At 48.9% G+C, this 143572-nt stretch overlaps 3 protein-coding genes across 3 annotated transcripts in view; 1 reads left to right on the top strand and 2 right to left on the bottom strand.

Annotated features, from left to right (window-relative positions):
* Positions 1-6778, bottom strand: part of SEMA4F (ssemaphorin 4F) — a 142380-nt gene extending 135602 nt beyond the window's left edge. The window contains exon 1 of the mRNA XM_084626594.1: positions 6645-6778. Within this exon, the coding sequence (XP_084482720.1) occupies positions 6645-6729 (85 nt within the window). The 5' untranslated portion in view covers positions 6730-6778. The remainder of the gene's footprint in view (positions 1-6644) is intronic.
* A 53569-nt stretch (positions 6779-60347) lies between these two features.
* On the top strand, positions 60348-118181 carry M1AP (meiosis 1 associated protein). Its single transcript, XM_084626770.1, has 8 exons — positions 60348-60394; positions 84102-84282; positions 95764-95937; positions 105358-105508; positions 109192-109333; positions 113835-114041; positions 116341-116499; positions 116798-118181. The coding sequence occupies exons 2-8, from the start codon at positions 84135-84137 to the stop codon at positions 116942-116944; spliced, it is 1128 nt and encodes a 375-aa protein (XP_084482896.1). The 5' UTR covers positions 60348-60394; positions 84102-84134; the 3' UTR covers positions 116945-118181.
* Positions 118182-125913: 7732 nt separating this feature from the next.
* Positions 125914-143103, bottom strand: DOK1 (docking protein 1). The gene is made up of 5 exons (XM_084626769.1): positions 142960-143103; positions 135979-136275; positions 131756-131861; positions 130979-131151; positions 125914-127558 (listed from the first exon to the last, which is right to left on the bottom strand). The coding sequence occupies exons 1-5, from the start codon at positions 143020-143022 to the stop codon at positions 126446-126448; spliced, it is 1752 nt and encodes a 583-aa protein (XP_084482895.1). The 5' UTR covers positions 143023-143103; the 3' UTR covers positions 125914-126445.
* Positions 143104-143572: the final 469 nt, after the last annotated feature.

Below are 143572 nucleotides of genomic sequence, written 5' to 3'. Positions count from 1 at the left end.
AGCTTCCAACTAATTTGGAGGGGAAGCTGCCTCAGAACATGGAAAGGTTGATTCCATTTGAAAGTTTAGCCTGGAATGCAGTCAGATATGCAGGCCCCAGCCAGCTGCTCACAGCAGGACTTCCCTTACCCTGGAGGAGGGTGACCAGACGCCCAAATATTAGGGGCTTTGTCTTATATAGGACCCTATTACCACCACCCATCCTAATTTTTCACACTTGCTATCTGGTCACCCTACCCTACCCTAGAGTAGAAGAGCTGTCTACTCTTTCCCTTCCCCATCCTCCCAGCCACTCCCTTCATTCTTGAGCCCATACCTCCCCCTGCCACTATACAGCTCAGTCCCTGCAACACCTCGGATGCTTCAAAATCTTTGTTCAGAATGTCATTCCTTTGTACTGACCAACAGAAAGAGAGACAAGGGCTGGGCCCAATCAGGTTATTCATTATCAATTCAGCCCCAGAAAAACCAGGGCATCCGACGAAGTGAGCTGTAACTCACGAAAGCTTATGCTCAAATAAATTGGTTAGTCTCTAAGGTGCCACAAGTACTCCTTTTCTTTTTGCAAATACAGACTAACACGGCTGTTACTCTGAAAAGAAAAACCAGTGTAACTTTGCTTCCAGCGGAGATAGGTTATTTGCATTACCACAGCACCTAGTAGCTCTAGTTCTGGGCCAAGGCCCCACTGTGCTAGGCACTGTACAAATGCAGAAGAGAAACGGTCCCTGCCCCAAAGAGTTTACAATCTCAGGCCAGAGTCGACAGATGGATACTGAAGAGGAGCACCACAAGAGAACAGCAGGAGCCTGGATGAGAGCTTTAGCTGCATGAATGGATTGGAAAGGCCATATCTTAGGAAACATTATGCAGAAAGTACCTGCAAGATGTAGACCTAGCATGGGTCTGAGGAGGGGCCCAGGTCAAAGGTGACACCCAGACTACGAGCCTGAGTAACAGGCAGGATGGGCGTGTTGTCCACAGTGATTAAGAAAGGAGGTAGTGGGAGGGCAGGGAGCACACTGCAGAGGCCAGCATGGCCAGGGCATACAGGGCCTGTCTGAGATGGCAATGTTACCAGCGAGCGCAGCTACTGACAGAACCAGCGTGAGTAGTTCAGAGCATTCTTGCAAGGGAACTCGTTTCCACAAGAAAGCAGAAGGTGCCAAAGCCGTTTTGGGGTGCTGGTGTGAACTCTGCCTTCTCCAAAAGCCTCCCCTCTTCACTAACAAGGATTGAAACCAACTCAGGACGCACCCAGAACAAAGATGGCAGCACACAAAAGACTAAGCATGACCTGCAGCCTTCAGGAATAGCAGAGCTGAGTTATAAGAGAAAACAGAAACAGAAGTGCTGTGTTAAATAGCTAAGAGAGTTCCTACTTACTTCAATGGGAGCGGGAGCAGGCCCTAAGGAGGTCAAGTCCCATGAGGAGAAATTAAGGGGAAGACAGGGAGAGGCAAGGTGGTCAGGAAAGTGAGCTCCTGAGAGCTAGTCCAGGACAGAGTTTTAGAATGGTTAGATCTGGGCCAGAGGCCAGGTAACCAGGGACAGTGTGAGAACTACAACAACATGAAGAGTTTGTACAGCGTTCTGCTGACATGTTACAGTCTTGCCTTCACTAGACGAGAAGGTGCATTCTTACCTTGCGTTAGCCAACACATGGCAAAGTCCCAGTGAAGACAAGACCGCTGGAGTTTTAACATGTAAGGTGGCCATGGTAAACCCTAGGCATTCCCATAGCTGTAACCTCAACCTGCTAAAATGTAAAACTACAAATGGCCTTGTCTTCACTAGAATTGTACACCTTGCTAGTTACCATGTGTTCACTTAATGGCTATAAGCCAGGATGGGTAAGGAATGGTGTCCCTAGCCTCTGTTTGTCAGAGGGTGGAGATGGATGGCAGCAGAGAGATCACTAGATCATTACCTGTTAGGTTCACTCCCTCTGGGGCACCTGGCATTGGCCACTGTTGGCCGACAGGATGCTGGGCTGGATGGACCTTTGGTCTGACCCAGTATGGCCATTCTTATGTTCACTGATAAAGAATATAACATTTCCCTAGTAAAGATCCACCCCAGCAGTGTTAAAGATTAAAGTTCAGCAGAGATCAGCCCCAATGCAAACCTGAAAGGATGAAAAGGCTCGTTTGGGGCAGCAATGTGGCAGCTTACACTTATAAACAACTGTTTCGGGCTCTCTGCAGACTTAGGAAGACATCACTACATCAGTTTCATTTGATTCATGTTTTGAAGGTTTCTTTCATAACAGCTGAAGACTTTTTTTTTTTTAAACTAAAGCTGAGAGTGGAAAACACCCGAGATGCCAGTCTACCTGCTGCCTCCCAACCCTCTGGGGCTGGCAGTTAGTACCAGACTCAGAAGGGGTCCCACATTCCGCCTAGTGCACAGAACCCCATTTTCCACTGAATGCATCCGATGAAGTGAGCTGTAGCTCACGAAAGCTTATGCTCAAATAAATTGGTTAGTCTAAGGTGCCACAAGTACTCCTTTTCTTTTGGCGAATACAGACTAACACGGCTACTACTTTGAATTCTGATGCTGTTTTGCTCTCCAGTGACAAGAGAAAAGAACCACCTATCTTACAAGGAGATACTAAAAACAATTGACTTGTTTAGCAGAGCAAAATGAAGGCTGCGAGGGGATCTGATTGCTCTCTATAAATACATCAAGGGGTAAACACAAGGGAGGGAGAAAAGCTATTGAAGATGAAGGACAGTGTTGGTGCGAGAGTAAACTTAGGATGAAAATTTGGAGATGGTTTCTTACCATCAGAGATGGGAGGTTCTGGAACAGCTTCCCAATAGGAGGGGTCGGGGCAAACAACCCAACTCCTTTTAAGATGGAGCTTGATAAATTTATGAACAGTGCTATCTGACGGGGTTGCCTGTGACAGCAGGGGACTGGACTCAATGATCCAGGAAGTCCTTGCCAGATCTACGTTCTTATGTTACTTGTCTCAGATTTCATGGAGAGATTTCCAGCCCAACACCTTATGGTTAGTCTGGGGGAAAGCACGCTGCCAAGTCCAGGCAGTGCTGGCTTGAGGCCTGCTGAGAGCAGCAGGAGTGAGGCTTTGAGGGAAGGGGTGAAGTGGGGTGGGGTCTGGGGCAGAGGGTCGAGCACCCCGGGGAAATTAGAAAGCTGGTGCCTATGCCATTGCCTCACTGCCTACAGCACATTGGCCCGAACCTTTAGTCCTGTTGGAGACAGAAGCAAAACTTTTAGCCAGCGCACCCACATCAGCTCCTTCCCATAGAAGGCAAAAGTGCCATTTTATGTGCATTTATTCTTGCTCGCCCCCATGCAGAAGCAGCATTTAAAAGGGGGTTTTAAAGGTGGGATTCCAACTTCCCTGGCTCAGTGCCTTTAGACACACAGATGTTCCTATAAGTAAACCTTCCCAGGTATCCATATTTTCTCATTTCAAAGATTTATAAAATTAGCTACAGCTACAACGAAGCAATGTAGGACACTATATTCTCCACTCAATCTAATCGGTCACAGTCAGGAAACATTTGACATAACTGGATTTCCGCCGTGGCCTGGAGTTCCCCTACTTTTATATCTGAACTCCTGTGTATGCCCAATAAAAGCCATTACCTCTACCACCTTTTCCATTTCACAGGGTCTGATACAGCTACATGCTTTCTCCTTCAGCTAGCTAATGCATTTACAACCCTCCCTCTAGAAGTATAAGTCACTCTGCACAGATATTCATCAGAAAGAATGGGGCCAAGCAAACAATGGGCTTTGCACACACACACACACACAATCAATATTCTAAAACCAGCGTCACGCAAGTGAGGCAGCAGCTTAAGTAGGATCCTGGTTCCTGAGTCTTACTGCAGGGCTGGTATTTCTACAATAATTATATAACCTGATACTAAACATGCAGTAAATTAATCAATTTAAGCCATGGACAAAGGATGCTATAAAAGGGCAGTCATATCCCATCACGACTACACACATGAAACTGTCTGGCTCAGAAATCATTTCCACACATTAGTAGTAAAATACATATAGCTGGGACCATGCAGAGCCCCAGCCCTATACAAACATAACAGGTCCTGAGGAGATCACTCTTCTGAAGGGTGTACTACTTAGGTAGAGTTAATGTAGATCACATTGATGGGGGAGAGTGTTAAGACGACATAATGAATGCTACAGGAAATGGCGGCGATTATAAGCCAGTAGGCATAGCTTATTTACTTCCATTAACACAATGCATTTATACTGACAAACAGAAGTCTCCAAATAAATTCTATCCCAATCATAGGAACTGCTTACTTAATATGTGGTAACTTCCTAGGGAAACCAAGGCAGATTGTACCTTTCTGTTACGACATTTCACATGCATTAGACGGTTAAGATAAAGACACTGGGAGAGCCTAGGACTTACCTTGATTTGCTAATAACTCATGTTAAAGCTACAACCTCCTGGTCTCTATTAGCATTTTGCCCCTTTTAGTTACCACATTAGCTAACAAAGAAAGAACACGCTTTTTCCTAATGAAGACAAGGGCTAAGAGGCCAGCAGCAAGGGATGTGCATTTATTTCAGCCTCCAAGGAACCCATGGGTTAGTAGTCTCAACCAGGGGTACATGTGCCCCTGGGGGTACACAGAGGTCTTCTAGGGGGTACATCAACTCATCTAGATATTTGCCTAGTTTTACAACAGGCAACGTAAAAAGCACTAGCAAAGTCAGTACAAACTAAAATTTCATTCAATGAGTTTTTTATACTGCTCTATATACTATACACTGAAATGTAGGTACAATACTTATATTCCAATTGCTTTATTTTATAATTATATGGTAAAAATGAGAAAGTTAGCAAGTTTTCAGTACTAGTGTGCTGTGACACACTTGTATTTTTATGCCTGATTTTGTAAACAAATAGTTTTTAAGTGAGGTGAAACTTGGGGATATGCAAGACAAATCAAACTTCTGAAAGGGGTACAGTAGTCTGGAGTGGCTTTCAACCTCTACCATAGATGATACAAGGCTACAGATCATTTCTCCCAGTTATCCACCCAAACCAAGAAAAAAAAACCCACCACTAAACACAAGTGGAGAAAGAAACACAACCAGGAGTATTGTACTCAGTATAAACTGTGGCTACCACTGTAACAAGACTTGAATTGAATAAATTCAATAAGACAAGGACAGGCTGGAAGGCAGGGTGGGTTGGTAACCACTATAGCACACTCCCCTCAGAACCAGGGACAGAAGCCTCAACTGAATCTCAAGGTTCTTCTGCTGTTGCCAAATAGCTGTGAAGCCCACTGCCAAGAATCCATGCCCCCTCTCCCTGTACTGTCTGGCCCAGGTAGAGGGGGACAACCTGCCACTGGCTTCAGCTACCCCCTTAGCTCAAGTGATACGCAGGGGCTGTGGATCCAACGGTTCTAACGTTGCTGATTAGCCAGGTGGCTGAATTAGGGTTTGATTTTTCCAGTTCCTGAAGAAAGGCCCGGAAGCTCTGTTTTAAAAAGCGCCCTTAAAAGAATATTACGGCTGCAAAGCGAAGCATCCAACGGTTAGAAATGCCAGATTTGTTTTCCTGCCCAACCTTAATTTGCCTCCTTAGGCCCCCTCACTGAATGTGTCAGGGGTCCTGCGAAATAACAACGTCTGGCCACACACAGGCTGTATCACAAGGCGGGGCCACACAGGGGCCACATTAGGGCTTTTACTTGCGAGTGCTTCGTTTTTAACCTAAATCACGATCCTCTAAGACGATTCTAAGACACCCTGGCCTTTGTCAAGAGCCGCTGCCCATGCAGCTCCCCGCGACACCAGCTGATCCGCAGCGGAGGGGACAGGAGCCTGGACAGCCCCACTCGCTCGGGCACCCCGCAGAGCGCGCCCGGCCGGAGCCGGGGGGCCTCGCTCCGCGCAGCCCGCCCCGGGCAGACCCCGACCCCGTCCCCGACCCCAGCCCGCGGCGGACGCCGCAGCCTGCCCGAGCCGCCGGCACGCCCGGCAGCAAACCCGCAGGCCGGGGCTCGGCATCGCTGGGGGCTGCTGCCCTGGCGGCGGGTGACATCATCCCGCCAGTGCCCGGCCGGGCGGGCGAGGCCGGGGACCGGCCGGCGAGGGTCTGCGGGCGGGGCCGGCGCCCGGCTCCCCGCCCGCCCGGCTCCGCTGCGCAGCGGCCGCCGCTCGGCCCCCGCCCGCCGGTCCCGAGGCTGCCCGGCTCGGCCCCCCTCGGCTCGGCTCAGCCCGGCTCACAGGAGGCAGCCACGCCCGGGCGGGCAGCTGCCTACCGGGGTCGGGCAGCAGCACCCGGCGCGCCAGGGCGATAGGGCCCCCCGCCGGGACCCCGGGGAGAGGGAAATGCCCCCCCCGCCGGGACCCCGGGGAGACGAAAATGCCCCCCCCTCGCCGGGACCCCGGGGAGACGAAAATGCCCCCCCCCTCGCCGGGACCCCGGGGAGAGGGAAATGCCCGCCCCCCGCCGGGACCCCGGGGAGACGAAAATGCCCCCCCCCTCGCCGGGACCCCGGGGAGACGAAAATGCCCCCCCCCTCGCCGGGACCCCGGGGAGACGGAAATGCCCCCCCCGCCGGGACCCGGGAGATGGGCACCCCCGCCCGGCAGCCCCCGGCCGCCCTTACCCGGGAAGGGTCTCTCTGTGCGGGGCACGGCGGAGCGCGCGGCAGCCCCCACCAGCAGGAGCAGGAGCCCGAGCCCCGGCCCCATCCTCGGCCGCCCGGGTCCCGCTTTCTTCCGGCCTCCCGCCGCCGCCGCAGCCCGCCCCGGCTCCCGCCGCTCCCCGCACCCCGCCCCGGCTCCCGCAGCCGCCCCGCCCCGCCAGGTGGCCCCATGACGTCGCCGCGCAACGCCCCTGCCGCAGGTAGCTCCTTGGGGGGGACAAACTCCCTCCCGGGCCTGAACACGAGGGGCGCCAGCCCGCCCTGGGGCGCCCCGACCTGTGACCCCGACCCCAGCCCGCCTGCGACCCCCAGCGCTCCAGCCCCCCCCGAGCAACCTGCACCCCATCTCCCTGTGATCCCCGCACATCGCCTCTCCCCCTGCACCCCCCCACAGCCCTCTGCACCCCATTCCCCTGTGCTCCCCACACATCGCCTGTCCCCCTGCACCCTCCCCCGAGCAACCTGCACCCCATCCCCCTGTGCTCCCCGCACATCGCCTGTCCCCCTGCACCCTCCCCCACAGCCTTCTGCACCCCATCCCCCTGTGCTCCCCACACATCGCCTCTCCCCCTGCACCCTCCCCCGAGCAACCTGCACCCCATCCCCCTGTGCTCCCCGCACATCGCCTCTCCCCCTGCACCCCCCCCCGCAGCCTTCTGCACCCCATCCCCCTGTGCTCCCCGCACATCGCCTCTCCCCCTGCACCCCCCCACAGCCTTCTGCACCCCATCCCCCTGTGCTCCCCACACATCGCCTCTCCCCCTGCACCCCCCCGAGCAACCTGCACCCCATCTCCCTGTGCTCCCCGCACATCGCCTCTCCCCCTGCACCCCCCCGAGCAACCTGCACCCCATCTCCCTGTGCTCCCCGCACATCGCCTCTCCCCCTGCACCCCCCCCGAGCAACCTGCACCCCATCCCCCTGTGCTCCCCACACATCGCCTCTCCCCCTGCACCCCCCCCACAGCCTTCTGCACCCCATCCCCCTGTGCTCCCCACACATCGCCTCTCCCCCTGCACCCCTCCCCCACAGCCTTCTGCACCCCATCCCCCTGTGCTCCCCACACATCGCCTGTCCCCCTGCACCCTCCCCGCAGCCTTCTGCACCCCATCCCCCTGTGCTCCCCACACATCGCCTCTCCCCCTGCACCCCCCCACAGCCTTCTGCACCCCATCCCCCTGTGCTCCCCGCACATCGCCTCTCCCCCTGCACCCCCCCCGAGCAACCTGCACCCCATCTCCCTGTGCTCCCCGCACATCGCCTCTTCCCCTGCACCCTCCCCCACAGCCTTCTGCACCCCATCCCCCTGTGCTCCCCACACATCGCCTCTCCCCCTGCACCCCTCCCCCACAGCCTTCCGCACCCCATCCCCCTGTGCTCCCCGCACATCGCCTCTCCCCCTGCACCCCCCCCACAGCCTTCTGCACCCCATCCCCCTGTGCTCCCCGCACATCGCCTCTCCCCCTGCACCCCCCCACAGCCTTCCGCACCCCATCCCCCTGTGCTCCCCGCACATCGCCTCTCCCCCTGCACCCCTCCCCCACAGCCTTCCGCACCCTATCCCCCTGTGCTCCCCGCACATCGCCTCTCCCCCTGCACCCCTCCCCCACAGCCTTCTGCACCCCATCCCCCTGTGCTCCCCGCACATCGCCTCTCCCCCTGCACCCCCCCCCGCAGCCTTCTGCACCCCATCCCCCTGTGCTCCCCGCACATCGCCTCACCCCCTGCACCCCCCCGCAGCCTTCTGCACCCCATCCCCCTGTGCTCCCCGCACATCGCCTCTCCCCCTGCACCCCCCCGAGCAACCTGCACCCCATCTCCCTGTGCTCCCCGCACATCGCCTCTCCCCCTGCACCCCCCCCGAGCAACCTGCACCCCATCTCCCTGTGCTCCCCACACATCGCCTCTCCCCCTGCACCCTCCCCCACAGCCTTCTGCACCCCATCCCCCTGTGCTCCCCACACATCGCCTCTCCCCCTGCACCCCCCCCACAGCCTTCTGCACCCCATCCCCCTGTGCTCCCCACACATCGCCTCTCCCCCTGCACCCCCCCCACAGCCTTCTGCACCCCATCCCCCTGTGCTCCCCACACATCGCCTCTCCCCCTGCACCCCCCCGAGCAACCTGCACCCCATCTCCCTGTGCTCCCCACACATCGCCTCTCCCCCTGCACCCCCCCCGAGCAACCTGCACCCCATCTCCCTGTGCTCCCCACACATCGCCTCTCCCCCTGCACCCCCCCCACAGCCTTCTGCACCCCATCCCCCTGTGCTCCCCACACATCGCCTCTCCCCCTGCACCCCTCCCCCACAGCCTTCTGCACCCCATCCCCCTGTGCTCCCCACACATCGCCTCTCCCCCTGCACCCCCCCCACAACCCTCTGCACCCCATCCCCCTGTGCTCCCCACACATCGCCTCTCCCCCTGCATCCCCCCCGAGCAACCTGCACCCCATCTCCCTGTGCTCCCCACACATCGCCTCTCCCGCTGCACCCCCCCCGAGCAACCTCCACCCCATCTCCCTGTGCTCCCCGCACATCGCCTCTCCCCCTGCACCCTCCCCCACAGCCTTCTGCACCCCATCTCCCTGTGCTCCCCACACATCGCCTCTCCCCCTGCAGCCCCCCCACAGCCTTCTGCACCCCATCCCCCTGTGCTCCCCACACATCGCCTCTCCCCCTGCACCCCTCCCCCACAGCCCTCTGCACCCCATCCCCCTGTGCTCCCCACACATCGCCTCTCCCCCTGCACCCCCCCACAGCCTTCTGCACCCCCCCACAGCCTTCTGCACCCCATCCCCCTGTGCTCCCCACACATCGCCTGTCCCCCTGCACCCTCCCCGCAGCCTTCTGCACCCCATCCCCCTGTGCTCCCCACACATCGCCTCTCCCCCTGCACCCCCCCACAGCCTTCTGCACCCCATCCCCCTGTGCTCCCCGCACATCGCCTCTCCCCCTGTACCTCCCCACAGCCTTCTGCACCCCATCTCCCTGTGCTCCCCGCACATCGCCTCTCCCCCTGCACCCCCCCGAGCAACCTGCACCCCATCTCCCTGTGCTCCCCGCACATCGCCTCTCCCCCTGCACCCCCCCCGAGCAACCTGCACCCCATCTCCCTGTGCTCCCCGCACATCGCCTCTCCCCCTGCACCCCTCCCCCACAGCCTTCTGCACCCCATCTCCCTGTGCTCCCCACACATCGCCTCTTCCCCTGCACCCCTCCCCCACAGCCTTCTGCACCCCATCTCCCTGTGCTCCCCGCACATCGCCTCTCCCCCTGAACCCCTTCCCCACAGCCTTCTGCATCCCATCTCCCTGTGCGCCCCGCACATTGCCTCTTGTAACAACCTGCAGCCTTCTGCACCCAATATCCCTGTGCTCCTCACCCATCCCCTTTCCCCACCCACACCCCTCCCCCACAGCCCTCTGCTCCCCCCACATCCCCTCCCCCCACACACTCACCCTCCCCCACAGCCTTTTGTACCCCATGTCCCTGTGCTCCTCAAACATCCCCTACCCTCCCTCCACATGTGCTACCCTCCTCCTCCATCTGTCCTTGGTTTAGCCCAGGAGCGTCAACGCCCCCTACACACAGTTCTTTCTCCACCCACCCCATCTATTACTTGAGAGGAGGAATGAGCCCCGAGTTTGGACACTAGCCTGGGCCTTGGGAAACCTGAGCTGAATTCCTTGCTCCACCAACAGGAAGTCTCTGGGAGCTTGGGCAACGTTGTTTTAGCCCTGTCAGGCACAGGATAGCAGGGCGATAAGGTGGGTAAGGGAATATCTTGTACTGAACTAACTTCTGCTGATGAGAGTGACAAGCTTTTGAGGCACACAGAGCTCCGCTGCAGGTCTGGAAAACACTCAGGCCTGTCTACATGTACGGTGCTGCAGCCGCATGGCTACACCGATACAGCTGCATTGCTACAGCGCTGGTGAGGAAGACCCGCTCTTCCGACAGGAGAGAGCTTTCCTGCTCGCATTGCTCGTGTGCACAGCGCTCTTATCTTGGTGTCCCTCATGTCGCTCAGTGGGGTGGAATATTCACACCCCTGAGCAACATACGTTTTACCGACATAGGTGGAAGTGTAGACATGGCCTCGGAGTGTCACAGTAAATGGAAAGTAGAAGGTGAAGTGGCCCATCCCCCCCATGATTGGAGGGTGTTAAAGGAAGGTCAGCCAGGGAAGGCGGGAGTGGGGGGTGTTAGCAAATTATTACAACAGCTTGTAACCCACGAACAATTCCTCCCTCCCCCCAAGTTGCCTTCCCTCTCCCTTCCTCCCCCCTATGATTGGAGGGGTGTTAACAGGGCACTTCACTTTGAAGGGGGCTCCCACAGCTCCCAGGAGAGCACTCTAACCATTGGGCTATGGGATATTCTGATGTGGGGCTTCCTCGGTATCTCATGTTGAAGCTGTTCCATGATGGATAAGTACTTAGAGCAGTGGTGGGCAACCTGCCGCCCGCAGGGTAATCTGCTGGCAGGCCCCAAGACAGTGTTTACATTGACAGTCCGCAGGCATGGCTGCCTGCAGCTCCCAGTGGCCTCGGTTTGCCATTCCCGGCCAATGGGAGCTGCAGGAAGCGGAGGGCCGCAGGGACATAAACAGGTTTCAGAGTAACAGCCGTGTTAGTCTGTATTCGCAAAAAGAAAAGGAGTACTTGTGGCACCTTAGAGACTAACCAATTTATTTGAGCATGAGCTTTCGTGAGCTACAGCTCACTTCATCGTCTCGCGGCCCACCAGAGGATTAACCTGACGGGCCACAGGTTGCCCACCACTGACTTAGTCACTGAGACACCAAGAGAGAGCAAGAATGACTCTCTAGCATGGGGGTTCAAGCGGGACCCACGTGAGAGATGGGAGACCCAGGGGTCAGTGCCCCTGCTCCAATGACTCTTTAATAGTTATCCACAGCTTCAACAGAAGAGACTGAGGATGACCCACCATCCACTGAGGAATACCCCACAGCTCAGTGGTTGAAGCACATTCCTGAAGGGTGTGGGAGACCCCCCTGTTCAAATCCTTTCTTCCCCCAGGCTCCAGAGGAAACTGAATGTAGGTCTCCCACATCCCAGTTGAGTCCTCTAACCATTGGGCTAAAAGTTATAAGATGGGCAGCTCCTCCACATTTTGAGTGGGGTCTGATCCAGAGAGCAGCCTCTGAGCATGCCCACCAGATAAGACAGGCAGAGAAGTGCCTGTCTCTCTGCTGGTCATAGATCACTGTGGGGCTTAGGCAGGAAATAGGTGTCCAGATTCTTAGAGCAAGGCAGAGGCAGAAACATAGGCACTAAGGGAACTTTTACACTGGAAATTTAGACACCAAGTTTAGGCACCTTCAGGATTAGGTGGCAGCCAACCAAGAGATTGCAGTGCTACTTAAACATAGGATACAGGCACCTAAATATCTTTGTGGACCCAAGCCTGTGGTCTTTCTGGGCCTCAGTTCCCCATCTGTAGGTACTTTTCTACACTGTGATTAAGTCACCCTGTAACCTTCTCTTTGCCGAGCTAAATAGACTGAGCTCCTTGAGTTCCTTACTATAAAGAATGGTTAGTTACTCTCACATGCGGGGTGGCCCTTTAAGACAAGTTAGGCTCAGCCTAGCCCCCCCAGCTGATGGTGACATGATAAAAAAACAGTTACTTACCTTGTCTATAAAACTGTTATTCTTCAAGATATGTTTCAGAGTAACAGCCATGTTAGTCTGTATTCGCAAAAAGAAAAGGAGTACTTGTGGCACCTTAGAGACTAACCAATTTATTTGAGCATAAGCTTTCGTGCGCTACAGCTCACTTCATCGGACGCATAAAGTGGAAAATACAGTGAGGAGATTTATATACACACAGACCATGCAAAAATGGATGTTTGCCATACACATTGTACACATTCCACTTTAGGTGTGCACCAGAGTCAGAGATTTTTCCTTAAGCAGTACCCGTGCACCCTCAGCAGTCTCTAAGAACTGCACAACTGTATAAAGAGCAGAGCCACCCCATCTACTCCTTAGTTCCTTCTTGCCAGACAGACTCTGATATAAAGAGAAGGAGGGTGGGCCATGGAATGGACATGTGCAAAACAGCTCGCAGACCAGTTATGGAACAGGATAGTGACCACTTTTTCTTCTGTGAGCGATTGCGTATGTCCATTCCACTTCAGGTGACTCACAAACAGTTCAATCCGGAGGTGGGTTTGGGAGTCTACCTGAACATTGGAAAACCACACTTCCAAACTTGGCCTCACCTCTGGAATGCTGAGAGAGGTTGTTGTAAAGATATGCATCAATGTCCAAGTTGCAAATCTACAAATGTCTGCTATAGGTACTTGGGCCAAACAAGTTGCAGAAACTGCTTGAGATCTCATAGCGTATGCTATCAGCTTGCTCAGGGGCGGCACTGTAACGATGCTGCCTCTGGTGGCACACAACTGACAGTATCAATTCAGAACAAATTGCTTAGAGCAGGGCAGTTACAGCCCAAGGCTGGGGTTTCTCCACTTCTAAGGCACACCAAACCAGCCAGCCAGAGAGGACTTTGGTTTTACCCCACTGGCTAACCATAAGTCATACAAGCAATTTCCTTAGACATTCCAGTTTCCCAGTATCACCACCAGTGCCACTCGTTATGGGGACAGATGGTTATGAAAACCAATACCCCAGTAAAAGGAAAAAGGTTCTCTTGATCCTAAAGGACCAAGCCCCAGAGCCAGGTAAATATACAAGTCAGATCTTACCCACAAATCACGCTGTTGCCAATCCTTTCGAGTCTAAAATCTAAAGGTTTATTCATAAAAGAAAGAAATATAGTTGAGAGCTAAAATTGGTTAAATGGAATCAATTGCATACAGTAATGGCAAAGTTCTTGGTTCAGGCTTGTAGCAGTGATGGAATAAACTGCAGGTTCAAATCAAGTCTCTGGAGTACATCCACAGCTGGGATGGGTCATTCCGTCCTTTGTTCAGAGCTTCAGTTTGTAGCAAGGTTCCTCCAGAGGTAAGAAGCAGGATTGAAGACAAGATGGAGGAGATGCAGCAGCCTTTTATAGTCTCTTGCCATGTGGCCTCTGCTTTTTTGTTTCAAAGACAAACTCTCCAGCACATGGCATGGAAAAACCTTAGAGTTCTGTCCATAGGCATGTCCCTGCATACCTTGCTGAGTCACAAGGTGTATCTGCCTTCTCTCAATGGGTCAGTTGTATAGCTGATGGTCCTTAATGGGCCATCAAGCAGGCTAGGTAGAGCTTATGCCAAATTGTCTGGGGTGTCACCCAGAAGCATAGCACAAGTTTGAAATACAGACAGTATAGAGCCAACACTTATAATTTTAAATACCAAAATGATACATGCAGACAGATAGCATAATCATAACCAGCCAACCATAACCTTGTCTTAAACACCTTATTTGACGCCTTTTATACAAGATTTGGTGCCTGTATAGGATCTTGGTTGCAACAATGATCTGAATACAGTCCCAGTTCATATTAATAACGTCACAGGCACTTTTGCAATGTCATCTCTCGTCGCATAGATGTTTGCAAGACAAAATCCAGGAGGAAGTCCTTAGTGTCGAGGGTGGGAGGCCTTTCATCCTGTCCACAACTGAAATTAACAGCTGGGATGACAATCTAAAAGATCAAGTAAAAGGGAAAACCTCTGTGAACATCCAAGGCATGAAATATTTCTTCAGCTTTATGAGAACGGGGCTTAGGAAATAATGTCAATAAATATATGGCTTGATGGAGGTGGAATTCCAAAACTACTTTAGTCAGGAATTGTGCATGGGACCCTAAGTATACCTTATCTTTATAAAAAACATATAAGGAGGGTCAGCTATCAATGCTTGTAATTCCACCACTCTTCTCGCAGATGTAGTAACTACCAAAAATGACAGGTTTCAGAGTAACAGCCGTGTTAGTCTGTATTCGCAAAAAGAAAAGGAGTACTTGTGGCACCTTAGAGACTAACCAATTTATTGGTTAGTCTCTAAGGTGCCACAAGTACTCCTTTTCTTTTTACCAAAAATGCTATTTTCATAGATAGATGCAACAAGGAGCAGGTAGCCATTAGTTCGGAGGGCAGATTCATCAGGTCCCTCTTCTCTCAACACTAAACATACCCAGGTTTTTTAATCCTTTCCTCATAGGTCAGGAATTTTAAACCATTTATCACTTTTGTTTCTCTCCTCTGGACTCTCCAAATTATTTTAAACCATTTATCACTTTTGTTGCTCTCCTCTGGACTCTCCAAATTTGTCCACATCTTCCCTAATGTGTGGCACCCAGAATTGGGCACAGTACTGCAGCTGAGGTCTCACCAGTGCCAAGTAGAGCGGGTCAGTTACCCCGCAATCCCCATGTCTTGTATTCATCATGGCTGTTAATACACCCTAGAGTGATTTTTTTTTTTTGCAGTTGCATCATATCTTGCATGTGGAGTGCCGTCATGTGTCTCAGCATGCTGAGGCAGACTCTCAAAGTCCTTGGCTGAGAATGAAGGCCTGATGTTACATTGTAAAAAGCCTTCCTTGAGCAAGATGCACTTTATGCAATGTGGAGTCCAGTGTTGCCCCTAGAAACTCTTGATTGAGGTCGGAGCAGACATTTTGTGATTGATCCTCAGGCCCATCTGGGAGAATAGATGGTGAACTGCTTGAACATCTTTTGTGATCTGCGATGGTGAGTGGCCCCAAATCAACTGGCTTTGGGGATTGGGGTATCTATGAATGCCTTAGCTCTTATCTTATGTCCAGCAGCAGCTGAGCAGGGTTTTGTGCATATCATTGGTGCTGATTCTGAGATTTAGGTGCCTAAGTTCCTTTGTGAATCTAGCCCTTAGTGCCAGAAGAAATCCTTACTCCTGGGGTAACAGGGGCACTAACTAAAATTGCCTTTAGAAGAACAGATAACTGTTTCAAGGAGGGGCCTCAGAATCAGAAGCACTCATTAATTTTTCAATCAACAGTAACTTCAGATGAGCATCACAGGCTTGTTGCATGCACTTGGGAAAAGCTGTACAAACTGAACATTTGTCTAGGATGTGACAGACAGGCATTTGTTGGGGACGGTCTAGGTATATTTAATCTTGCCTCAGTGTGGGGACAATGGACTAGATGAGCTTCTGAGGTTGTGACAGAATTATATTGTATTACATTTATGAATGTTCTAGGTCTCACCGTGGGCTAGGAATTGTTTCAACTCCATGGGGTGAGGGTTACTATAGCGGGAACAATAGTGGTGCCAGGTTTGGGGCAGTGGCAGACCCAGGGGGGGAGTGATGGGTCATTGATGGTGCCACCTTCAATTATACCCCTGGGCTTGAAAAGATGCCACACATACACCTAAAGGCTGCCATTCCTGGAGTGGACCACAATGGGTATGGGGGTTATTAAAGATGTAGTTACCCTGAAACTGTGACATAGGTCCTTTCCAGCCCTGTGATTGTATCGGTTTTCCCTGAGACAAGAGGCATTTAGTGTGCCCATTATTTAAAGCAGGGGTCAGCAACCTTTCAGAAGTGGTGTGCTGAGTCTTCATTTATTCACTCTAATTTAAGGTTTCGCGTTTCAGTAATACATTTTAACGTTTTTAGAAGGTCTCTTTCTATAAGTCCATAATATATAACTAAACTATTGTTGTATGTAAAGCAAATAAGGTTTTTAAAATGTTTAAGAAGCTTCATTTAAAATTAAATTAAAATGCAGTGCCCCCCCCCCCGGACCAGTGGCCAGGACCCGGGCAGTGTGAGTGCCACTGGAAATCAGCTCACGTGCCGCCTTCGGCACGTGGGCCATAGGTTGCCTACCCCTGATTTAAAGGCATATCTGCCTTACAGGCAGGGCAGGTTTTAAAACCTGGAGTCTTAGTCTCAGCCATCAGATGAGTGCCTCAGTACCAAGGTGAGACTTAAAAACAAAAGTCCTCTTTTTGCCAGTGGGCCAAATGAAGCTCAAACACCAGGACTATAAGAAACTAGCCAATCACTAATTCCTAAACCTCTGAAATATGCTAAGCAAGCTACAGGGGAGCAGTCAGACACTGTGTAGCTCTGTCTCACTGCCACAGGCAATAAGGAGAAGCTGAGTGGCAGATGCCCACACGGGGGAGGGTATGTGCATGTGACCCTCTTCAGGGTTAACAGAAGTATGCATAGGAATAAAAATGTGACCGCTTTTGGAGGGGCACATTCTGTGCCCCTGCTGTGGCACTAGGACCAGAGGAGCTGTGAGCTCGCACTGTGGCCCCAGGACTGGAGGAGCTCGCTCACCTCCCGCGACTCCAAGGCTGGAGGAGTTCTGTGCCCCCACCGGTTATTGGGGGGGGAGAGAGGGGAAATGTGTCTCTGCTTGACCCCCTTGTGCACACTCCTGGGGTTAACTGAGGTGTCCGGGGTGAATTGCTACTACCTGTTTAGGGTGTGAGGGAGTCTTGTCAGTACCCGCTGGGCAAAAGGCATCCTCCTAAAGCTACCAGCTGCAGGTACTCCACTCCAGGATACCACAAACCCTGCTCTTTCCCTCTGCAGGCTAGTAATTTACACACTCCACCTTGTTGCACCTGAGCTCCTAGTCCCTTGTCTTCTGGCCACTTGCAACATACACCAATCCACTGCCTCCATGGAAGCCACACGTCTCAGTTTACTGGCTTCACTTCAGTTCAGCACAAAACACTTAGTTGTCCACAGTAAAACTAAATTGAGATTTATTTTACAAAGCTCAAATTTAAGAGTTAAATATAAGCAAGTATAAGGATTTGCTTATTTGTAACATACGGTTACAGGCAAAAGAATAATATAAAATAGGCAACCTATAGCCTATACTTTTTAACTAGTTATTTTCCTAAGATATTTCTTACTCAGTGGTCAGTCCATGAAGTGCTTGTCTAGTCCAGGGAGCTTCAATCCACTTTCTTGAGACACTCCTGCTGGCAGAGTATCTTCTCCATAATGGACAACAGTGTGTGCCCTTTTTCCTTCTTAGTCCCAAACTTTTGTCTCATTTCATAATCCAGATATTTCATTAACTTCAGCTCAGTCCTGTTGGTCCCCGATTCAGAGTCTTTCCTTGTGGTTCTTCTGTCTTTATCAGTGCTCCAACCTGGCATCTGCTCCAGTCTGTAAACACAGGGCTGGGCTGAGTCAACAGATGTAAATTGTTCTCAGTGTCTTGACTGAGTCATCTGAGACTCAACCCACCTCAGGTGACAAGTTTCACCTCCAACTGTTTTGGAACCCAATAGTGCAGGTTACATAAAACTCAAACCATTTCCTGTACAAGTATCCCACAATAATCATGATCACCAGCTAGTTCTTAGCTTTTGGTAGAGATCCCACAAGACCCCCTTTGGTGAAATATTGGAGAGGGTTCAGAGAAAAGCCATGCAAATAATTAAAATATTTGAAAACATGTCTTTGTCTTCAAGTATTTGTCCACCCGGATCCCTGTGTGAAGGGGTCAGAATGGTTTTCACCTTTACTGTCTGTTGAGACTGAGTATATGCCCTGCATGTCCTCTCCTCGTGTGACAGACACGTCCAACCACCCTCCTAATATTTCAACATCTTTCTTGAACTGCACACACAGAACTGGACACAGTATTCCAGTAGTGGTCACCCCTGTGACGGGTTGGATCATGGAAACCCACTTGGGGCTGCCAACTGTTGTGCCAAGACTGCTTCTGCCCCTGCTTTCCCTGCCAGCCTGGGACTCCAGCGCCCTGTCTCGCTGAGCCAGACACGCCAGTCTGCTCCAACACAGACCCAGGGTCTGAACCACATGCCCCAAAGCTGCAGACTTAACTGAAAGCTACTTAAGAGGTGTTCCTGTCTTTAACACTCAGATGCCCAACTCCCAGTGGGGTCCAAACCCCAAATAAATCCGGTTTACCCTGTATAATGCAGGTAAACTCATCAATTGTTCGCCCTCTGTAACACTGATAGAGAGATATGCACATCTGTTTGCCCCCTCCCCCACAGGTATTAATACATACTCTGTGTTAATTAATAAGTAAAAAGTGATTTTATTAAATACAGAAAGTAGGATTTAAGTGGTTCCAAGTAGTAAGAGACAGAACAAAGTGAATTACCCAGCAAAATAAAATAAAATACACAAGTCTAAGTCTAGTACAGTAATAAAACTGAATACAGATAAAATCTCACACTCAGAGATGTTTCAATAAGTTTCTTTCACAGACTGGACGCCTTCCAAGTCTGGGCACAATCGTTTCCCCTGGTACAGCCCTTGTTCCAGCCCAGGTGGTAGCTAGGGGATTTCTCATGATGGCTGCCCCTTTTGTTCTGTTCCACCCACTTATATATCTTTTGCAATAGGCGGGAATCCTTTGTCCCTCTGGGTTCCCAACCCTCTTCTCAATGGAAAAGCACCAGGTTAAAGATGGATTCCAGTTCAAGTTACATGATCACATGTCACTGTAAGACTTCATTACCCATTTGCCAGCCCAAAGGTATTCAGGAAAACTTACAAGTAAAACCGAGCCATCTACAGGTCATTGTCCTGGTTAATGGGAGCCATTAAGATTCCAAACCACCATTAATGGCCCACATTTTGCATAACTACAATAGGACCTCAGAGTTATATTTCATATTTCTAATTTCAGATACAAGAGTGATACATTTATACACATAGGATGACCACACTCAGTAGATTATAAGCTTTGTAATGATACCTTAAAAGAGACTTTTTGCATGAAGCATATTCCAGTTACATTATATTCACACTCTTTAGCATATTTTTATAAAATCATGTAGAGTGCAACGTCACAACCCCAGTGCCAAATGCAGAGGTAGTATAACTTTCCTAGACTTACTTGATATTCTCCTGTTTATACATCCAAGGACTGCAATGGCCCTTTGTGCACAATATCACACTGGAAGTTCATGTTGAGCTGATCATCCCTCATCACCTGCCCCGCCTCACTCCCCCAGTCTTTTTCACAGTCACTGCTTCTCCCTTCTGTAAGTATGGCCTACATTCTTTTCTCCTTACATTTGGCCATATTAAAACACACATTGTTTGCTTGCACCCATTTTACCAAGCAATCCAGATCATGCTGTAGAAGTGGCCTGTCCTCTTGATTATTTACCACTCCCCCAGTTTTTGGATCATCTGCAAACTTTATCAGTAATTGTTTTCTTTATTGATAAAAATATTAAATAATGTAGGGCTAAGAATTGATCATTCTCTGCAGGAATCCAGTAGAAATAGACCTGTCTGATGATGATTCCCCATTTAACTGTTTTCAGATTTATCACTTATCAAATATATTAAAAATGTGTTGTTTCATGTTGATTTTGTATTGTTACAAAATGTCATGTGGAACCAAGTAAAATGTCTTACAGAAGAAATGTATTACATCAACACTTACCTTTATCAGCTAAACTTGTAATCTTATAATAAAATCAGTTTGACAACATCTTTTTTCCATAAACCCATGTTGATTGGCAATACTTATACTGGTCTCCTGTTACAGGTCTGGTCAAGTTCCTGCTCTTGGCCACTGACCAGACTTCTTTGAGGGAATCTAATGTCTGGATCCCCAGGCACTGTCCCAGTCTTGGGGTCTCTAGGGCACACACACAGTGCAGACCCTCTGTCTGGCTCAACGGGTAGTGATCAATGGCTCCATGTCTGGTTGGCAGCCGGTATCAAGTGGAGTGCCCCAAGGGTCGGTCCTGGGGCCGGTTTTGTTCAATATCTTCATAAATTATCTGGAGGATGGTGTGGATTGCACTCTCAGCAAATTTGCGGATGATACTAAACTGGGAGGAGTGGTAGATACGCTGGAGGGGAGGGATAGGATACAGAAGGACCTAGACAAATTGGAGGATTGGGCCAAAAGAAATCTGATGAGGTTCAATAAGGATAAGTGCAGGGTCCTGCACTTAGGACGGAAGAACCCAATGCACAGCTACAGACTAGGGACCGAATGGCTAGGCAGCAGTTCTGCGGAAAAGGACCTAGGGGTGACAGTGGACGAGAAGCTGGATATGAGTCAGCAGTGTGCCCTTGTTGCCAAAAAGGCCAAAGGCATTTTGGGATGTATAAGTAGGGGCATAGCGAGCAGATCGAGGGACGTGATCGTTCCCCTCTATTCGACATTGGTGAGGCCTCATCTGGAGTACTGTGTCCAGTTTTGGGCCCCACACTACAAGAAGGATGTGGATAAATTGGAGAGAGTCCAGCAAAGGGCAACAAAAATGATTAGGGGTCTGGAACACATGAGTTATGAGGAGAGGCTGAGGGAACTGGGATTGTTTAGCCTGCAGAAGAGAAGAATGAGGGGGGATTTGATAGCTGCTTTCAACTACCTGAAAGGGGGTTCCAAAGAGGATGGCTCTAGACTGTTCTCAATGGTAGCAGATGACAGAACGAGGAGTAATGGTCTCAAGTTGCAGTGGGGGAGGTTTAGATTGGATATTAGGAAAAACTTTTTCACTAAGAGGGTAGTGAAACACTGGAATGCGTTCCCTAGGGAGGTGGTAGAATCTCCTTCCTTAGAGGTTTTTAAGGTCAGGCTTGACAAAGCCCTGGCTGGGATGATTTAACTGGGAATTGGTCCTGCTTCGAGCAGGGGGTTGGACTAGATGACCTTCTGGGGTCCCTTCCAACCCTGATATTCTATGATTCTATGATTCTAGTACTCCCTCCTGACAACTGATCCGGCAGCCCAGCTCCTGGAACCAGTGTAGACTCCTCAGACCTCCCCTGTAGCTTAAAACACACACTCTTCCAGAATCCCACTGAAGGTGTGAACCTTGTGGGTTACAGTCTGTCAGGAGGCAGGTGTAGCACATAACACACACTGGCACTTTGCAGAGTTCTAGAATGCTGCTGATCTTTACTTAATCACAAGAGAAAGATACAGATCCACACAAAAAATAATAAATCCTACACACATTTCCCTGCTTGGAGCATTTTTTGAGCTGGGGTTAGCATCTGTCCAGTGGCTTTTTATTGCAGTGCATCCCTTGTGTGCTGAAACAGGGAGTCTTCTCCCCTTACCTTGTCTGTCTGAGCTCCTTTCCTCCTGCCCAAACTTATTGTGTCTCCCTGTGGGTCTTCCCCTGTGTTCTGTGGTTTGGTAACTTTCCACTTCTCCAAACCCCTCCTCTTGCAAGGAGTTTGGAGACAGCTGATTTCCCCTTGGCTGCAGTTACTCTTTTATTCTTCCCAGGTAAGAATTCAGTTGCTGATTGACTTTAATGATCAGCCATTATCCCTGGTTTAAGAACATAAGAACGGCCATACTGGGTCAGACCAAAGGTCCATCTAGCCCAGTATCTTGTCTTCTGAAGGTGCCCAATGCCGGGTGCTTCAGTGGGAATGAACAGAGCAGGCAATCATTGAGTGATCTATCTCCTGTCGTCCATCCCAGCTTCTGGTAAAGAGCATGGTGCTGCATCCCTAACCATCCTGGCTAATAGCCATTGATGGACCCATCTTCCATGAACCTATCCAGTTCTTTTTTGAACTCTGTTGTAGTTTTAGCCTTCACAACATCCCCTGGCAATGAATTCCACAGGTTGACTGTGTATTGGCAGAGATGTGACATGAGCCATGTCAGCTCATGGTGGATACACATTAGAAGCTTTCCATGATGCAGCAATTTCATGGTAATTTCACAATATCAGCCAGAATTCATAAGTTGCACAGACAGATCCCCAAATCACCACACCTTCTTTAATTCTTTATTAATCAAGTCCCATATCAGCCAGGATTCTCTTAATAAAGGTTTGATTTATTTTAAAAAAATCCTTTAAGTAGTTCCTGATGTGGAGTTATGAAAAGTGACAAGTACGAGGTGGAGTGGGAAGCAGCATCCTTATTGCCATCATGGTAGCTCCATGCTCGTGGCAATGAGAGCTAAATAGCATGGAACTAAGGCGCATGTAACTGCAGCCCTCCCAATACATTACAGCTACTATTCCCTTCAACTACTAATTCTGCCATTCTGACAACAGGAGAACATTTCATGTGTCTGGATTTTCTCTTCACAATATTGTAATAAAACCCAATGAAACACATTGTTTGTGGTTCTGTTAATAATATTGAGTATAGATTTCTATTATCTTGACATCATCCACAAGCGTTCAGCCCTTTCCAGAATAAAGACTAGTTCCCTGCCCTTAGGAGTTTACAATCTACATTATAGACATAAGTCAGGGAGTGGAGGTAACAATTCTCTATCAGGTGTGGACATGGACAGGTGTGGCAGCAGTGCAACAACAAGGGCGTTTAGTTTATGCATGTGCACTACTGGCAGGAGAAATGAATCCTAAGTATGGACTGAATTAGGAGAAGGTAGGGACCTGGCCCGCTAGCACTGGGGAGCATTAGGAGCACAAAGGAGCCGTGAAAAAACGCATAGAGATTGGGAGGGGCGGAGGCTGGCATGTAGCTATTGATTCCTTCACCTAAGTATTTTGAAGTACTTTAAACATCAATTACCCTCCCAGAATTCCTGAGGAGAGAGAGGTAAGTGTTACTGCCATTTTACAAATGGGGAAATGGAGGCACATGAAGTCAGCTGGGTAAGGCCACAAAGAGTCAGCACAAGAGCTGGAAATAGGCCCCAGGAGGCCTGTCTGTCAATTTACTGTCCTCAGCACTGGGTAATTCACATGCTTACAGATTTTTCTCTTTTAACATGTATTCCTTTATTACACTAGAATTTCAGTGGCTGTCCTGACCTAAGGACAGGTTTAATCAGATGGATCTTTTCCAGCTTAACTACCATGATCATAAGCTTATGCTCAAATAAATTGGTTAGTCTCTAAGGTGCCACTAGTACTTCTTTTCTTTTTGCGAATACAGACTAATACGGCTGCTACTCTGAAACCTACCATGATCATGTGACTCCGGTGCTCCCTGTTTCCCACATGGCACAGAGAATTAGCAAGGGACCCTATTTTCTTTTGTCCTGGTGCTCACAGCACATTCCCAAATTCAATCGATTACAATTATTTTGATTTAGGAATTTCTTCTGAAAGAAAAAAAAGTCTAAAATTCTGAAGAAGCAACCCAGAAACTTAGGGTAATTTTAAGACAAAGTGGTATGGAAGAGATGCTGGGGCATCTGGCTACAGAGTACGCCTGGGCCAGAACATATGGGAGCCATGTGGGACTGAGGTTGTGGGACTGGAATGGGACACTAACTTAACTGTAGAGTGTGCACTCTAACATTCTCTGAAGCACTGTCGATCTTCAGTGGTGATCCTGGCGCGACGCCACAGATTAAAATGGGGACCTTCAGCTCTAAAAGCATGACTAGCTCAAGCTGTGGAGAAAGAGACAGACTTGCACTCTCTGTGGATCAGGCAACACATAGTGACCAGTGGGTTACACTGGCATCAAGGACAGAACTGGTGCCGCAGAGCAAAATTCCTCTCTGGTGTAAGTTCTGCTGAAGCTTTTGGAGCTACACCAGCATGGATTTTGCCCCACTTGCCTCGTGCCTTATCTTGGCTGCTTCACTGCTCCTAATCTGCTCACTTCCAGCACTGACAGCAATAGGGGTGTCCCTCATTTCTGCTAGCCCATTAGACACTGCACCACAGTCAGAGCCTCATTTTTATGCACAAGAGTTTATAAATGGGAAACACTAGAGAGAAGCATAGCTAAGAGGAGAGGAAGCAGCCTTGCATCTTAAGCAAGTGAATGAAATTTTAAACAGCTTGAGTGTTCTCTAGAATGGGAGAATTTAGGTCAAAGACTGATATAAGTGTGGGTGGATTAAAGACAGCAGCAACAGACCTTTGCTTTTCTTGGCTGTCACTTTGGTTCTCCAAAATTAGTGACAGATGCCAGGGGGACAGTCTAAGGGTATGTCTACACTACGAAATTAGGTCGAATTTATAGAAGTCGATTTTTAGGAAGCGATTTTATACCATTGATTGTGTGTCCCCACTAAGCGCATTAAGTCGGCACAGTGCGTCCACAGTACCATTGCTAGTGTCGACCTTTGGAGGGTTGCACTATGGGTAGCTATCCCACAGTTCCCGCAATCTCCGCTGCCCATTGGAATTCTGGGTTGAGCTCCCAATGCCTGATGGGGCAAAAACATTGTTGCGGGTGGTTTTGGGTACGTGTTGTCAGTCGCCCCTCCCTCTGTGAAAGCAACAGCAGAATCGTTTCACGCCTTTTTTCCATGTGGGCGCCATACTGCTTTCAGCAGATGGTGCAATAGGGCTGCAAAGCACTGTCATTGAGTGCTATCAATCCACCTCGCAGGTCCTCTATATCAGTGGTTCTCAAAGCCAGTCCGCCGCTTGTTCAGAGAAAGCCCCTGGCAGGCCGGACTGGTTTGTTTACCTGCTGCGTCCACAGTTTCGGCTGATCGCAGCTCCCACTGGCCGCGGTTCGCTGCTCCAGGCCAATGGGGGCTGCAGGAAGGGCGGCCAGCACATCCCTCGGTCCGTGCCGCTTCCAACAGCCCCCATTGGCCTGTGGGAGCTGCGATCGGCCGAACCTGCAGACACAGCAGGTAAACAAACCGGTCCGGCCTGCCAGGGCCTTTCCCTGAAGAAGCGGCAGACCGGCTTTGAGAACCACTGCTCTATACGACCATCGTCATCCACCGCTTCCGCTGCAACTCTGCTCTCCTACTCTACTGGTGGTCTCGCAGGTCCTCCATATGACAGTTGTCATCCGCTGCAACTCTGCTTGGCTGCTCTGGTCTCACCATACCACGGCAAGCATGCAGCCCGCTCAGCTGTTCTGTCCTGGCAGCAGATGGTGCAGTAGGTCTGCAAAACTGGTCATCCATCCACCGCTTCCCCTGCAACTCTGCTCTCCTGCAGACGCCATACTACGGCAAGCATGGAGCCCACTCAGATCACCGCGGCAGTTATGAGCATTGTAAACACTTCACGCATTATCATGTGGTATATGCGGAACCAGAACCTGCAAAAGCAGGCAAGGAGGCAAACGGCAGTGCGGTGACGAGAGTGATGAGGACATGGACACAGACTTCTCTCAAAGCACAGGCCCCAGCAATTTGGCCATCCTGGTGGCAATGGGGCAGGCTTATGCCATGGAACACCGATTCTGGGCCCAGGAAACAAGCACAGACTGGTGGGACTGCATAGTGTTGCAGGTCTGGGATGATTCCCAGTGGCTGCAAAACTTTCACATGCGTAAGGGCACTTTCATGGAAATTTGTGACTTGCTTTCCCCTGCCCTAAAGCGGAAGAATACCAAGATGAGAGCAGCCCTCACAGTTCACAAGCGAGTGGCGATAGCCCTCTGGAAGCTTGCAATGCCAGACAGCTACCAGTCAGTCGGGAATCAATTTGGAGCGGGCAAGTCTACTGTGGGAGCTGCTGTGATCCAAGTAGCCAACGCAAATCACTGAGCTGCTTCTATCAAGGGTAGGGACTCTGGGAAACGTGCAGGTCACAGTGGATGGCTTTGCTCCAATGGGATTCCCTAACTGTGGTGGGGCCGTAGACGGAACCCATATCCCTATCTTGGGACCGGAGCACCAAGGCAGCCAGTACATAAACCGCAAGGGGTATTTTTCAATGGTGCTGCAAGCACTGGTGTATCACAAGGCACGTTTCACCAACATCAACATGGGATGGCCAGAAAAGGTACATGACGCTCGCATCTTCAGGAACTCTGGTCTGTATGAACACCTGCAGCAAGGGACTTACTTCCCAGACCAGAAAATAACCGTTGGTGGATGTTGAAATGCCTACAGTTATCCTTGGAGACCCAGCCTACCTCTTAATGACATGGCTCATGAAGCCATACACAGGCACCCTGGACAGTAGTTAGTAGTTCAACTATAGCTGAGCAAGTGCAGAATGGTGGTAGAATGTGCATTTGGATGTTTGAAAGCACGCTGGTGCAGTTTACTGACTTGGTTAGACCTCAAAGAAACCAATATTCCCATTTTCCACTGAGCTGTAGCTCACGAAAGCTTATGCTCAAATAAATTTGTTAGTCTCTAAGGTGCCACAAGTACTCCTTTTCTTTTTGCCAATATTCCCATTGTTATTACTGCTTGCTGTGTGAGCAATATCTGTGAGAGTAAGGGGGAGATGTTTATGGCAGAGTGGGAAGTTGGGGCAAATCACCTGGCAGCTGATTATGTGCAGCCAGACACCACAGCAATTAGAAAAGCACAGCAGGGCGTGCTGCGCATCAGAGAAGCTTTGAAAACCAGTTTCATGGCTGACCAGGCTACGGTGTGACAGTTCTGTTTGTTTCTCCTTTATGAAAACCCGCCCCCACCGCTTGGTTCACTCCACTTCCCTGTAAGCCAACCACCCTCTCCTCCCCACTTCAATCACCCCTTGCAGAGGCAATAAAGTCATGGTTGTTTCAAATTCATGCATTCTTTATTAATTCGTCACACAAATAGGGGGATAACTGCCAAGATAGCCTGGGAGGGGTGGGGGAGGAGGGAAGGACAAGGCCACACTGCACTTCAAAAAACTTATTGAATGCCAGCGTTCTGTTGCTTGAGCAGTCCTCTGGGGTGGAGTGGTTGGGTGCCCGGAGGCCCCCCCACACCGTGCTCTTGGGTGTCTGGGTGAGGAGACTATGGAACTTGCGGAGGAGGGCGGTTGATTACACAGGGGCTGCAGTGGCAGTCTGTGCCTTTCCTGTAACTCACCCATATGCTGGAGCATGCCAGTTTGATCCTCCAGTAGCCTCAGCATCGCATCCTGCCTCCTCTGATCATGCTGCTGCCGCCACCTCTCCTGTTGCTCCAGCCATTTATCCTCTCACGGGTCCCTCCTATCCTCATGTTCATTTTGTGCTTTCCTGGACTCTGACATTGTCTGCCTCCAGGCATTCTGCTGGGCTCTTTCAGTGCAGGAGGACTGCATGAGCTCAGAGAACATTTCATTGCGAGTGTGGTTCTTTTACCTTCTTATCTGAGCTAGCCTCTGGGACGGAGATGCTAGTTGCAGCGTTGAAACACTTGCAGCTGCGGGAGGAAAAAAAGGGAGAAGAAAATTGAAAGACACACATTGGCCATTTAAAAGGAGGGACTGATGTTTTTGGGTTAACGTGCAGCACAAACCCAACTAACCCTGCCACACACACCCAATTCTCTGGGATGAGTGCTTCACCCCTCCCCCCCACCGCATGGCTAACAGCAGGGATGATTTCTTTTCAGCCACAGGCAAACAGCCCAGCAAGAATGGCCACCTCTGAATGTCCCCTGAATAAAATTCCCCTGTTTCAACCAGGTGAAAAGGAATGATATCACTCTGAGGATAACACAGAGAGATAAAGAATGGATGTTGCTTGAATGCCAGCAAATACCAGGACCACATGCTGCCATGCTTTCTTATGTAATGATTCCAGACTACGTGCTACTGGGCTGGTGTGGTAAATATCCTACCATGGAGGACGCAATAAGGCTGCCCTCCCCAGAAACCTTTTGCAAAGGCTTTGGGAGTACCTCCAGGAGAGCTTCACTGAGATGTCCCTGGAGGATTTCCGCTCCATCCCCAGGCACATTAACAGACTTTTCCAGTAGCTGTACTGGCTGCAAATGCATCCCAAGTCTTCAGGGCAAATCAATCATTAAACATGCTTGCTTTTAAACTGTGTATTATATTTACAAAGGTACACTCACCAGAGGTGCCTTCTCCGCCTTCAAGGTCTGGGAGCCCGGGTTAGGAGGGTATTGGCTCCAGGGTGATAAACAGTTCCTGGCTGTAGGTGTCTAAACTGGCAGCTAGGTGCCTAAATCACTTTGTGGCTCTAGCTCTTAAAGACTCCAAGTGATGAAAAATCCAACACATCCCTAGACAAATTGTTCCAACATTACCTTCACTTTAAAATGTGAATCTTATTTCCAGTAAAAAGAAAAGGATTACTTGTGGCACCTTAGAGACTAACAAATTTATTTGAGCATAAGCTTTTGTGAGCTACAGCTCACTTCATCAGATGCATGTGAAGTGAGCTGTAGCTCACGAAAGCTCATGCTCAAATAAATTTGTTATTCGCTAAGGTGCCACAAGTCCTCCTTTTCTTTTTGCGAATACAGACTAACACAGCTAATACTCTGAAACCGGTCATTATTTCCAGTATGAATTCGTTCAGCTTCAGGTTCCAGTCACTGATTCATAGATTCCGTTTGATTAAAGAGCTATCTATCCAAAATATTCTCCCCTTTTAGGTACTTACAATGATTAAGTGACACGTTAACTTTCTCCTGAATAAACTAAATTGATAGAGTTTTAGTTTCTCACTACAAGGCATGTTTTCTAGACCTTGAGGCATTCTTATAGCTCTTTACTGAACCATTGCCAATTTGTCAACATCCTTTTAAGATTGTTGACACCACAAATGGACACACTATCCAATAATAATCTCATTAATATTACCACTACATCCAAAAATCAAGTTAGCTCTCTTAGTCACTCCATTCCACTGGGAGCTCATCTTCAGTTGGTTTCCAACATGACCTTAAGTCCTTTTCTCGGTAACTGCTTTTCCAAAATGCAACCCCTGCCTCCCCATTGAACAACTGTGACCTGCATTCTTTGTTCCTAGATTTAGGTTGTTGTATTTGGCTGTATTGAACATGCATTTCAAGGAGCCCCATTCACCTAATGATCCAGATCACTCTGTATAACAACTGACCTGTTCCCAACATAATTTATTAAGCCACCATTTTTATGTCATCTGCAATAGATTTTACATTTCCTTTCAGATCATTGATAAAGTTATTGAAAAACTTTGTGTCAAAAAGAGAGCCCTGGAGGACCATTCCCACCCTCTTGGCTAGCTTCACATGATTGGTCAAGTCTTTCCTCAACAGTATGGGAACGAGATAATTATTATAGACTGCAAAAGTCCACGTTCCTGACCAGCCCTTGTACTGGACAGGCAACTTGGCTGTAGGCAAGTCAAAAGAGTTACTTGGACCTCTGGGTCGATTAAATTAGGGTTCACTAAGGAAGCATGGATAGCCGACACTTGTGCTTCAGTGTCCCTCCATGCTGTGACCTTCTTCCCGCCCATACTTACCCTCAGAGCAGAGGAAAACTGTATCTGGGAAACATCTGGGCCTGAGGCCCTCTGGTGTGATTTCAGTGCAATGATTTGTAGTCTGTTGGGGTTCTTGGGGCAGTTGGCCTTTACATGCCCTGGCTCGTTACATTTAAAACGTCGCCCAGCTGACTGGTCACTGGGGCGAGGTGGGTTGCTGGAGAACAGTGTGGCAGTACGATAAGGTGTCTGGAGTGTTCCTTGGGGTGTAGTTGGGGCCTTGGGCTGCCCCCGGTAGTAGGGTGTGGTCTGAGGGTGTTCCTTCTGGTATCCGCTCCAACTGCGACCAGGGTTGTTTCTCTCTCCTCCCTCCACCCGTTTTGTTTCAGTTTGCCCCGGCTCTCTGGGACTGCTCGTATTGATCAGCATAAGAAGCAAGACTTTCTGCTGAGTCCATTTTCTTATTCCATAAACACTGTTTTATATTATCCTTGGACATATTCAGGAATTGCTTCATTGCTTAAATTTCACACGGCACTGCTGTGTGTCCCTGTTGTAGCCTCTGTCCATCATGCCCTGTGTGATTTTGGCAAATCTATTAGCATTTCTTCTTTTTGATTGGAGTTTGGCATGCACAGTTCTTCTCCCCATACAGCAATCAGATCAAGTGTCTCCCTTTCGGTTCACGCTGGAGCTCGTTTGCGATTCCGGGGAGACTGCATTGTCACCTGTGCTGCTGAGCTCGCCAAGCTGACCAACAGGAAATTAAATTCAAAAGTTGCCAGGGCTTTTCCTGTGTACCTGGCTAGTACATCGGTGTTCAAAGTGCTGTCCAGAGCCATCACAATGGAGCACTCTGGGATAGCTCCCAGAGGCCAATACTGTCGATTTGCGTCCACACTACCCCAAATTCGACCCAGCAAGGTTGATTTCAGTGCTACTCCCCTCACCGGGGAGGAGTACAGAAGTTGATTTTAAAAGCCTTTTAGGTTGACAGGGGTTGGTTGTGTGGACGCAGTCATTTTTAAATCGACCTAATGCAGCTAAATTTGACCTAACCCCATAGTGGATTAAGCGTATTATCTCAAAATAATTATCAGTCAAACCTGCAATCTTATCAGAAAGAGCTCACTTTTTTTGTCAAGAACTTTTTTCCAGAAATCCATGTTGGACATTATTTATGCTGCCGTCCTTTAATTCTTTATGTCTGCATGGTATATTTCCATGATTTTGCCCAGGATCTATGTCAAGCTAACCACCTTATAGTGATCTGGATCATTCTATTTACCTTTTTAAAATATTGGCACAATTTTTTTTTCTAGTCTTCTAGAACTTCCCCAGTATTACAAGGTTTGTTTAACAAATAAAATAAATTGATGACTCAGACATCTACTTCACCAACTCTTTTAATACTCTGTATGCAAATTATTTGGTCCTGCAAATTTAAACTTTAGCAATTGCTGTTTTACATCCTACCTAGATGTTAGAATAGAAAGAATACAATTAACACTATAAGATACAAATACATCATGTATTGATCAAATTGTTAAACTAAACAGTAATAAGTCACCAGGACCAGATGGTATCATCCAAGAGTTCTGAAGGAACTCTAATGTGAAATTGCAGAACTAACTGTAGTCTGTAACCTATCATTTAAATCAGCTTATGTACCAAATGAATGGATAGCTAATGTGACGCCAGTTTTTAAAAAGGGCTTCAGAGATCATCCCGGCAATTACAGGCCAGTAGGTTTGACTTCAGTACTGGGCAAACTGGTTGAAACTATAGTAAAGAACAAGATTGTCAGACACATAGATGAACACAGTATATTGGGGAAGAGTCAACATGGTTTTTGTAAAGGGAAATCATGCCTCAATCTACTAGACTTTTGAGGGGATCAACAAGATGTGGACAAGGGTGATCCAGTGAATATAGTGTACTTGGACTTTCAGAAAGCTTTTGACAAGGTCCCACACTAAAGGCTCTGTCAAGGTTCCTCCCCCACTCTGAACTCTAGGGTACAGATGTGGGGACCTGCATGAAAAACCTCCTAAGCTTATCTTTACCAGCTTAGGTCAAAACTTCCCCAAGGTACAAAATATTCCACCCGTTGTCCTTGGACTGGCCGCTACCACCACCAAACTAATACTGGTTACTGGGGAAGAGCTGTTTGGACGCGTCCTTCCCCCCCAAAAATACTTCCCAAAACCTTGCACCCCACTTCCTGGACAAGGTTTGGTAAAAAGCCTCACCAATTTGCCTAGGTGACTACAGACCCAGACCCTTGGATCTTAAGAACAATGAACAATCCTCCCAACACTTGCACGCCCCCTTTCCTGGGAAATGTTGGATAAAAAGCTTCACCAATTTGCATAGGTGACCACAGACCCAAACCCTTGGATCTGAGAACAATGAAAAAGCATTCAGTTTCTTACAAGAAGACTTTTAATAAAAATAGAAGTAAATAGAAATGAAGAAATCCCCCCTGTAAAATCAGGATGGTAGATATCTTACAGGGTAATTAGCTTCAAAAACATAGAGAACCCCTCTAGGCAAAACCTTAAGTTACAAAAAAGATACACAGACAGAAATAGTTATTCTATTCAGCACAATTCTTTTCTCAGCCATTTAAAGAAATCATAATCTAACACGTACCTAGCTAGATTACTTACTAAAAGTTCTAAGACTCCATTCCTGGTCTATCCCCGACAAAGACCAGCATATAGACAGACACACAGACCCTTTGTTTCTCTCCCTCCTCCCAGCTTTTGAAAGTATCTTGTCTCCTCATTGGTCATTTTGGTCAGGTGCCAGCGAGGTTACCTTTAGCTTCTTAACCCTTTACAGGTGAGAGGAGCTTTCCCCTGGCCAGGAGGGATTTCAAAGGGGTTTACCCTTCCCTTTATATTTATGACAGGCTCTTAAGCAAAGTAAGCAGTCATAGGATAAAAGGGAAGGTCTTCTCATGGATCAGTAACTGGTTAAAAGACAGGAAACAAAGGACAGGAATAAATGGTTAGTTTTCAGAATGGAAAGAGGTAAATAGTGGGGTCCTCCAAGCATCTGTACTGGGACCAGTCCTATTCAACATATTCATAAATGATCTGGGAAAGGGGGAGAACAGTGAGTTGGCACAAGTTCCAGATGATACAAAACTACTCAAGACAGTTAAGTCCAAAGCTGAATGCAAGACTTAAAAGGGGGATCTCACTACTCTGAGTGACTGGGCAACAAAAAATGGCAGATGAAATTCAGTGTCGATAAGTGCAAAGTAATACACATTGGAAAACATAATTCCCAACTATACATATAAAATGATGGGGTCTAAATTAGCTGTTACCACTCAAGAAAGATCTTGGAATCATTGTGGATAGTTCTCTGAAAACATCCACTCAATGTGCAGCAGCAGTCAAAAGAGAACAGAATGTTGGGAATCATTAGGAAAAGGATAGATAAGAGGACAGAAAATATAATATTGCTTCTATATATGCCCACATCTTGAATACTGCGTGCAGATCTGGTTGCCCCATCTCTAAAAAAGATTTATTGGAATCGGAAAAGGTTCAAAAAAGGGCAACAAAAATTATTAGGGGTATGGAACGGCTTCCGTAGGAGGAGAAATTAATAAGACTGGGACTTTTTAGCTTGGAAAATAGACGAGTAAGGGGGGAATATGACAGAGGTCTATAAAATCATGACTGGTGTGGAGAAAGTAAATAAGGAAGTATTATTTACTCCTTCTCATAACCCAAGAACTAGGGGGTCACCAAAAAAAAGCGGGATACCGGGAGGAAGCACAGGCAGGAACGTCTGTGAGGGGAGGGCTCCTGCCTCATACTGAGAATGAGGGGCGATCAGCAGGTTATCTCAAGTGCTTATATACGAATGCACAAAGCCTTGGAAACAAGCAGGGAGAACTGGAGGTCCTGGTGATGTCAAGGAATTATGACGTGATTGGAATAACAGAGAGACTTGGTGGGATAACTCACATGACTGGAGTACTGTCATGGATGGATATAAGCTGTTCAGGAAGGACAGGCAGGGCAGAAAAGGTGGGGGAGTTGCACTGTATGTAAGGGAGCAGTATGACTGCTCAGAGCTCTGGTACGAAACTGCAGAAAAACCTGAGTGTCTCTGGATTAAGTTTAGAAGTGTGAGCAACAAGAGTGATGTAGTGGTGGGAGTCTGCTATAGACCACCGGACCAGGGGGATGAGGCTTTCTTCCGGCAACTCGCAGAAGCTACTAGATCGCATGCCCTGGTTCTCATGGGTGATTTTAATCTTCCTGATATCTGCTGGGAGAGCAATACAGCGGTGCATAGACAATCCAGGAAGTTGTTGGAAAGCGTAGGGGACAATTTCCTGGTGCAAGTGCTAGAGGAGCCAACTAGGGTGGGAGCTTTTCTTGACCTGCTGCTCACAAACTGGGAAGAATTAGTGGGGGAAGCAAAAGTGGATGGGAATCTGGGAGGCAGTGACCATGAGTTGGTTGAGTTCAGGATCCTGACACAGGGAAGAAAGGTAAGCAGCAGGATACGGACCCTGGACTTCAGGAAAGCAGACTTTGACTCCCTCAGGGAATGGATGGGTAGGATCCCCTGGAGGACTAACATGAAGGGGAAAGGAGTCCAGGAGAGCTGGCTGTATTTCAAGGAATCCCTGTTGAGGTTACAGGGACAAACCATCCTGATGAGTCAAAAGAATAGTACATATGGCAGGCGACCATCTTGGCTTAAAAGTGAAATCCTAGCGGACCTTAAACATAAAAAAGAAGCTTACAAGAAGTGGAAGGCTGGACATATGACCAGGGAAGAGTATAAAAATATTGCTCGGGCATGTAGGAATCAGGAGGGCCAAATCACACCTGGAGCTGCAGCTAGCAAGAGATGTCAAGAGTAACAAGAAGGGTTTCTTCAGGTATGTTGGCAACAAGAAGAAAACCAAGGAAAGTGTGGGCCTCTTATTGAATGAGGGAGGCAACCTAGTGACAGAGGATGTGGAAAAAGCTAATGTACTCAATGCTTTTTTTGCCTCTGTCTTCACGAACAGGGTCAGCTCCCAGACTGCTGCGCTGGGCATCACAACATGGAGTAGATGGCCAGCCCTCTGTGGAGAAAGAGGTGGTTCGGGACTATTTAGAAAAGCTGGATGTGCACAAGTCCATTGGGCCGGACGAGTTGCTTCCGAGAGTGCTAAAGGAATTGACGGCTGTGGTTGCAGAGCCATTGGCCATTATCTTTGAAAACTCGTGGCGAACGGCGAAGTCCCAGATGACTGGAAAAAGGCTAATGTCGTGCCCATCTTTAAAAAAGGGAAGAAGAAGGATCCTGGGAACTACAGGCCAGTCAGCCTCACCTCAGTCCCCGGAAAAATCATGGAGCAGGTCCTCAAAGAATCAATCCTGAAGCACTTAGAGGAGAGGAAAGTGATCAGGAACAGTCAGCATGGATTCACCAAGGGAAGGTCATGCCTGACTAATCTAATTGCCTTCTATGATGAGATTACTGGTTCTGTGGATGAAGGGAAAGCAGTGGATGTATTGTTTCTTGACTTTAGCAAAGCTTTTGACATGGTCTCCCACAGCATTCTTGCCAGCAAGTTAAAGAAGTATGGGCTGGACGAATGCACTATAAGGTGGGTAGAAAGTTGGCTAGATTGTCGGGCTCAACGGGTAGTGATCAATGGCTCCATGTCTAGTTGGCAGCCGGTGTCAAGTGGAGTGCCCCAGGGGTCAGTCCTGGGGCCGGTTTTGTTCAATATCTTCATAAATGATCTGGAGGATGGTGTGGATTGCACTCTCAGCAAATTTGCAGATGATACTAAACTAGGAGGAGTGGTAGATACGCTGGAGGGCAGGGATAGGATACAGAGGGACCTAGACAAATTGAAGGATTGCGCCAAAAGAAATCTGATGAGGTTCAATAAGGATAAGTGCAGGGTCCTGCACTTAGGACGGATGAACCCAATGCACAGCTACAGAGTCCGGAGGGCGCCCCTCGGGCAGGGGAGCGCCGGCCACAGTCCGGAGGGCGCCCCTCGGGCAGGGGAGCGCCGGCCACAGTCCGGAGGGCGCCCCTCGGGCAGGGGAGCGCTGGCATAGGGGAACGCAGGCCCACCCAACTCTACTGCGTTCCAGCCCAGGGCCCTGATAGTGGTGGGAGGCGAAGATCCCGCCGCTGGGTCAGTCCGCGCCCGCTGACCAAACACACCCACCCCACAGTGTAGTTCGGCCCCTGGGCTACTTCCTACCCAGTCTCCCTCAGGTGGGTCGCTCCGGTCCCTCCATCTCCTCCGGGTATTCCGCTGCGGGCAGCTCCGGTTCCTCCGGGTATTCCGCTGCGGGCCACTCCTGCTCCCCCTCGGTATCGGACTCACGCTGGCCCGGGCTGCAGTCAGGTCCCTCCAGGTCCTCTGGGTATTCAGCGGCCGGCAGCCCTGGTTGCCACAGGCCTTCCCCCGGTCGGGCTCCTCCTTGCCCAGGGCTTTGCCTGGGTCAGCAGTAGGATCACAAGGGAGCAGCCTGTGTCTGTCTCCCTCCCTGGTGCTCTCCTCACTGGCCAGAGGGCCCCGCCCTTTATACTTCCTGTCCCACCCTTCCCCTTCCGGGGATTGGTGGAAGCTTGGCCTGGCCCCGCCCACTCAGGCCCGGAGGGTGGCTCTTTACCCTCTGGTTCGGAGGGGAGCCACCCTGGCTCTCTACAGGGAGGTTTAGGTTGGATATTAGGAAAATCTTTTTCACTAGGAGGGTGGTGAAACACTGGAATGCGTTACCTAGGGAGGCGGTGGAATCTCCTTCCTTAGAAGTTTTTAAGGTCAGGCTTGACAAAGCCCTGGCTGGGATAATTTAATTGGGGATTGGTCCTGCTTTGAGCAAGGGGATGGACTAGATGACCTCCTGAAGTCCCTTCCAACCCTGATATTCTATGATTCTATGAAATGATATTAATAGGTTGATACCAGTCAGCTCTGTGTTTTGGGGGAACCAGGATGCAGCATCTAGCCTATCTGACTCATGAAAGACACTCCTCCCCCCCCACCACCAGTCTCTGCTTGAATCAAAACCAATCAGAGAAAAGGCTTGCAGAGAGCAGTGAAGGGCGTTGGGAGACACACCTAGACCTCCTAGGCATCACAAAATGGGGAAGAGATGGCCAGCCCTCTGTGGAGATAGAGGTGGTTAGGGACTATTTAGAAAAGCTGGATGTGCACAAGTCCATGGGGCCGGATGAGTTGCATCCGAGAGTGCTGAAGGAATTGGCGGCTGTGATTGCAGAGCCATTGGCCATTATCTTTGAAAACTCGTGGCGAACCGGGGAAGTCCCGGATGACTGGAAAAAGGCTAATGTAGTGCCAATCTTTACAAAAGGGAAGAAGGAGGATCCTGGGAACTACAGGCCAGTCAGCCTCACCTCAGTCCCTGGAAAAATCATGGAGCAGGTCCTCAAAGAATCAATCCTGAAGCACTTGCATGAGAGGAAAGTGATCAGGAACAGCCAGCATGGATTCACCAAGGGAAGGTCATGCCTGACTAATCTAATCGGCTTTTATGATGAGATTACTGGTTCTGTGGATGAAGGGAAAGCAGTGGATGTATTGTTTCTAGACTTTAGCAAAGCTTTTGACACGGTCTCCCACAGTATTCTTGTCAGCAAGTTAAGGAAGTATGGGCTGGATGAATGCACTATAAGGTGGGTAGAAAGCTGGCTAGATTGTCGGGCTCAACGGGTAGTGATCAATGGCTCCATGTCTAGTTGGCAGCCGGTGTCAAGTGGAGTGCCCCAGGGGTCGGTCCTGGGGCCGGTTTTGTTCAATATCTTCATAAATGATCTGGAGGATGGTGTGGATTGCACTCTCAGCAAATTTGCAGATGATACTAAACTGGGAGGAGTGGTAGATACGCTGGAGGGGAGGGATAGGATACAGAAGGACCTAGACAAATTGGAGGATTGGGCCAAAAGAAATCTGATGAGGTTCAATAAGGACAAGTGCAGGGTCCTGCACTTAGGACGGAAGAACCCAATGCACAGCTACAGACTAGGGACCGAATGGCTAGGCAGCAGTTCTGCGGAAAAGGACCTAGGGGTGATAGTGGACGAGAAGCTGGATATGAGCCAGCAGTGTGCCCTTGTTGCCAAGAAGGCCAATGGCATTTTGGGATGTATAAGTAGGGGCATAGCGAGCAGATCGAGGGACGTGATCATTCCCCTCTATTCGACATTGGTGAGGCCTCATCTGGAGTACTGTGTCCAGTTTTGGGCCCCACACTTCAAGAAGGATGTGGATAAATTGGAGAGAGTCCAGCGAAGGGCAACAAAAATGATTAGGGGTCTGAACACATGACTTATGAGGAGAGGCTGAGGGAGCTGGGATTGTTTAGCCTGCAGAAGAGAAGAATGAGGGGGGATTTGATAGCTGCTTTCAACTACCTGAAAGGGGGTTCCAAAGAGGATGGCTCTAGACTGTTCTCAATGGTAGCAGATGACAGAACGAGGAGTAATGGTCTCAAGTTGCAGTGGGGGAGGTTTAGATTAGATATTAGGAAAAACTTTTTCACTAAGAGGGTGGTGAAACACTGGAATGCGTTACCTAGGGAGGTGGTAGAATCTCCTTCCTTAGAGGTTTTTAAGGTCAGGCTTGACAAAGCCCTGGCTGGGATGATTTAACTGGGAATTGGTCCTGCTTCGAGCAGGGGGTTGGACTAGATGACCTTCTGGGATCCCTTCCAACCCTGATATTCTATGATTCTATGATTCTCTCCTGACAAGATTAAGACAGCTCCATTAGCATACAGAATGGAAAACAGAGACAACTCTGTTGGTGACACTGGGCATCATACTAGGTAACTCGGGAGGGTGGAAGGCCACAAGTGCCGAGGAAGCCCCCCCGTGCTGGGCCCAAACAAACCAAAGCCTCTCCATTCTGTGAACTTTCTGTAATCCTGCCAGACTATAACAAAGCTAGTATAAAAACAAAGACAGAAAGCTGCAAAAACAGTTTAGAGCAGACAGCCTGCTCTCAGAGACAGCCTTCAGACAACTCTGGCCAGGGTAAGCGTATAAATAAAAAAGGAATGTTTTGCACTAGCTTTCTGCAACACAGGAACAAATACAACCAAATAAGGCAGGGCTTACATAATGCTAATAAGGAAACATCTAATTGGCCTCTTTGGCTGTATTATTGTACAGGACAATAAGTAATTGGTTGTACATGCTCCTATAGCTAAATTAATAAAAAAGGTATAAATTGTATAATATAATCTGCAGTCGGGGCTGCAGGATTTGAGACAGCTGTGTCTCCCTGGGCCTGTTTGCAGCTGCAAATAAACTCTCTGCTTCTCCACCCTGTTGTGATTATTGGGTAACGCATACCAGGCAACAAACCCCTACTGTTGCTTGCCTTGGGCACTCTGTGCCGGCAACAACTCCCTTAGCCTCATCTGCATGAAAGATGGGACAGGGAGACATTTCAATTTGCATACAGAATGGAGAACAGAGAACCGCACTGAACTCTGGGATCAGAAAAGCAGGGACACACTGCATCATGGGAATCTCTGCTCCAGATGTTAATGAACCTACGCCTGCACACACCCAGCTCAGCAATTATCAGACCAATTCTAGTAATAAATCCTTGATTGATATCCAAAATATTGAAGCAGCTTAATTGCATTTCAGAGTAACAGCCGTGTTAGTCTGTATTCGCAAAAAGAAAAGGAGTACTTGTGGCACCTTAGAGACTAACCAATTTATTTGAGCATAAGCTTTCGTGAGCTACAGCTCACTTCATCGGATCCGATGAAGTGAGCTGTAGCTCACGAAAGCTTATGCTCAAATAAATTGGTTAGTCTCTAAGGTGCCACAAGTACTGCTTTTCTTTTTGCTTAATTGCATTGTGAGCTCCCTGGAAGAAACCACCACCCATAGCCAAGAGTGATCAGCTCCTATTGTCTAGCCTAAAGAAAACCCTTAAGTCATCAGTTTACCCATAAATGAATCTAGTGTTCTCCCTTGAACCATTGTATTTTGTCTACAAAACCCCTTACCTATGCCCAAGTAAGTGTTCTGATCCTTAGATACAAACTATGCATCAGTTCCACTGGGACTCCATCTCCTGACTGATTGTGCTGGGGGCTCTGCCTGTCTCCAGCACTCAGGACCCCGAGCTACCACCATCACCTGGGAACCCTGAGCAGTTCAAGCCTCATAGAGTGGGCGAGATCCCCCTCTTTCTCTCTGTTTTCCTTTCTACCTTAGGTATTAACCTTTAATAATGATGTTATGTGGTTTAGCCCTCCTTGGGTAGTTATCACTGTTATTCAATAAATAACTTTAAACTGGTTGCTTCTGTCTCCCTCTGAACTTTACTCTTTTGTGTTTTTAAGCTTCCCCCATTTACTGTGCACCAACGGTTCTTTTATCTAAGCTAAAGATCCCTGTAGTGCCCAAAAATACTGTGGGGTTTGCTCATCAAGTGGGTTACTACCAGTACAATTGTGACGTGAAAGTGGGATAGGGACGTGTTAAACCTGTGGCACATAAGGGGGCGGGGGGCAGCTGAAAGTGCTGCTGAGCCCAGCCTATTGAGACCAGGAGCACATGAGGGTGACAGCTTGAAACTGCTGCTTAACCCAGCCCAATGAATAAAGAAACATATAAGGGGATCACCTTGAGAATGCTGATTGACCCGGTCTGCTCAGACTTGCTCTGTTAGAGAGAGAGAGCGTGCATGCTCATCTAGTTCTAGGGCTGGAGAAACCCAATCCAGGGGAAGCTAGGTACTGCAGGGTAGCTCCATTGGGAGAGGACAAGCAGTGATAAGGAGTAGAGCTCCATATGTCACACAAGTGACATAAGCCGCACATTAACAGAATTAAAGTAACCACCCCCCCAGAAGAGTAACCTTAATAAATGAGCATACCCCAAAGTAACGGGCACACCTGGTAACAAGGTAGCAGGTTTAAAACAAACAAAAGGAAGTATTTCTTCACGCAATGCACAGTCAACCAGTGGAACTCTTTGCCAGAGGATTTTGTGAAGGCCAAGACTATAAGAGGGTTCAAAAAAGAACTAGATAAATTCAAGAGAAGGAGGCGGGTGGTGGTGGTCGGGGACTCTCTCCTCAGGGGGACTGAGTCATCTATCTGCCGCCCCAACCGGGAAAACCAAGAAGTCTGCTGCTTGCCAGGACCTAAGATTCGCGATGTGACGGAGAGACTGCCGAGACTCATCAAGCCCTCGGATCGCTACCCCTTCCTGCTTCGCCACGTGGGCACCAATGATACTGCCAAGAATGACCTTGAGTGGATCACTGCAGACTACGTGGCTCTGGGAAGAAGGATAAAGGAGTTTGAGGCGCAAGTGATGTTCTCGTCCATCCTCCCTGTGGAAGGAAAAGGCCTGGGTAGAGACCGTCGAATCGTGGAAGTCAACGAATGGCTATGCAGGTGGTGTCGGAGAGAAGGCTTTGGATTCTTTGACCATGGGATGGTGTTCCAAGACGGAGGAGTGCTAGGCAGAGACGGGCTCCACCTAACGAAGAGAGGGAAGAGCATCTTCACAAGCAGGCTGGCTAACCTAGTGAAGAGGGCTTTAAAATAGGTTCACCAGGGGAAGGAGACCAAAGCCCTGAGGTAAGTGGGGAAGTGGGATACCGGGAGGAAGCACGAGCAGGAGTACGTGAGAGGGGAGGGCTCCTGCCTCATACTGAGAAAGAGGGGTGATCAGCGGGTTATCTCAAGTGCCTATACACAAATGCACGAAGCCTGGGAAACAAGCATGGAGAACTGGAAGTCCTGGCACGGTCAAGGAATTATGATGTGATTGGAATAACAGAGACTTGGTGAGATAACTCACATGACTAGAGTACTGTCATGGATGGATATAAGCTGTTCAGGAAGGACAGGCAGGGCAGAAAAGGTGGGGGAGTTGCACTGTATGTAAGAGAGCAGTATGACTGCTCAGAGCTCAACTATGAAACTGCAGAAAAACCTGAGAGTCTCTGGATTAAGTTTAGAAGTCTGAGCAACAAGGGTGATGTCATGGTGGGAGTCTGCTATAGACCACCGGACCAGGGGGATGAGGTGGACGAGGCTTTCTTCCGGCAACTCACAGAAGTTACTAGATCGCAGGCCCTGGTTCTCATGGGAGACTTAAATCACCCTGATATCTGCTGGGAGAGCAATTCAGCGGTGCACAGACAATCCAGGAAGTTTGGGGAAAGTGTAGGGGACAATTTCCTGGTGCAAGTGCTGAAGGAACCAACTAGGGGCAGAGCTCTTCTTGACCTGCTGCTCACAAACCGAGAAGAAGTAGTAGGGGAAGTAAAGTGGATGGGAACCTGGGAAGTAGTGACCATGAGATGGTCAAGTTCAGGATCCTGACACAAGGAAGAAAGGAAAGCAGCAGAATACGGACCCTGGACTTCAGAAAAGCAGACTTTGACTCCCTCAGGGAACTGATGGGCAAGATCCCCTGGGAGAATAACATGGAGGGGGAAAGGAGTCCAGGAGAGCTGGCTGTATTTTAAAGAATCCTTATTGAGGTTACAGGGACAAACCATCCCGATGTGTGGAAAGAATAGTAAATATGGCAGGCGACCAGCTTGGCTTAACAGTGAAATCCTTGCTGATCTTAAACACAAAAAGGAAGCTTACAAGAAGTGGAAGATTGGACAAATGACCAGGGATGAGTATAAAAATATTGCTCGGGCATGCAGGAGTGAAATCAGGAAAGCCAAATCACACCTGGAGTTGCAGCTAGCAAGAGATGTTAAGAGTAACAAGAAGGGTTTTTTCAGGTATGTTAGCAACAAGAAGAAAGCCAAGGAAAGTGTGGGCCCCTTACTGAATGAGGGAGGCAACCTAGCGACAGGGGATGTGGAAAAAGCTAATATATTCAATGCTTTTTTTGCCTCTGTCTTCACGAACAAGGTCAGTTCCCAGACTACTGCACTGGGCAGCACAGCATGGGGAGGAGGTGACCAGCCCTCTATGGAGAAAGAAGGTTCGGGACTATTTAGAAAAGATGGACATGCACAGGTCCATGGGGCCGGATGCATTGCATCCAAGAGTGCTAAAGGAGTTGGCAGATGTGATTGCAGAGCCATTGGCCATTATCTTTGAAAACTCATGGCGACTGGGGGAAGTCCCAGACGACTGGAAAAAGGCTAATGTAGTGCCCATCTTTAAAAAAGGGAAGAAGGAGGATCCTGGGAACTACAGGCCAGTCAGCCTCACCTCAGTCCCTGGAAAAATCACAGAGCAAGTCCTCAAGGAATCAATTCCGAAGCACTTAGAGGAGAGGAAAGTGATCAGGAACAGTCAGCATGGATTCACCAAGAGCAAGTCATGCCTGACTAATCTAATTGCCTTCTATGATGAGATAACTGGCTCTGTGGATGAAGGGAAAGCAGTGGACATGTTGTTTCTTGACTTTAGCAAAGCTTTTGACACAGTCTCCCACAGTATTCTTGCCAGCAAGTTAAAGAAGTATGGGCTGGATGAATGGACTATAAGGTGGACAGAAAGCTGTCTAGATTGTCGGGCTCAACGGGTAGTGATCAATGGCTCCATGTCTAGTTGGCAGCCGGTATGAAGTGGAGTGCCCCAAGGGTCGCTCCTGGGGCCGGTTTTGTTCAATATCTTCATTGATGATCTGGAGGATGGTGTGGATTGCACCCTCAGCAAGTTTGCAGATGACACTAAACTGGGAGGAGAGGTAAATATGCTGGAGGGTAGGGATAGGATACAGAGGGACTTAGACAAATTGGAGGTTTGGGCCAAAAGAAATCTTATGAGGTTCAACAAGGACAAGTGCAGAGTCCTGCACTTAGGACAGAAGAATCCCCTGCACCGCTACAGACTAGGGACCGAGTGGTAGGCAGCAGTTCTGCAGAAAAGGACCTAGGGGTTACAGTGGACGAGAAGCTGGATATGAGTCAACAGTGTGCCCTTGTTGCCAAGAAGGCCAACGGCATTTTGGGATGTATAAGTAGGGGCATTGCCAGCAGATCGAGGGACGTGATCGTTCCCCTCTATTTGACACTGGTGAGGCCTCATCTGGAGTACTGTGTCCAGTTTTGGGCCCCACACTACAAGAAGGATGTGGAAAAATTGGAAAGAGTCCAGCGGAGTGCAACAAAAATGATGAGGGGACTGGAACACATGAGTTATGAGGAGAGGCTGAGGGAACTGGGGATGTTTAGTCTACGGAAGAGAAGAATGAGGGGGGATTTGATAGCTGCTTTCAACTCCCTGAAAGGGGGTTCCAAAGAGGATGGCTCTAGACTGTTCTCAGTGGTAACAGATGACAGAACAAGGAGTAATGGTCTCAAGTTGCAGTGGGGGAGATTTAGGTTGGATATTAGGAAAAACTTTTTCACTAGGAGGGTGGTGAAACACTGGAATGCGTTACCTTGGGAGGTGGTGGAATCTCCTTCCTTAGAAGTTTTTAAGGTCATGCTTGACAAAGCCCTGGCTGGGATGATTTAACTGGGGATCGGTCCTGCTTTGAGCAGGGGGTTGGACTAGATGACCTCCTGAGGTCCCTTCCAACCCTGATATTCTTTGATTCTATGGAGGATAGGTCCATCAATGGTATTAGCCAGGATGGGCAGGGATGGTATCTCTAGCCTCTGTTTGCCAGAAGCTGGGAATGGTCGACGGGGAATGGATCACTTGATGATTACCTGTTCTATTCATTCCCTTTGGGGCACCTGGCATTGGCTACTGTCAGAAGATAGACCACTGGGCTAGAAGGACCTTTGGTCTGACCCAGTATGACGGTTTTTATGTTTCTTTCCAAAGACAGGAAAGAAATATTTATTGAACACTTCTGCTTTCTCTGCATCATTACTGGCAATTTTTACATCCCTATCTAGTAACATATCTACACCGCTGCTAGGATTTCATGTATTCATTTTTTTTTTTAAACTGCCTTGTTGTCTTTAACCCTTCTGTCTCTACATTTTTCATTAATATATTTAGCTTCCCTTATCTATTGTCTGCATCTCGTAACTGCTAATTTATAGTCATTGATATCAATTTCCTCATTTTTCCCTTTGTAACAATTTAAAAGAGAGAGAGATGCTTTTACTTCCCTTCTTAATCAACGATGCCTTCTTTTGTAATTGTAGAATTGCGGGGAGGGAAGGCAGGGTCTGGCAGCTAGTAAACTTTCCTTAAACTCTCACTTATAATTCACATTGGGAGGAAAAAATTAAAACAAAATAATCAATTTTGCCCCTAATTGTTTTCAGCTTTGAGAAAGTGACTCTTTTAAAACACCACGTATATAATACAGGTGTGGCCTATCTTTCTGTTACATGTAAGAAACTTAATTAGGTTGTGATCATTTGCACCTAGGTAACCACTATTTTTTAGTTCAGTGGTCAGTTAATCTTTGTCTATCAGAATGAAGTCAAATATAGAATTGCCCCAAGCCAAGTCTAATACTTTGTGTTAGAAAGATAGTCTACACTTTTTTTTTTTTTTTTAATTCCAAGGACATTTTACTAGTGGCAGCATGACACCTCCAGCACATGCCTCCAGATTGAAATCCCCCCCTGCAAACAGTTTTATTTTGTACACATGATTTATTCATGGGGTGCCTGACAGGCCCTTTTCCCCATTCAGCCCCACTGGTTCCTGCTGCCATGTGACAGTGACATTTCCCACTGCCACCTCATACAGCAGTACTGCCAGCATCTGCAACTTTAACAGTCTTTCCTATTCCTCCTATTTACCTTCCTTGCCTCAGCATGTGGGCTCAAGGGTGAGTGCAGCCCCTAGAGAGACAGGAGGTTGTATGCATGTGGGAGGTGTATCAGTGTATTTGTTGCAGGAGGGCCAGGACTGTTTAGGGTGGTTCTACAACCCCCACAATTTACCCACCCTGACTGATGAGCACAGCCCATGGAGTGAGGAGGAGTGGGTCCACAGGGTACTCTACTCACTGCTGGAGCGCCTCCTCCTGGCTATGTCTGGGGATTAACTCTGCCAGTCTGATGCCCCTTCCTGCAGTAGCTCACTCCATCTCTCTCAGTCTTGCTTTCTTGGAACTCAACTGCCCCCTCCGGCCAGGTCACTGTAGTCCCCTTCCTGGGGGATTGTGTGTATCAAAGTCTCTCCAGACCCAATGTCCCAGGCAGCCTTCCCTTTCACTGTCTCTTAATGGCTCGTAGGGAACCCAGCCTAAGGGCCTTACAACAAGCAGCCGTGGTCTGCACAGCCCTGAACCTTACCACTGCATCCCTGGGCTGCTTCCTACCTTGCTGTCTCTCCCCCAGGCCCCTGCAGCTCTCAGCACCTGGGCTGCAGACAGGCCCATGCCGTCCTGTCCTGCTGCACTTCACGGCTAATTAGCACTTGCTCTCGGGGCTCCTCCTCCAGGTGCAGCCTGGGCTGTTACCTGGCCCTCGTGGCCACCTTAACCCCCTCAGGGCTGCGTGGTGGCCACCCCCGCAGGGTGTCAGCGTAGGGGGGAAGGGAGGCGCGTCTAGGACAGCTCTAAACCCCCCTCCCCCCAATTTATCAGTCTGCCTGGGGCAGGGCCACCCTGGGCCTAGCGCAGCCTGGGGGCAGGAGGCTGCTGGAATGTTCCGCAGACGGGGCGGCGGGTCTTCACGGCGTGAGGCGGGGATTGCGCCGCTGCGGTCCTGAGGTAAACACCTGGCAGCCCCGCAGCCGCGAGGGGCGCTCAGCGGGGCCTTGGCCTGGGTCACGGGGCTGCTGGGCCTCTCCTGGAGCCGGCGCCCCCGGCAGGGACGGGGTCAGTTCCGTGGGCGCGCCAGCCCTGGGGCCCCGGTCAGGCCTGCCCGGCGGCCGGGTTCCCCCAGAGACTCCCATCTTGGCTGCCACCGGCAAGTTTGCCCCACAGGGTCACAGCCCCATTTTGAGACCAGGTTTCAGAGTAGCAGCCGTGTTAGTCTGTATTCACAAAAAGAAAAGGAGTACTTGTGGCACCTTAGAGACTTCGAGAGGTTAGTCTCTAAGGTGCCACAAGTCCTCCTTTTCATTTTGAGACCAGGTTACCTCCTCCGGTTCCTGTCCCAGCTGCTGCAGGCTAGGTCCGCCTCTGTCCTGCAGGCGCAGGGCACGGGCTAGGTGAGCCAGGAAGGGGGATCCAGGGCACTGCTGCAGGCCGGGTCACCCTGTAGGCTCTTGTCATGGCTGCCTTTCTCGCTGCCTCAGACCCAACCTCACAATCGCTCCCTCTCCGGAGAATAAAATTGAGGGAAACACTCCCTTCTGCTAGTTCCCGGTTTTGTGGATGAAGAGAAACAGACTTGGTTAAGCATCAGCAAATTTTCTGCAGCTCACTTGAAACCAGCTGCGCATTAATTAGAACACACCCAGTGTGGATTGAGCCCCCGGAAGGCACTGTTCTCAATCAGGAGAGGGTATCTGTCATCACAGTAGTATGGACACTTTAAAAATGTGTTTAACTGTGCAGCGCCAAACTGTGGGTCACTCCTGTGTCTGCTGCAGGCTTGTATGATGTGCTGCAGCGTTCCGCTCTGAGTTTAACACCCAGACAGTCCCCACTGATGCAGTACTGCTTTCTGAAGCTTTTCTCCTTTTTTAAAAAGCAAAACAGTAAATACAAACCCAGGTATTCATGTGATATTAGGGCTGAAAATCGAAACACCAGGCAGTAAGGCAATCAGGACATTAAGGTTCTCAGGCCACTGCAGATGCTCAGTACACAGAGGTGCATTTAAGTCTTTATGTGCAGTACAGGTCAATTAATGTAGTGATTAACTTGCTCTGTATATTATATATATGGATTGTTCTCTCCATTTCCATGTGCAGAGGGGATTTTGATCCAGTAGATTCTAGTCAATTCAGATTTTTATTGGTTTCAGAGTAACAGCCGTGTTAGTCTGTATTCGCAAAAAGAAAAGGAGTACTTGTGGCACCTTAGAGACTAACCAATATATTTGAGCATAAGCTTTCGTGAGCTACAGCTCACTTCATCGGATGCATACTGTATGCTCAAATAAATTGGTTAGTCTCTAAAGTGCCACAAGTACTCCTTTTCTTTTTGCAGATTTTTATAAAATTCACAATATTGCTAATCCCAAAAGTTTTTTTTAAAAAGTCAACCCCCAAAAAACCATGAGGGTGTTTTTTTTTGTTTAAAAACACAAATAATTATAGCATAATTTTTGGTCTGGCTGCTGAGTTGTGTTTCCCTGCCTGCTCCCAATGTGGGTGTAACCATTACTGTCTTGTCAACATTTGTAAAAGCGGCAAAGAATTAACAGACGTATTGGAGCATGAGCGTTCGTGGGTGAATTTCATGTAGTGGAAATTCCCAGAGGCAGGTATAAATATACAAGCAAGAATCAGGCTAGGGATAACGAGGTTAGTTCAATCAGGGAGGATGAGGCCCTCTTCTAGCAGTTGAGGTGTGAGCACCAAGGGAGGAGAAACTGCTTTTGTAGTGAGTGGGCTGGCCATTCACAGTCTTTGTTTAATCCTGAGCTGATAGTGTCATAGAATCATAGAATATCAGGGTTGGAAGGGACCCCAGAGGGTCATCTAGTCCAACCCCCTGCTCGAAGCAGGACCAATTCCCAGTTAAATCATCCCAGCCAGGGCTTTGTCAAGCCTGACCTTAAAAACCTCTAAGGAAGGAGAAAAAGAAAAGGAGTACTTGTGGCACCTTAGAGACTAACCAATTTATTTGAGCATGAGCTTTCGTGAGCTACAGCTCACTTCATCAGATGCATACCATGGAAACTGCAGCAGACTTTATATATACACAGAGAATATGAAACAATACCTCCTCCCACCCCACTGTCCTGCTGGTAATAGCTTATCTAAAGTGATCATCAGGTTGGGCCATTTCCAGCACAAATCCAGGTTTTCTCACCCTCCACCCCCCCACACACAAATTCACTCTCCTGCTGGTGATAGCCCATCCAAAGTGACAACTCTTTACACAATGTGCATGATAATCAAGTTGGGCCATTTCCTGCACAAATCCAGGTTCTCTCACCCCCTCACCCCCCTCCCAAAAACCACACACACACAAACTCACTATCCTGCTGGTAATAGCTCATCCAAAGTGACCATTCTCCCTACAATGTGCATGATAATTAAGGTGGGCCATTTCCAGCACAAATCCAGGTTTTCTCACATCCCCCCACCCCCATACACACACACAAACTCATTCTCCTGCTGGTAATAGCTCATCCAAACTGACCACTCTCCAAGTTTAAATCCAAGTTAAACCAGAACATCTGGGGGGAGGGGTAGGAAAAAACAAGAGGAAATAGGCTACCTTGCATAATGACTTAGCCACTCCCAGTCTCTATTTAAGCCTAAATTAATAGTATCCAATTTGCAAATGAATTCCAATTCAGCAGTTTCTCGCTGGAGTCTGGATTTGAAGTTTTTTTGTTTTAAGATAGCGACCTTCATGTCTGTGATTGCGTGACCAGAGAGATTGAAGTGTTCTCCGACTGGTTTATGAATGTTATAATTCTTGACATCTGATTTGTGTCCATTTATTCTTTTACGTAGAGACTGTCCAGTTTGACCAATGTATATGGCAGAGGGGCATTGCTGGCACATGATGGCATATATCACATTGGTGGATGTGCAGGTGAACGAGCCTCTGATAGTGTGGCTGATGTTATTAGGCCCTGTGATGGTGTCCCCTGAATAGATATGTGGGCACAATTGGCAACGGGCTTTGTTGCAAGGATAGGTTCCTGGGTTAGTGGTTCTGTTGTGTGGTATGTGGTTGTTGGTGAGTATTTGCTTCAGGTTGCGGGGCTGTCTGTAGGCAAGGACTGGCCTGTCTCCCAAGATTTGTGAGAGTGTTGGGTCATCCTTTAGGATAGATTGTAGATCCTTAATAATGCGTTGGAGGGGTTTTAGTTGGGGGCTGAAGGTGACGGCTAGTGGCGTTCTGTTATTTTCTTTGTTAGGGGCTAGTGGCGTTCTTTGTTATTTTCTTTGTTTGTTGTGAGGGGGTGAGAGAACCTGGATTTGTGCAGGAAATGGCCCAACTTGATTATCATGCACATTGTGTAAAGAGTTGTCACTTTGGATGGGCTATCACCAGCAGGAGAGTGAATTTGTGTGGGGGGGGTGGAGGGTGAGAAAACCTGGATTTGTGCTGGAAATGGCCCAACCTGATGATCACTTTAGATAAGCTATTACCAGCGGGACTGTGGGGTGGGAGGAGGTATTGTTTCATATTCTCTGTGTATATATAAAGTCTGCTGCAGTTTCCACGGTATGCATCTGATGAAGTGAGCTGTAGCTCACGAAAGCTCATGCTCAAATAAATTGGTTAGTCTCTAAGGTGCCACAAGTACTCCTTTTCTTTTTGCGAATACAGACTAACACGGCTGTTACTCTGAAACCTGTCATTAAGGAAGGAGATTCTACCACCTCCCTAGGTAACGCATTCCAGTGTTTCACCACCCTCTTAGTGAAAAAGTTTTTCCTAATATCCAATCTAAACCTCCCCCACTGCAACTTGAGACCATTACTCCTCGTTCTGTCATCTGCTACCATTGAGAACAGTCTAAAGCCATCCTCTTTGGAACCCCCTTTCAGGTAGTTGAAAGCAGCTATCAAATCCCCCCTCATTCTTCTCTTCTGCAGGCTAAACAATCCCAGTTCCCTCAGCCTCTCCTCATAAGTCATGTGTTCAGACCCCTAATCATTTTTGTTGCCCTTCGCTGGACTCTCTCCACTTTATCCACATCCTTCTTGAAGTGTGGGGCCCAAAACTGGACACAGTACTTCAGATGAGGCCTCACCAATGTCGAATAGAGGGGAACGATCACGTCCCTTGATCTGCTCGCTATGCCCCTACTTATACATCCCAAAATTCCATTGGCCTTCTTGGCAACAAGGGCACACTGCTGACTCATATCCAGCTTCTCGTCGACTGTCACCCCTAGGTCCTTTTCCGCAGAACTGCTGCCAAGCCATTCGGTCCCTAGTCTGTAGCTGTGCATTGGGTTCTTCCGTCCTAAGTGCAGGACCCTGCACTTATCCTTATTGAACCTCATCAGATTTCTTTTGGCCCAATCCTCCAATTTGTCTAGGTCCTTCTGTATCCTATCCCTCCCCTCCAGCGTATCTACCACTCCTCCCAGTTTAGTGTCATCCGCAAATTTGCTGAGAGTGCAATCCACACCATCCTCCAGATCATTTATGAAGATATTGAACAAAACCGGCCCCAGGACTGACCCTTGGGGCACTCCACTTGATACCGGCTGCCAACTAGACATGGAGCCATTGATCACTACCCGTTGAGCCCGACAATCTAGCCAGCTTTCTACCCACCTTATAGTGCATTCATCCAGCCCATACTTCCTTAACTTGCTGACAAGAATACTGTGGGAGACCGTGTGAAAAGCTTTGCTAAAGTCAAGAAACAATACATCCACCGCTTTCCCTTCATCCACAGAACCAGTAATCTCATCATAAAAGGCGATTAGATTAGTCAGGCATGACCTTCCCTTGGTGAATCCATGCTGGCTGTTCCTGATCACTTTCCTCTCATGCAAGTGCTTCAGGATTGATTTTTTGAGGACCTGCTCCATGATTTTTCCAGGGACGGTCAAATTTGCAAATGAACTGACGCTCATTCCCAGTCTTTATTTAAGCCTAAAAAGATTTTATTTGAGCCTAAAGACTAGGAACGAATGTGTCATTACACAAAGTAAAACTATTTCCCCATGTTTATTCCTTCCCCCCCGCTGTTCCTCACATGTTCTTGTCAACTGCTGGAAACGGCTCACCTTGATCATCACTACAAAAGGTTCCCCCCCCACCCCACTCTCCTGCTGGTAATAGCTCACTTTACCTGATCACTTTTGTTACAGTGTGTATGGTAACACCCATTGTTTCATGTTCTCTGTGTATATAAATCTCCCCACTATATTTTCCACTGCTTGCATCCGATGAAGTGAGCTGTAGCTCACAAAAGCTTACGCTCAAATAAATTTGTTAGTCTCTAACAAATTTGTTAGTCCCACAGTATTCTTGTCAGCAAGTTAAAGAAGTATGGGCTGGATGAATGCACTATAAGGTGGGTAGAAAGTTGGCTAGATTGTCGGGCTCAACAGGTAGTGATCAATGGCTCCATGTCTAGTTGGCAGCCGGTGTCAAGTGGAATGCCCCAGGGGTCGGTTCTGGGGCCGGTTTTGTTCAATATCTTCATAAAATTATCTGGAGGATGGTGTGGATTGCACTCTCAGCAAATTTGTGGATGATACTAAACTGGGAGGAGTGGTAGATACGCTGGAGGGCAGGGATAGGCTACAGAGAGACCTAGACAAATTGGAGGATTGGGCCAAAAGAAATCTGATGAGGTTCAATAAGGATAAGTGCAGGGTCCTGCACTTAGGACGGAAGAACCCAATGCACAGCTACAGACTAGGGACCGAATGGCTAGGCAGCAGTTCTGCGGAAAAGGACCTAGGGGTGACAGTGGACGAGAAGCTGGATATGAGTCAACAGTGTGCCCTTGTTGCTAAGAAGGCCAATGGCATTTTGGGATGTATAAGTAGGGGCATAGCGAGCAGATCGAGGGACGTGATTGTCCCCCTCTATTCGACATTGGTGAGGCCTCATCTGGAGTACTGTGTCCCGTTTTGGGCCCCACACTACAAGAAGGATGTGGATAAATTGGAAAGAGTCCAGCGAAGGGCAACAAAAATGATTAGGGGTCTGGAACACATGAGTTATGAGGAGAGGCTGAGGGAACTGGGATTGTTTAGTCTGCAGAAGAGAAGAATGAGGGGGGATTTGATAGCTGCTTTCAACTACCTGAGAGGTAGTTCCAGAGAAGATGGTTCTAGACTATTCTCAGTGGTAGAAGAGGACAGGACAAGGAGTAATGTACTCAAGTTGCAGTGGGGGAGGTTTAGGTTGGATATTAGGAAAAACTTTTTCACTAGGAGGGTGGTGAAACACTGGAATGCGTTACCTAGGGAGGTGGTGGAATCTCCTTCCTTAGAAGTTTTTAAGGCCAGGCTTGACAAAGCCCTGGCTGGGATGATTTAATTGGGGATTGGTCCTGCTTTTGAGCTGGGGGTTGGACTAGATGACCTCCTGAGGTCCCTTCCAACCCTGATATTCTATGATTCTATGATAAGGTGCCACAAGTCCTCCTTTTCTTTTTGCGGATACAGACTAACACGGCTGCTACTCTGAAACCAAATTTTCGCAGCTATTTCTTCCAGATTCTTGATAAAGATAGTGAATAGCAGTGGGCAGATGACAGATTGGTAGGGTTCCACAGCAAAGATACCTCACTGGTAACAATTTCCTAATTACAGTTACTTTCTGCAGTCTCTCAGTTAAGTTTTTAATCAATTTTATATGGGCTACAGGGAGTGTTAAGATAATGTTAAGCACAAGTTTTACTAATTTATACATTAAAAAGAAAAGTAAAAGGAACTATACCCAACTGCTCCTAAACCAAGCTGTTAAGTATTCCCAGCCCAGTTACAGTTTTCAGAATCAGAGGCCCAGATCAACAAGGGGACTTAGGTGTTGCAACACCTAGCATCACACACCTAGAAAGTCACAGGAACACCACAGCAATCCACAAAGCCCGGGTTAGGTGTCTAGGTTTCCTATACAAAGAATGGAGAGAGATAGGTGCCTTAAATGCAATCCACAAAAGCCAGCATGCTAGGCGAGGAGCCACCTGAGCTAACCAATGGGTGAGGGTCAATGATAGGGAAATGTGCAGAGCTTCCTCCCTCTTGGATAGAGAGATACCTCCCTAAGCCTCTCTCTGCTTAGAGATCCACAAAATGGGATCCTGCTGCTTGAAGTCAGGCAGCAAGGTGCTTAAACTCATTCCGACAAGAAATGCTTAAGTGCCTGCCACACTCACTCTGCACAGAACAGCTGGAGCAGGAGGAGATGGTGATAACAGTACCCACTTTATAACTCTTCGATTAATTGTTGGAGCACTTGCCTGGGATGTTGGAGACTCAGGTTCAACTCCTCCCCATCTACCAGAGGGGGAAAGAGAGGTGGGGAGACATCTATACAAATCCCCTAGGTCTGGGGTGTAGTTGCCGAGGTACCTTTGTGGCTCCAGGCTGGAGTTTTTAATATTTTACTATTATGTCCACTGAATTGGTAATAATTATAATATGCAGTTGTGCAGAATGTGACCAGAAATCACTGCCCACCTGTTTTGGCAAGTTTTGTTTCAGTTTACTTCTATTAAGATGTTATTCCTAGCTCTGACAATAGGTGCTCTAGTTATTCTGAGAAAAACCTATACCACCAACTAGTTGACAGAGATAACTGTCCCATTATATATAAAGTCTGCTGCAGTTTCCACGGTATGCATCCGATGAAGTGAGCTGTAGCTCACGAAAGCTCATGCTCAAATAAATTGGTTAGTCTCTAAGGTGCCACAAGTACTCCTTTTCTTTTTGCGAATACAGACTAACACGGCTGTTACTCTGAAACCTGTCCCATTATGTTGGCCAACAAACATACATCAATTCGGCTATTTGAACTGACAGTTGGCTCTCAGAAATATTGAGCTCTACTGTAATCACTTATGTCAGGTTCTAACAGATCACCTGCTGCTTAGCTGAGGATCTAATTATAGTGCATTATCTAATTAGAAAAGGAGGACTTGTGGCACCTTACAGACTAACCCATTTGAGCATAAGCTTTCATGAGCTACAGCTCACTTTCATCGGATGCTTATGCTCAAATGGGTTAGTCTCTAAGGTGCCATAAGTCCTCCTTTTCTTTTTGCGAATACAGAGTAACATGGCTGCTACTCTGAAACCTATCTAATTAGAATATATAGTATTATCTAGTAATAATTACCATTAGTTGTGAAAATGTTAGTAAGAAAACATATGAAAGGGGGAGGTTCCCTGCTTTTGTGTATTATTTAATGCACAGAGTGTTTGAGACATATGGATAATATGAAGTGCAGGTTGTTTAAGATTACACCAGGATTAGGAAACAAATTTAATTCCTGCAGTTGACGCAAGAGAACACAGCTAGTGAGTGATGTATTTTCTTGAAGCCACTTAAAAAAAGCATAATACAGAAAGCATCAAGAAAGAGTCTCATTCAAATTAATGAAATCTATGTACCTTTCAACACTTCATTCACCTCACTTTCTCTCTGAAACCAGCGCAAGATAAAATTCCTTTTTTGGATTTTTGACTGTGTCAACTAAGTTTTGCTTCCTGGTAAAGGAGAGAATTGGGAGGAGGTGGTGTAGAGGAGCCTCTTCCCAAAGCAAAAGACTGACAACCAAAGATTGTCCTCTGAATAGGTGGGAAAGTCATTTCAGTCAAAAGATCCAGGAAAGCTTTCAGGAGAGCAACCTGGGTATTCTGTATTTTCAGATGAAATAAGATCAGGTTGTAAGTCAAAGCAAGATATGTGTACCTGCCACCAGCCCTGAAATCATAGTCTGGCTACTGAAAGTCAAGCTGTTCTCTTTCTGCTGTGTTAACACTGACAAAGATCCCAGAATCTGAATATAGCAGTTTTGTTGACATTACAGTAGAACCTCAGAGTTACAAACGTCTTGGGAATGGAGGTTGTTTGTAACTCAGAAATGTTTGTAACTCTGAACAAAATGTTATGGTTGTTCTTTTAAAAGTTTACAACTGAATATTAACTTAATACAGCTTTGAAACTTTACTATGCAGAAGAAAAATGCTGCTTTCCTGTTATTTTTTTAGTAGTTTATGTTTAATACAGTACTGTATTTGCTTTTTTCTTTTTTTGGCGGGGCGGGGGGGGAAAGAGGGGGATGTCTCTGCTGCTGCCTGGTTCCAAATGAGCTGTATGGTGTTAGGAACTTATTCCTTCACCTGCTTACTTCCCTGGTCCTTCTCGCATGAACAGAGAACAATACGAAGTCCAAAGGTGCAAACCAATGTTTATTGGGGTGAACTTCCAGCAAGCATGATTCTAGTTTCCTTTCTTAGTGTCCCCCTTCCTAGCTCTGACACCACTCTCGTTACAGTGTGTATGGTAACACCCATTGTTTCATGTTCTCTATGTATAGAAATCTCCCCACCATATTTTCCGCTGAATGTATCCGATGAAGTGAGCTGTAGCTCACAAAAGCTTATGCTCAAATTGGTTAGTCTCTAATGTGCCACTAGTACTCCTCTTCTTTTTGCGAATACAGACTAACACAGCTGCTACTCTGAAACAGAGCCTTACTTGTGTCCCTGTTCCTATTCCCCCCCTTAGCAAAACATGATTCCAATTTCCCCTCCCCCCCACTTCCTGATTAATTCCAATATAGTCTGCAGTCAATTTGCAAACTGGATACAATTAACTTAGGCTTGAATAGAGACTGGGAGTGGATGTGTCATTACACAAAGTAAAACTATTTCCCCATGTTTATTTCCTCCCCCCACTGTTCCTCAGACATTCCTGTTAACTGCTGGAAATGGCCCACCTTGATTATCACTACAAAAGGTTTTCTCCCCCCACCCTGCTCTCCTGCTGGTAATAGCTCATCTTAAGTGATCACTTTCCTTACAGTGTGTATAACACCCATTTTTTCATGTTCTCTATGTATATAAATCTCCTCACTGTATTTTCCACTGAATGCATCCGATGAAGTGAGCTGTAGCTCACGAAAGTTTATGCTCAAATTGGTTAGTCTCTAGTGTGTCACTAGTACTCCTCTTCTTTTTGGGAATACAGACTAACATGGCTGCTACTCTGAAACCTGCAGACTATAGTAAAACTTGAGTTCTGCTTAGCTCTACCTTAACCAACCAATCCTAACATATTGTAACATGTTTCAGAGTAACAGCCATGTTAGTCTGTATTCGCAAAAAGAAAAGGAGACTAACCAATTTAAAGCTTATGCTCAAATAAATTGGTTAGCTCTTAAGGTGCAACAAGTACTCCTTTTCATATTGTAAAATGATTATTTAACCAATTATATCGCACCACCTTAGTTTACATCCAGCAAAATTAATTATACACCAGACAGAAACAAATCACAGAATCAGACAGAGACCATGCAAATAAACAATAGCAAAGTGGGAACTATAATGACAAAACCGTAGAAGTGAGGATTTCACATCCCAGCTGTTGATAAGTGAGTTCTTGCCAGACAGGATGCTATCAAACTAAGTTTCCTTTTACATCTTCTAGGCACTTCCCTTTCTCTGGAGGGGATAGGAATACAGTCCTCTCCTGATAATGCCTAACAGCCCAATGACACCTTATTTCTATGTGACTAGTTTGGAATGTGAGGAGGTGACCGGTCGCTTCCCAGCTTAAGGCTGCCTCTGCTGCTTAGCCAAAGGCCTTATACAGTCAGACAGTGACTTTGATTCTCTCTTTTATACCTCTATAACTAGCTAAGTGATAAGAATACACCTAAATTAGAGTATAGGCCTTTACAGACAGGCCTGAATATCTATATCTTAACATATGGTTGACTGTTCAGTTCATAACTGAAGTTCTACAAGAATGCCTCTTCCCTAGTAAGAGCTGTGGAGATCCTGCCTCTGGAGTACAGGCAAGAGGGAAAGTCTGGTTAGTTCCATTGGTGCCTGTAAGAAATACACTAGGATTTCTCCTTAAAGAAGCTTAAAAAAAGAGTTCTGATCAGTTCTGCTGTGTTATGTAAACTAAGAACTATGACAGAATGCAAACAGGGACAGATTCTGGCCAACATCACACCTCAGTAAATCCAGCGTAACTTAGTTATTTCACTGGAACTAATATGCATTTACACAGCTGTAATGGATCAGATTCTGACTCATAGGGAATAGATATGTACAGTTAAATGGTATATTATACAATTACTTGTCTGATCACAAGGACATCTGAATGCTTTTCTATTGTTATTATTAGCAAAATATCTTAATTTTAAAGAACTTAAATATCCTAGAAGTTGCATTGCTTGGTTTGAGCAACATTTACATTTAGTGACGTAAAAGGGGATTTTAGACAGCACCTTTGTTCCTGATGAAGGAAGGAAAAGTTTTTTGTTTTTAACAGGAAGGTGCTAGCCCTTATGCCTAAGATGTGTGTGTGGAGAGGAAATGGGGGAAGGGGAGGAATTGAGCAGGAATAATTTAAGAACTGTGCAGGATCCTAAATGAATTTTCTGCTTTAAGCCAAGCCCTGGAGCGTTTACTCTGGGCCTGTAGCTGTATTAACTTTCCTCTGGTAGGGGGATAACACAGACGTCCTGCCCCCCAGCCCTCCGTTCCCTCTTACTTTCCCTGCCATTTCCCCTACTCCCCACTCACACTGACCCCCAGGTCCTCAGATATCTTTGCAGGGTCCCTGGGAAAGGGGTACTGTGTCACAGAAGTGGATGAGCCCTGCTTTGTAGTGTGCGTCTCCTCATGTACACAAATGTCTCCCTGTGAGGGTACAAACTGACCTTTACAGAGGCAAAATACCTACTTGTGTCATTAGGGAGTCTTGAGAGAGTGAGGTTTTCAAGAATTGGCCCTTTGAATACAAGACCCATAATAGGGGCATCAGCTACTACAATTAGTAATGTTATAAATTAACACAATTTGTTAGCAAAACCTATTTTAAGTGGGTTTATATTCCCATTTTTCTTCTTCTGTCATAAATATAAAGGGAAGGCTAACCACTTTTAAATCCCTCCTGGCCAGAGGAAAAAACCCTTTCACTTGTAAAGGGTTAAGAAGCTAAAGATAACATTGCTGGCACCTGACCAAAATGACCAATGAGGAGACAAGATACTTTCAAAGCGGGGGGGGGGACAAAGGGTTCTCTCTGTTTGTGTGTTGCTTTTGCCAGGACTAGAGCAGGAATGCAGGTCAGAACTCTTGTAATAGGGCTAATAAGCAATCTAGTTAGATATGCATTAGATTCTGTTTTGTTTAAATGGCTGATAAAATAGCTGTGCTGAATGGAACGTATATTCCTGTTTTTGTGTCTTTTTGTGAGACTTAAGGTTTTGCCTAGAGGGATTGTCTATGTTTTGAATCTGGTTACCCTGCAAGGTGTTTACCATCCTGATTTTACAGAGGTGATTCTTTTACTTTTTCTTAAATTCAAATTCTTCTAAGAACCCGATTGCTTTTTCATTGTTCTTAAGATCCAAGGGTTTGGGTCTGTGTTCACCTATGTAAATTGGTGAGGATTTTTATCAAGCCTTCCCCAGGAAAGGGGCTGTAGGGTTTGGGAGGATTTTGGGGGGGAAAGATGTTTCCAAGTGGGCTCAAGCTCTCATGCAAAAAGCCCACTGTCTCTCTAACTTGAAACACCATGCAAGTTGCAGTAAGTTAAAGGATATCATAAGTACTCTGGAAGATACATATGAAAAACTGGGTCTATGAATGTAGGCATCAGAGATGGAAGCTCTTTTGGGTTTATGTATTCCATCTTCCATGGGCCAGAGCAGAACAGTTTTCTACTACACACTTTTCAGGACTTTGCATGAGACATTTTAAAATTAGATTGCACAATGACACCTCAGCCCCTTTCTTGGGGAGACAATTCCTCAGGTTACCAAAGTTGTTCCCCTCTCTCAATATAGAAAAATACTGAGCTTAAAATTTTCTTTTCTTCAGTTCAACCCTTTACTCCTGTTGTATCCCCTTGAAGGACTCTGAATGGGTATCTCCTTGATTATTTTCACTCAATTCCTGTACACTGGTCTCCTACTCCCCCCTCCTTAGTTACCACTTAGCAATGTTACAGTTTTCTTAATAATACCTGGCTCTTACTTAGCCTTTTACATCCATATATCTCAAAGTGCTCTACAAAGGAGGTAAGTAGCATTATCCTCATTTTACAAATGAGGGTGCAGGACTAGATGGACTGCAGAGCTGATCCAGTTTGTCAATGTAATGGTAATGTGGTGCTCAGAACCAAATGTGTTGTTCTAGTTAAGGTTGCACTAGGGCTGTATAGAGAGGGGCCCAGAGGCACATAGGAATTGCCATACTGGATCAGCGCAGCAGTCCATCTTGTCCTGTATCTGACAGTGACCAGAACCAGATGCTTCATAGACTAACCTGAAAACTCTGCTGTAGAATAAGATGCCATTTACATAACTATTAGGTCTCATCTTGATCACTAAGGATGGGCTCAAGCTCTGAAGTACAAGACTCTTTACTCCCTGTCCACAATAAAGGCTTAGACATATGCAGTCCCAACTTGCAATGTCTTGTTGTCGCTGTATCATATTTTAAACTCGGGTCTCACTTGCTGCTACTTCTTACTTCCCAGGCTACTCCCTCCCATTAAGGAGCTAGGGGTCAGGCTGTAGTTCCCCAGAAGGATTAGCTGCATTTTTTAGGCTAAATCATTTTATTTTCATACCTCTCTAGATGCACAGATATGATTGCCCTGCTATACCATAGGCTGAGTTCAGGCTGGATTTAGCACCATATCTCAGGATGACATTCTGTTTTTCCCTTCTCAGAGGCAGATGGGTGATTGGACAGCTGGTGTGCTGTTTCCTGTTCAGATGCCATGAATTCCAGAAAAACACTTTCAGAAACAAGGAGAGGATTCACTGTTGGTAAAGCTTATGCCACTGCACACTCATGGCAGCTCCCAGAGATCCTCATTGTGGATGTCAAGCCACCCTTTTGGGCCAACACATGTTCTAAACTTTGTGAAGCCCTGGAAAACTTCTTCTGTCTAGCATGTAGTTTGGCAGGTCCCTGTCGCATCCCATTGCTGAGCCTATATGTGGTGCAGAACCAGCACGAGTGCCTCCTTCCCTTTGTGGTGAGTATGAAACAAGGGATTTATAGACTTAGGATTTTAAAGGCTGTAATGGATACATTCAATTTAGCATAAACAATTATGATTAATTAGAAGGTATATGTAAAGAAGTTAATCATCCTCTGAATCACTTTTTATGGGTTTCATCTTAAATGGATCTTAAAGGAGGGATTTGAAAGGACAGGGCATAGTTGCCAGATGAAGTTGGCTGCAGCAAGGGGTGGGTTCAATATCTAGGACTCCTCTACTAGACTGAGCTGGCCCAGTAATCTGGGAAAAGTTCACACCACCCCAGCGCCTCTAAGAGAGAATGCTTCCCCTCTCACGGGAACTGAGTTTGTCTATAACAAAAGAGAAGTTTTATTAAAAGGGAAAGGGAACCAAGTATTAGTTTGGGAAACCACCACAACCACATTACAAAAAACCCCATGCAGTCATAAGGCAAACACCCACACCAAAATACGTTGGGCAGTAGTCTTAGCTTCTCACCTTGGGGTGTGAGCCTAACAAACAAATGTTCCCCTCTACTGCACCCCACTCCCAGTTGCTGTCCTTGGTCAGTGAAGGCCCAGAATTCAGGGGCATGTTCATGGGAGTTCACCTCCCACCCTAGAGGGACTGGGGGGTGGGGGGAAGGTGTTGAGCAGTGCCACAGTTGCAGCCTTTCACTCTTCATTGTTGCTGCACCATTGTTCGCTCCGTGGCCACTGGCCACAGTACCAATCACTCTCTCTGCCACCATCTGTCTCTCTGCCACCTCTTTAGGTCGCACCCCTTCACCAATTGCTGAAATCACTGAGAGCGGGGTTAAAGACTGCAGTGAGGTAGCACTGAAACACCGCCCCACACTAGGCTTAGCACTTAGACCTGGTTATTGGTGATTTCAGCTCCAGCGATGACCTGAGAAAACAAATGACTCAATTGATTCTAATCAGCTCTGCCTTTAAACAGTGGAGCGGGGGAGAGTTAAATAGTGTCTAGGACTCTTAGAGCATACACCACCACGTACAAATACCTGTCCCTACTTCTCTCCTTTTTCCACTGGGATTTGGCCTCTCTTCCTTGTTTAGTAAATTAAGGTTGTCCCCTCTATCAGGACAGACTAAGCCCGGTTCTGCTGCCCTTTACTAGTACAATAAGGATAACATTTCATTACTCCTCCATTGAATACTAATGTGATTTGTAACCCACCACCGGCCAATATCCATCACTTTGGCAACACAGTTCTGTCTGCTGAATACCTAGGTAGAGGAGGTGTGTTTGTGCAAATATGGTCTGGTTCTTAAGTCTTTTTTCCCCAGCTTATCACTAGATGTTGGGGAGGGCTCATTCAGACCCAGCCTACAAAGTTATTATATGTAAAAAAAAAAAATCATACTCAATCACTTTTTATGGGTTTCATGGAAGAAGTGAATCTGGAGGGAATTTGGGAGAAGGCAGCAAAGTGGCTTGGAACCCCTGAGATGTGCATATGCCATAACCGAGTCCTCATGTAATTTTACTACTGTAATCCTTATTCCCGTCTCCTGCTGACGGTTGAGTAATCCTACTCTGTGCATCACATCCAAAGTTTGATGGCAAGCCTATTGGGCTAGGGAATTTGCTTTAATTTGCTCCGTAGAGGACCAAGTCAGCCTTAGCACTGCTCTAAACTGTGCCAGCTAACAGTGCTCCCACAGCTAATCTGCCAGGGATCACCTGTAGAGCCTTGCAACCCAAAGGGCCCCAACTACAGGGGTCTGGTTCAGGTCAGGTCAGTAAACAACTTGAGTCTTTCAGGGTCAGGTAGGCCCTCATCACCTCCTTCTACCTGTGGGGCCAACAAAGTAGTAGCTATGTGCCTTGCTCCCACTGGATGCTGCCACCTCACTGCATTCTGTGTGTGCACAGCATAGTGAGTGTGCAGACTCATCACAGCAGCTCTCACTCCACAGCGCACACAGTACAGCAAGGCTACAGCAGCCCAGAGTGATTATGCAGCCATGCTGGCACAAACCCCATGGGCAGGAGGTGTCCAGAGATGGATCACAGCCATGGGGTATAGGGAGTGGGAAGCTCCCACCAGGCCAAACCTCAAGAATGAGGCAGCAGCACTGAAACAGGTTCAGGGGGAAGGATCAAGTTTAGGTTGGGTCTGAAAACTACTTAACCCTTGTGGGTTTGGACAGAATTCTGGTCAGTTTGCTCTCAGGCTGGGTTTAGGTCCCCCTTTAAAATTAGGCCCAAGCTGACCACTAAGTGCAGCAATGCTCTGGCCACCCCTTTCTTCCAGCCATCCATCATATGAATCCTTACCTGTGTTAAGATCTTCCTCCAACTGCTCTCACTTTGACTATATAGCAACTCTTCATCTATGGCCTATGCAGACTTTAAAGAGAGAGTGGAACATTTGATCATCTAGTTTGACCTCTTGTATATCAGACAGTAACACTTCACCCAGTTACCTCTGTATTGAGACCCATAATTTGTGTTTGACTAAAGTACACAAGCCAGAAATGCATCCACTCTTGACTCAAAGACTTAGAGATAAAGAATCCATGACTTCTCTTGGTAGTTTGTTCCTATGGTTAATCACCTTCACTGTTAAATTCAAATTAGAAATAAGCCACAAATGTTTATCTGGCTTTAACTTCTAGCCATTGGTTCTTATGATGCCTCTGTTAAAATTAAAAAGAGACCTTTAGTGCCTGATATTGTCTCATGACAATATGTATATGCTGTAATCAAGTCACCTCACAATTGTCTTTTTGATAAGCTAAACATATTGAGTTCTTTCACTGAAGCATTTTTTTTAGCTCTAAAATAATTTGTTGCTCTTCTCTACATCCTCTCCAATTTTTCAACAAGCTCTTTAAAATGTTCACACCAGAACTGGATACCATGTTCCAGGATTGGTCTCACTAGTGCTGTATACAAAAGAAAAATTACCTTCCTACTCACTATGCCCGTTTATACATGCAAGAATTGCATTAGCCTTTTTGACCAGCAGCTCCCCAGATTGCAGCATGTTCTGAATATCACTGTCAGTCTTTCCCATTACACCCCAAAGACCTCCACTGGAAGATATGCTGGAGGGTAAGGATAGGATACAGAGGGCCCCAGACAAATTAGAGGTTTGGGCCAAAAGCAATCTGATGAGGTTCAACGCGGACAAGTGCAGAGTCCTGCACTTAGGATGGAAGAATCCCATGCACAACTTCAGACTAGGGACCGAGTGGCTAGGCAGCAGTTCTGCAGAAAAGGACCTAGGGGTTACAGCAGACGAGAACCTGGATATGAGTCAATGTGCCCTTGTTGCCAAGAAGGCTAATGGCATTTTGGGCTGTATAATTAGGGGCATTGCCAGCAGAGCGAGGGACGTGATCATTCCCCTCTACTCGACATTGGTGAGGCCTCATCTGGAGTACTGTGTCCAGTTTGGGGCCCCACACTACAAGAAGGAAATGATAAAAATTGGAAAGAGTCTAGCGGAGGGAAACAAAAAATGGTTATGGAACTGAAACACAGGACTTATGAGAGGCTGAGGGAACTGGGATTGTTTAGTCTGCAGGAGAGAAGAATGCGGGGGGATTGGATAGCTGCTTTCAAGTCCCCGAAAGGGGGTTCCAAAGAGGATGGATCTAGACTGTTCTCAGTGGTAGCAGATGACAGAATGAGGAGTAATGGTCTCAAGTTGCAGTGGGGGAGGTTTAGGTTGGATATTAGGAAAAACTTTTTCACTAGGAGGGTGGTGAAGTACTGGAATGCATTACCTAGGGAGGTGGTGGAATCTCCTTCCTTAGAAGTTTTTAAGGTCAGGCTTGACAAAGCCCTGTCTGGGATGATTTAGTTGGGGATTGGTCCTGCTTTGAGCAGGGGGTTGGACTAGATGACCTCCTGAGGTCCCTTCCAACCCTGATATTCTATGATCTTTGTATCCATTTCAGAATACTGTTCAAAATTGCCCTCATTTTAAACCTCTCCATAGCTGTGCTCCAGCCTACTTGACAGTCCTGTTCTTCCTTTACTCACCTTTTCTTAGCCCTCTCTCTCTCTCTCTCTCCCCCTCCACCCAACTTTACCACTGTTGGTACAAGAACTTTCTTCTTTGCAGCTTCTGCCATCTGGAACAGTCTTCATCTCTCTCTGCTCATGAACTCTATTTTGAATTAAATCTCATCAAGAAGTTTCAGGGCTCCTCTCCCTTGCCTACACCCCTTAGTTTCTCTACTTGGTCTATAAAGTAGCTTTGATGGTCCATTTTGCTTCTTCTCCCACACATCTCTTACAAGTGGAACACTCTTCCTGAACTCATCCATGAGGCCACTACTCTCTCCTCTTCATATCCCCTTCTGCTATGCTGCCTCTTGGACTCTGGGGCACCAGGCCCCCAGAAGCACCAGGCTCCAGCCCACATGGTCAGAGGGCTACCAACTTCTACTCTTGGGTTGGCCCATAGGGCTTCTGCTCACCTTTAGAGGCAGGAGCAGTGGATCAGGGACACCTTAAAAGTCTCTGCCATCAGCAGCACTGTCACAGCACAAAGGAGAGAGGTACTGGGGTGCAACTGATGTGAGAGAGATGCAGGGAAGAGAGAACACAATACCTATATAACAGGGAGGGTAAACAATACACAACTGTCTGGATGGGCAGAATGGGAAAAGAGCACATTGAAATGACAGTGGCAGGTTGGCTGAGACACTGGGACAGGGCTCGAGTAAGATAGTTTAATTTCACTTCTGATTTTTCCTCAAAGTAAAACAAAACCAGACATGACCCTTTGACATTTTGCGTATCTGTCATCTGTCTATTATGGTTGGTCTGTCTTGTCTAGTTATATTACGAACTCCTCAGGGCAGAGACTGTGTGCTCTCATGTTTCTGTGCAGCACACTGGGACCCCAATCTCAACTGCAACCTTTGATGCTACCATAATATACATTACTACTGCTAAAATCCTGATAGGGTGCTACTGTAATACAGATACTAATTGTGGCTAAATTGAAGGGCAGTCAGTGATTACTCAATAAGGACTTAATTTAATAAAGTGCTCCATTTAGGAAGGAACAATCAGTTGTACACATACAAGATGGGAAATGACTGCCTAGGAAGGAGTGCTGCCAAAAGGGATCTGGGGGTCACAAGCTAAATATGAGTCAGTGTGACACTGTTGCAAAAAGAGCAAACATCATTCTGGGATGTATTAACAGGAGTGTTGTATGCAAGACATGAGAAGTAATTCTTCTGCTCTACTCTGTGCTGATTAGGCCTCAACTGGAGTATGGTGTCCAGTTCTGGGTGCCACATTTTAGGAAAGAAGTGGACAAATTGGAAAAAGACCAGAGAAGAGCAACAAAAATTATTAAAGGTCTAGAAAACATGACCTATAAGGGAAAATTGAAAAAAATTGGTTTTGTTTAGTCTGGAAAAGACAGACTTTCATTTTATTTCCTGTCATGCCTCACTGCTGTGCTCTGGCTAAGTCATGTGCCCGTCTCGGACCCACCACCCCCAATTTAGGTAATGAGCTCCATTGGCTTGTGCTGTCCCCATCATGTTATTTTACAAACCAAAACGTAATTAGAGACCTAGTGCCTGAGGAGGACTATCCTGGCAGCAAGTAGCAAGGAGTCAAAATAATAATTAAAGAAAAATAGCAACAGAACAAGCAAACTAGGATCTGGTCCAAGAGATGACTATAGCTGAATTGCTCAGTAATAGCTACCATACTGAAATTAAATTTAACATATTTGTAGTGGTGGAAATGCCAGAGAAACCCACCACAGTAGCATTTAACTTCAAAGGGAGAACACCACAAAAGCAGGGCTATCCCTACCCATATGCAAAGTACGCAGCGGCATAGGGCACCAGGAAATTTGTACCAAATTTCCTGGTGCCCTGCGCAGCTGTGGGCTGCTCCAGCCCCTGCCCTGCATCTTCCCCATGGTCCCCACCCTTGCTCCACCCCCACTCCACCCCTTCCCCAAAGCCTCTGCCTCTGCTCTGCCCCAGCCTTGACTCCCCTGAGGGCTGCAGCAGGGTTGGCTCTGCACTCACCAGTGGTGGAAAATGCAGTGACCTGGCCCCAGCCTCACCACCGGTGAGTGCTGGGGGGCAGTTCTCCCCACCCAAGCCTACTCCTGTCCCCTGGAGGCCTGGCCTGCCCCCTGCCCCCCCCCCCCCCACACGGCATGGGGGGGGAGGGGGTGGCAGCCGTGTAGGGCCCCTGAATAGCTAGGGACGGCCCTGTACAGAAGTGAGGAAACTCTTTAAATGTAAATTAAAAGGAACAGTCAAGAAGGTGAAATACTTGCAAACAGCATGGAAACTTATTTAAAAACACCATAATACAGGCTCAAACTAAATGTATACCCCAAATTATAAAAAAACCACAACAGTGAAAGGACTAAAACATGCCATGATAGCTTAACAGAGGCATCCTTTAAAAATTGGAAGTCAAATCCCACTGAGGAAAACAGAAAGGAGAAAAAAATGCTGGCAACTCAAGAGTATAAATTAGGCAGGCCAAAAAACAATTTGAAGAGCAACTAGTTAAAATGTAAATTTTTAAAAAATGCTGGGTTTTTTTTGTATCAGAAGCAGAAAGCTTGTCAGACAAGCCCTGGGGTCACAGTACAATCAAGGATCTAACAAGGCACTCAAAGAAGACAAGGCTGTTGCAGAGAAGATAAATGAATTTTTTTTGCATCGGAGAGAAGATCCCCACATCCAAACTTTTTTTTTTTTTTTTAATATATATGTGGCAAATCTGAGAAACTCTCCCATATTGAGGTTTCAATTGGAGGTTTTGGAATAAAAAAAAACAAACAAACCAAACAGTAATAAGTCACCAGAACCAGATGGTATTAACCCAACAGTTCTTAAGGAACTCAAATATGAAATTGTAGAACTGTTGTATGTAACCTATCATTCAAATCAGCTTCTGTACCAGATGACTGGAGGGTAACTAATGTAATGCACATTTTTTAAGAAGGCTCCACAGTCGATCCTGGCAATTACAGGTTGATAAGGCTGACTTCAGTACTGGGCAAATTGGTTGAAGCTATTAGTAAACAGCAGAATTATCAGACAGATTGATAAAGATGGTATGTTAGGGAAGAGCCAGCATGGTTTTGTAAATGGAAATCATGCCTCAGCAATCTATTTGAGGGTGTCAACAAGCATGTGGACAAAGGTGATCCAGAGGATATAGTATACTTGGACTTTCAGAAAGCTTTTGACAAGGTTCCACACCAAAGTCTCTTAAGCAAAGTAAGCAGTCATGGGATAAAAGGGAAGGTCTTCTCATGGATCAGTAACTGGTTAAAAGACAGGTTTCAGAGTAGCAGCTGTGTTAGTCTGTATCCACAAAAAGAAAAGGAGTACTTGTGGCACCTTAGCGACTAACCAATTTATTTGAGCATACAGCTCACGAAAGCTTATGCTCGAATAAATTTGTTAGTCTAAGGTGCCACAAGTACTTTTTTTTGGTTAAAAGACAGGAAACAAAGGACAGGAATAAATGGTTAGTTTTCAGAATGGAGAGAGATAAATAGTGGGGTCCTCCAAGCATCTGTACTGGGACCAGTCCTATTCAACATATTCATCAGTGATTTGGGAAAGGGGGAGAACAAGAAGTTGGCACAATTTCCAGGTGATACAAAACTACTCAAGATAGTCAAGTCCAAAGCTGAATGCAAGACTTAAAGAGGGATCTCACTACTCTGAGTGACTGGGCAACAAAAAAAATGACAGATGAAATTCAGTGTCGATAAGTGCAAAGTAATGCACATTGGAAAACATAACCCCCACTATATTAGGTCAGACCCAAGGTCCATCTAGCCCAGTATCCTGTCTTCCAACAGTGGCCAATGCCAGGTGCCCCAGAGGGAATGAACAGAACAGGTAATGATCAAGTGATCCATTCCTTATCACCCACTCCCAGCTTCTGGCAAACAGAGGCTAGGAACACCATCCCTGCCCATCCTGGCTAATAGACACTGATGGACCTATCCTCCATGAAAATATCCACTCAACCTGCAACAGCAGTCAAAACAAGCTAACAGAAGGTTAGGAATCATTAGGAAATGGATAGATAAAACAGAAAAATATAATTCCACTATATAAATCTATTTTATGCCCACACCTTGAATACTGCATGCAGTTCTGGTTGCCTCATCTCAGAAAAGATATATTAGAATTGGAAAAGGTACAGAGAAGGGCAAACCTGATTAGGGGTATGGAGGAGTTCCATGTAAGGAGAGATTAAAAAGACTGGGACAGTTCATTTTAGAAGAATGAACTGGGGGGAGGAAATATGATCAGTAAATAACACTTTCTCTCTTACATAAAAGAAGAGCTTCCCCTCTATTCGACATTGGTGAGGCCTCATCTGGAGTACTGTGTCCAGTTTTGGGCCCCACACTACAAGAAGGATGTGGAAAAAAATGGAAAGAGTCCAGCGGAGGGCAACAAAAATGATTAGGGGACTGGGACACATGACTTATGAGGAGAGGCTGAGGGAACTGGGATTGTTTAGTCTGCGGAAGAGAAGAACGGGGGGGGATTTGATAGCTGCTTTCAACTACCTGAAAGGGGGTTCCAAAGAGGATGATCTAGACTGTTCTCAATGGTAGCAGATGACAGAACAAGGAGTAATGGTCTCAAGTTGCAGTGGGGGAAGTTTAGTTGGATATTAGGAGAAACTTTTTCACTAGGAGGGTGGTGAAACACTGGAATGCATTACCTAGGGAGGTGGTGGAATCTCCTTCCTTAGTTTTTAAGGTCAGGCTTGACAAAACCCTGGCTGGGATGATTTAGTTGGGGATTGGTCCTGCTTTGAGCAGGGGGTTGGACTAGATGACCTCCTGAGGTCCCTTCCAACCCTGATATTCTATGATTCTAACTAGAGGTCATCCTATGAAATTAATAGGCAGCCAGTTTAAATGCAAACAGAAGTACTTTTTCCACACAACACACTCTCTGGACCTCATTACCAGAGGATATTGTGAATGCCAACAGTATAACTGGGTTCAACAAGTAATAAGATAAGTTCATGGAGGACAGGTCTATTAATGGCTATGTCATAAATATAAAGGGAAGGGTAAATACCTTTAAAATCCCTCCTGGCCAGAGGAAAAACCCTTAACAGGTGAAAGAAGCTAGGATAACCTCGCTGGCACCTGACCAAAATGACCAATGAGGAGACAAGATATATTCAAAGCTGCGGGGGGAGGAACAAAGGCTCTCTCTGTCTGTGTGATGCTTTTGCCGGGAACAGAAAAGGAATGGAGTCTTAGAACTTAGTAAGTAATCTAGCTAGATATGCGTTAGATTCTGTTTTGTTTAAATGGCTGATAAAATAGCTGTGCTGAATGGAATGTATATTCCTGTTTGTGTCTTTTTATAACTTAAGGTTTTGCCTAGAGGGATTCTCTATGTTTTGAATCTGATTACCCTGGAAGGTATTTACCATCCTGACTTTTTTTTTTCAATTAAAATTCTTCTTTTAAGAACCTGATTGCTTTTTCATTGTTCTTAAGATCCAAGGGTTTGGGTCTGTCTTCACCTTTGCAAATTGGTGAGGATTTTTATCAAGCCTTCCCCAGGAAGGGGGGTGTAGGGTTTGGGGAGGATTTTGGGGGGAAAAGACATTTCCAAGCGGGCTCTTTCCCTGTTATATCTGTTAGACACTTGGTGGTGGCAGCAGTAAAGTTCAAGGGCAAAAGGTAAAATAGTTTGTACCTTGGGGAAGTTTTAACCTAAGCTGGTAAAAATAAGCTTAGGGGGTTTTCATACAGGTCCCCACATCTGTACCCTGGAGTTCAGAGTGGGGAAGGAACCTTGACAGGCTATTAGCCAGGATGGACAAGGACACAACCCCATATCCTTAAATCTCCAACTGCCAAAAACTGAGACTGGACAACAGGGGATGGATCACTCAAAGTTGCCCTGTTCTGTTCATTCCCTCTGAAGCATCGGACATCGGCCACTGTTAGAGACAAGATAGTGGGCTAGATGGACCATTGATCTGAACCAGTATGGCCATTCTTATGTTCTAACTTCCCATCTAACTTGCAGTCAGTTAGCTTCCAGGTTCTTTTTATTGCCTCTGCCCCATTTAGCTTTCCTCCCCTCCCCTGAATCATAGAATCATAGAATATCAGGGTTGGAAGGGACCCCAGAAGGTCATCTAGTGCAACCCCCTGCTCAAAGCAGGACCAATTCCCAGTTAAATCATCCCAGCCAGGGCTTTGTCAAGCCTGGCCTTAAAAACCTCTAAGGAAGGAGATTCTACCACCTCCCTAGGTAACGCATTCCAGTGTTTCACCACCCTCTTAGTGAAAAAGTTTTTCCTAATATCCAATCTAAACCTCCCCCACTGCAACTTGAGACCATTACTCCTCGTTCTGTCATCTGCTACCATTGAGAACAGTCTAGAGCCATCCTCTTTGGAACCCCCTTTCAGGTAGTTGAAAGCAGCTATCAAATCCCCCCTCATTCTTCTCTTCTGCAGGCTAAACAATCCCAGCTCCCTCAGCCTCTCCTCATAACTCATGTGTTCCAGTCCCCTAATCATTTTTGTTGCCCTTCGCTGGACTCTCTCCAATTTATCCACATCCTTCTTGAAGTGTGGGGCCCAAAACTGGACACAGTACTCCAGATGAGGCCTCACCAATGTCGAATAGAGGGGGACGATCACGTCCCTCGATCTGCTCGCTATGCCCCTACTTATACATCCCAAAATGCCATTGGCCTTCTTGGCAACAAGGGCACACTGCTGACTCATATCCAGCTTCTCGTCCACTGTCCCTGCTTCCTTTATTTAGGAAAACAAGTACTGTGTTGGGATAGGGTACTCTTTAAATATGGTATTGTGAAACTAAATGTGGAAGTGTGCATACATAAACATCTTTAATCCAATTAGAAAATGATTGTGCCAAGCAGGTCAAAGACAGCATGGATTCACCAAGGGAAGGTCATGCCTGACTAATCTAATCGCCTTCTATGATGAGATTACTGGTTCTGTGGATGAAGGGAAAGCAATGGATGTATTGTATCTTGACTTTAGCAAAGCTTTTGACACGGTCTCCCACAGTATTCTTGTCAGCAAGTTAAGGAAGTATGGGCTGGATGAATGCACTATAAGGTGGGTAGAAAGTTGGCTAGATTGTCGGGCTCAACGGGTAGTGATCAATGGCTCCATGTCTAGTTGGAAGCCGGTGTCAAGTGGAGTGCCCCAGGGGTCGGTCCTGGGGCCGGTTTTGTTCAATATCTTCATAAATGATCTGGAGGATGGTGTGGATTGCACTCTCAGCAAATTTGCGGATGATACTAAACTGGGAGGAGTGGTAGATACGCTGGAGGGCAGGGATAGGCTACAGAGGGACCTAGACAAATTGGAGGATTGGGCCAAAAGAAATCTGATGAGGTTCAATAAGGATAAGTGCAGGGTCCTGCACTTAGGACGGAAGAACCCAATGCACAGCAACAGACTAGGGACCGAATGGCTAGGCAGCAGTTCTGCGGAAAAAGACCTAGGGGTGACAGTGGACGAGAAGCTGGATATGAGTCAGCAGTGTGCCCTTGTTGCCAAGAAGGCCAATGGCATTTTGGGATGTATAAGTAGGGGCATAGCGAGCAGATCGAGGGATGTGATCGTCCCCCTCTATTCGACATTGATGAGGCCTCATCTGGAGTACTGTATCCAGTTTTGGGCCCCACACTACAAGAAGGATGTGGATAAATTGAAGAGAGTCCAGCGAAGGGCAACAAAAATGATTAGGGGTCTGGAACACATGAGTTATGAGGAGAGGCTGAGGGAACTGGGATTGTTTAGTCTGCAGAAGAGAAGAATGAGGGGGGATTTGATAGCTGCTTTCAACTACCTGAGAGGTGGTTCCAAAGAGGATGGTTCTAGACTATTCTCAGTGGTAGAAGAGGACAGGACAAGGAGTAATGGTCTCAAGTTGCAGTGGGGGAGGTTTAGGTTGGATATTAGGAAAAACTTTTTCACTAGGAGGGTGGTGAAACACTGGAATGCGTTGCCTAGGGAGGTGGTGGAATCTCCTTCCTCAGAGGTTTTTAAGGTCAGGCTTGACAAAGCCCTGGCTGGGATGATTTAATTGGGTATGGCTCCTGCTTTTGAGCAGGGGGTTGGACTAGATGACCTCCTGAGGTCCCTTCCAACCCTGATATTCTATGATTCTATGACTCAAGTCTCCCAATAAGACCAAAAGGAGATTGGGGACAAATACAATGGTATTGTGTTTGATTTGGAGCTTTGGGGTTAAGAACTAATCCAGTGTTTGTTCTAGGTATTCACTAATCTGGGCCCACTAACCCAAAGCTGCACAACGTTGCAGATTAAAGCCCCTAGCAAATTAATTGCAGTTTAACATAATTTACTTTACAAGAGAAGGTCTTTGGAGTGAGCACATAAAGTTTGGACCTGGTTTTTTTAAAAAAAAAAAAATTAACTGAGTTTCCTCAAACTGGGGCCTGCAGAGGCTTACTGGGACTCTCCAAATTCCTGGATCTCCCTCTTAAATGTGCGATTTAGTAAAAACCCACTTGGTCTGTGCAGGAGGAATTTTTTCTGCCAAAACGTGAAGTGTTATTTAGGTCCAGAGACTGACGTTTACCGATACTGAGCAGCATCACGCTGACATTAGTGGAGACTCCCCAGACTGAGTAGTGAGTACCATTATTCACATTGAGTAGCATCAGAAGCTAGCTCTACATTTAATGTTAATAGTCTTTAGCTGCAGAAAACTGGAGAAGCACTTTGTTATTGGTTTAGATAATACTCAGTCCTGCCATCAGTGCAGGGGACTGGACTAGATGACCTCTCGAGGTCCCTTCCAGTCCTATGATTGTGCCCGACTCCACAGTGGCTTCCAAAACAGATCACAATTTGGTTCCGTGGGCTAATGGAGACTGAAGGCCAAATTCAAAAGTTAGTCTAGGAGTTTAAACTGATGTAAATAACTTTTGCTGGCCCCCTCAATGTACATTTAGCAGCAATTTAGACATACTATGGGCCAGATTTTACTACAATTCACTCACTGGGTATGTCTACAGTAGAGACTTTGTTCTTATTGTAGTTTAATTGACTTATTTGTAAATGCTACTCTAGACATTCCACAAACTCTAGGACTCCCTACTAGGATTCACTTCAACCAGCTATATCAAGGCAAAAGTTTTTAGCCTCTGTCTACATTAGGGAAAAGTCACGATTGGGTTCATGTGTTAGATAACCTTGATCATGGGCAGTATGTATATAATAGGCTGGGGAAGGCTGTGAAACATATAAAGCATCATATCCTTTATATATCGCCCTGTAGCAAGATCGCGCACTCACCAGTTTGGTGCCTCCTGCTGGTCATGTGGGAATTAGCTTTTTTCCAGCCCCAGAGCGCCTTCTGCCTGGCCAGTGTCTCACCTGCCTCAGGCCCCCTGTGTCCCTCCCGGACCCCAGTGCCCTTTACTTCAGAGTTCTGTCACAGCAGTACCCCCACACTCTGGGTCTCCCCTCTCAGGGGAACACCCTCCCCCTAAGCCCACCTTGCCTCAGTGGCTACTGCCAGTCATCATCTAGCCCCCTTCTCACTGGGGCAAACTGCAGTCTGAAATGGCCACTCATCATTGGCAAATGGGTTGGACCAGCTGCCTCTACCTATCCTCAGGATATACCTCTATAGCCCCAGTACCTGCTTTGGCATTACCCGAGGCCAGAGCTCCCCAGCTCCTCTTGTCTTGTCTTTTCCCTGCTCTGCTCTGCTCTGCATCAGGTACCCCCTTTTCCCCCAGGCATCCCCATCCCTCTAAGGCTGGACAGAGACTGACTCAGGTCCTGGCTCACAGCCCTTTTATAGGGCCAGCTGCGGCCTGATTGGGCATGGTCCCAGGTGTGGCTGCTTCCCTAATCAGCCTAGCTTTTTCCACCAGAGCAGGTAACTGCCCTGCTACACATCCGTACGTGAGACAAAACACAAGCAGTTGTAGTGGGATGCAGCTGCGGTAGTGATTTGTGCCTCTGGAGCTATATGGATTGACAGACTGATTTAGACAAGTGGTCTATCTAGTCCACTATCCTGTTTGCAACAATAGCCACTACCAGCTGCCTCCAAGGAAGGCTCAGGAAATTCCACAGGAGTCAGTTAGCCATGGGATAACCTGCCCACAGAGGAAAAAACAAAACAAAAAAAACTTCCTCCCAGCCCCTAATTGACTCATGTCCTGAAGCAAGAGGGTTTATAGTCCTCCCAAAACTCTACCTATCCCCAGGCTACACCACTTTTGAAAATCTTTACAATAACAACTTTGGATAGTCTTGTGATCCGTATCACTGTCCAATCCTTTTTAAACCCTGTAACCTTGGGGCAATGTGTTCTACAACCAAACTGCATTGTGTAAAAAATAATTATTATTGCATTTTAAATGTCTTCTCTTTAATTTCATTGAATGCTGTTTTGCAGCAAGTAAAAGGGAGCTTTTCTCGGCTTCAGACCTGCATTTCAGAACTTCGCTCCTTACCAAGAGAAGGCTCTTTCCAACAAAAGGGAGACAGAGTGATGCAGGCTGTGCAGGATGGGCTCCAGCAGTTTAAACAGTACACCAGACATATGCTAGCAGGAGGCTCAGTGAACAGTTCTGTTGAGGCAAGTTGGGTGCTGGGGAGATAGTAATAACCATCAAGAGCAGTCTGTCTGTCTATTTCAGGTGTCAGTCACTGTGGTATCTAAGCATCATGGGAGGAAGTAAGTAGCATAAAACAATTCCAAAAAAGAGGAATCCCATAGCTTGCTCTGCAGGATGCCCAAGATCTCATGCCACATACAGATTCAATACGCTCATGGAATACGGCCCTAGCTGTGAGAGGGAAGTCAACTTGATGACAAGCATTAGCTGATTATTTTAACGTCCCATTTTGTACACTGTTAATCTCCAGGCATCCAAGTCTGGATATTATTTAAAGTTGATTTTATTTCTTATGAAATCATAGTGAAACGCATTATGTGTAGCTGCAAACAAGATACTCTTTGATATGACTTCATTGCCAGCCTACCCTTACATTCTAGGGTCATGTTCTGCCTATATTCCCTGGATGGAATTTCCACTTGCATCAATAGGACATTTGTGCAAAGATCCTAGTTGTGGCTTAAAGTATGTCCACAGTTCATTAAAACACCAATTCAAATGGAAAAGCATTTTATTGTGGGATTAGTTGGCACAGTAGCAAAGAACTGGAAAAGCCTACAAAAAGATCATTATTTTAGCACAATCTTTAAATCAATTTTCAGTACAAAAAGCAAATAGGATCAGTATTTGGAAAACACAGAAAACTTTATAGTCAGTATTTCATGCTCTCAGCAGCAGCTTGAGACTTCCGTAGGACTCCTTGTCCCATGCACCCAAACACAGATCCTCTACCATTTGGCATCTATTGTGTCCCCTCTTATTCATTGCCTCCCTAAAGTAAACAGCTCCAGTCTTTTCACTCTCTCACTATATGGAAGATTGTTGAAGCATCTAAATGTAATTCCCATCTCTGAATCCCTTCTATTTCTGTTACATTATTTTTGAGATGCAGTCACCAGAACTGAACACGTGATCCAAGGAGAAGCTATCCCATTGATTTATATAATGGCATTGTAAATATGATTTCTCTAATAATGCCATAAAAGATACATTTTTTCTATCCTTGGATGCAGATGCATAGGTTGTTTTTCATTCTTACATAATTTTACTTTCTTCCCCCTCCTACTTTCCCACCCTCACCCATTTGGTGATGAGAGGATAGGGGGATTTGTGGGGGGGGGGGAAATAAGTGATGGGTTTTAATTTCTGCTCATTGTGATTCTGATTTGGGGTGTTTATTTCAGTGTTGGAGGGCAATATAGAGTAGGTGTAATTCAGGGAATGACTCAATTACCTTCTCTAATTAATTTAACTGCAAATACATGCACAGCACAATCTTCCATTGCTGCAGCTGAAGGAATGGGACAGTTAACTACAATATTAAATGATCTACAGCTGTAGGTGGCATATATTCCACTAGATTTTCCCTGTTCCTCTGGTTTGTTAAAATTAGTCCACAGTGTGTTGTGCAAGCACACATTACTGTGCAATTTTCACAGAGGATGTCTGGTTTCTGTTTTTCTGGTATACACCATAGTACAAAAAGCTATCCATGTGTATGACTGTAAAAAGACAGTGGCCTAAGTTTTCAAAAGTAATTATTGACTGTCTCAGTTTTTGAATACCCAACTTGAGACATCCTAAAAAGACCTAATTTTCAGAGGGCAGGTGCTCAGTACTTCTGAAAATCAGGTTCTTTTTCATAAATTCAGAGATTATAAAACCAGAAGGGATCTCTTGTCTGACTTCCTGCATAACAGACCATGGACTTGATTTCATCAAGTGATTCCTGCTTCAAACCCACATTTAGAAAGATATCCAGGGTTGGTTTAAACACCTCATGTGATGAGGAATCCACCAGACCCCAACACAAATTGTTCTAATAGTTAATTCCCCTCACTGTTCAATTTAACTTTATTTCTACTCTGAATTTTCCTAGCTTCAGCTTCTAGGGATTTGATCTTGTACTGCCTTTTTCTTCTAGATTAAAGAGCCCTCTATTTTTAAGGTATCTCAAGTTAACACCCAAAAAATCATTATTCACATGAAAAGTTAAGCTTGTATTTTTAGACGTCAATAGAAGTGATACACAACCTTCAGATAGGCAACGCCAACAAACTCCGGTTGTCAGCGCGTGGGATTGAACCTCAGAAACTAAATGCAGGAGCCTCTTACTGCAGTGGTTCCCAAACTTGTTTCGCCACTTGTGCGGGAAAAGCCTCTGGCGGGCCTGGCCTGTTTGTTTACCTGCCGCATCCGCAGGTTCGGCAGATCGCAGCTCCCACTGGCTGTGGTTCGCTGCTCCAGGCCAATGGGAGCTGCTGGAAGCAGCACAGGCCAAGGGATGTACTGGCTGCCGCTCAGGAAGTGTGTGGGTTATAGTTGCATATATTCCTTCCATTATAACCTAACTTTTAATTTTTTCTCAGTTTGGCAAACTAACTGTTTGGGCTGAAATAGACTAAGTTTCAGCTCTGCCTGGGGTTGTTGTTTTTTTTAAACATTAGAACAAAAACAATTAATCTGTTTCCAAGAACCAGGCTAGTGAAAAACAGGTAGTTTTGCCAATGGCAACAAAATTTTCTACTGGAAAAGCTCTAGCGGCTCCATGGGTTGGAGCATGGATCTCAAATAGTGAGATAGGACTGGGGCCAGAGGGATGGACTTTGTATCCTCATAAAAGTCCATCCAGATATATCCATAATCCTTTGAAAGGGGAGGGGGAAGGGAGAGAATTACTATTTGCTAGGGGAGGCCTGCCCACTTGAGAACCAAAAGGGACTTGTGATGGGGTCCACCACTCACCACGTGGCTAGAGCCTCCTCTTGCTCACTATAAGGATTAGCTGTCAAGGCCAACACCCCTTCCCATGGGTGCATGCCATTATACCTTCTCCGTCGCAGATCTGCATCTCCTCTCTAATCCGAGAGCCCACAGCATTCTCTTCATGACTCAGCCTTCTGGCCAGGTCACTCAGTGTTCCCCTCTTCCAGGGTATATCAAAGTCTTTCCTTCAGCAGTCTTGCCATTCACTGCCTCAAGTACCACCCCTTCAGTAGCTGATGCGGGAACCCAGGCCCACCCTCTACTGCGGGTTCATAGAATCATAGAAGATTAAGGTTGGAAGAGACCTCAGGAGGTCATCTAGTCCAAACCCTTGCTCAAAGCAGGACCAACCTCAACTAAATCATCCCAGCCATGGCTTTGTCAAGCCAGGCCTTAAAAACCTCTAAGGCTGGAGAGTCCACCACCTCCAGTGCTTCAACCACCCTCCTAGTGAAATAGTTTTTCCTAATAGCCAACCTAGACCTCCCCCACTACAATTTGAAACCATTGCTCCTTGTTCGGTCATCTGCCACCACTGAGAACAGCCTACCTCTATCCTCTTTGGAACCCCCTTCAGGTAGTTGAAGGCTGCTATCAAATCCCTCCTCACTCTTCTGCATACTAAATAAGCCCAGTTCCCTCAGCCTCTTCTCGTAAGTCATGTGCCCCAGCCCCCTAATAGTCCAGCAGAGGGCAACAAAAATTCTCTCCAATTTGTCCACATCCCTTCTGTAGTGGAGGGCCCAAAACTGGATGCAATACTGCAGATGTGGCCTCAGTGCTGAACAGAGGGGAATAATCACTTCCCTCGATCTGCTGGCAATGCTCCTACTAATGTAGCCCAATATGCTGTTAGTCTTCTTGGCAACAAGGGCACACTGTTGACTCATATCCAGCTTCTCATTCACTGTAATCCCCAGGTCCTTTTCTGCAGAACTGCCGTTTAGCCAGTCAGTCCCCAGCCTGTAGCCGTGCATGGGATTCTTCCTTCCTAAGTGCAGGACTCTGCACTTGTCCTTGTTGACCCTCATCAGATTTCTTTTGGCCCAATCCTCCACTTTGTCTAGGTCACTCTGGATCCTATCCCTACCCTCCAGCATATCTACCTCTTCCCCCAGCTTAGTGTCATCTGTGAACTTGCTGAGGGTGCAATCCATCCCATCATCAAGATCATTAATGAAGATGTTGAACAAAACCAGCCCCAGGATCAACCCTGGGGCACTCTGTTTGATACCGGCTGCCAACTAGACATCGAGCTATTGAACACTACCCGCCGAGCCCGACGATCTAGCCAGCTTTCTCTCCACCTAAAGTCCATTCAGCCAATCCATACTTTTTTTAACATGCTGGCAAGAATACTGTGGGAGACTGTATCAAAAGTTTTGCTAAAGTCAAGATATATCACATCCACCACTTTCCCCTCATCCACAGAGCCAGTTATCTCGTCATAGAAGGCAATCAGGTTGGTCAGGCATGACTTGCCCTGGGTGAATCCATGTTGACTGTTCCTGATCACCTTCTTCTCCTCCAAGTGCTTCAAAATGGATTCCTTTAGGACCAGCTTCATGATTTTTCCAGGGATTGAGGTGAGGCTGACCAGTCTGTAGTTCCCTGGATTCTCCTTCTTCCCTTTTTTAAAAATGGACACTATATTTGCCTTTTTCCAATCGCCACGAGTTTTCAAAGATAATGGCCAATGGCTCTTCAGTCACATCAGCCAACTTCCTCAGCAACCTTGAATGCATTAGATCCAGACCCAATACTTGTGCATGTCCAGATTTTCTAAATAGTCCTTAATCTGTTCTTTCACTACTGAAGGTGGCTTACCTCCTCCCCATACTTTGCTACCCAGTGTCACTAGTGCCTCCCCCATTCAGTAAGGGTCTCACACTTTCCCTGACCTTTTTCTTGTTGCCAACATACCTGTAGAAACCCTTCTTGTTACCCTTCACATGCCTTGCTAGCTGCAACTCCAATTGTGCTTTGGCCTTCCTGATTACACCCCTGCATGCTCAAGCAATATTTTTATACTCCTCTCTAGTCATCTGTCCAAGTTTCCACTTCTTGTAAGCCTCCTTTTTGGGTTTAAGCTCACTGAAGATTTCTCTGTTAAGCCAAGCTGGTTGCCTGCCATATTTACTGTTCTTTCTGCACATTGGGATGGTTTGTTCCTGGGTTCCAGCCCAGGGACCCTACAACATGCAGCCAAGATCTGTTCAGTCTCCAACCTAGCTGCTGGGCTGCTTCCTACCCTGGCACCACCTCTTATCTAGGGTTTTTCAGCCTCTCTACTCCCTCTTCCCAGGGAAAACCCCAAACACAGCTCCCTTCTCCCAGGGAGCGAAAGCAGACTCCTTCTCTATAGCCCCTTTTCTGCTATCAGCTCTGTGGCTTTATAGAAGCCCTGCCTGTTCTCACACAGGTGAGCTTCTCCTAGTTAGGGCTTTCCTCTCAGCCTAATAGATTAATTGGCCCACCTGGCTGCCATTAACCCCTTCAGAGGGAGTGTGGGGTGGACACCCCATCACAGGACCGAGTCACCAACTGGACATGCTCCACCCACCAGTGGGGAGCTGCTTCCTGCACAGCCCCCTGCCAGAAAGCATTTGAGGAGCCCTTTGCTCATGTTCTGGCAGCACAGCACTGGCCTTTATCCATCTGTTTCCTCTGGGAAGTGGCAGCAGCAGCTGGAACAAAGGGCAGCGGGGTAAATCAACTCAGCTCTTTCCCAAGAGCTCCTGGCAACTGCTCCTTGCTGCCAGTTGACGTGCTGCCCCTAAATGCCATGGAATGTCTCTGAACTCCTTCCCACTCCTAGGAAGCAGCTCCACTTAAAGGGTGTAAGAGGGTCCTTGGTGGGCTAGGCAGCCTAGTGATTAGTGCCCACCCAGTGGTGGTAGGGAAGCCCAGGCTCACCCACTCCACCAGGCTCCAACCCAGGGCCCTATAAGGATCAGCAGCATTTGGGCTCTGAAGGGGCCCTTTGAGTCACCCTACCTGGATCACTTCCTACCACTACTTCCTTCCCTCCCTCAGCCTCTGGTCCCAGATGAGACAAAAGAAACCAAACCATCAGCCCCAACCCAGCTCAGCATAGAGTCCTGTTCCTTCAAGGAGACTTCTCCAGACCTTTTGTCAGGAGCCTTCAGGGTAGGTCTGTCCTCTTCCCAGCCTCCCCTCTGAGCTAGGCTGCTCCCTTTTCAACCCTGTCTCCAGCTAAAGCATGCTTGGCAGGGTTCCCTAAGCCCAGTACTGTCCTTCAACCTTGTCTGGCCCCAGTTTGGGGTTTGCATACCCCATCACAAAGGGACAGTAACTTAATATAGAAACCATTTTAGTACTGACAATTCCAGCTGTTCCAAAATCATGAGTCAGGCTCCACAAAAACTGAGATTGCCTTAAAAATCCTTTTAAAGTAATAATTATTGAGCTCTTTCCGTATATCTTCTGTATTTTTGACCTTTCCGGGTACACTCACATAACATTTTCAAGCTTTTCTCCGCAACCAGGAGTACTAGATTTTTTTTAAGTGAAAGCAGAGATGTTTATGTAATCACGTGACTTCAGGAGTTGATGTTTAGGAAATACACCAACTCCCACCGACTCACAATCAAAGCACAAGAATTGGCAACAGTGCCATTTTGCAAAACAAGGTTACATCAGCACTTAATTATAGTGATCCCTGCACCACACCTTGCCATGGTGTCACATGGGCCTCTTTGGGCTCCCTGCACGCATGGTGGCAATAATAATAAAATTACAATTCCCAAATCCAGTTCAGGTTGGTTTACATTTGTTTGGTTTACCAAACAAACCGGGTAGAATTAGTGGGGGAAGCAAAAGTGGATGGGAATCTGGGAGGCAGTGACCATGAGTTGGTTGAGTTCAGGATCCTGACGCAGGGAAGAAAGGTAAGCAGCAGGATAAGGACCCTGGACTTCAGGAAAGCAGACTTCGACTCCCTCAGGGAACGGATGGCCAGGATCCCCTGGGGGACTAACTTGAAGGGGAAAGGAGTCCAGGAGAGCTGGCTGTATTTCAAGGAATCCCTGTTGAGGTTACAGGGACAAACCATCCCGATGAGTCGAAAGAATAGTAAATATGGCAGGCGACCAGCTTGGCTTAATGGTGAAATCCTAGCGGATCTTAAACATAAAAAAGAAGCTTACAAGAAGTGGAAGGTTGGACATATGACCAGGGAAGAGTATAAAAATATTGCTCGGGCATGTAGGAATGTTATCAGGAGGGCCAAATCGCACCTGGAGCTGCAGCTAGCCAGAGATGTCAAGAGTAACAAGAAGGGTTTCTTCAGGTATGTTGGCAACAAGAAGAAAGCCAAGGAATGTGTGGGCCCCTTACTGAATGAGGGAGGCAACCTAGTGACAGAGGATGTGGAAAAAGCTAATGTACTCAATGCTTTTTTTGCCTCTGTTTTCACTAACAAGGTCAGCTCTCAGACTGCTGCGCTGGGCATCACAAAATGCGGAAGAGATGGCCAGCCCTCTGTGGAGATAGAGGCGGTTAGGGACTATTTAGAAAAGCTGGACGTGCACAAGTCCATGGGGCCGGACGAGTTGCATCCGAGAGTGCTGAAGGAATTGGCGGCTGTGATTGCAGAGCCACTGGCCATTATCTTTGAAAACTCGTGGCGAACCGGGGAAGTCCCGGATGACTGGAAAAAGGCTAATGTAGTGCCAATCTTTAAAAAAGGGAAGAAGGAAGATCCTGGGAACTACAGGCCAGTCAGCCTCACCTCAGTCCCTGGAAAAATCATGGAGCAGGTCCTCAAAGAATCAATCCTGAAGCACTTGCATGAGAGGAAAGTGATCAGGAACAGCCAGCATGGATTCACCAAGGGAAGGTCATGCCTGACTAATCTAATCGCCTTTTATGATGAGATTACTGGTTCTGTGGATGAAGGGAAAGCAGTGGATGTATTGTTTCTTGACTTTAGCAAAGCTTTTGACACGGTCTCCCATAGTATTCTTGTCAGCAAGTTAAGGAAGTATGGGCTGGATGAATGCACTATAAGGTGGGTAGAAAGCTGGCTAGATTGTCGGGCTCAACGGGTAGTGATCAATGGCTCCATGTCTAGTTGGCAGCCGGTATCAAGTGGAGTGCCCCAAGGGTCGGTCCTGGGGCCGGTTTTATTCAATATCTTCATAAATGATCTGGAGGATGGTGTGGATTGCACTCTCAGCAAATTTGCGGATGATACTAAACTGGGAGGAGTGGTAGATACGCTGGAGGGGAGGGATAGGATACAGAAGGACCTAGACCAATTGGAAGATTGGGCCAAAAGGAATCTGATGAGGTTCAATAAGGATAAGTGCAGGGTCCGGCACTTAGGACGGAAGAACCCAATGCACAGCTACAGACTAGGGACCGAATGGCTAGGCAGCAGTTCTGCGGAAAAGGACCTAGGGGTGACAGTGGACGAGAAGCTGGATATGAGTCAGCAGTGTGCCCTTGTTGCCAAGAAGGCCAATGGCATTTTGGGATGTATAAGTAGGGGCATAGCGAGCAGATCGAGGGACGTGATCGTTCCCCTCTATTCGACATTGGTGAGGCCTCATCTGGAGTACTGTGTCCAGTTTTGGGCCCCACACTTCAAGAAGGATGTGGATAAATTGGAAAGAGTCCAGCGAAGGGCAACAAAAATGATTAGGGGACTGGAACACATGAGTTATGAGGAGAGGCTGAGGGAGCTGGGATTGTTTAGCCTGCAGAAGAGAAGAATGAGGGGGGATTTGATAGCTGCTTTCAACTACCTGAAAGGGGGTTCCAAAGAGGATGGCTCTAGACTGTTCTCAATGGTAGCAGATGACAGAACGAGGAGTAATGGTCTCAAGTTGCAGTGGGGGAGGTTTAGATTGGATATTAGGAAAAACTTTTTCACTAAGAGGGTGGTGAAACACTGGAATGCGTTACCTAGGGAGGTGGTAGAATCTCCTTCCTTAGAGGTTTTTAAGGTCAGGCTTGACAAAGCCCTGGCTGGGATTATTTAACTGGGAATTGGTCCTGCTTTGAGCAGGGGGTTGGACTAGATGACCTTCTGGGGTCCCTTCCAACCCTGATATTCTATGATTCTATGATTCTATGAAATCTTACCAAATGCCTCTGCATCTGCTCTTGCATGGGGAGGGCGGGGGTGTTCTAGAGGGGCTTCCCTAGTTACTGTATTCTGCTAAAACAGCATCTGGGCATGATATCTCTGGCAGTCGGAGGTAGCTACTGCATTAGATCTGTGCCTTCTGTTTCAGATTACAGTTTTGACTAGTCAGCCAGGCAAGGACATGGTGAAACAACTGGAAACTGGGTTAAGAGAGATAGACCTGGTGAGTCTGCGGAAACTGCAGATCATAGAGATATCACAAGGAGACTTGCTGGAGTCAGAGGATGTGGAGTGGCGCATACATGCTGAGGAAGAGGTCAGCAGTGATGGTAAGTGCAGAGAGGGAGCACAATGTGGTTATGCATTTGGAGAGCAATACAATCATCAAATGTCCTTTTAATATGCGAGTGGCTGCTCGTCAGTAGCATGTAACAAACCTCACAGGTGGGACGTTGCAGAGGCATTCAAGGAAGGGCAGACAAGTTTTGTACCAGTGCAATCCCCAGGGAGCTCCACAGAGGGTGAGCAGCTTTAATTCATGGCTTGGGTTCTATTGGAGACTCATCTTCAAAGCTTGATCAGAGGATGTGCTGAATCAGTGCATTTTTTGGATGCCCTCATCCATACTACCTCTCCAGCTGCCCTCTCATTTTCTGGGTGACACTAACTGGCTCCTGGTCTCTCAGCAGAGGGGGTTGTGTGTGACTTGCACTAGTCCCAGATTTTCTGCCAACAGGGGCACATAACACAACTTACTCGGTGGAACCCAAGGAGTGACTAGAGCCCCAGGGGCTAAATGTTATTTTGGCTGGCTGGCAGTACTACTAAAGCACGCTTCCTCCTAATCTCTAGGGGCATTCTCAGCAATGGAAATTAAAGCAACAACAATAAGAAATTGCAGAACCAGAAATCCCTATTCATTCCTGTTTGTAGCTTCCTGCTTTCATAGTGAATGGGTACAGGCAATTCTCTAAACAAGCAATTCAAAGAGTTATATTCAGCGAGAGAAATCCTGCACCACCGCTCAATTTGGTGACAGGAGCTTATGAAATGGAAGGCCAAATTAATTGCACTCTCATATTTAGGTATTTGCTCTGACAAACTCCTTCATATCTCCGATTAGCAGTTGATGTTTCAGTTAAATTCTCCTGAGGAAATTACTGGTTATGTGAGCAGCGTTTGTCAATAGCAAAGGTTTGTACTCTGCCTGCTCTCACAAACCTGGGCTGCAACATAGCACATGCTGAACACATTTTGCTACAGACAACAATCTGTACCCCTGACTGCACTCAGTCAACCCCACCTCACTATGCCAGTGTTGACCAAATCACGTACTTTTCATCCCAGAGCTGCTAAATTATACAACTAAGCACTTAGAAAGCCAAGCTTACTGTTCTACCGTCCCCTCAAAAGTTGTCTGTCCTAAAGGGATCTTCCCTTTCAGTGGGGTAGCTATGCAGAGTTCTGCACTGTTTGAGAAAGGAGGCCTTAGGGAGAATGCTCATCTTTGTGATGGTAATACACCCTGATCAGATAAAAGGCACTCCAGCTCCCACCACTAACCATTACCAGTAGAGCTGGGAATGAAGAATAAGGAAGAGGATAAAGGTCCCTCAATTCAGGGTATCATTACACTGCAATATTTAATATAGCCAGGAGTTGGAAGAACCATAAACTGTGAGTTGAAATAAATGAAGTTTGGAAGGGCTTGATCCATACAGTTCCAAAACTGATGTGTTCACTGAAAGTGTCTACTACCTGTGCGGAGGGGAAGCTTCTGGGTGGCTGAAGAATACAGAGTTCAGTCAGAGAGGGAGCAATGTTAGCAGGTGACTCTTGATAGGAGAAACCAGGACTGCTGGACAGAGGAGTGGATTAAAGTTCTTGATAAAAGTTTCAGAGTAGCAGTCGTGTTAGTCTGTATTCGCAAAAAGAAAAGGAGTACTTGTGGCACCTTAGTCTCTAAGGTGCCACAAGTACTTGATAAAAGTGTATGCCTGAGCCCTGTTGTATTAATGTAGCTGGAATAAAGGGCCCAAAGAGTCAAAGGTGTTAATATGACCCTGTCACTCTCCAACATTAAATAGTGTTGAACAAGGTTTGGGGTTTGGAAAACAGAGACCTTGGTGTGACATCCTGTCCCTTTAAATGTTTGAGGACCCTTCCTCTCTAGTGAAGCCTCACTTTCAGGTTAGTTTCAATAAAGCATGCCCAGCGGATGCTTCTTCCCACCCCCACTCTGCCCCAGCCCACCTCTTCCTGCCCTTGCTCCGCCCCCTCCCCCAGAACCTCCTGCCTGCCGCTGAACAGCTGATCCACAGTGGGCAGGAGGTGCTGGGGTGGGAATGGGGAGTTGCTGATCAACAGGGCTGTCGGTGGATGCTGAGCACCCACTATATTTTTCCTGGGTGCTCCAGCCCTGGAGCATCCACGGAGTCAGTGCCTATGTCTATCAGGCTGGGCAGAGCTGGGTTGGCTGCCTTGTCTCGTTGTGCTGGTCCCATTCGGTACACTTGACCTCAGGATTAAATCAGTGCAACAGCTTCAACAGGAAAGATTGAGGGAGTCCCCACATCAGAATATCCCATAGCCCCATGGTTTGAGCACTCCCCTGAGATGTGACAGATCCCTGTTCAAATCCCTTTTCCACCTCAGGTGCCGTAGGCACCTAACTCCAGGAGAGGGCTCACACCTGAGAATTCCTAGCATACACAGGCACCTAAGTCCAGGCTGCAGGGAGCCACCTATCTCCATGAGAGGAATAACACTTAGCACTCCACTCTCTGGTCACCATCTCCCACCCAGTAGCTTAGGCGGCTCCCTGCCTAGCCTACTGGCTTCTGTGAATTGCACTCTGAGGTGCCTCTCTCTCCCCATGTGTTGTATAGGAGCCTCAGCACCTAACTCAAGCTTTGTGAATCACAGTATTTTTCTAGGTGCCTAAAAACTAAGCACCATGATGGTCTGTGTCAACATCTAACTCTGTTTGTGCATCCAGGCCCATGTGCTTCACAAATATTAAATAATTTATCTTCACAGCACCCCTGTGAGATTAGGTCGTTGTTGTGTTCTCCTCCCCATTTTCCCAGCTGGCTGGGATCGGGTGGTTGCCATATCAGTCTTAGGTGGTGGTATTATCCCTATTTTACAGCTGGGGAACGGAGCCACAGATTTAAAGTCAAAATTATCAAAGGAGTCCACTAATTCTGGGTGCCAAATTGAGACCCAAGGCCTGATTGTTCATTGTATTTTGCATTTAATTGCACTTCATATCTTCAAAACACAGCTCAAATTTAATTCAATTGCAGTTGTGAGTGTTCAGCCCTTCTAAAAACCTAGCCCCTTGTATCTCACACTGGGGAGCCAGAAAGTGAGAAAACACAGTTAATGGCCAGCTGAGAATTCTGGTTTAAGGGACTTGTCCAGCATCGAACAGGAACTCTGGGGCAGAGGCAGGGATAGAACCCAGTTTTCCAGGATGGCGTTCAGTTGCCTTAACCCTGAGATGACCATGTCTCATACCATCCCCTGCCTCATTCTCGATGCACATTCCAGCTTCTGCAACAAATGAGACAAGGACAACAGCTTCCTTCACTACATAACCTCTGATTTTTCCATCTGAGCTTCAAACCAAGGTTTCAGCCCATTACAAGCTTCTGTTTTCAAGATTCTGGATTGCATCCTCCAGTTCAACTTTCAAGGTCTCCCCATTGGCTCTCTCAGGGTCCATTTAGTTGCCATATTAGCATCCAATTCAAACTCATACAGTGTTCTCTCATTCCACTTTTTCAGAATTTCTAAGGATATATCTACACTGCAGCGGGGAGATGTCATTCCCAGCACGGGTAGACAGCTTCACACTAGTGTACAAAAAACAGTAGTGTGGACAGTGCAGCACAGGCATCAGTGTGCCCTTGTTGCCAAGAAAGCCAATGGCATTTTGGGCTGTATAAGTAGGGGCATTGCCAGCAGATCGAGGGATGTGATCGTTCCCCTCTATTCGACATTGGTGAGGCCTCATCTGGAGTAGTGTGTCCAGTTTTGAGCCCCACACTACAAGAAGGATGTGGAAAAATTGGAAAGAGTCCAGCGAAGGGCATCAAAAATGATGAGGGGACTGGAACACATGACTTATGAGGAGAGGCTGAGGGAACTGGAATTGTTTAGTCTGCGGAAGAGAAGAACGAGGCGGGATTTGATAGCTGCTTTCAACACCCTGAAAGGGGGTTCCAAAGAGGATGGAGCTAGACTGTTCTCAGTGGTAGCAGATGACAGAACAAGGAGTAATGGTCTCAAGTTGCAGTGGGGGAGGTTTAGGTTGGATATTAGGAAAAACCTTTTCACTAGGATGGTGGTGAAACACTGGAATGGGTTACCTAGGGAGGTGGTGGAATCTCCTTCCTTAGAAGTTTTTAAGGTCAGGCTTGACAAAGCCCTGGCTGGGATGATTTAATTGGGGATCGGTCCTGCTTTGAGCAGGGGGTTGGACTAGATGACCTCCTGAGGTCCCTTCCAACCCTGATATTCTATGATCAGCTCAGCATAGCCACCTGAGCCTGGACCCAGAAGGTTGGCCAGGCTTTGACTCGGGCAGGTAGCCCGAGACTCTGCCCATGCTTTAATGTCCATGCTGCTAGTTTCAGGGTGCTGGCTTGAGTGAGACTAGCAGGAGTCTGTCTACCTGCACTGGGAATCTCACCTCTCAGCTGCAATGTAGACATACTGTAGAAGGACTGGTTCGTGCCTATCCCCTCCATTCAGGTGTTTTCCCTGTCCTGGGACCTTAATGTAACTCTTGTGGAACCTTTACTGAGCATTAACAAACCATTTGCTAATGGGAGTGGAGTAAATAGTTATGTCCCAGAAAGGTGCTTCATCCATCTGTGCATTTTTCATAGAAACAGCAAATGTAGAGGCTAAAGAGCTAAAAAATTCTTCATGAGTGTGGAGAACCATCATCTCTCTCTCTCTCTCTCTCTCTCTCTGTGAGTCAGGGAAACTCAATATAAATTTATGCTTTGCAGATAGATGAACAGGAAATAGCTCTGGGTACAGGACCGGCTCTAGGTACCAGCAAAGCAAGCACGTGCTTGGGGTAGCACAATTCCAGGGGCGGCATTCCGGCCACCTTTTTTCCTTTTTTTTTTTCTGGGGCAGTTGCGCTCTCGGAGCTTGGGGCAGCAAATGTTTTGCTTGGGCAAAAAACCTAGAGCCGGCCCTGTTTGTGTAGGTAGTTGCTCTTCAGGAATGTAATTAGTGGCATTTCACTACAGCTGCTACACTGAGGTATGGCCAGCTCACCATTTCAGCCCAGCTGCACCATTTCTTTCTAGAAAGAGACAGTGTTGAGTTTCCTTTTACTAAGGCCATATGTTTTGCCAACACAATTACAGTACATAGGCAGCTGCGTTGTTACTAGAGAAGAGAAAGGCAATTCATGTTTATTGAGAGAGGAGTGAAAACATTCCCCAATTGCACACACTCAGCGTCACTCCAAGAGGAGTAGCTCAGCACTGTGTGCGCATGCCATTTATCAGAGAGAAGCTCATGCATTCCCAAGTGCTTTGTTTGCTGAAGAGCTAAGGTTGTCTCCAGTCTATATTTCGGAGCATAGAATCACAGAATATCAGTGTTGGGAGGGACCTCAGGAGGTCATCTAGTCCAACCCCCTGCTCAAAGCAGCATCAACTCCCAACTAAATCATCCTAGCCAGGGCTTTATCAAGCTGGGCCTTAAAAACCTCTAAGGAAGGAGATTCCACCACCTCCCGAGGTAACCCATTCCAGTGCTTCACCACCCTCCTAGTGGAAAAGATTTTCCTAAAATCCAACCTAAACCTTCCCTACTGCAACTTGAGACCATTACTTCTTGTTCTGCCAGGAGAATGACATGTTAGCCAATGCTCCAAACATTAATCATTCCTCCAGCATAAGATGGTGCATTCACCAGCTCTGAATTATTCAGAGAGGAGAGAATATAATTGGCAGCATTGTGGGCAAGAAGCTGACTCACCCACCAATGCTGTGCATGCAGGGTATTCTTCAGAGAGGAGCCCAGATCCTTCTGTGGCCCTTTCTTCCTGGGCATGCCTCAGGATGGAGCTCACACACACTCTGGCACTAATTTCCATCAAGGAGGAGTCCATGTGCTTGCCATTAACCTGTGTGCTCAGCATTCCTTGGAGAGAAGCTGCAGTATTCACCAGTGCCATGGTTCTTGGGGAGGAGCTGTCATTCCTGCAGCACCGTGTGCAGGGTACTCCTCAGAAAGGAACTCACACAGTCAGCAATGCTTTACTCCTCAAGGCACAGCTCATGTGTGTTCACCAGGATTACATGCTCAGTATCCTTCTGAGGCAAAATGAAGCACTCACTGGGGCCAGGTGCCTGGAGTCTCTTTGCAGAGGGAACAATGTATTTCCCAGCATCTCAGGCAGGGCTGTGAGAGGAGCGTCATCAGCTCTCTACCCCTCAACATAAGAACATAAGAATGGCCCTACTGGGTCAGATCAAAGGTCCATCTAGCCCAGTATCCTGTCTTCTGAGGCAGTGGCCAATACCAGCTGCCCCAGGGGGAATGAACAGAACAGGTAATCATCAAGTGATCCATCCCCTGGCGCTCAGTCCCAGCTTCTGGCAAACAGGCTACGAACACCTGATATCCAGGCTTCCTAAAGGAGGAGCTGGCCTGTTGGACACTGCTCACTTATCCTTCAATTCCACCCCTTAATTATGAGCTCTTCAGAGCAGAGACCTGCCCCCAGGCAGCACCTGCAGACTTGTGGGCACTATAAAATAATAATGACCAGGAAGGGGATTGCTTTGCTCCATAGCTGGGGAAAGGGCTGTACTAAACTGTGATCTGTCAAAATGAAAGTTTGCTGTGAGGCTTTGGTTCCTACTGGGCCAGAAACTGGGAACATGCTTTAATTTTTAAGATTGGGGTTTTCAAAAGAGTCTTAGGGATTTGGGCACCCAAATTCCCATTCTGTGGGAGCTAAGCATCCAACTCCCATAAACTGCTTTGAGAGCCCAAGTTTAAATCATTTACTATCAATGGTTGCTACAGCAATGTGTGAGCAGGGAACTAGTGAGCAGAAATAGGGCCATGGTATTACCTCCATATCCAGCATTAGTGAGACCATTACTGGCTATTGTGTCTCGGGCTGATAGCTCTAAAAGGATGTTTACTAATTGCTAAAGGCTCCAAAAAGAGCTACAAGAATGGGTCCATCTCTGGAAAATATGCCTTATAGTAAGAGACTAAAGCAGCTCAATCTCTTTATTTTAACAAAGAGGCTGGTTGTGGTTTACAAGTACCTACATAGGGTAGAGATTTCTGATAGGAGAGGGCTTTTTAATCTAGGACAGGTGAACAAAATCCAGTGGCTGGTAGTTGAAGTGATAAATTCAGATTAGAAACAAGGCATAATTTTTTAAGTGAGAATAATTAACCATTGGAACAACTTACCTAGGGACATGGTGGATTCACCATCACCTCAAGTCTTTAAATCAAGCTGAGTTGCTTTTCTAAAAGAGCTGCTGTATCTGAACCGAGGTTAATCGCTTAATGCGGGAACCACTGGTGGAATTTTCTGGCCTATGCCCTGCAGGAGGTCAGACAAGATTATCTAATGGTCCTGCTGGCCACAGAAGGATTCACTGACACTCAGTACTACTTTAAAGGTGAAACTGTAAAAGGAAGATCTGCCTATTTCAGCTATTTATTTTTTTATCACAACTGCATCTAAAAAGATAATACCATAGAGTAACAACCATATTTTTTGCTCCAACGTGAGAATTCAAGAATAGTCCAGAAGGAAGACAGGCAGTCCTTAAGAAAGAAGTATGAAATAAAAAAGTTTACCAACCTGAAGATCCTACATTTTCATACATGTTCCTTTCATCATCTTCAACACAGATTCCTCCTGAGAAGGAACACTTTTCATGATGTTGTTTCATTCAGGCAATGTTGTTTCAACCAGGCCTTGCATTTCTTTGTTGCACTGTTTGCATTTTGCACACATGCCTGTTTTACCCACAGGTAGAGGAACTTCAACCAAGGGTCGGTTCTCGGGCCGGTTTTGTTCAATATCTTCATAAATGATCTGGAGGATGGTGTGAATTGCACCCTCCGCAAGTTTGCAGATGACACTAAACTGGGAGGAGAGGTAGATACGCTGGAGGGTAGGGATAGGATACAGAGGGACCTAGACAAATTAGAGGATTGGGCCAAAAGAAATCTGATGAAGTTCAACAAGGACAAGTACAGAGTCCTGCACTTAGGACGGAAGTATCCCATGCACCGCTACAGACTAGGGACCGAATGGCTCGGCAGCAGTTCTGCAGAAAAGGACCTAGGGGTTACAGTGGATGAGAAGCTGGATATGAGTCAACAGTGTGCCCTTGTTGTCAAGAAGGCCAATGGCATTTTGGGATGTATAAGTAGGGGCATTGCCAGCAGATCGAGGGACATCATTGTTCCCCTCTATTCAACATTAGTGAAGCCTCATCTGGAGTAGTGTGTCCAGTTTTGGGCCCCACACTACAAGAAGGATGTGGAAAAATTGGAAAACGTACAGCGGAGGGCAACAAAAATGATTAGGGGACTGGAACACATGACTTATGAGGAGAGGCTGAGGGAACTGGGATTGTTTAGTCTGCAGAAGAGAAGAATGAGGGGGGATTTGATAGCTGCTTTCAACTACCTTTGAAAGGGGGTTCCAAAGAGGATGGATCTAGACTGTTCTCAGTGGTAGCAGATGACAGAACAAGGAGTAATGGTCTCAAGTTGCAGTGGAGGAGGTTTAGGTTGGATATTAGGAAAAAAATTTTCACTAGGAGGGTTGTGAAACACTGGAATGCGTTACCTAGGGAGGTGGTGGAATCTCCTTCCTTAGAAGTTTTTAAGGTCAGGCTTGACAAAGCCCTGGCTGGGATGATTTAGTTGGGGATTCGTCCTGCTTTGAGCCGGGGGTTGGACTAGATGACCTCCTGAGATCCCTTCCAACCCTGATATTCTATGATTCCCAAATTGGGTCTCTTTTACGGCCTGCTGCCATTATAGGTTTTCCCTTCTAGTGAGAGAATGGTATGGGAGATCTCAAATCAATGAAGGCTACACTCAGAAAGACCTCAAGACTTCTGGAATATGCTGCTCAAACAGTGTCACTTTTGCTTCTACTGCTTGTCCCTCCCTTCTCACATTTATCTCCAGACTTCGCCTTGTCCAGATCTATTCCGCGCCCAACAATCTTCTATTCATTGAACTTTTTGAAACTTTGCACTTTTAGAGAGAAGTAAGAGATTGACTCTGTGTACACAAATTTGCAGAGGGACAATAGAGTTGAGGTCTATTATTTCTCACCTCTATATAATACTTATTTATTTATTTAAAAACATTTTTCCTGTTAACAAGCATGTTATCTCTGGAGACACAAATCCACAGTTTGAGAACTGCAAAACTAAGCATCTCTGATGGTATCTTCTAGATTGAGCACTGAGTCCCATTGGGCAGATAGAAAGATTAACCTAAATAATCTATACTCAAGCCCCTGGAACCCCATAAGATTGGGTCCCTAATCCATGAACTATTGGAACTCATTTACAAAACTTTTCTTAAACTTTACATGAATATATTCTCTCATACTATAGAACAGGGGTCTCAAACACATGGCCCACGGGGTTATTTTCTGCGGCCCGTGAAGCTTCCCGCACCTCCCCACCCCCTCCCACGTTATTTTCTGCAGCCCGCCAAGCTCCCCGTGCCCCCCCTTGCCTAACTCCAGGTGCTTCCTGCCACCAAGCTGCCAAACAGCTGTTGGCGGTACTTAGAGCTTTCCAGGAGGGGGGGGGAGGAGCAGGGAGCCGTGAGGTCAGGGGAGGAGGCGGAGAAGAGCCGGGGCAGGGGTGGGGATTTGGGAAAGGGGTTGGAATGGGGGCAGGGAAGGGGTGGGAAGAGGCGGGGCCTCATGGAAGGGGTAGAGTGGGGGGGTTGCGAAGGGGGGGTGTCAGTGATGCGGCCCTCGGGCCAATGTACTAGTCCTCATGTGGCCCTCGTTGTCATCTGAGTTTGAGACCCCTGCTATAGAACTAGAATTTGTAATCCCGATTCCATGATGAGATATCTTTGAGCTTTCATGTATCTTACTTAATTAAAACTGTCCTTAGGTTTTTTCCTCAAAAAGCATTTTATCAAAAAAATCCAATTTAAATAAAAAAAAATCCAATTTTTTAATTTTTTTTTAAATCATTGATTTTTATCCACACTGCCACGGTGAGCCAGGGCAGTGACAGCAGCCTTGTGTTGTGCCACCAGAGAAATCCTTGGTGTCTGACTTTGCTGGAGTTGAGTCAAGTAGCTCCCTGGAAAGTGCTCCCTGCTAGACGTTCATATATCTCAGGCTGTGCCATACGTGCTGCTGCAGTTCCTGTAGATTTTCCATGTGGATGAGTGGAATGTGTGCAGTATTTAGTCTGACCATTTCGTTTGGGGCACAGTTGAAGAACTCTTGCTTGGAGTTCAGAATTCTGCGCATTTTTCCACTGAATCCAAGTATCAGATTAGCCCTTCTTATAAAATGGTCAGGATTGAGACTGCATGCTAACGGGCTAACAGTGATTTCAACTGAGCAGTTATAGGACAAATACTGCCTGGCTCGAAACTACCATTGATGGGCAGTATAGGAGGACTATGCCCAGCATTAGTCAGGAAGACCTAAGTTCTAATTTCAGCTCTGTCATTGACTCTATAAGATCCTTTGTAACTTTCAGCCTCAGTTTCCCCATCTGTAAAACGGGGCAATGATACCTACTCTCCTTAGGAGTTGTGAGGCTGAGACAGAGTTTTGACCATGTTAGGTACTACTTCTGTTTCACCTACATTTTCTTTAAATGGATACAGTCTACTTTAAAACTGCCACTTCTAGCCCATGAACTCACAATCTGCATGTGTTTTTACCTTTGCTCTGAACCCTGGTTTTTTTGTCACGTAAAATATCCCAGGCTGGTGTGGTGAAGGCCCTTATAACCAGCAGTGTAGAGGCATGCATGTGCATAAGCAGCAAGGCCTAGGGGAGCACTCCTTGTATTCAGGCATGGACTCCTCTTGCTGCAGCTGTTGGGCTTCCCTGCAAGAAAGAGAAGCTGGTACTGAAGCCACTGTGGCAAGTGAAGGGGAGTGGGTTGAGTGCAGGTTGGGTGTGTAAAGAGGTGCTGGGCAGGGTAACCCTGCTGAGCAGGAAACACTGCTCATTAGTGGGGAAAAAGAGGAGTGAGTGGAGCCCCGCTCTAGGAGTGCAAGACTTCTGTCTCCTGAAGCTCCCCAGTGGGGATGCTAAAATGGCCAAGACGTGCTAAGATATCCTGGCTTAAAGCTGATGGTGAGCTTCAGCACTTGGTGTACAGAGAACCAGTAAGCTAAGTGGGCCACATTCGCTCCTCAGTTACATCCTGTAGCCCCTGTTCCTCAGCAAGCCCCTCTGTCTAATGGGGAGAATGTCCCCTCCCCAGGAGACCAAACGAACAGCTAGCTCTGAAGTGCATTGAGAACCTTTGATGGAAGGTGCCATTTAGGTACAAACAAACCAGGAGTAAGGAAAGTACATGAGCCACTGAGACACCAACACACCTGCTCAGAGTGGCCACAGACAGATGGTTTGTATGGTTCTGGGGCCTCGGAGTCTTGGGGACTGTCCTAGTATAATTTCGACAAACATCTGTCAGGGGCAATGTAGGTATACTTGGTCCTGCCTCAGCACAGGGGGATGATCCCTCCCAGTCCTAAATTTCTATAATTCTCTCCTTCCGCAGACAGTGTGATCCTGGGGATGGACATTGACCTTCAGACCATAGAGAATGATGTTGTCAGCTTGGAAACTTTCTTTAAAACCTGGCTTCATGATCGTGGCACAGACAGAGAGCAGCTCCATCTCCTCCTTCCCTCAGGAGACTTCTGTCACTTCACTGCCCCCAGGACAAGTCTAAGTATTTCATCTTCTCTCCCTTTCAGCTGTGGCCCACTGACTCTCACTGGCCCACAGATCACACAGGCCTGTGCAGTGGAATCACCAGCCTGGGGCACAGTCACCACTCAGCAAAGTGACAGAGTCCAGCATTCTCTTGTTGGCTGCAGCTAATACCATAGTTGAGGCTGAAAAGGGCAATTGATTTAGAATTTAGAAAAGGGCAATTGATTCAGGCTATGGCTTCACTGGCACTTTCTCACTCGGGGTGTGAAAAAACACCCCTCTGAGCGCAGCAAGTTACAGCGCTGCAAAGCGCCAGTGTAAACAGTGCCCCAGTGCTGGGAGCCGTGCTCCCAGTGCTCTAAGCTAATCCCCTCGTGGAGGTGGAGCACCAGGAGCGCTGCGAGAGCTCTCTCCCAGCGCTGGCGCACGACCACACTCGCACTTCAAAGCGCTGCTGTGGGAGCACTCCCGCGGCAGCGCTTTGAAGGTTCGAGTGTAGCCATGCCCTCAGTTACACCAGACTCCTTTACATTCTGGCACCATAGAGGTGCCTTGACGTGGATGTGCATTTACACCACCTTGGCAGCCCCAAATGTGCCTTATGACAGTGTAAAGGAGACTTAGTGTAGCAGAGAATCAGACATCCTCATGAGGAAATATTTTAGAAAATGAGACCCAAGTTGGTTCAACTGGTTTTTAAGAACATAAGAACAGCCAGACGAGGTCAGACCAGTGGTCCATCTAGCCCAGGACCCTGTCTTCTGACAGTGGGCAGTACCAGACCTTCAAGGAGAGTGTACAGAACAGGGCACTTGGAGGGATGCACCCATCTTCCCTTCCTGGCTTCTGGCAACCAGAGGTTTAGGGTCGTCCTGAGCATGACACTGCATCTCTGACCATCCTGGCTAGTAGCCGTTGGTGAACCATCCTCCATGAATTTATCTAGTTCTTTTTTTGAACCCAGCTATACTTTTGGCCTTCACAACATCATAGAATCATGGGACTGGAAGAGACCTCGAGAGGTCATCTAGTCCAGTCCCCTGCACTCATGGCAGGACTAGGTATCATCTAGACCATCCTATGGCAATGTGTTCCTCAGGTTGACCATGCATTGTATGAAGAAATACTTCCTTTTGTTTGTGTTAAACCTGCTGCCTGTTCATTTTATCAGGTGACCCCTAGTTCTTGTACTGTGGGGAAGGGTAAATGACCCTTCAACATTCACTTTTTCCACACCTTTCATGATTTGAGAGATGATTTATGTTTGACAGTGATAGAAATAACACTTCCTGTGCTCATATATTATGCTTAGTGGGGGCCAGAACTGCACATAGATAGGTGTCCTTTACAAATAGTTCAATCTGTTCATACAGTACTGAAGTAAACGTCAGATGCTTGAAATCTGGAGCTACCAGAAGTTACATATGAGCAGGAGTACAAAGTAAAATCAGTAAGGAAAACACCATTTTCCTTACTGGTTTCACTTCAGTCTCTCAATGCTCTCCACGCCACCATGGGCGGCCCTCCCCTTAATATTCGCCACCCACCCTCAAGAGGTTCTTCTTCAAGTGATTGTTCACATCTATTCCAATTAGGTGTGCGTGTGAACGTGCACGGTCGTCGGAAACTTTTTCCCTCAGCAGCTCCCGTCAGGTCAGCCAGGGAGCCCCCTGGAGCCGCACCCTCATGGCACTCAATATATGATCCTGCGACCTGACCCCCCTTCAGTTCTTCTTACAGTCTGTGGTGGCACTGGAACTGCGTTAGCTTGCTTGCCTTCAAGTCTTCCCTTAGCCATTCTTAGTTCTTTAAAACTTTTATTTTCTTGTTTCAACAGAAGGCGCTCTCCTCAGAGAGCGAGACCATCTGGGGAGACCCTGCTGCCCCAGAGGAAGGACTTAACTTCCAAACAGCAAGACCCTGTGCCGCTGACTCCAGCACCCCAGCTGGAACTGTTGAGTCCAGCACCCAGTGACTCACCAGTGGGGCTCGACTTGGTGGAGGAGGTGGAAGCCCCCTCCACCCCAGATACTTTCAAGGCAGCAAGGGACCTCTCAGAAAATACTGTGTCTCAGCCCCCTGCTGTTAGAGACAAGCCCCCGGCACCGCCTAGATGGATGCCATCTAGAAGCAAACCAGCAACGATGAGGCCATCTTCCTCTCAAGACCAGCACCGTTCATGGCACCGTTCACAGTCTACATCACCTCCAGCATCAGCCCCAGTACAAGACAGTAAGACGCAGGGAGTGAGTCACTCAGGATCTCCAGCACCGGGAAGTTGGCACCAGACACCAGGGCTGTCCTTACCCATATGCAAACTACGCAGCTGCATACAGCACCAGGAAATTTGGGGTACAAAATTACCCCAAATTTCCTGGTGCCCTACGCAGTTGTGTGCTGCTCCAGCAGCCAGCCCAATCCCCCGGCCGGCTAAGCCAGCCACGAAAGCTGCCCCCACCCCTGCTCCACCCCACCTCTTCCCCAAAGCCCCTGCCCCTGCTCTGCCCTGCCTCTTCCCACCACTGCTCCACCCCAGCCCACTGCCACACTACCCCTTCCCCTGAGCTACATCTCGGGGGACTGCAGCAGGGGTTGGGCACGGCCTACACTCACCGGGCAGTGGAAAGTGGAGCGACCCAGCCCCAGCCCGCTCCACTCTGCCAGTGAGTGCTGGGGGGCAGTTCCCCCCTGCCCCCCAAGTCCCAAGGCTGGGAGCCAGGGGAGCAGAGTGGAGCTGGCTGGGGCTGGGTCACTCCACTTCCCACTGCCCTGTGCAATCACCGGGCAGCAGGAAGTGGAATGATTCGGCGCCAACCCACTCCGCCGGCTCATGCTGCGGGGGGGGGGCGTTTTCCTCCTGCCCCCCAAGCCTGCTTCTACCCCCCACAGACCTTGGGTGCAGCCCCCCCTCACCCTTCCACAGGGGGGCTGTATAGGGAACCTCAATGTCTAGGGACAGTCCTGCTGGTCACGATCGCCCTCTATCACCAAGCTCTGTGATACGGCACTGGAACATAGGAGTCACTCCCCGGCACCGGTCTAAGTCATGGGAAAGCCAGCACTGTTCTTGCAGCACTGATCTCTGACGTCCTCCTCTTGGCACCAACCGCCCGGTGTAGGGATCCTCGGCACCGCCGTGTCGTCGCCCTCAGGCTCCTCTGACTCTGAGGACAGCTCCTACTACTCACGGTGTAGTAGACACAGGTCGGACAAACACGGGAGACATGCTCCTTCATCCTGACAACCTCAATGGCCACCCGCTGCACAATGGCCCTTCTGGACCCCCTGGGCTTACCATCCAGCCCAGGGTACACCTTCCAGGGTTTCTAGGTCAGTGGTTGCGTTGGGGCATCACTGGGCACGGTCACCGGTGGACAGAACCATCCCTTGTACCACAAAGGCGGCTCTATCCAGACCACCCCTGCATACTACATAGGGCACAGGACCAGCCCCAGATCCATCTACATCCAAGGTCCCGTCGGACTACATTGAGCCACTTGGCACCAACGCTGCCCAGGACCAACCTGAGCACATGGTGGGCCATGATAACCCTGTGCTTCCACTGGCCTCTTCTTCGTCTTTGCCTGATGAGGCGGTGGCAAGGGCATCAACTTCAGGTCCTCCACCCATTGACCACAGGGCCCACCAGGACCTATTCCGCCACATTGCCTGTAATATGGGCCTACAGGCGGAGGCAGTCATTGAGCCAGAGGACCCGGTGGTGGACATTCTTATGCTGGAGGGCCCTTCCAGAGTGGTGTTGCCCTTGCCAGTAATTAAGACTATTGGCAACAATTATAGTGCTTTGTGGCAGGCTCCAGCCTCCATTCCACCAACTGCCAGGGGTGTGGAAAGAAAATACTTTGTTCCCTCTATGGGTTATGAATTCTTGTTCTCCCACCCACACCCTTCCTCCCTGGTGGTCTCTGCAGTGAATGAGAAGGAGTGTCAGGGACAACAAGCACCAGCTCCTAAGGCCAAAGAGGCCAAACAGATGGACCTCTTTAGCAGGAAAATTTATGCCACTGGGAGGTCTACAGCTGAGTATAGCTAACCAGAAAGCTATCCTGAGCAGGTATAATTTTAACTCATGGGACTCCATGTCAAAATATAAGGAGTTACTCCCCACTGAGTCAAAGACTGAGTTCTCGGCTCTGGTTGAGGAGGGGAAGGCGGTTGCCAGGACATCCCTGTGGCCTCACTCGATTCGGCCGACTCTGTGGCATGTACCATCTCCTTGGGGGTGGTCATGAATCATAGAATCATAGAATATCAGGGTTGGAAGGGACCCCAGAAGGTCATCTAGTCCAACCCCCTGCTTGAAGCAGGACCAATTCCCAGTTAAATCATCCCAGCCAGGGCTTTGTCAAGCCTGACCTTAAAAACCTCTAAGGAAGGAGATTCTACCACCTCCCTAGGTAACGCATTCCAGTGTTTCACCACCCTCTTAGTGAAAAAGTTTTTCCTAATATCCAATCTAAACCTCCCCCACTGCAACTTGAGACCATTACTCCTCGTTCTGTCATCTGCTACCATTGAGAACAGTCTAGAGCCATCCTCTTTGGAACCCCCTTTCAGGTAGTTGAAAGCAGCTATCAAATCCCCCCTCATTCTTCTCTTCTGCAGGCTAAACAATCCCAGCTCCCTCAGCCTCTCCTCATAACTCATGTGTTCCAGACCCCTAATAATTTTTGTTGCCCTTCGCTGGACTCTCTCCAATTTATCCACATCCTTCTTGAAGTGTGGGGCCCAAAACTGAACACAGTACTCCAGATGAGGCCTCACCAATGTTGAATAGAGGGGAACGATCACGTCCCTCGATCTGCTCGCTATGCCCCTACTTATACATCCCAAAATGCCATTGGCCTTCTTGGCAACAAGGGCACACTGCTGACTCATATCCAGCTTCTCGTCCACTGTAACCCCTAGGTCCTTTTCCGCAGAACTGCTGCCTAGCCATTCAGTCCCTAGTCTGTAGCTATGCATTGGATTCTTCCGTCCTAAGTGCAGGACCCTGCACTTATCCTTATTAGGATATGAGGAGAACAGCTTGGCTCCAAGTGTCCGGGCTTCCCCCAGACGTTCAGCAGACCCTGCAGGACCTTCCCTTTGAGGGTACAGGGCTGTTTTCAGACCCGACTGATTCAAGGCTTCACAGCCTTAAGGATTCCAGGGCAACGATGAAATCTCTGGGGCTGCGCACACCTGCTACCCAGAGAAAGCCCTTCAAGCCTCAGCCTGTGCAACAGCAGAGGCAATACCAACCCCGCCCGAGGAAGGATACTTACCACCAGAGGGGCAGGAATTCCAGGTGTTGGCCTTCCAACCCTCCCTCAGGCCAAGGGCAGGGCCCAACCAAGCCATTGTCGGGACCCAAGCAAGGGTTTTGAAGGGATGCCCGAGGACGGCATACCAGCCATGATTACGGATCCTTCCCCCCATTTTTTGAACTGTCTATCCCACTTCTACTGTGTGTAGTCCCATAAAACATTGGACCGCTGGGTTCTTCACATGGTAGAAGTTGGATATTCTCTCCAATTCTGCTCCTCCCCTCTCTCCCACCCCCCTTCCCCGTCCCTCTTCAGGGACCCCTCTCACAAGCAACTCCTTATCCAGGAGGTGCAGGCACTCCTCGCCACGGGAGCGGAGGAGGTTCCTCAGGAGCTAAGGAGCAAGGGATTCTATTCCCGTTATTTCCTAATCCCAAAGGCAAAGGGGGATCTCAGACCCATCTTAGACCTGCAGGGACTCAATCAGTTCATGGTAAAGATAAAGTTCCACATGGTCTCCCTGAGCACAATTATCCCTTCCCTGGATCCGGGGGACTGGTATGCTGCCCTCGACATGAAATATGTTTACTTCCACCTAGCCATCTGGCCACCCCACAGTTGCTTCCCAATGTTCATTGTCAACTGCATACATCTTCAGTTCATGGTGCTCCCATTCGGGTTATCAACAGCCCCCCGGGTCTTCACCAAGTGTATGTCTGTTGTCGCAGCCTTTCACCGAAAGAGACAAGTGCAAGTGTACCCCTACTTAGACGATTGGCTCCTGCAAGGGCGCTCCAGGGAGCAGGTGGAGTCCCATGTTCAGTTACTCAGAGACCTCTTCCAGAGGCTGGGTCTCCTCCTCAATATAGACAAATCAGCTCTATCACCCACTCAACAAATAGAATTCATCGGGGCAGTGCTGGACTTGGTTCAGGCAAGAGCCATCCTGCCACAACCCAGATTCCAAACACTGTCACACATCACTCAGGCGCTCAGACAGTACCCCACCACCACCACAAGGACATGCCTCAGCCTCTTGGGACACATGGCAGCATGCACCTATGTGGTGAGGCATGCCAGGATGAGGCTCAGACCATTCCAGGCATGCCTTGCTACAGCTTATCACCCAGGTGAGGATAGTCTAGACTCAGTAGTAACAGTACTGTCACGAGTCCTAGACACCCTAGGATGGTGGTTGGACCCTCGCATGATCTGCAAAGGAGTCCCATTCACCACCTCCAACTGTCCATGACCTTAGTAACAGACACATCAGACCTCAATTGGGGGGCACACCTAGGACACTTACAGACTCAGGGCATGTGGTCACAGTCTGAGATCCTGCTCCACATCAATATAAAGGAACTCAGAGTGGTAGGATGAGTGGAGGCGTTCAGTCTTCGCCAGTCCTATGGTAGGCCTTTTCCTTAAGGGCCTGGAATGCTTATACCCTCAGCCTCGTCCACCAGTACCGACTTGGGACCTCAGCCTGGTCCTAGCTAGGCTTATGGGAGCCCCATTCGAGCCACTTGCTACATGTTCCCTTCTGTATCTCTCATGGAAGGTGGCCATTCTGGTTGCAATCACATCGGCCAGGAGGGTATCAGAGCTAAAAGCATTAACCTCTGACCTCCCACTACACAGTCTTCCACAAGGAAGAGGTACAACTCAGGACACACCCAGCTTTTCTCCCCAAGGTGGTATCGCAATTCCACCTCAGCCAGGACAATATTCTACCCCAAGCCACATGCCAATGCACAGGAGCAGAAGTTTCATTCATTAGATATGCGGAGGGCATTAGCATTCTACACTGAGCGCACAAAGCCTTTCAGGAAGTCAAACCAGCTGTTTGTAGCGGTGGCAGATCGGATGAAAGGACTTCCAGTCTCCTCACAGCACAGCTCTTCCTGGATTACGGACTGCATCTGTGCCTGCTATGACCTCGCCAAGGTTCCCCGGCTATAATGGCCCACTTGACAAGGGCTCAGGCCTCTTCCACCGCTTTCCTGGCTCAGGTGCCCATCCAGGAGATCTGCAGAGCGGCGACCTGGTCCTCGGTGCATACCTTTCCCCCCCACTATGCCAGCACCCAGCATGCTAGAGACGACGCAGCTCTCAGGTAGAGCAGTGCTCCGATCAGCGATTCCTTAACTCCAAACCCACCCCCATGGGAGAGCTTGGGAGTCAGCTGATTGGAAGCGACGTGAACAATCACTTGAAGAAGAAAAGACGGTTACTCACCTTCTTGTAACTGTTGTTCTTAGAGATGTGTTGTTCACGTCCATTCCAAACCCACCCTCCTTCCCCTCTGTCAGAGTAGCTGGCAAGAAGAAACCTAATGGGGGTCGAGTCGGCAGGGTCATATATTGAGCGCCATGAGGACACCACTCCAGGGGGCTCCTTGGGCGACCCAACGAGAGCTGCTGAGGGAAAAAGTTTCCGACGATCGTGCACTCAGTGCATGCACACCTAATTGGAATGGACGCGAACACCACCTCTCGAAGAACAACAGTTACAAGAAGGTGAGTAACTGTCTTTTGGTGTGTGTGTGTGATCATTAGAAGATTAGAAATCTGAATTCTTCCTCAATGCAGCAGAACTAGGTGCTTTCCCCCAGGTAGTTATTAACCATGGGGTCACACCTGCATTGCCACTGGAATCTCTGAGCACATGGCCCTACCCCTCCTCCCGTCAATGCCTGTGTGATACAAGGCCATTTTTAAATTCACAGCATCCTATTGCCATAGTAGCAGGGGCACACGTCTATCCTCCTCAGGCATTGCACAGACAGCTCTTATCTGACCAGGTCCAAACCAGAGACAAAGATGGCATGCTCTCTTGCACATTTCCTTAGAATGGATGTTTCAGAAGCTTATTTTGCCCTTTCATTTAGGAGGGCACTGTCCTCAGAAGCTGTATTTGTAGGCAGGAGCTGGCACTTATTCTCTTGTTTGTGAAAAATGGATTTTGTTCCTTTGCTCATTTTGAATGTTGCACTTAATGCACTGCCTTGTTGGAGCTGAGGCCTGGTCTATACTAGAAAATTAGGTCATCTTAACTACGTCGCTCAGGGGTGTGAAAAATTCACACCACTGAGCAGTTTAGTTAAACCAAACTAATCCCCAGCATAGACAGTGCTAGATAGACAGAAGAATTCTAGCTATTGCCTCTTGGCAGCACAGCCGTGCCACTGTAGCTTTTCAAGTGTCAGCAAGCCCTAAGAAGGGAACCAAAGCCAAGAGTTTCCTCACCTCTGCATAGTGTGAGGTTAGCTGCATCCCCAGAAGAGAAAGGAAGCTACCTACAGCCATTAGATAAGCAAGATCCCTTTGGACATGGAGCAGATGTCACCCTAGTGATGGGATTTCACAGATATTAAGTAGCTATCACTCTTCAGAGCCGAAGGGAGAAACAACAAACAAAAGACCCTAAGAGAAAGAATGGGCTAAGACCCCATTATGGAGCTAGGTTTCAGAGTAGCAGCCGTGTTAGTCTGTATCCACAAAAAGAAAAGGAGGACTTGTGGCACCTTAGAGACTTATTTGAGCATAAGCTTTCGTGAGCTACAGCTCACTTCATCGGATGCATTCAGCTAGGACACTGCCTCAGCTCCACCTTCCTACAGCTGTTCAGAGGATTTCCTTTCTTTTTAGATAGAGCTTCCCCTGGTCTGTCTCCAACAACCATTTTATTAATATCCCAAGCAGGACAAGGTCTCGCTCTTTGTTTCCTCCTTCTGTGTGGATGATTTAGGAAGAGAGAGACTGATTGCTTAGTGGTCTGCTCCTGGGATGAGGAGCCAGGTGCTCCTGAGTTCTAATCTGAGCTCTGCAGCTGGCACACTGTGTGCCTTTTATTGAGCTGACTCAGCAGTCTGTCCATTTTCAGGAAACCATTTCTGCACATGCTTAAAAATTAAGTATGCACTACTTTCTTCTCTGTTTAAAATGGGGTAATTATTTTTACCTACCTTGTGAGGGAGCTGGGATCGTTCATTAGCTAGACAGTGTTGTCCTGGTGTCCCATACTTTGGTTTCATTGTTCCCTGTGTAGTTGCCTATCAGTAAACAATATTAATATATTTAAGTGTTTGTACACTGCTTTGATGTAAAGTACAAAATGTTATTAGTTATTATATTTCCAGTCATCTTTGCCAAATCTCTTTGTAGCATGTGTGAAATGTGATATTCAGGAGAGACTGCTTAGCCCAGCTCTGCTTCCTGGGGCAGCTGATGTCACAGTGAGAACAGATGATGTCAACACACCGTACCAGATGGCAGCCTGTCCAGCTACGACACTGTATAAACTCAGAGTCATAAAGTAGGTAATACACAAACCCTTTTTGTGAGAGGTGCAGAGAGTTTGTTTAAACAACAAGGAGTTCTTGTTTTTGCTGATACAGACTAACAAGGCTACCACTTTGAAACCTGTCACCATGCAAGAGTTTGTTTAGTTTCTCACTTTTATGCGCACCACAGGATGTCAGCTATTGGGAAATTAAGATTACACTGAAACCTCATTAGCGTGTCACGCAGCAGGGATATGAGAAGTAGAGTTCTGAAGGCAAGAAACAGGTTCTGACATTACCAGACTGTATCTCCACATATCTGTCTGGGAAGCGAGGTCACAGAGCAGTGATGGTGCATCCTTCAGCAACCCTGCTGACAGGGACTGTTACTGAGAAACCCCACAGATTAAGTGAATGGCACAATCATCTCCCTAGGATGCAAGACACAACCAACTGCACTGCCTGACACACCATCCACAGCAATAGCAGGATGCTTCTGCACTGTCACTGGGTGGTGTGGTAAAAATCAAAGTGTTCATTGCACCACAAGACATGCCAGGTAGCACATAGCCCAGCTTCCAGAACAAGAGAGATCCCAAGTACAGCCACAGTCCAGCAGTAGTTAAAGCCCAGAGAGATGAGGCTGTCCAAGCCCCTAACTGCACGTCCCACAGATCCTGCCTCCAAGTGCCACACTCAGGCATGCCCCCTCACCTCCTTCTCCCTGCTGTCTTCCCTATCCTTGCCCAAGTAAGGGGTTTGTATTTTAAAGTCCCCAGACTCCTCCCCTTTCCTAGCAGGCTTTGCCATGAAGGGAGACAGCCAAGCCCTCCCTTCCCCCATTCTGACAGGAGCGTCACATGGCTCACTCCTACTGTGTGTGCCCCATGCCCTGAATCTAGCCTTCAGGTAAGAGGTAATACTTCCCGAGATCTGCTCCCTTTCCCTGAAATCTGGTTTTCTGGTACTGAGGAAGGGGGAGCTCTGAGCCCCAATCATGGGGTTCTACATCATAAATAGGGAGTAGGAGTCTAGATTACTCTTGAGCTCTGAATTGTTCTTCAGAGGCCTTTTCCTCACTCCCCAGCAACAGCTTGTCCTGTCACACATGGCATGGGAAAACTGAATCTCAGGAGAAAAGCAGGGAGACAAAAACCCACAGAAGGAAAGAGATGCAAGAAACAACAGAAGGATGGGCTATTTGTACAAAGCCGTGTGGCCAAATGTCCCATCTCTGTCTTCTCCCTCCCTCCCCAGAGTTCAACACAGGCTGTTCATTTACCTGCATTGAAAAGACGGAGTCACGTTATGAGCAATCTTGTCATGCACTCTTAGGTTACAGACTGAAGCCAAATGCTTATTGAGGGCCAGAGCTCCCCCTAGTGAGTATAGCTTAGCAAATGACAATGCTGTGACATCATTCTGCAAAGACAAAATTAGCCATTAGTATAGTAGGACAACATATCTGCAGATACTTGAGGCAGTTATTCCACCACCAGGTACAATAGCAAAAAAGCTCCCAGTTATAAATGTAGTACAAATACTTTGTCAGGCTTGCCAGGTCGGACTCATGGCCCCCCAGCCCCTGTTGTGAATGAGTTAGTAGCTGGTCCCACATACAGTTTCGTCCTGTACAGTCCAGTGCCTGTGTGACATGGTGATGGGAAAGCTACAAATGTGTTGTCATAAATATAAAGGGAAGGGTAAACCCCTTTGAAATCCTTCCTGGCCAGGGGAAAGCTCCTCTCACCTGTAAAGGGTTAAGAAGCTAAAGGTAACCTCGCTGGCACCTGACCAAAATGACCAATGAGGAGACAAGATACTTTCAAAAGCTGGGAGGAGAGGGAGAAACAAAGGGTCTGTGTGTCTGTCTATATGCTGGTCTTTGTCGGGGATAGACCAGGAATGGAGTCTTAGAACTTTTAGTAAGTAATCTAGCTAGGTACGTGTTAGATTATGATTTCTTTAAATGGCTGAGAAAAGAATTGTGCTGAATAGAATAACTATTTCTGTCTGTGTATCTTTCTTGTAACTTAAGGTTTTGCCTAGAGGGGTTCTCTATGTTTTTGAAGCTAATTACCCTGTAAGATATCTACCATCCTGATTTTACAGGGGGGATTTCTTCATTTCTATTTACTTCTATTTTTATTAAAAGTCTTCTTGTAAGAAACTGAATGCTTTTTCATTGTTCTCAGATCCAAGGGTTTGGGTCTGTGGTCACCTATGCAAATTGGTGAGGCTTTTTATCCAACATTTCCCAGGAAAGGAGGGGTGCAAGTGTTGGGAGGATTGTTCATTGTTCTTAAGATCCAAGGGTCTGGGTCTGTAGTCACCTAGGCAAATTGGTGAGGCTTTTTACCAAACCTTGTCCAGGAAGTGGGGTGCAAGGTTTTGGGAAGTATTTTGGGGGGAAGGACGCGTCCAAACAGCTCTTCCCCAGTAACCAGTATTAGTTTGGTGGTGGTAGCGGCCAGTCCAAGGACAACGGGTGGAATATTTTGTACCTTGGGGAAGTTTTGACCTAAGCTGGTAAAGATAAGCTTAGGAGGTTTTTCATGCAGGTCCCCACATCTGTACCCTAGAGTTCAGAGTGGGGGAGGAACCTTGACATATGTGAATAAGGTGGTGCTATTTTTCTCATGCCTCTAAGTCAACCTTACGCTTCTCCTTCTCATCAGGCAGTTGTTCCAGTAATACTAATTAATAATGATAATAATAGAGACAGAAAAGAGCTAGAGAGCCTGTGACTTGTGCATAAAAGGGATTTTATTTAATTAACGAACAGCTATGTATGCAATGATTTTACAGTCCCTCCCAGTCACCTTTGTATAAATTTGTGATTATACCAAAGATTAGTTTAAAAATACTTAGAACATGTATACAACTGTACATTTTCAAAGCACTTACACATAACAACCCTTTCCAACTGCCAATGAAGCTACAGAGGGAACATTTCACACACCACTAAAAAGCAGCAATCTCTAGGGTGAGGTACAGCAGCTGTTTAATAGCGCACAACATCAGAGTTTAAGATGGGAAGTGAAGGAGAATCATGATCGAACTGAAACCGTTTAGAAAAGAATGGCATTGCCTGCACTGGGATGTGACTGGGACACGTGAGTGGTTAGTATTTACAGCTCATACAAAAGAGGGCACTGTCAGTCACACAGTGTGGAGTACTCGTTTCTGTGCTGACCAGACAGAATAGCAAACCCTGCCTTCTTGCAGCAGCTCAGCTTTACTCTGAGCTCTCCCAGCAAAGTAGTGAGCAGACCCAGCAGGATCATGGCAGATGGTGGTATGGCACCAAGGGCTGAAGGTTGGATTCCCCCACCCACCCCACAGTAGTGTGTGTTTAGGGCACTGGGTATGGGATGGGTCCCCTCCAGGAAGGTGAGTGTTTAGGTCACTGGCACCAGGTGTGGGCTGAATCTCCTCCCCTGGGGCGTGACTGTTTTAGGGCACTGGCACTAGGTGTGGGTTGGATCCCCCCACCTCCAGTGAGTGTTTAGGCCATTGGCACCGGGCGTGGATGGGATCCTTTCCCCTTCACACACACACCACAGTGTGTCTTTAGGGCACTGGCTCTAGGTATGGGTTAGATCCCAGACCCTGCACCACCACTACATCCCGGGAGTAAGTGTTTAACAGTCAGTTTCTTTTGCTATGGGTAGAGCACAGACAGCCTTCACCAGGTTGCTCTTTGTTTTTGCAGGGCTCTGAAGGCTGAAGGGGTTTGTGAATCGGTGCTGTTTGGGCTTCCCTTCATCATTAAACCTACGAGTTGTTGGCAGTTGGATTGGGATGAACTGGAGATGAACCAGCACAACTTCCATGCTCTGTGTCACAGCTTGCTGGTGAGTGCATGCAAGCTGCGGTCTGCATGGGATCTGTGGTTGGGGCAAAGGCAGGCATCAGTCTGGGTGAAAAGATCCAGCCTGCTCTCAGAGAGCTGTCCCAAGGACCTGCAGCTTCTGTGTTTAGTCCACAGCTGTGACTGAGAGTTCTTCCAGAAGATGCACTGGAGCTATTCTACAGCAGATGGACGGAGACAGAGGGCTCTTCAGCTTAACAGACACAGGTATCACAAGTACCAATGGCTGGAAGCTGAAGATGACAAATCCAGACTGGAAATAAGACATACATTTTTAACATTTTCTAATCCTGGGTGTAATTTAAGAAAGGGGGGGGAAGTGATCCAGGCACCTATTATTATGACCTCAATAGTATGCAAGGTTTTAGAACAAATTTTGAAGGAAAAAAAATTTAAAGACATGGAGGTAAATGGAAAATAGGATGAAATGCAACATGAGTTTACCAAAAATAGATCATGCCAGACTAACCTGATATCTTTCTTTGTTAAGATAACTGATTTCTTAACAAGAGAAATGCAGTAGATCTAATCTATCTGAACTTCAGAAAATCATTTGATACAGTGCCACATGAGAAATTATTAGTTAAGGTAGAGAAGACAGTAATGAGTACAGGAATTGTAAGGTGGGCAAGAAGCTGTCGGAAAGGGAAATGACTACAGGCTGGAGAGACATTACTAGTGGAGTTCCTCAAGGACTGGACCTGGGACCAAAGCTGATGTAATATTTTCATTAATGAGAGCGGCACAAAAAGCAGGAGTGTACTAATGAACCATAGAAATGTAGGACTGGAAGGGACCTACAGAAGTCATCAAATCCAGCCCACTGTGCAGAGATAGGACCAAGTAAACCTAGACCAGCATTTCTCAAATGCGACCACCATGGCCGCTTGTGGCCACCAGGGACTTTTCTTGCAGCCACAGCCTCCTGGGCTGTGATTTGGGGGTGGAGGGACAAAGTAGCGGCACCTCCCCATCCCTGTTGCTCCTGGATACACCAGCTTGGTGTTGGTTGCTGGGGCCGCCAGCAAGGGTTGGGCCCTGCCCCCTGAGAGACACATGGGGCACAACACTGGAGGAGCAGGCAGCAGGTGAGTTCCCCACCTTCCCATGGGTGGTGGGGATCAGGTTTTGGGCTTCTGTGATGGCAGGGCAGAAGGCTCTGTCCACAGGACTTCAAGTTCCAGCCCCTCACTGCCTCCCCTAGCCCTCCACTAACCCCTCCCATCGCCCCTGGCCCCCGCTACCTCCCCCGACCCCCAATCGAGGGCTTAATTTGTCCCCAGACTTTCCTGGGCTGGGTAAGTCTGCTGTGAAAAGTGATATTTTTATGTTTGTTAATATCAGCTTTCCTAGATTCATAGATTTTAAGGCCAGAAGGTAGCATTGTGATCATCTTGGCTGATCTCCTGTATAACTCAGGCCATAGACCTTCCTCACAATAATTCCTAGAGCAAATCTTTTAGAAAAACATCCAATCTTGATCGGAAAGATGGAGAATCCACCAAAATCCTTGGTAAATTGTTCCAGTGGTTAATCACTCTCACCATTAAAAATGTACACCTTATTTCCAGTCTGAATTTGTCTAGCTTTAACTTTCAGCCATTGGATAGTGTCATACCTTTGTCTTCTAGGTTTAAGAGTCCATTATTAAATATTTGTTCCCCATGTAGATACTTGTAGACTTTGATCAAGTCACCCCTTAACCGTCTCTTTGTTAACAATCTTAACAATCTATTTGTTAAGCTAAATAGATTGATCCCCTTGATTGATCTCCTGTCTATCACTACAAGGCATGTTTCCTAATCCTATAATCATTCTTGTGGCTCTTCTCTGAACCTTCTCTCATTTTTCAACATCCTTCTTCAATTGTGGACACCAGAACTGGAAACAGTATTCCATGAGTGGTTGCATCAGTGCCATATACAGAAGATTCCCCTGTTTATGCATCCCATATTGAATAGTACTGGACCCAGGATTGACCCCTGTGGGAACCCACTAGATACAGCCTTCCTGTTTGACAGCAAACCACTGATAACTGCTCTTTGGGTATGGTCTTTCAATAAGTTGTGCATGCATCTCATAGTAATTTATCTAAACCACATTTCCCCTAATTTGCTTATGAGACTGTCATGTGCGACTGTGTCAAAAGCCTTACTGAAATGAAGATCTGTTGCATCTACTGCTTCCCCACATCCACTATGCCTAGTGAACTTTGACAAAGTTGGGAGGCATTGTCAATGCAGAGGAGGACTGGAATATCGTTTAGGAAGAAATGGATGACCTTGAGAACTGGAGTAATAGAAATGGGATTAAATGTAATAATACAAACTGTGAAGTGATGATGTACTTAGGGACTAGTAGGAATTTCTGCTATAAGATGGGGAAATAACAGGAGGAGAAAGACTTGGGTGCATTATGCGATCATAAGATGACTATAAGCCACCAATGTGATGCAGCCATGAAAAAAGGCAAAGTGAACTCCTAGGATGTATGAGGTGAGGTATTTTCAGTAGAGATAGGGAAACATTAATCCCATTGTACAAAGCACTGGTAAAACCTCATCCAGAATACTGTGTACAGTTCTGGTCATGCATATTCAAAAAGATAAAATCAAATTGCAGCATGTGCAGGGAAGAGCTAGTAGGATGTGCAGGGGAATGGAGGCTATTTTGTGAGAGAAGACTAAAACAGCTTGCCTTGTACAGTCTAGCAAAATGAAGGCTGAGAAGGGATATGACTGCTCTCTATAAATCCATGACGGGGTTAACTGCAGAGAGGGAAAAGAGCTATTGAAGCTAAAGGACAGTGTTAGCAAAGAACAAATGGGGATAGACCGGCCATGAGTAAATTTAGGATGGAAATTAGAAGATTTCTAACCATCAGAGGAGGGAGGTTCTCGAACCGTATTCCAGTAGGAGTAGTGGGGACAAGAAACCAAATTGGTTTTAAGATGGATCTTGATTAGTTTATAAAACAGATTGTATGATGTGGGTTCCTGGTTTCAATGCCCCAGGGGGTCCCTGTCACTCCTATGTTCTCAATTAACCACTGGAACATAAGAACAGCCATACTGGGTCAGACCAAAGGTCCATTTAGCCCAGTATCCTGTCTCCCAACTGTGGCTAATGCCAGGTGTTTCAAAGGGAATGAACGGAACAGGTAATCATCAAGGGATTCCTTTCCTGTCACCCATTCCCAGCTTACCAATGGCTGCAGTAGAGTCTCCATCACTAGAAACTTTCAAACCAGCTTGGATGTTTTTCTAAAAGATCTGCCTAGTTCACACAGGAATTAATTCAGGGAAGTCCTTTGGTCTGTGCTATGCAGGAGGTCAGACTAGATGATGAAAGTTGTCTCCTCTGGCCTTGGAATCTATGAATGAAGCAGTAAAAAGCAGAGTTCCAGATCCCAGCCTGGGGAGCAGAGTCTCTCTGATCCAGTTGCTATACAATTCAGAAGCAGGGCTATTTTCAACAGTCAGTCTGGGTGATGGAGCTTGTTACAACCTGGCCCGGTACCACTCTGTATGGTGACTAGGTTGTGGGTGGATGTAATCACTTGGTCCTACATGCTTCTAAGCCAGTTGGGTCATGGCAGAGTCTAAACTCTGTTTCTAGCTCTGGGACTGTATGGCACACTCCTGGGCTCAGACCTCTTCTCCAAGACCCTCCTTTGAGATATAGGGCACCACTGCCCACTTGCCCTAGACCATTAAAACAGTGTTGGGAACCAGCCAAGCCCTCCCACTTGCTTACACACACTTTCCTGGAGCATCACTTAGGCTGTAATGATACTGGTCTTCTATTTTAACTCCTGCAGAAACAGCGCAGCAGGAAAGCGAGGAACACAGTCTTAGAAAATGAATTTCTTGACCACAGAAACTTTAATCTGAAAGTCCTCAAGAGTTACAGCTCTTTGGAAACAAAATAAAAGTCCTGAGACACTCCTTCTCCTGCTCTCAGCTCAGCCCTGAGTCTGGAGTTCATCAGAGTGTCACACTGGACAGAGTCCCTCCTGCCTTCTCTCTCCTTCCACCCCTTCTTACCTGTGGTGATGGCCAGCCCCCCTGCCCAGAGCAGAACCCCCTCTTACATAGCCTGTTCCATTGCCATGTGCACCATGGGGATGCTCCAGCCTCTCCCAGTACTTGACCCAGCTGTACCAATGTACCATTGGTTCTTAGGGGTGGGGCTGTAGCTGAGCAATACAGTCATCAATGGCTCCAGATTGCAGCCTTGTTGGCTTCTCTGTGATAGTCCTTCAAGGCAATGGCAAGCCCCTTTCCAGAAAGGGTGCTGTCTCAAAAGCAATGCAACTTTAGACTTGAGTTCAGCACCTAACACAAAATGGAGTTCATAATCTGACACAGATCTATCCCACTCTGCTACACAGCCCCTCAGCCCCTGCAATGAGCTGGTGCTGAGGGAAGCTGCCAACCCTGCCCTGGTTTCACTGATAGCATTGCTTCTGGCTTTTGATTTTAGAAAAGGGACTGGATGCTTTTGGCCAAACGTGAGCCACAGAGTGTGGTTCCAAGCTGGAGCATCACAGTGAATTCCTACTATGTTATCATCCCCTCTGACTCCTTCACGCTGCTCGTCAAAGCCATTGCAGTCAGAGAACTCCTGCTGCCATGCAATATCCCAGCTCTCCCTGCTGACCTTCCAGAGACAGCGCTCAGCACCATAGAGGCAAGTGACGAATGGCTACACACAAGTTTAGATAACAAGAGGCAGCGCAGGTTCTGCACGTATAGGATACCAGCTCACTAGCAGGGAATGGTACATCCAGACACAGACATGTCACCTATGTGCAAGGCATGCTGCCGGGGGAGGGGGGGTGCCTATCCCTCCATTGGCTTGGAGTGCAAGGTCTTCACACCCTCTCACTTGCATTGCAGGTGCAGGCCTATTGACATGAATGGGATTAGCACAAATAAGTCATTCCCCCCATATTCTTCCTCCCCTCATGGGTTCAGGCTCCTACATTTCCCCAGTACATGTCCGGAAGCAGAGCTTTGCTTGTATTCCTGCTCTGCTTCAGGTGCATGGAAAACCTGCTTCAGGTGCATGGAAAAAAACCTGCTCTGCTTCAGGTGCATGGAAAATAGCCGGGAAACCCAGGGCCATGCTCTTGGGGCCTGGCAGGTGAGCAAAGAAGGAAATGGGTATCTAACATTTTGGTTAGTTGCAGCTAAGAGCATTCAGGGCCCTCAGCAGGATTTAGAAAGGCAGCCGGCCTGAGCAGCAGAACTTTTCCAGACCAGTGGAGAAGCCCTGTCTGAAAACTGTGAAGACCTATATATGAGAGGAGACAGACGGAGAGGCCTGTGTCTGAACACGATTGTGTCAGGGGAGACAGACAGAGAGGTCTTTGTCTGAACACCCATATGTGAGGGGAGACAAAGGGCTGACAGACCGAGAGGCCTGTGTCTCAACACCTGTGTGAGAGGGGAGACGGAGAGGCCAGTGTCTGAATACTGTGTGTGAGGGATCTAGAAAGGCTTGTGTCTGATAGAGTGACCAGGAGTCCGGTTTTCAACCAAAACACCCCGTCAAAAAGCAGTTGACTGTCTGGTTGGTGGCTGCCTGCTAGCCTCAGCGTGGCTCCTGGCAAGCCTCCAGCATGTTCCCCCGTGGCCAATGGGAGCTGCAGGGGCGGCGCCTGTGGACAGGGCAGCGCACAGAGTCACCTGTCCGTGCCTCCATGTAGGAGCCAGAGGGGGGACATGCCACTGCTTCCAGGAGCTGCTTGAGGTAAGCGCCGCCTGGAGCCCACCCCCTGCCCCACATCCCAACCCCCTGCCTTGATCCCACTACCGCCCACCATACCCCTCAATCCCAACTCAGAGCACCCTCCTGCTCCCCAAACCACTCATCCTAGAGCCCACACCCCCATCTGGAGTCCTCACCACCCCCCCGTGTCCCAACCCCCTGCCCCACCTCTGATCACCCTCCTGCCCTCTGAATCCCTTGGTCCCACCCCAGAGCACCCTCCTACACCCCATACCTCTCATCCCAAGCCCCACCCCAGAATCTGCACCCCCAGATAGAGCCCTAACCCCCTGCCCCAGCCCTGAGCCCCCTCCCGTGCTCTGAACCCCTCAGCCCCAGCCCACAGCCCCCTCCTGCATCCCTAATCCCTCATCCCCAGCCCCACATCACAGCCTGTGCCCTCAGCTGGAGCCCTGAAACCACCCCGCACCCCAACCCCATGCCCCACCCCAGAGCGCCCTCCTCCACCCAAACCCCTCATCCCTGGCCCCACCCCAAAGCCCGCACCTCCAGCTGGAGCCCTCACCCCCTCCCACACCCCAGCCTCCTCAGCCCGCCCGATGAAAATGAGCAAGTGAGTGAAGGTGGGGAGAACAAGCAAGAGGGAGAGGGGGAATAGAGTGAGCAGGGGGCGGGGCCTCAGAGAAGGGGTGGGTCAAGGGTATTCAGTTTTGTGCAAATAGAAAGTCGGCAAGTGGCAACCCTAGTGTCTGAACACCTTTGTGTGAGGGGAGCCGGAGAGGCCAGTGTCTGAAAATCCGTGTGTGTGAGGGAGACGTAGAGGGCAGTGTTTGAACACCTGTGTAGTGTGTGAGAGTTGACAGACAGAGAGGCCGGTGTCTGAACTCCTGTGTGTCATGCTTGCTCAGGAACAGCAGATATGGTTACCAGGCCCAAAGGCAGAGAGAGAGAGACACTCCCAGGGGAAGTGACATCTGGCTCATTCTAAGTACAAGCCGTTCTCCATGTAGGGCAAGGGAAGGCCCAGATAAGGATCAGGCCCTGCACAATTTCCATCAGCTACTGTGGTGGACCCATTGGTTCCCTCTTTGCCCTGAATGACTGGAAGAAGTGCACGTCATTTAAGTAGGGAAGGAGGTACAGAAAGGAGGTACAAATCTTCACATCCATTTTCTGCCACTTCAGAGCAGGATGCTGGATGCTGGGCACTCATGTGGTACCAGCTGGGACCTGTGTGTCACTTCTCTCTGAACAGAGTGCCTTGAACAGTCTGGAAGTGGAACCTAGATACAACCCGCTCCATGTGAAAAGCAACCTCTACAAATACCTGGTGAGCGGGTTCTCCAGACCCCAGTACCGGCAGCAGGCCCAGCCCAGGGCGCATCGCCCAGGAGAGCAGCATCACTCGAGACAGGTACAGATCTTGCCCGCTGGTTGGCTTGGAGAAACCCCACACTGCCTGAGCACTGACCAAGCAGCTGAGGTGCTGAAGGCACTGAGCAGGCATGATGTTGGGAGGGAGGTGGAAACAGGTAGAGGATGTGTCCTCGTTGTGCACAGGCCTGCCTGCTGCTCTGGGGTGATACGCAGGACCTTCAGTCAGCTCTCACAGGTGCAGTAAGCACAAGCTCACAATAGCTTTTGACCAGGGGGTGCGGCAGCTCCCCCTAGGCCTCTGGGGACAGTACTCACTGTGTGTTCCTTCATTACAGCACCAGAGCAAAGCCAAGGCCACGGTAGCTCCCCTTCTTCTGGCTCCCCAGCCATCCAAAGCATTCATATCATCTGCTGCAAGGAAGGACGCCTATGAGCTCTCTCTCTTCTCCAATGAAGACGATGAATTCCTGGGGGGCATGTAATGACAAGGGCCTTTCTCTACTACAAGCCCAAGTGTTGAGGCACCCCCACACACACATGCCGTCCTGCCCTGGCGCACGCGCACCAGCAGGCCCCACACACACATTCCTGTCACTATGCACTCACAGCTCAGCCTGTTGCTGGGCCCAGCACAGGACAAGGTCAGGCACGCACTGGGCCTGCTTGGCCTTGCTGTGAAAGGCGCTTCCCACCGCTCATTCTCTTGTTGTTCTACGGTTTTGTTAGTTGCTGAGACAGTCTCCAGGGAGCCTGCTCCGCAGGGGCCCCTCTCTGGCCATGAAACCCATTGCTACCCCACACAGCGCCTCCCATTCATGTCAGTGCAGCACACAACACCACATGGCCTCATAGGGTGGGTTCTGAGAACAAACATGCACATGCTGGCATAAAATCCCGAAGCCCAAGGACCAGGATTTGCATTCTAATGCAGGGAAGAGATCTTGGAGAGAGCAGTGACCACAGGGCTCCATGTAAAGGAGCTACCTGGAGCATGCAGAGGAGCTACCTGGAGGCAGCTTGTGGGCTAGTCCCTGCACAAGCTGCAATACCAAGCAGCCGTAGCCCTGCCCGAGCAGGCTCCTTGAGCTCCCTGAATGAACAGTGGTGGTGAAACGGGTTACAAGTTTTCTGTGAGGTCCCTTGAGTCCCAGGGCAGCCCCACACCTCCCCCCGAGTGGCACACAGCCAATTGCAGGTTATCCAACACACCACCGTGATCAGAAGCACAGGCCCATGTCTTACACCACAGTCCCCATGAGTCAGCAGCAGAGAATGGTGGTGCCCTGGGCTATAACCCCTGCTCCCAGGCCACTCCAGCTGGGAAAGACCCCTCCCTCTGTGCCCCCCTGAGTCCGCTAGGGCTGGGCTGCAAATGGACAATGACGGAACCACAGCCTACCGGTAGTCACCTCCCTGCACAGAATTCTGGCTCTGGGATCAACAGGATGGTGTGGGATTTCCCTGAGACCTTCTCCCCAGTACACAGCTAGGGGCTAAGTCCACCAGAATTTCAGCTCAGATGCTAGTTAGCAGTCCCTGCCAGAGCAGATGCTGGGGAGAGAGTAACTCCCTGTCCTAGCAGGGAGTTGGCCAGAGATTTGTGTTTATTGGACTTCATGGTGGTTTCCAATTGGGGCATTACTGGGGTCCCTTGCATGGCCTTCTGAGCACCCAGGAGCAGTTAGAGCACTGTGTACAGTCCAGAGCGAGTCTGAGCCTCCACGCTTTTATGGTTCAACAGTAAAATTATTTAGCATAATGACACCTACATTGCCTGTTGTGGATAATTTGCATCTTATAGAGCTTTTCTACCCTCGTCCTTACTCCCTCGTCAGATGGCATCAAGTGAGGGCGGCAGGGTCTGTGCAACGCCATGCACAGTGGGCCCCGAAGCAGGGAGAGCTGATAACACTAGGGTGTGCTGCAGAGCCTTTATACTTCTGCAGCCAGGTGCTATCCCAGTAGTCAGCAGTGGACCTTGCTGGCCATCTGTCTCCCTCCCTGCACAAGCCAGGCTGGGGAAGAGCAGATGCTGCAAGGCCAGTGCCTCTGACACAAGCAGACTCTGATGGAATTGCCATTAGCCTGAGCTGTCCTATCACAGTAGCAGCCGGTCCAGCCCCTCAGCAAGCACCAAGCAGCCAATCCCACCCTGGCTCAGGCTCAGCTGGAAATGAGTGTGTTTCTGGGGCGAGGGTTTGGCCTTTTAAGAGCCTAAAGCTTAACACAGCAAAGGTCAGGCCTGGCCCTCCTCTCAGTGCTGTATGGCACTGGCTGCAAGAGGCTGTGCCCCCCAACCAAAACCATGGCAAGGATCGCATTGTGTTGCTTCCTTCCGAATGCGAGGTAGGGCATGTCCTCCAACAGCTGCTCCCCCGCATTCAAATCCTGTGTTGCTGTGACCCTCCCCCTTCAGTTCACACCACACTTTGTGGCAGCAACCAGCTCCCCTCTGGCTCTCTGCAGCTCTCGGCCCCTCTTGGGTGCTACAGGGCAGTAGCCCAGGCACCAGCTTGAGTGCTAAACTCTGCCTGCTCAGGGCAGACCATGTGACAGCACGTGTAGTGAGGGTAAGGGGTGTGAATATGCCAGCTCCACAGAGAGGTTGGAGGATGCAGCAGGAGGATGAAATTCAACAAAGATAAATGCAAGGTGCTACTCTTAGGAAAGAAAAACCAAATACACATACACAGAATGGGGGGAAACGAGCTTGACAGCAGCACTGCTGAGAAGGATCTGGGAGCTGTGGTGGATCACAACCTCAATGTGATCAGCAATGCGATGTTGTTGCAAAAAAAAAAGAAAATGTAATTTTGGGTTCCATTAACAGAGGCATCGCATGCAAGTCACAGGAGAGGAAAGTGATCAGGAACAGTCAGCATGGATTCATAGAATCATAGAATATCAGGGTTGGAAGGGACCTCAGGAGTTGGGCAAGTCATGGCTGACTAATCTAATTGCCTTCTACGACGAGATAACTGGCTCTGTGGATGAGGGGAAAGCAGTGGACGTGTTGTTCCTTGACTTTAGCAAAGCTTTTGACACTGTCTCCCACAGTATTCTTGCCAGCAAGTTAAAGAAGTATGGGCTGGATGAATGGACGATAAGGTGGATAGAGAGCTGGCTAGATTGTCAGGCTCAACGGGTAGTGATCAATGGCTCCATGTCTAGTTGGCAGCCAGTATCAAGTGGAGTGCCCCAAGGGTCGGTCCTGGGGCTGGTTATGTTCAATATCTTCATAAATGATCTGGAGAATGGTGTGGATTGCACCCTCAGCAAGTTTGCAGATGACACTAAACTGGGAGGAGAGGTAGATATGCTGGAGGGTAGGGATAGGATACAGAGGGTCCTAGACAAATTAGAGGATTGGGCCAAAAGAAATCTGATGAGGTTCAACAAGGACAAGTGCAGAGTCCTGCACTTAGGACGGAAGAATCCCATGCACTGCTACAGACTAGGGACCGAGTGGCTCGGCAGCAGTTCTGCAGAAAAGGACCTAGTGGTTACAGTGGATGAGAAGCTGGATATGAGTCAGCAGTGTGCCCTTGCTGCCAAGAAGGCCAATGGCCTTTTGGGATGTATAAGTAGGGGCATAGCCAGCAGATAGAGGGACATGATCGTTCCCCTCTATTCTACACTGGTGAGGCCTCATCTGGAGTACTGTGTCCAGTTTTGGGCCCCATACTACAAGAAGGATGTGGAAAAATTGGAAAGAGTCCAGCGGAGGGCAACAAAAATGATTAGGGGACAGGAACACATGACTTATGAGGAGAGGCTGAGGGAATTGGGTTTGTTTAGTCTGCGGAAAAGAAGAATGAGAGGGGATTTGATAGCTGCTTTCAACTCCCTGAAAGCGGGATGAATCTAGACTGTTCTCAGTGGTAGCTGATGACAGAACAAGGAGTAATGGTCTCAAGTTGCAGTGGGGGAGGTTTAGGTTGGATATTAGGAAAAACTTTTTCACTAGGAGGGGGGTGAAGCACTGGAATGCATTGCCTAGGGAGGTGGTGGAATCTCCTTCCTTAGAAGTTTTTAAGGTCAGGCTTGACAAAGCCCTGGCTGGGATGATTTAATTGGGGATTGGTCCTGCTTTGAGCAGGGGGTTGGACTAGATGACCTCCTGAGGTCCCTTCCAACCCTGATATTCTATGATTCTAACTAGGGAGGTGGTGGAATCTTCTTTCTTAGATATTTTTAAGGTCAGACTTGACAAAGCCCTGGCTGGGATGATTTAGTTGAGGATTGGTCCTGCTTTGAGCAGGGGGTTGGACTAGATGACCTCCTGAGGTCCCTTCCAACCCTGATATTCTATGAGTCTATGAGAGGAGGTGATGGTATCACTCTACTTAGCGCTGGTCAGGCCTCAGCTGGAGTACGGTGTCCAGTTTTGGTCACTAACGTATAGGAAGGATGAAGAGAAACTGGAAAGGCTCCAGAGGCAAGCGACAAAGATGATCAAAGGGATGGAATGCAAGCCATATGAACAAAGGTGAAGGAATTGGGTATGTTCAGTTTGGAAAAGAGGAGCTTAAGGGAGGACACGATAGCAGTTTTCATAAACTTGAAAGGCTGCCATAAAAAAGATGGAGTAAAGTTCTCTTGCGCCATGGAGGGCATGATAAGAGGCAGTGGGTTCAAACTACAGCATAGCAGATTTAGATTAAATCTCAGGAAAAACTTCCTAATGGTAAGAAGAGTAGGACAATGGAACAGACGCCTAGGGAGGTTGCGGAAGTTCCTGCACTGAAGGTTTTCAAAAAGAGGCTGGAGAGCCATCTGTCTTGGATGGTTTATATACAACAAATCCTGCATCTTGGCAGTGGGGCTGACTAGATGACCCCTGCGGTTCCTTCTGACCCTACAGTTCTATGATTCTAGGAGCTCAAGACACCCATTGGGGGGAAGGGGGGACATACAACCAGCTGTCCAGTGGTCACTTCAGGCATGCTGCCGAACCCCCGGTAAAGGCATGCTGGGACAAAGCAGTTTTTCCTTGCAAAAGGGTTAGTAAGGAGCAGGTACCACCAAAGGCAGGGGCCCATTGCACATTGCACAGCCTCAATGCTGCTCCCTCAAGCTGGGAGTTACAGTGATCTCTCTTCCCCACCCTAATGCTGTTCGTCACACAGGGAGTAAGAAGGATTTAGGTTCTATGCTATCTAGGGTTGCCAGGTGTCTGTGTTTTTTTTTTTTTTTTTTTTTATCAGAACACCAGCACTGACCAGGCCGTTAACATTCTGGTTGGTGGCGCAGCAAGACAAGGCAGGCTCCCTGCCTGCCGTGGCTCCGTGTAGCTCCCAGAAGCAGCTGCATGTCCCCCTTCCGGCTCTGATGCATAGGGGCAGCCAGGGGGCTCCACATGCTACCCCTGCTCCAAGCACCGTCTCTGCAGCTCCCAATGGCCAGGAACCGCAGCCAATGGGAGCTGCTGGGGTGGCACCTGCAGAAAGGACAGCACGCCAAGCCACCTGGCCGCGCCTCCTTGTAAGAGCTGGAGAGGGGACATGCCACTGCTTCTGGGAGCTGCTTGAGGTAAGTGCTGCCCGGAGCCTGCACCCCGACCCCCTCCTGCACCCCAACCTCCTGCCCTGATCCTCCTCCCACCCTCTGAAACCCTCGGTACCAACCTAGAGCACCCTCCTTCACCCCAAGCCCTTCAGCCCCACACCAGAGCTCACACACCCAGCCAGAGCTCTTACCCCCCTCACCCCGGACCCCAACCCCCTTCCCTGCCCCGAGTCCCCTCCCATAGTCTAACCCCCTTGGCTCCACCCCTAAGCCCAGAGCCCTCATTCCTGGCCTCACCCCAGAGCCCACACTCCCCGCCAGAGCCCTCAGCCTCTCCCATACCCCAACCCCCTGAGCCAGTCCGGTGAAAATGAGCAAGTGAGTGAGGTTGGGGAGAGCGAGTGACAGGAGGGGGGGGTGGAGTGAGCAAGTGTGGGGCCTCAGAGAAGGGGCAGGGCCTCAGAGGAAGGGCGGGTCACAGGTGTTCACTTTTGTGCAAGTAGAAAATTAGCAACCCTAATGCTATCAACAGCAGCTCAGTCTAGCTCTGACTCGCTTCACTAGACCCAGCTATGGTCCTAAACACAAGGGGAAGTAGGTGCGGTGCTACTCCAAAGGTCATGGACCCCTGGGGAGACAACTGCAGTCAGTTGTGGAGGCCGGGTGCTACCCTAACACAGGGAGGGAAGCATTAGAAACCCTTGATGTGCTAGGACAAAGTCTGAGTGCATCCAGGCTGCCCACAGTTGAGGCTTCTGAGAAAGCATCCAGCTCCTGGCTACTCATATGATGCTGTGACACGAGGAAAGTGGGTGGAGGAGCTGCCAGCTTCAAATCATTTCTGCTGCAGAAAGAAAAACATAAATCTCACTCTGTAAAACCTGGTGTTAGCCCTTCTTCCCCCTTACACTCCAAGACATGTTCCTCAAGTAAAGCAGCTGGCTACCTTCAGCATGACCCTAAGTTCCTTGGTGCAGGGTCGGCGTCTCCTTTCTCTCTGCAAAGCACCCAGACCACATGTTCAGAGAGAATCATGGCTGCTGGCCCCATGAACAACTGCACCAGTGGGCTGCTAACTTTTTTGGCATCTTTGGAACAGGTTATTTCTCCCCCAGACTGAGCAGAAATTAGTTGAAGTGGGAGGAGGCAGAAGCCACTTCCTACCATATTTTAATTTTAACTAGGGCTGAAGTAGCTTTAAATAGAAGACAGGAAACCAGACTACGTATATGCAACTCAGGACCGTGCTCCCAGGCTCAGAGTTTAGCAGAGTTCTCCTGCGTACAAAGACAGAAACAGCTCTTACAACCATACAAAGGGAAACCAATGCCTTCTCTAAATGAGCACTGAGACCTGATGGAAAAATCTGCAGAGCAACACTCCTGCCACTGATATAGAGTCATAGACTCCAAGGTCAGAAGGGATCATTACTATCATCTTCTGACCTCCTGTATAACAGGTCAGAGACCTGACCCAAAATAATGCCTAGAGCAGATCTTTAAGAAAAACAGCCAGTCTCAATGTAAAAATTGTTAAATGATGGAGAATCCACCTACACCCTTGGTAAATTGTTTCCATGGTTAAATACCCTTACTGTAAAATTACACCTCATTGCCAGGCTGAATTTGTCTAACTTCAACTTCCAGCCATTGGATTGCATTATACATTTCTCTGTTAGATAGAAGAGTCCATTACTAAATATTGTTCCCCATGTAAAAAGAAAAGGAGTACTTGTGGCACCTTAAAGACTAACCAATTTATTTGAGCATGAGCTTTCGTGAGCTACAGCTCCCTTCATCGGATGCATACTGTGGAAACTGCAGAAGACATTATATACACACAGAGACCATGAAACAATACCTCCTCCCACCCCACTCTCCTGCTGGTAATAGCTTATCTAAAGTGATCATCAAGTTGGGCCATTTCCAGCACAAATCCAGGTTTTCTCACCCTCCGCCCCCCCCCTCCCAAACTCACTCTCCTGCTGGTAATAGCAAAACAAATAACAAAATAGTGAGTTTGTGGGGGGGGGGGGTGGAGGGTGAGAAAACCTGGATTTCTGCTGGAAATGGCCCAACTTGATGATCACTTTAGATAAGCTATTACCAGCAGGAGAGTGGGGTGGGAGGAGGTATTGTTTCATGGTCTCTGTGTATATAATGTCTTCTGCAGTTTCCACAGTATGCATCCGATGAAGTGAGCTGTAGCTCACGAAAGCTCATGCTCAAATAAATTGGTTAGTCTTTAAGGTGCCACAAGTACTCCTTTTCTTTTTGCGAATACAGACTAACACGGCTGTTACTCTGAACTCTGTTCCCCATGTAGATACTTCTAGACTGGGATCAAGTCATCTCTTAACTTTCTCTCTGTTAAGCTAAATAGATTGAGCTCCTTGAATTTTTCACTATAAGACAGGTGTTCTAATCCTTTAATCATTCTCATTGCTCTTCTCTGAACCCTCTCCAATTTATCAACAGCCTTCTTGAAATGTGGACAGCAGAACTGGATGCAATATTGCAGCAGTGGTCCCATCAGTGCTAAATACAGAGGTAAAATAACCTCTCTGTTCCTACTCTCTACTCCCATTTATGCATTCCAGGCTCACATTAGCTCTTTTGGCTACAGTGCCGCACTGGGAGGTTATGGTCAGCTGATTATCCACCATGACCCCAAATCTTTTTCAGAGTCACTGGTTCCCAGGAACGAATCCCCCATCCTGTATGTATGGCCTGCATTCTTTGTTTCTAGATGTACACATTTATATTTAGCCATATTAAAATACAGTGTTTGCTTGTGCACGGCTTACCAAGCGAGCCAGCTTGCTCTGTCCAGTGACCCATCCACTCCATTATTTACCACTCCCCCAAGCGTTGCATCATTCTCTCATAATGAAGATGGGACTTGGCCAAGGTACCGCAGGCCCCTGATGTAACAAAGAGTACAGGGAAAAGGGCCAGCTGTCCCTCCACTCAGCAGTCCAGGGGCTTCCCCCACTCCTTTCTCACCAGCCCACACCGTGCCCAGCTGCTGCACAGCTCCACAGGAGCACAGAGCAGAACCCAACTCATACTATTCTCCACCCCATCCCTTATGCAGCCAGTCAGCTTTCTTGGCATCAGCTGCCCATTGTGTTGAGGTCACACTGAGCTGCCCAGCGACGCTGGGTCCGTTTGCTGAGTGGATACTGTTAAATTGGGCCCTGAGAAGGCGCATGCCGAGTTCAGATTAAACCCTCCACTGTGTGTTACTTCGTATCAGTCAACCCTGAATCCCAGCAGTGCCTGCCAGTGTGCTGCCTCCCCCCCCCCCCCCCCCCGAGGTCAGTCCCTCAAATTCCTCACGGGCTCCTCTGGGCTCAGCTCCTCTCAATACCTTTGTGCCATCTGCAGATTCACACGTCCATTTTCCAGCTTGTTAATAAATATCTGAAACCCCAGTCTGCCCCCTGGGGCCCTGCTGTGACCCTTCGGCTCTGATGGAAACGGACCATCAATCCCTGCTCTGTTCTGAGCCTTCTGCTCCAGGGCAGAGCTTCGCCCTCACCCCACAGCGACTGGTCCCTCACCAGCCTCCTGTGAGAGGTTTTGTCAAGGGCCTTTTGACAGTCTAACTTACAATTTTATAATGCTATTTCATTATCATTTCAACTGCCTTCCCCTGCTGGAAGTCCAACAGCTCTAACTCCCAGGACCCTCCAGTACCTTCTGTGAAGATGGAGCCAATATTTTCTCCTCTCCAGTGCAGCTGTTGCTTTAATAAGACTGCACGGACTTGCACATGCAAATGAGCATGTATGTGCCACTCACAATGTTCCAGGACAAACCTGGCCTCTTTCCTTCGCCCAGAGGTACAGCACCCCTGGGAGCCTGACACAACATCTCTCCCCCCTCTAAGAACAGGCGTATGACACAGCATCCCGCCTCAAACATGCCACACGTACAGATTCTTCCATTTTAAAATTTAAGATTTTAATATCAAAATAAAATTTTTAGAAAAATATTTTTGGGATAGGGTGCCGGGGTGCACAGCCTGCTACCGCTGTGGGCCACAGAGACAGTCTGAAGGGAGCTGAGGAGCATTTCAGCAGCAAAAGGCCCCCGTGGAGACCCACATGCCCAGGAATCGCATGATCCCAGAGTCATCATGTCCAGATACCATGGTGATGGGTGCACTAGAGATAACAGCTCTGTCCTCCCCTGCCAAAATGTTACGTGGTAAAGGAGCCAATCCCAGCACATAGGTACCAGTCAAATGTTTCTCCCCATCACCGACCATAGCGTCCTCCAGGGAAAGTCTCCTGGGAATCTCCCAACCTCCTGCTTGGCACAGAAGGATGAGCGGCCACCAGCTAGCTCACAAGGCAGAGGGTGACAGGCCCCGGGCCCATCCTGCAGAGACCCAGAGAAGACAGCACCCTGCATGACTCCTGCCGGAGTCTGGGCCCCACGGCCCCTCAGAGGAAGGTGCACAGGAGGCTAGATCTCTCCCAGGTCTTCGTAGATGGGCATTAGAGCTTTCTCATCCACAGACAGTTCCTGCCCTGGCACCCGCAGGGGCTTCAGCACCTGGCTGTACAGCACCTCGTTGTTGTTGTTGTTGTTGTTCAAGCCAGATCTGACACCTGCTTTGTCGGGAGCCAGGTTCACGCGCCATTTGCTGGGCTCTGGGCTCCTCTCAGCGCCTTTGGGAATGAACACGGCTTGGGGCTTGGGGGCAGGGATGGGCTTGGGGCCCTTGGGCCCGGCTTTGTGCTGGAAGGCAGGTACCGAGTAGTCGTCAGTTCTGGGATTGTAGGGATACTCATACCCACCCTTGTCTTCGATGCCCTGCGTGCGCCAGGCCTCACCTGTGGGCCGCGCCTCATCATAGATGGAGGCGTTGGCAGGCACTGGGTGTGGGGCCCGCCCCTCAGGCTCATCATAGATGTGCTCCCTGCATCTCAGCAGCCTCTCAGCTTGGCTGTTCCCCCCTGGCTGCACCTGGTCATACAGGCCTGAGTACAGAGAGCCAGGTTTCCTGAGCTTTGCCTCCTCCTGGGCAGGGCCATGACCCATGGCCCCACCTCCAGGCTTGCTGTCGATGGGGTCTGAGTACAGCGGGTCCAGCCTGGCCCGGATGCCCTTCACTGCATCCATGGGCTCTGAATACAAGCTGGCTGGGTCCTCAGAAGGGGGCACAGCCCTGGGTACCTTGGGCAGTGGGGAGCGTGGGGGCGTGCTGGGGTGAGCAGGCTTGGGTGGCACCGGGGGCTCTGGGAGAGTGCGAGCCTTCAGCAGGGCTATGGTGTCCCTCTCCTCCGGAGCAGAACTGAGCTTCGCTGCCAGCCCAGCTTTGGGCACCATTGGGCCATCCCCCTCGGCAGGCAGCTCAAGGCACAGCGAGTCAGCCAGGGCGTTGCGGATCAGCACCACACCGGGGCAGTCCAAATCCAGGGAGTCGCAGCTCTGCCTGTTCTCCTCTACCTGGGCTTTCTGCTCCCGAATGGAGGCCTCCACTAACCGGAAGATCTCGTTCCCCTGCTTGGTCTCAAATGTGAAGTTCCCAGGGCCAGACTCACAGCGCCTGCCAGCTTCGAAGGAGAACATCACCTGCCGGGGAGAGGTAGAGGGTCAGTGTCCCACCCAGCCCCCAAGAGCCTCCCAGCAGCCCTAAGCCCATGCATGCTGCAGCCCAGGCTGCAGGCACTTAGGCGAAGGGTCAGAGCAGGGCAGATCTCTGGCGTACACAAGAACAGCTCTGTCATCCTCCCCCTGGACTCACATCCTATTCCTGAACCTCAGCCGAGGCTCTAGGGGCAGGTGAACTAGCGTTTGCCCTTCCTGGGGCTCAGTCATCATTCAGAAGAGAGAGCAAGGCACCAGTTCTACTCTCCACCCCATAGCTGCCAAGCCACCCCCGCCTCAAACCCATCTGCCAACTCACCCCTTCCCTGCTGCCCCTAAGAGAGACACCACAGCATGGAGGCACCATCAATCAGGCCCTGTGTAAATCACTTTCTCTCTTCCCCCGCCCCCTCTAAATTCATGGTAGCATCCCAGGGGTTTGAACTTCATGGGAGATGCATGGCCACCCACTGCCCCTAACTGCTGCAATTCTTCCAGCAGCAAGGAGGCAGAAGCAGGTATCCCAGGTCCCATCTCCCTGCTGAGGCCATGGCTGCTTGTGGGGGGGTTAATGAGCTGGTCCCATCCCAGAAAGGGGTGAGATGGCAGTCTGGTCCTACCCTGCGAAGTCAGGGAGGGCAGAAGGGTGGGTGTGTGTCTGTCTGTCTGGAGCCAGCTGCCCAGCCCAGCCAGGGGCAGGGTCTGGCTGGGTCCACACTGAGCTTCAGCCCAGCCTGCTGCTACTTCCTGTCTGTCCAGCTGGCAGGACAAGAGGGCTGTGCTGACAACGTACAACAATTAGCCAGCTCAAACCACAGCAGCGCCTGGCACACCCAGGGGAAACACTGCAGTGCCAACTGATGAGGAGCTGAGACCAGAGAGTCCTGCCCCAGCAGGGGACTGGAGTGAGAATGGGATCTATGGCTCCCACCCCAATCCTCTCATGAGGGGGCCCTGCCCCAGTACCTGCTTGTACTCCAAGCAGCAGATCCACACTTCCCAGCCAGCACTGCAGTGTCTCCCCTGTGTCTGCCAGGGGGCTCTATGGGGCGGGGCAGGGCAGGCCAGGCCAGGGCTCGTAACTGCTATGCATTATCAACCCTGTCCCTGTCTTATAACAGCCAGTGAGGAAGTGAACCCCCTGGGCAACCATATTAGCCCACTACCATAAACTTTCCAACAGTGCAGCAGCAGAAGTGGGTATCCCTGCTCCGTCTCCCTGCTGTTGGCAAAATTCCCGAACTGGCTAATCTCACAACTTTCCTGCAGTCTGTGAAATCGTGGTTCACACAGGGCCTTAGCCATGGGGTCTCCTGAGTGGACCCTGTGACACTGCACTCCATATTCTTCATAGTGATATTATGATATGATTATGGCATAATTCTGATGTATTTTATGCAAGATAGGTCATGTGAAATATTGAAAATGTTATGATTTACTGAATATGATTATCCTATTTGTATGGATGTATCATTTTTGTATCTGAAGTTAGGAATATTGTCTATGTATCTATTACAAATGTGTTTACACATGGGGAACACCCACTAGGCAAGACTGTCAATCTAGATGGCTGGCTGGGAAGGGCCCATTCAAGTTAATGAACAATTTGGGAGAACAATAGGCCTTAGAAGGACTTTATTTCCGGAGGGGGGGTGGGCGGGTTGGGGGGGAGAGGTATCTTCCTGAGGCTGCTACAAATGGCCTCCGAGCAATGGCTCCTGCGGCACTCCAGAGACATGTAACTAGGTCACCTGGTGCTGGACTCCATCTTGGAATACCAGTGTTTTTCCACTGACCAGGTGTGTGAACCAAGCTTTGAGACAAAGGGTTCCCACCATATGCAAAAGCTATTTAAGGCAGGGGAGTGACATCATCAGGGTTCTTCACTGACTCTCTGCCTAAAGAGACTCTTGGAAACACTGAGGAACAAAGACTTAACTGGGTGGAAGAAGTGCTGGACACAGGCTAAAGGAATTTTTAGCCTGTGAAAGGAACACTTGGAGTTTTTAATCTGTAAGCAAGTGCAACTGGCCCCTTAAGAATCTCTGTAGCCTGTCTGAATCATCACTTAGGGTCAGAATTTGTTACTCATATGCAATCTCTTTAGTATATTAAGCTTAGTTTGTGTGTTTTGTTTGTTCGCTAGGTAATCTGCTTTGATTTGTTTGCTATCCCTTATAATCACTTAAAATCTATCTTTTGTAGTTGTTAAACTTATTTTTGCTTTGTCTTCTAAAACCAGTGTCTGAGAGTCATAACCTGGGGCAGAAGCCTGTTCCATACCCTTCTCCACACTGAGGAAGGGGGCGGATTTCATGAGCTTACGCTGAACAGATCTCTGTGCAGCGCAAGACGGTATAATTTTGGGTTTACACTCTGGGGGGGGGGGGAGTGCACTTGAGCAGCTGGGCAGTTCCTTGACTGAAGCCTCCCCAGGCAGAGCTGATTACAGCAGCTGGGTGTACCCCTATCTGTATGTGTGCTGAAGCCTGGGAGAAGGCTTAGCAGGCTGATCACAGTGGTACAGTGTAAAGGGAGCCCAGGCTGGTGGGTCAGGGGGGCTCAGTGGTACTCCAGTTCCAGATGGCACCCCATGGGGAACCCAGCACAGACCCCCACCCCCTCTCTGCGGCACCACTACGGTCTGGGCCAGCTCGGTGCATCCCCTAGCAAGCCAGCATGCCATGGGAGTGGCACCATTTCAGTACCACACCGAGAGCTGATCCCCTGCAAGACGAGAGGCATCTGCTGAATGAGGTTTTGCAGCTTGGAATCAGCCCGTTTCCCCCTGAGCACACTCATGTTATGCCGGTTCTGTCCCCCAGCCTTGCCCTCTGGCTCATGCCCAGCGTCTCCCAGGCCTGGAGGAGAAGCTGCTCAGATGCTTCCACACAGAGGCTCCACTCAGCAGAGACACAGTCTCCAGTTCGCTCTGGTTGTTCCAGTGGAAACAGCAGCAGCTCATATCAGCTACAGGCTGCAGCACAAGTTCTATCAGCAGCTTCTCTCAGGCAACCACTTCCTCCCCCACCCCAAGGACGCAGAGCCAGGAGCTGCGTGAAGTGTGGGGACAGCCGCACGATGGACCCAGACACACTACAGTCACCTGGGCCGGGGAGGGGAGGGCAGTGACCGTCACAGCACGGGCCCCAGGAGGCAGGAACACCCCCAGCGCAGCCAACCCTCAGCAAATGTTAACCAGGTCCCTTGGCCACTGCTGGCCCCTGCGCCTTCCTGCCAGGCTGCACATAGGGAGCCGCACCAGGTCAGGCCTTGGCACTGCAGCACGCCAGCCCTTTAGTGCCAGACGGCTTGTGGGCTGGGGAGCAGAACACCCTTTCGCTAAGGGAATGGTATTAAGCCAGACAGAGCCCAGGCACTCACCCCGGGTCCTGCCCCACCCACCTTGTCTCGGCCATATCTCCTGAGCAGCCTGTAAGGCCAGGTGTAGAGAGTTTCTTGTGTCCGGGGCTCCTTGAGGATCAAGCTGTCCTGCTCAGCTTTGAGCAGATAGGCCCCTTGCAGCGCACACCTTTCCGCCGCCTCCGTCCTCTGCACCGTCACCCAGAAATCGTTCACTGCCGAGAAAGCCAGTCACTCACAGGGACAGGGCAGGAGAGCCAGCACTCCTGACTCCCAAGGACAGGACAGGGAAATCAGGGACACTCCCAGGACCACAGACAGCACGGGGTGAAGACAGGAAATCCAAGGCCGGCCCCACTTTCCCCTGCACCAAGGGGAGAGTGGGAAAACTAAAATATGCACCGCCCCCAAGAGAGGAGGCCGGCGACACCTGGCCCCTGGGACGGGGGCAGGGAGGGAGGGAGGGGGGGAAGGGAGAGGCCAGCTAGGACAGAGCGGGGGGGAGGGGGCAGCAACACCCAGCCCCCGGGACAGAGATGGGAGCAGGCCAGCAACACACACGGGTCCCCCTATGAGGAGTGCAGCTCAGGGTGAAGCACTGCGGGGAGGAGGGAGGCATCCCAGCTCCAGACGCAGCCCAGTGGGACAGGTCCCGACACCTGCCTGAAGGATGAGACTATCCCAAAGGCCAGGGCAGCTTCATGCCAGGCAGGGAGGGCTGCAACCTCCCCCAGCAGGACCATGCTGGAAACAAACCCAGGATGACCCAGGAGGCAGCCAGCGCCACCAGAGAGGAGCCAAGTGCAGGGCAGACCCTACCGTCCTCCCGCGAGTAGTAAATCGAGTTCACCGCCATCTCCAGGGCTGGCGCCCCCCCATCACACTCCTTGCTGCTCCCAGCCCGGGCTCCATTTGTAGAGTTCCCCTGCAATGCAAAAGAGGCATCAGCACCCAGAACCATACTCCCAGCCGGCCCCCCTGCCCCCTACGGGCCGCCTCGCGGCCGGCCCCCTTACAGGCCACCTTGCAGCCACCTCACCCCCCCTTCCCCCCAAGAGCCACCGTCCGGCCTCCCCACAGTCCGCCTCACAGCCAGCCCCTCCCCACCCCACGTCACAGCCAGCCCCACTCCCACCCCACAGCCAGCTTCACCAGCCCTCCCTCCCCCACAAAGGGCTGCCTCGCAGCCAGCCCCCCATCCCTACCCCATACAGGCCACCTCGCAGCCATCGAACCCTCTGCCCCCATGGGCCGCCTCACAGCCAGCCCGCATCCGTACCCCACAGGCCGCCTTGCAGCCACTTCCTCCCCACGGGCCGCCTCACAGCCGGTCCCCCCTCATGGGTTGCCTCACTGCCAGCTTCCGCTCCCCACGGGTCGCCTCACAACCAGTCCCTCCTCCCCACCCCACGGATCACCTCACAGACCCCCACCTTCGCCCACATGGGCCACCGCACAGCCGGCACCCCTGCCCCACATGGGCTGCCTCACAGCCAGCCCCCAACCCCCCAGACTGCCTCACAGCCAGCCCACTCTGCCCCCGCATCAGCTGCCTCCCACCCATGGTTCACCTCCCACCCATGGTTCACCTCCCACCCAGCCTCACTACTCCAGTCCCACCACATACTCAGCACCCCTGGTTCACCTCAAAGCTCCCCAGGCCGGCCCTGAGGAGGGGGTCAGGTCCCAACCCAAGCACAGGGGCTAGAGCTTTTCCATACACCCAGCCTCCCATCCCACGCAAGTCAGCAGCAAAGAGGAGGAATCTGGGCCAAGGCTAATTGGAAGCAGAGTGGGATGGAAGAGGCTGCTCCCTGCAGGGCTCTCGCAGAGACCCAGCCATGCAGCAGGACGTGGGGGAGGTTTGGGTATCATGTGTCACCCAGATCATGAGCCGAACATTAACAAAGACTTTTCCCCCGGCCACGTCCCAGCGCATCCCACAGTGCTGACAGCACCGACCGGGCCTCCATCGGGCTCAGGGGAGGGCACAGCAGCAACACTGCCCTGGTGGCACTAAAATGTGACCTCCTGGCTTTGGACGCAGTCATGTTGGATCTTGCCTGTACCTCTCTTCGGCTTCCGACACAGCCGCCCCGAGGGGCTTCCGAGCAGCCTGAGTGAACCAGCTGGTGGAGATGCTGTCCACTGTACTCGTGCCTGTCACCACTCTCCAGCAGAGCTCAGCACAACCATAGGCAACGGCTTCTCTTCCCCCAGGCCAAATGCAAGTGCAGGCTCCGGAGCAACGTGTTCAGGTGGTTTCTTGAGGGACTATATTCAGGGCAAGCTGAGCTCGCTCTCCGTGGCTCAGCACGAGGGACCCCATCACAAGTGTGAAATGGAAACTCCAAGCGGGCTCACAAACCACCCTGACGTTGCCCGGTTTCTGCCCACGCAGAGAGACATTCCCAGCACCACTGCAAACAGTCCCTGCCACTCACAGAGGGGAAGCAAGCATTTCTAGATTTAACAGATGGAGAACTGAAAGTGCAGGTCACATGCTACTGGCAGTGGCAGAGCCCCACTTTGCCGGAGGGGCTCTTGTCAGGGGTTTGCACAGGGGCACGGCTGTGGGTGTCATCACACAAGCACCGAGAAACCCTGCGCACCATGGTGACAGGCACAGGGACTGCACTAAGGGGGTGGCTCGTTCCAGTGTTAACACTAACGCACAGTGACCAACTGTACAAGCCAGGCTTCGGACCTGTGCTGAACCCTACTGCTCCAGGCTGTGGCACACGGGATTAGACCGCCGAGCGTATGATATTCCGGGGAGCCAGGCTGCTGCAGTGTCTGCGGATCAATATCACTCCTAGGGCTTGATTCACAGGGATAAAGGCTAGATGGGTCCATTAGATCATCTCGTCTGACCTCCTGTGTATCACTGGCCATTACATGTCACCCAGTTACCCAGCCTTCTGCTGAGCCCAGTCACCTGCGCTTGGCTAATTCATCTTCCAGAAAGGCCTCCAGTCGGGATTTCAAAACATGCCTTGCAGACTTAAGGAGCTCAACCTGTTTAGCTTAAATCTCTCATGGTGAGGCATTTTCTCGAGCTCTCAAATACTTTTTGTGGCTTTTCTCTGTAACCTCTCCAATTTTTCAACCTTCTTTTTAATAATGGTTTCAGAGTAGCAGCCGTGTTAGTCTGTATTCGCAAAAAGAAAATGAGTACGAAAGCTTATGCTCAAATAAATTGGTTAGTCTCTAAGGTGCCACAAGTCCTCCTTTCTTGTTTTTGTTTTTTAATACTGGATGCTGTGTTCCCACACTGGCCTCTCCAGTGCTGTCTCCCTGCTCCCCTCCTTCACATACACAGATCCCATCAGCCGGTTGGCCACAGCAGTGCACTGGGAACTCATGTTCTGTGCTTGTTCACGCTGACTCCTAAACCCTTTTCAGAGAGGCTGCTTCCCAGGATGCAGTCCCCCAACCCAGAAGTGACTGTAAATCCCTGTGTGAGCAGAGTAAGGAGGTGAAGTAGCGCTGCTCTGTGATAATAAACACACACAATGTGATAAGCAGGCTACTGGAAGAGGACTGTGTTTAGTTACATGGGGCACTGTAAGCACAACTGGCAGTGAGGAAGAAGAATGGCGGCTCAGGATAATAGCCCTCACGTGAGAGAGAGTTCAAGGTACAATACGCGACCCATTAACTTCTAAGGTTTTTCCTCCGCCCTGCCCAACCTCAAAGCTGGTTTTGTCCACAAGGGCCAAAGCTGGGAACCCAGACAAACACAAAAGGGCTGCAGCAGGGTTTAAAAAGGGTGTCTCCCTCTCTGGGGGGCAAGGAGAGAAGGATGCTGGGGGGAACGAGAGGGAGATGGGGACGCCATGGGCTGTCTGGAGATCATAGGCCTGTCTAGCTCACCATTGCAAGATGGCCAGGATTTAGATAAGATACACACATGCAGATTGTTGTTTTAAAACCCCCTTTTTCTCTAATGTTCTGTTCCTAAGCAGGCTATCTGGTCTCGGTATTCACCACTGGTCACAGATCCCCGAAGGGAGAGTCGCAGGTGCTGCACCCAGCCAGACCTACTGAGTAAGCAGAATTAATAGACCAGGCCTTGGGCTGCAGTAGCATGCGTAGGAGAGGGAGACCTGCTGAATTTCACTCCAGGAGCAGTGACGGCACAAGGCCTGACATCTGAGGGCACGCCCTGAGAGACCACCCAGGGGACAGAGGAGCAGCTGCCAGCGTTCAGGGCACAGTTATGGCTGTCCAGGCAGCAGTGGAGAGGTTTGTTTTGCTGGCCTACAGGGAGGGGTCAGGACTACAGGAGTCACTTCAGCCTGGGGCCTTGGCTTCCATTTTTTCCAAGGGCAAGGCAGGGTGCCGTGGGGAGGCTGCTGTAAATGCCACGCTGCAGCCTTAGCTTGGCACTAGAGACTAGTTCTGGCTGCACCTTTGGGTTGCGAAGAGATTGAAGGGGGAGCAGAAAATGGAGCCTGCGGGAGCTCCAGGCACTGGGGGGCTGCACGGCAGAGCGTACAGAGGGGCATCCAGGTGGGCAGCTTGGCCCAAACCTCCATGGAATGGGCACCTCGCTAGCACTTCCCCACCATGCAGGCAGGATAGTCTATCCCAGCATGATGTTCCCTGGGACATGGGGCTCCCCAATGACCCACATCCCAAAACACTGCTGGCTCCCTCCCCAGCACAGCAAGGTCTCTGCCACTACCAGCCACTGAGGGTGGGGAGATCAGAGAGGAAACCTCCAGAGGTGCCTGAGTCTCCCCCAGCAGGCGCTCGCTGGACACCACCCACAACAGGATGCCATCCAGCACCCGTGCCACCAGGCTCACATGGCTGTGGCCAGAGGCAGCACAGGCCTGGTCCCCATGGACGTGGGGCAGAACACGTTGAGGGTCCCCTCTCCATGGGTTGGGGGTGTTCCCATCATGGCATACAGTCCTGATGGGTGGACAATGGGTGTGCTCCCAGAAAAGAGAGGTCTGAGTGGCAGGACCCCCCAAACACACAGATGGGAGCAGAGGGGAACAGGCCAGCCCCCCTCATCTGGCGGCACTCACCGAAAAGGCGATCTCACACAGCTTCTCCACCCACTCAGCGCTCTGCTCCTTCTCTGCAGCAAACAGGTAGCTTCTGTCGCTGGTCTCCAAGCGGAAAACAGCCGTGCTGTCCTTGGGACCGCTCTCTGGTACGGGCGCCACGCTAACACAGTCCGCCAGGCGGATGATCTTCTTGTCCAGCCGCTTGGTGCTGAGTTTCTCGGCTGGAGCTCCTGGGTCCTTGCAGTCAAAAAATTCCAGGCGGGCGACCCCGTGTTGGCTGGCTGGGTACAGCACAAACCAGTTCTTCTTCCATCTCTGCAAAGGCAGCACAGCAAGGTCAGTACAATGGCCTCTGCCCCCCACACCCAGCCCCAAAAGTCTGTGACCTGCCTGTATGGGGTAAGGACTCCCCCACTCTTGGTGTAGCTCTGACTGGGAGAGCAGCTCGCACTCAAGCCATGGGGAGATTCCAGCCTGACGCAGAACCTGAGGTCCGCGGGGAGCACAGCAGGCTTCGATCCCAAGACCCTCTGGGCTGCCAGGGACAGGGAGCCAGGGGCTGACCCGCACTCCTCCCGGCTGCCAGGAGCTGCAGGCACCAGCATTTCCCCAGTTCCACCGTCCCCAAAGTGACCAGCCACAGACCTGCATAGGGCGGGTGCCGGAGGCCTCAACTCTGTGGTGGCTTCTTCAGAGAGACCAGATAAGGGCCCAAGAGCCGGACCGGGGCAGTGGGGGAGGAGCAGGCGGGGCACTGAACTGGGGAGACTTGGGGGGGACTGTCCAAGCAGAGTTGAGCGAAGGGGGAATCTCTCTCCGCACATGGCAAGTGGCAGTGCTGAGGCCCGGGCCTGGACTGCGTGCGCTGGGTCAGCCAGGTCCAAGCCACAGGAACTATGGTTAGCACACGCAGCAGCTGAGGGCGGCCTGCGGAGGCTCAGCAGGAACTTGGCCTGCTGGATCCAGCTTCCCCCTCGCAGACCTGCCCACCCCACACACGCAGCCTGCTCAGCGACAAGGGCTATGCACGCGGCCTGCAGCGGGCTGCAATTCCAGCAGTGCCAGGTGTGCCCGGCCCGGAGAGCTCACCCCGTGGTGACACGCTCCCTGCCCGGTCCAGGCCCTCTGGGCACAGCAGCCTCCAGGAGGTTGGCAGAGTGGCACCAGCTGCACCGGCTCCAGGGTCTGGACCTTTGGGGATGGTCAGCATTTCCCCTCTCTCCAGAGGGCCACCCTGATCCGGACCCTTTCTAGCCTCTAACTGACTCACAGAGAAGGAGCTCCAGCTCCCCAACCAACCCCAAGCTGGGGCAGGGAGGAATACACCCCAGGCAACCACTGCCCTCAGCCCTCCCTGCACAGGAGCCCCCAGTCATGCCCCCATCCCCAGCCTGCAGATGGGGCAGGATCTCAGGGCTTCTTCGGCTCATTGTGTCACTGTACCCTGCCCCACAGCCCACGCTCCCTGCCCTCCTCCCTGCACTCCCAGCCCCCTCCTATCCCTGCTGCTGACTCTCAGGAAAGGAAGAGGAAGTATCTGTGTCCTCACTTGCTTCCTGCCAAACTTCCCCAAATCATCAGGCACCCAGCATGAGAACCGGGGGAGGGGCAGGGGAGAATGAAACCCACACAAGCCGCCAGAGTCCCCCATCGGCACCATGAACGCATAGTCACAGCTTCAGACACCTAGCCTGGGGAGGGACAAGGGGTCACCTATCCCTCGGGGGCTGGGGCAGGTGCTGCATGGTCTTAGCACAGAGAGGTGTCCTGGACCAGGAAGCCAGTTATACCACAGGCTGCTGTCTCCTGTTGCCCCTCAGGCCCCATATTTCTGCATCCAGGGGCTAGCTTCTGCTGCCTCCAACAGACCCTGCCCCCCATAGGCTCTGCTCCAGCAAGTTGAGCCAACAGCCCCTATCACGGCCTCTGCAACAGATGGGGCGTCAGACAGGCAGAACATTCTTGGGGGGGGTCCCCCATTGGTACAACCTGCAACCCTTTGCTCCTATGGGGCCAGAGTTTATTGCCCTTCAAGAACAGGGCACAAAACCAACAGGATCTACTGACCCTTGCTCCTACATAGCCCACGGCTGATGATTTTAGAGACCTCTCATCTCCCCCCTTCGTCGCCTCTTTTCCAAGCTGAACAGTCCCTGGCTTCTTCATCTCTCCTCCTACGGAAGCTGCTCCATCCCCCTCATTATTTTTGTTGCCCTTCTCTCTACTTCTTCCAGTTCCAATATACCTTTTTTGAGATGGGGTGACCAGAACTAAATGCAATATTCAAGGTGTGGTAGTACCATGGCTTTATATAGTGCCATTATGATATTTTCTGTCTTATTAGTTATCCTTTTCCTAATGTTCCTAACATTGGTTTCAGAGTAGCAGCCGTGTTAGTCTGTATTCGCAAAAAGAAAAGGAGGACTTGTGGCACCTTAGAGACTAACCAATTTATTAGAGCATAAGCTTTCGTGAGCTACAGCTCACGAGGAAGTGAGCTGTAGCTCACGAAAGCTTATGCTCTAATAAATTGGTTAGTCTCTAAGGTGCCACAAGTCCTCCTTTTCTTGTTCCTAACATTGTTAGCTTTTTTGACTGCCGCGGCACATTGAGAGGATGTTTTCAGAGAACTATCCACAACGACTCCAAGATCTCTTTCTTAAGTAATAATAGCTAATTTAGATCCCCCCCCAAACTTGTTATGTATCATTGAAATGTTTTCCAAGGTGCATTACTTTGCATTTATCAACATTGAATTTCATCTGCCATTGTGTTGCCCAGTCACCCAGTTTTGTGAGATCCCTTTGTAGCTCTTCCCAGTCAGCTTTGGACTTAACTATTTTGAGTAGTTTTGCCACCTCGCTATTTACCCCTTTTTCCAGATCATTGACGAATATGTTGACTAGGACTGGTCCCAGTACAGACCCTGAGGGACACCACTATCTACCTCTCTCCATTCTGAAAACTGACCATTTATTCCTACCCTTTGTTTCCTATCTTTTAACGAGTTACTGATCCATAAGAGGACCATCCTTCTTATCCCAGGACTCTTTACTTTGGTTAAGAACCTTTGGTGAAGGACCTTGTCAGAGGCTTTCTGAGAGTCCAAGAACACTATATCCACTCTAAGGTGCCACAAGTACTCCTGTCCTTTTTGCGGATACAGATTAACACGTCTGCTACTCTGAAAACTATATCCACTGGATCATGCTCATCAACGTCCTTGTTGACTCCCTTAAGGAATTCTAATAGATTGGTGAGACCTGATTTCCCTTTACAAAAGCCATGTTGAATCTTCCCCAACATAATGTCATTATCTATACGTCCCATAATTCTGTTCTTCACTATAGTTTCAACCAATTTGCCTGATACTGAACCTTATAGGCCTGTAATTGCCGGGATCATATCTGGATCCTTTTTTAAAAATTGGTATTTCATTAGCTGTCTTCCAGAAGCTGATTTAATCAATAAGTTACACACCACAGTTAGTAGTTCTGCAATTTCACATTTGAGGTCTTGGATGATACCATCTGGTCCTGGTGACTTATTAGTAATTCATCAATTTGTTCTAAAACCTTCTCTAATGACACCTCAGTCTTGGACAGTTCCTCAGATTTGTCACCAAACAAGAATGGCTCAGGTGTGAAGATCTCCCCCACATCCTCTGCAGCAAAGACCAAAGCAAAGAATTCATTTAGCTTCTCCACAATGGCCTTGTCTCCGTTGTGTGCTCCCAACTTGATGATCACTTTAGATAAGCTATTACCAGCAGGAGAGTGGGGTGGGAGGAGGTATTGTTTCATGGTCTCTGTGTATATAATGTCTTCTGCAGTTTCCACGGTATGCATCCGATGAAGTGAGCTGTAGCTCACGAAAGCTTATGCTCAAATAAATTGGTTAGTCTCTAAGGTGCCACAAGTACTCCTTTTCTTTTTGCGAATACAGACTAACGCGGCTGTTACTCTGAAACTTGATCATTCAGTGGCCACAGTGACTGGATAGGCTTCCTGCTTCTGATGTACTTAAAAACAAAACTTTTTTTTTTAAATGTTAAGTCCACCACTAATTGCTGAGTGGTGCACAGGACAGGGGAAGGGCTTTCTTTATTCCTGACAACCCACAATCCCAGGAGCAATATAGAGAGGACACGGCAAACCAGCCACTCCAAGATCCCAGTGAGGGAATACCACTGCCATGAGTAGAGAGATGGGACAGGGACAGACATCACAGAGCGATCGCAGGACACTCAGCACCCTGGATAGATGGTCCAGCCGGGGCCTGCAGGCTAAGCTATGTAACTGGGTGATGGTCACTGACAACATAAGAACGGTCCTACTGCAGGGGTTGCCAAGCTGTGGCTCCGGAGCCACATGGGCTCTTCAGAAGTTAAAATGCGGCTCCTTGTACAGGCTCCGACTCCGGGGCTGGATCTACAGGCACCAGCTTTCCAGTGTGCCGGGGGGTGCTACTGCTCAACCCCTGGCTCTGCCACAGGCCCTGCCCCCACTCCACCCCTTCCCGCCCCCTCCCCTGAGCCTGCCGTGCCCTCGCTCCTCCCCCTACCCCCCAGAGACTCCTGCATGCCATGAAACAGCTGATCAGGAGGTGAGGGAAGGGAAGGATGGGGCAGGGCTGCCAGTGGGCAGGAGGGGCTGGCAGCGAGGGAGCTGATGGGGGGCTGCTGATGTATTACTGTGGCTCTTTGGCAACGTACATTGGTAAATTCTGGCTCCTTCACAGGCTCAAGTTGGCCACCCCTGCCCTATTGGGTCAGAGCAAAGGTCCATCTAGCCCAGTAACTTGTCTTCCGACAGTGGACAGTGCCAGGTGCCCCAGAGGGAATGAACAGAACAGGTAATCATCAAGTGATCCATCCCCTGTCACCCATTCCCAGCTTCTGGCAAACAGAGGCTAGGGACACCATTCCTGCCCATCCTGGCCAATAGCCATTGATGGACCTATCCTCTATGAGTTTATCTAGTTCTTTTTTTAACCCTGTTATAGTCTTGGCCTTCACAACATCCTCTGGCAAGGAGTTCCACAGGGTGACTGTGAGTTGTGTGAAGAAATACTTCCTTTTATTTGTTTTAAACCTGCTGCCTATTAATTTCATTTGATGACCCCTAGTTCTTGTGTTATGAGAAGTAGTAAACAACACTTCCTTATGTACCTTCTCTATACCAGTCATGATTTTATAGACCTCAATCATATCTCCCCTTAGCTGTCTCTTTTCCAAGCTGAGAAATCCCAGTCTTATTAATCTCTCCTCATACAGAAGCTGTTCCATACCCCTAATCATTTTTGTTTCCCTTTTCTGAACCTTTTCCAGTTCCAATATATCTTTTTTGAAATGCAGCAACCACATCCGCACCCAGTATTCAAGATATGGGCATATCATGTTGCCTCTATATAAATCCATGGTATTTTCTCTCCTATTATCTCTCCCTTTCTTAATGATTCCCAACATTCGTTTCACTTTTTTGACCGCCGCTGCACATTGAGTGGATGATTTCAGAGAACTATCCACAGTGACTTCAAGGTCTCTTTCTTGAGTGGTAACAGCTAATTTAGACCCCATCATTGAATATGTATAGTTGGGATTATGTTTTCCAATGTGCATTACTTTGCATTTATCAACATTAAATTTCATCTGCCATTTTGTTGCCCAGTCGCCCAGTTTTGAGAGCTCCTTTTGTAGCTCTTCGCATTCTGCCTGGGTCTTAACTATCTTTAGTAATTTGGTATCATCTGCAAATTTTGCCACCTCGCTATTACCCCCTTTTCCAGATCATTTATGAATATGTTGAATAGGACTAGTCCCAGAACAGACCCTTCGGAGACACAGCTATTTACCTCTCTCCATTCTGAAAACTGACCATTTATACCTACCCTTTGTTTCCTATCTTTTAATCAGTTACCAATCCATAAGAGCACCTTCTCTCTTATCCCATAGCAGCTTTCTTTGCTTAAGAGCCTTTGGTGAGGAGCCTTGTCAAAGGCTTTCTGAAAATCTAAGTACACTATGTCCACTGGACCCCCTTGGTCCACATGCTTGTTATACAAAGGCTTGTTATACTTTCTCTGCACCAGAGGGGAATGCTCTGGGGTGGCTGGGAAGTAGGAGGGCCAGCAGCCCCAGGAAGGGTGTGGGGCTGGAGTCACATGGGGGTGCTGAGGCAGGTGTCTGCCCCAGGGTGAGAGTGGGGGACACAGAGGCAGGTGTCTGGGGCCCAGCAGGTACCAAGGGTCCCCTGTCTCAGTGAGCGGAGACAGCACCAGAGCCATGGCCACCCCGCAGTGACCCGGGGGAAGGGGGAGTAACATCCTTTTCCCCCCTCTCTGGGGCAGCCCTCAAACTCCATCCCCAGGTCCCCCTACAGACACCCTAGCACCAGCAGGCCCTGCCCCTCCACAGGGGCCTGGCTGGGACAGGGCAGGGCTAGATCCCCGCCCAGCCCAGCCCCACAGAGGAACTGGAGCCCAGGGAGGCTGCTGCTGGGGGAGAGCCCCTCCGCCCCCCACCACTTCACCCCACAGAGCGGCAGCCCCGCACACGGTGCAGGGGTGAGAGCTGCAGGAGGCCCCTGAGCCCCCGGCCTCCGCTCCCAGCTCTGGAGGTGGCGGTTGAAGACAAGGGGGAGGGCTGCGGCAGGCGGGGTTCCCTAAGGCTTAGAGCCCGGGGGGGGGCTCCTGGGCTCTATTCCCGGGGGGGGGGCTCTATTCCCGGGGGGGGGGCTCCTGGGCTCTATTCCCGGGGGGGGGCTCCTGGGCTCTATTCCCGGGGGGGGGGCTCCTGGGCTCTATTCCCGGGGGGGGCTCTATTCCCGGGGGGCACCCCAAACTTCCGGGCTCCACAGCCAGCCGCGAGAGGGGCGCCCGGGCCCCCCCGCGGGCGGAGGGTCGGACCCGCCCAGCCCGGCAGGGGCGACCCCCCCGCGGCGCCCCAGGCTCTGCCCCGAGCCCCGGATCCCAGCTCCCCGCCCAGCCCGGGCTGCCGACCTTAGCCCCGAACTTGTGGCCCTGCTGCACGTAGAGCCGCCCCTCCTTGGCCGCGGGGTCCATCGGGCGGCCCGGGCCCGGCTCGCTCCGGCCGCGGCTTCCTGCTGCACTGCGCGGCCTGGGGCGGGGCCGCGGGGTCTGCGCCCGGCGGGCCGGGGCGGGGCCAGCCGGCGGGGCGGGGCGGGGCCTGCCTCGGGGCGGGGCGGGGCCAGCCGGCGGGGCGGGGCGGGGCCTGCCTCGGGGCGGGGCCGCGGGGTCTGCGCCCGGCGGGGCGGGGCGGGGCCTGCCTCGGGGTGGGGCGGGGCCTGCCTCGGGGCGGGGCCGCGGGGTCTGCGCCCGGCGGGCCGGGGCGGGGCCAGCCGGCGGGGCGGGGCCTGCCTCGGGGCGGGGCGGGGCGGGGCGGGGCCAGCCGGCGGGGCGGGGCCGCGGGGTCTGCGCCCGGCGGGGCGGGGCCTGCCTCGGGGCGGGGCGGGGCCAGCCGGCGGGGCGGGGCGGGGCCTGCTGCGGGGCGGGGCGGGGCCTGCCTCGGGGCGGGGGCCGCGGGGTCTGCGCCCGGCGGGGCGGGGCGGGGCCTGCCTCGGGGTGGGGCGGGGCCTGCCTCGGGGCGGGGCGG

The sequence above is a fragment of the Lepidochelys olivacea genome (genome assembly GCF_965140295.1).
Source record: "Lepidochelys olivacea isolate rLepOli2 genome assembly, chromosome: 4".
In the NCBI taxonomy this organism is placed as follows: domain Eukaryota; kingdom Metazoa; phylum Chordata; order Testudines; family Cheloniidae; genus Lepidochelys; species Lepidochelys olivacea.
This window is presented reverse-complemented; position numbering and strand designations above follow the sequence as displayed.

Coding starts and splice junctions, on each gene's coding strand:
- M1AP (XM_084626770.1), top strand. CDS start 84,135: ATGGTGAAACAACTGGAAACTGGGTTAAGAGAGATAGACCTGGTGAGT. Junction 109,334..113,834: donor CTCTGTGTCACAGCTTGCTG/GTGAGTGCATGC, acceptor TTTTGATTTTAG/AAAAGGGACTGGATGCTTTT. Junction 114,042..116,340: donor CAGCGCTCAGCACCATAGAG/GCAAGTGACGAA, acceptor CTCTCTGAACAG/AGTGCCTTGAACAGTCTGGA.
- DOK1 (XM_084626769.1), bottom strand. CDS start 143,022: ATGGACCCCGCGGCCAAGGAGGGGCGGCTCTACGTGCAGCAGGGCCAC. Junction 136,276..142,959: donor GCCACAAGTTCGGGGCTAAG/GTCGGCAGCCCG, acceptor CTGCCTTTGCAG/AGATGGAAGAAGAACTGGTT. Junction 131,862..135,978: donor TGTGTGAGATCGCCTTTTCG/GTGAGTGCCGCC, acceptor TTTGCATTGCAG/GGGAACTCTACAAATGGAGC.